The sequence below is a fragment of the Bufo gargarizans genome, chromosome 3 (assembly GCF_014858855.1).
Source record: "Bufo gargarizans isolate SCDJY-AF-19 chromosome 3, ASM1485885v1, whole genome shotgun sequence".
Lineage (NCBI taxonomy): Eukaryota > Metazoa > Chordata > Amphibia > Anura > Bufonidae > Bufo > Bufo gargarizans.
Window position 1 is genome coordinate 497,241,288 of NC_058082.1, and position 127,032 is coordinate 497,368,319.

The 127,032-nt window shown below is 45.5% G+C and overlaps 1 protein-coding gene across 1 annotated transcript; it reads right to left on the reverse strand.

Moving 5' to 3' along the window:
- Nucleotides 1-17,805: 17,805 nt before the first annotated feature.
- Nucleotides 17,806-105,580, reverse strand: SLC43A2 (solute carrier family 43 member 2). Its single transcript, XM_044283871.1, has 14 exons — nucleotides 105,392-105,580; nucleotides 87,580-87,763; nucleotides 57,952-58,174; nucleotides 57,812-57,867; nucleotides 55,680-55,756; nucleotides 44,616-44,708; nucleotides 38,949-39,082; nucleotides 38,664-38,866; nucleotides 35,765-35,911; nucleotides 29,578-29,713; nucleotides 25,470-25,602; nucleotides 25,255-25,328; nucleotides 24,004-24,127; nucleotides 17,806-20,368 (listed from the first exon to the last, which is right to left on the reverse strand). The coding sequence occupies exons 2-14, from the start codon at nucleotides 87,737-87,739 to the stop codon at nucleotides 20,207-20,209; spliced, it is 1,722 nt and encodes a 573-aa protein (XP_044139806.1). The 5' UTR covers nucleotides 87,740-87,763; nucleotides 105,392-105,580; the 3' UTR covers nucleotides 17,806-20,206.
- Nucleotides 105,581-127,032: the final 21,452 nt, after the last annotated feature.

Below are 127,032 nucleotides of genomic sequence, written 5' to 3' on the forward strand. Positions count from 1 at the left end.
CAGTAATACTGCCCCCACATACAGTAATACTGCCCCCACATACAGTAATACTGTCCCCCAGTGCCCCCACATACAGTAATATTGCCCCCACATTGCCCCCAATACTGAACTGCCCCCACAGACAGTGCACAGAGTCAGACTCCATTATGTAATTTGAAATTGCCGCCAAAAAAAAAAAACACCCCCACCCCCGTACATACTTGTGTCGCTCGATGTATGCCGGCGGCGGCAAAGGAACAGCCGAACAGGAGGAGGAGTCAAGAAGCCGGGCGGCGCAGGTCATTATTGCAGAGCAGGCGCAGCAGTCAGATGATGTCAGACATGGATCACAGGTAGGGGGCGTGGCGCGGGCGGCGGCTAGTAGGAAATTAGATGGATCTCACAAGTAGGGGGCGTGGCATGGCGGCGGCTAATAGAACTCGGGATTCGGACTCCAGAGCGCCGGCGCCCCCAGGCAGAGTGCGCTCTACGCGGTGGCCTACTCTGCTTATGGGTGGCGCCGGCCCTGAACAGGTGTGGAACTAACCCCATCACATACTCTCACCATGTGAACAGGTATGGAACTCACCCCATCACATCCTCTCAGGAAATCCAACTGAGAGGTAGGAATATATACCCTTATGCAGTCTCCTGCTAATTAAAAACACCTGGGCCGAATGGGGAGGAGTGCTGCTACCAGTGGGGAAAAGAGCAAAGACACTACAAAATATATGTACAAATATAAGAAACAGAACTGGATCGCACATCCTCAATACTATTCTTTTGTCTAAGTGCTTCTCAGCATAATAGACATCGCTTCTCAGCGTAACTTATCGTATACCTACCCCCCATGCTGCACGCTAAACAAAAGGCATTAGTATACAATTGGAGTTCCTGAGAGTATGTAATAGGGTTCCATACCTGTTCACATGGTGAGAGTATGTGATGGGGTTGGTCCCACACCTGTTCACATGGTGCGGTACTGTGCGGCGGCCATTGTTGCTCTTGTGCTGTCCGGGTGGGTTGATGGGACCCAGTGCCATGGTGGCTTTGTCGGACAGCGGGGGCGCTGTTTGACTGCTGGGTCCCGCTGCCTGCTGGGGTGGTGCTGTTGTGTCGGTTGTCGCAGTGCAGTGCTGCCCCAAATTTAGAATAGGGTCCCATTCGAAGAGGCAACCTTGTCGCGGTGAGTGGGCCTATGCTTTTTGATCAAATTGTATACTAATGCCTCATGTATAGCATGCAACATAGGTGTAGGTATACGATAAATCACGCTGAGAAGCGATATTAATTATGCTGAGAAGCAGTTAGATAAAAGCATAGTATTGAGGATGTGCGATCCTGTTCTTTTTCTTACATTTTGTACGTAAAAAAGGAGAAGCCTTCAACCCAAAGAACACTATCCCCACTGTCAAACATGGTGGTGGGAACCTTATGCTTTGGGGGTGTTTTTCAGCCAATGGACCAGGGAACCTAATCACAGTAAACGGCACCATGAAAAAAGAGCAATACATGAGGATTCTCAACGACATCAGGCAGTCTGCAGAGAAACTTGGCCTTGGGCACCAGTGGACATTTCAGCATGACAATGACCCAAAACACACAGCAAAAGTGGTGAAGAAATGGCTAGCAGACAACAACATTAACGTTTTGGAGTGCCCCAGCCAGAGTACAGACTTGAATCCAATTGAGAATCTGTGGAGGGAGCTAAAGAGCAGTGTGATGGCAAGAAGACCCTCCAACCTGAAAGATTTGGAGCTCATTGCTAAAGACGAAGGGGCAAAAATACCTGTGGAGACACGCAAAAAGCTGGTCTGCAATTATAGGATGCGTTTGTTCTCTGTAATAGCCAATAAAGGCTTTTCTATTGATTATTGAGAAGGGTATGAATAATTTTGGACAGGACACTTTTTGCTCAAATGTAAATAAAAGCTGAGAAATGTCCCCCCCCCTCCCCCCAATAATGCCTCTTGTACATCGTCTTGTTATCTTTTGGGAGACACCTATGTCATTTCCCGTCAAAAAATTACTTGCTGGTTGAATAAAAGTAACTTTAAGTCAAAATTTGCCAGGGGTATGAATTAAATGTTTGTTTCATAAAGATATCAACACTATCCACTATAACAGTGACATCTACAGCCCCCCACCCCTTAACACTGACCCACATACCACCCCTTTGACAGTGACTTCCACAGGAGCCCGCCCCCTTAACAGTGGCCTTTACTGGATCAGGGGCGTGTCCTTTTGAACAGCTCACTCTAAGACAGCAGCACTGTACTGTCTGAGTGTGATCTGCAGGGAGAAAATCACCATCCCTCCCACCCCTGCAGCTGACAGAAGTTGATTTTTACCTGAATTTTCTCAATCCGCGTCAGCTCAGGAGTGGTATGGGGCGTGGCCTAACCAGATCGGGGCGTGGCTTAGGGGGACCTAGAAGTTGATTTTTAACTTCATTTTGGCTGAGGAGTGGGAGGGGGCGTGTCCTAACTGAATCAGGGGCGTGTCCTTTTTAACAGCTCAACAGTGTGAGCTGCAGGGAGAAAGTCACTCTCGCTCCCACCCCTGCAGCTGACAGAAGTTTTATTTTTACCTTCATTTTTTTCAATCCCTATGGGCTCAGGAGTGGGCGTGGCCTAACCAGATGAGGGGAGTGGCGTCTGGGCACCTTACTGGCTCATTTGCATTTCAAGTAAACTGGATTTTCAGAGGATAAAAACATCTATTGCTGGAACAAAGGCACATCTTGAAATAAGGTACTAAGTGCTATTAGGCCATGGCTTTACTTCAATAGCAATTATCCTGGTGACAGATTTCCTTTAAAGCTCATCTATAGCAGTGAAGATAAATGGCTTGGTTGTTATGGAAACCTGAAGTAAAACTGTATGTGGAGGCTGAAGGAGCTGAGAGCTTCTATTGGCTGATAAGGGTCATGTGACCAAGCTTCTATTGGCTAATGCATTTCCCCCCCCCCGGAATATCTCATGAACGGTACGTCCTAGAGAGCTGAGACCTGTTCTAAAACCTTCCCGGACACCTGATGTACCTGTGTGACAAATTTTGTGATTGTAAATGCAACGGTGCAGATTCCTTTAGCGGACATACGCACACACACATACACTCCGCTTTATATATTAGATATACCATTGTGTGTTTGTAAAGATTATCAATATCGAGGCATTTAGTCAAAGAACCTCTTCTGTTTGCTAGCAGTGCAACTTGTGGGTTACTAGTATTTCTACCAGGCATGTACTAGATCCCAAGTACTGAAACACAGCAGAGATGATCTAAGAGTAGAGGATGATAAATAACCCTCTAAGCAAGACGGCATAGGACGTAAGGACATAAATTTAGAGCATGGAACAGCAGTGGGTCCTCCTCTAGTGGGCCCTAGGATTCGCAACAGGGTTGGAACTGCATATGGTAGTGGGTACTCCATTTTTGTGCTACAAAGCTCTCAATGTCATGGTCAATAAAAATTATGACTTTCTGCAGCCACCACTAGAGGGAGATTAAGAGCCTACTGCATACTGTTTATGCATCAAACCTAAAACTTAAACGGTATGTAGTAAGTCCCTAAGCCACCTTTTGTCACGGACATTCCCACGATAGATGGCAGGAGATCGGTGAGACTGGCAACACGTGATTTGATCTGACATGTTTTCCGTTTGGATCAAATGATGTCTCTGTTGTTTCTGGTGCTTGCAACACCTTCTTTCCCCAGGTGTGGCTATTAGGGTATGGTTACCTTCTCTATTTATAGTTGCTTCTCCCACAATGCTGTGCGGTTTATAGCTTCTGTTTGGACCTTTGGATATATTGTGGTTGGATCTCGGCTGAGTTCCTGGTGCTTCTATTGCTCCTTTAAAGTTAAGTCTTTCCTTTCCCTTTTGTATTTTGTTTGGGTTCTGTGTGTTGCATTTCCCTATTGTTTGTATTTGGCCTTGAAGGAGACTCCTGTTCGTCCTTTCTTTTGGAGGAACAGGCAGTCTAGTCCCTGACATTAATACCAGGGTCCTATAGGGCTTGATAGGACTCTAGGTATTCCTGCGTATGAACTCACCTACCTTTGGGGTCTGCTCATACTGGTAGTCAGTCAGGATTTTGGTTAGGGTTTTCACTAGTTGTCCATTTTCCTTCCCTAGTTCTCAGGCCTGATTCCCTGTTCCCCCCTCCCCTCCTATGCTCGGTGTGGTGTTTCCCTCCCACACCGAAGCGTGAGACCTTTGGTGGCAGTTTCAGAAAGCCAGTCTGTCATCATGTAGAGGCAACCTATGAGGTTGAACATGCAATGCAGTCTGCCGGCAACAGGTTAGAAAAAAAGAGGAGCTGAGCAGATTAATATATAGTTTTGTTGAAAAAGACTCAGTATAACAGGGCTCCAGATGGCGACCAAAACGGTCGCCAATGCGCCTTAAAATTTGCAGATGGCGACAAGACTTTTTAGTCTTGTCGCCATTTGCGACCGTACCGCCGCGATCCTGCGCAGCCCAAGTTCTCTTCACTAGCACAGTCAGTGGAGAAGGAAGGAGTCCCTCCCTCTCCACTGTGACGCGGCCGCCACTACCACCAATGGGCAGATAGCAGGGAGGAGGAGGGGAGGCGCTGTCGCCACTGCGCCACCAATAAATGTAAAACATAAGTATAGGCAGCAGTATCACAGACCCGGCACCCGGCCTCAATAACAGGGCATGCGATCTGCGGTAATTAACCCCTCAGGTGCCACAGATCGCATGCCCTGTTATTGAGGCCGGGTGCCGGGTCTGTGATACTGCTGCCGACAGGAGTTAAAGAGGACCTTTCATGGGTACAAAGAATATTAACTTATTAGTAGCAGGCTGCATAGAGCGGCACCCAGGGATCTAAGTGCACTTACTATTAGTCCTGGGTGCCGCTCAGTTCACCTGCTGTGGCCCCCGGTAATTTCAACATTCAGAGCAAGGAGGAGGAGACGCCAGTGTCTGTCCTTCCCCCTGACAGCAGCGCTGACCAATCACAGCGCAGAGAGAGGGAGTTGTTTTTTTCTCACTGGTTCCATCTGTCCACAGAATATTTTGCCAGTACTGCTGTGGAACATCCCGGTGCTCTTGTGCAAACTGTAAACGTGCAGCAATGTTTTTTTGGGACAGCAGTAGCTTCCTCTGTGGTATCCTCCCATGAAATCCATTCTTGTTTAGTGTATTCCGTATCGTAGATTCGCTAACAGCGATGTTAGCATATGCCAGATACTTTTGTAAGTCTTTAGCTGACACTCTAGGATTCTTCTTCACCTCATTGAGCAGTCTGCGCTGTGCTCTTGCTCTTTACAGGACAGACACTCCTAGGGAGAGTAGCAGCAGTGCTGACCTTTCTCCATTTATAGACAATTTGTCTTACCATGGACTGATGAACAGCAAGGCTTTTGGATATACTTTTATAACCCTTTCCAGCTTTATGCAAGTCAACAATTCTTAATCGTAGTTCTTCTGAGAGCTCTTTTGTGCGAGGCATCAGTAACATCAGGCAATGCTTCTTGTGAAAAGCAAACCCAGAACTGGTGTTTTTTTTATAGGGCAGAGCAGCTGTAACCAACACCTCCAATCTCATCTCATTGATTAGACTCCAGTTGGCTGACACCTCACTCCAATTAGCTCTCGGAGATGTCATTAGTTTAGGGGTTCACATACTTTTTCCACCTGCACTGTGAACGTTTACATGGTGTGTTCAATAAAAACATGGTAACATTTAATTATTTGTGTGTTATTAGTTTAAGCAGACTGTGATTGTCTATTGTTGTGACTTAGGTAAAGATCAGATCACATTTTATGACCAATTTGTGCAGAAATCCATATTCCAAAGGGTTCACATACTTATTCTTGCAACTGTATATGTAGAAACTAATCAGCACAAAACGCTGGACCTAAAAACAACTTGGTGTCAACCAGTGGCTATAGATAATGATTTTCCCTGAACTCAGCAAACAGTCTTTGTCTCTTTCCTATTTCAACATACATGGTAAAAAATTGAGAATCAAGGATTATGGGCGGAAGGTTCTAGTATTCTTTAGTCATTTTATAACGATTACATCATCTTCAGTTATTGTAGCAGATTTGTATCAACCACGCTCCATAACCTAGGCTACAGTGATAAGTGATATAGAGAGATGATATCAGAAGTGACATAGCAGACAGAGCGTTAAACTCATTGCTAGAAACACGTTCATTCTTATCCACATTATAATCCACTTTTATTTCTGGGTCTCACCCTCCCCAAGTTATAGCTGAAGCAGAAGCTTGCTGGAGAAACGGTTATATGGACTATTAGTAATCAGTTCCTATGGTATATGCATAAAAAATATTTCAAAGCCATTAAAAGCAGCTTCATTTAGCGTTTATGAAATACTGTAATTTAAAGGGAATCTGTCACCAACGACCTCCCTGTCCAGCTGTTTGCATAGACACATAGCTGTAGTTTACCTGATTAAAACACTGTTTTACTTTTGTTGGTCCCAGGCTCTGTTCCCAAGTTATACATTTTCTTAATATGCAAATTAGGACTTTTGTGCAATGAGAGCTTCACCATTGCTCTTGTTGTACCCAAGTTCCATTCCTTTCTGTGGCCAACCCTCCCCTGGCTGCTTTGATTGATAGAGCCAGGGAGGGGCCGACCACAGAAAGAAGTGGAGCTTGGGTGCAAAAATAGTAATGGTGACGTCCTCATTGCACCTCATATCACCTGCAGTTACTTACATTTATAATTGGTTTTAATGCATATTGAAATAAAGTATTTTTTATGGGGATATTAAAAGGCAGTTTTTTTCTAGTTTGGATATTGCAATATAGAGCCATCCTAAGCGATGGATTGTTGTTGTTTTTTAGCCTGTAGAATTAGTCTTGGCTTTAGATGTTTGTTTTAAGAAATAATGAGAATTATGAGCTAAGCCGCAGGCTACTTCTCAGCATGTGATCGCAAACAGCAAACACCAAGCAAATCAATACCATATGAGGCGGCCAAGAGTACAGACATTTCTACTCCTGTGCAAGGGCTGTTACTCTGTTTTTGTCCCATAGTCAGCTGCACCTCTAGACTGCGGGGACAAATTCACGTTCATTTATAACTATCCTGTAGGATCATATGCCTGAGAATTTCACAAGAAAAGCCGTATTTTGCCTAATGTGATCTGTCAGTGAAGATGGTACATTTACATGTGATATGGACCAACATAATGACAGCAAAGTTCAACACAAGGGCAGGTTGTGTTTTTAGAAAGTCATGTAAGATTAACCATACAAAAAATTACTTCATATGCTTTATAAAGTGGGTGCAGAATCAGACAGTGCACCCCAAACTGATTACTGCTGGCCATAAGGAAAAGAAGCTAAATTGATACCATGTGCCTGACTCTATAACGTTGTTAAAGAGTAGTAAACTGTAAATGTCATAGCGGTCACATTCAATCTAGATGCTAGAACCACTATCTGACCTGTCCTCAGACTCCCTTGAAGACTCTTTTATACATATAATAAACTCAATTTTTGGGTAGAGCCTTCACAACAGGACATTCAGATCACCCACCGATCTTCTGTCCACTAAGATCCAAGAGTGATCCTTTCCAGATGGCAAGAAGAGAGAGAGAAAGAAAGTGTGAGGGTCAGACCGATCTGTTGGAAAGGGGTTCCACTAGATCTGAAAGACTTGAGGCGCCTCGGGTTTATAGGAGTGGAAATGGAGAGAAGGTTGGGTGTTGAAAACTAAAGGCTGCTCCGGGTATAGTCAGGTCGACAAGATGTCTGCCTGTAGAGAATACAGTAGTGAGCCAAGGAAGGGGACTGGTGGGTAGAGATACCCCTCAGATCTCGCCTATTTGGAATATACCCTTTTGAGCGCCAATAGTGGTTGATTGTTACTGGTTGGTATTTGGGCTTTGTGTTGGTGTGAGGAGCAAGTTTTTTGGATGTAGGGGTGTGTATATATGTCTCGAGCTGTGAGATAAAAGCACATATATGTTTACGCATATATAAACGCGTATAAAAACCTGCAAAAAAAGGTCAAAAGATTGTATCTATATAAAAAGTCTAAAACATTTTTACACGGGTAGGATTACTGCAAACTGTCTCAGGTGCTTAAGAGACTGTGTTCTGCAGCATCGTGCGCTGTATGGTATGGTACAGTAAGTAAATCAATGGGTTAAAAATCTGTGTCCAAGTATGCCATTATACATATATTTAAAATATATATAATAAACAATATTTAAAATGTAGTAACGTGGGTTCAGTTACTCACTTCACGAGGGGGGCGGTTTACCAGGATAAGCATAAAACACCTGTAAACCAAGTACCCCCCCAGCCTGGATCGCTTCTAGAGTATTAACCGATGAAGGCAGCAAATCACACGGGTGCTTCTCTTCAAAGGTCTTTATTTGCATATGTAGGTAAATCCGGCTCAACGCGTTTCGGGACAGGCACGTCCCTTCATCAGGAGCAATAGGAGATATTGCTCCTGATGAAGGGACGTGCCTGTCCCGAAACGCGTTGAGCCGGATTTACCTACATATGCAAATAAAGACCTTTGAAGAGAAGCACCCGTGTGATTTGCTGCCTTCATCGGTTAATACTCTAGAAGCGATCCAGGCTGGGGGGGTACTTGGTTTACAGGTGTTTTATGCTTATCCTGGTAAACCGCCCCCCTCGTGAAGTGAGTAACTGAACCCACGTTACTACATTTTAAATATTGTTTATTATATATATTTTAAATATATGTATAATGGCATACTTGGACACAGATTTTTAACCCATTGATTTACTTACTGTACCATACCATACAGCGCACGATGCTGCAGAACACAGTCTCTTAAGCACCTGAGACAGTTTGCAGTAATCCTACCCGTGTAAAAATGTTTTAGACTTTTTATATAGATACAATCTTTTGACCTTTTTTTTGCAGGTTTTTATACGCGTTTATATATGCGTAAACATATATGTGCTTTTATCTCACAGCTCGAGACATATATACACACCCCTACATCCAAAAAACTTGCTCCTCACACCAACACAAAGCCCAAATACCAACCAGTAACAATCAACCACTATTGGCGCTCAAAAGGGTATATTCCAAATAGGCGAGATCTGAGGGGTATCTCTACCCACCAGTCCCCTTCCTTGGCTCACTACAGATGGCAAGAAGTCAGAGAAGAGGTACAAATACTCTTCCTTGTGGTATAGGACATTTTATGGTGCAGACAAGATGATAAGAAACTGCTATATGCAAATCCTTTTAGGATATTTTTGCCTACATAATGAAATATAGCCACCATCACACAACCCAAATATTGTTTTTTATCCTCTTCTTCTAGGTTTTATGCTTAGATCGAGAAAGAACTCCTGAGATTTGATGGGGACAGCAAGTGATTTTGAAATCTTCTGGAGTATCAAAATATTGGCTTAAACAGGGTACTGACTCTCCTTAAAGATACCATCCCTGTATGGAGATTTATTGGCAATGGTACATGGGGAAATATTACGCAAAGAGATATCTCCCAAAGAAAGAGAACCATCCCCGTACTAATGAGGGGAAAGCACCCCGAAACAGCTGTCTATGGATGGATACCAGGCTTGTCATCTTCACTATTCATATTCCAAGGCTTGTTGAAAAGTCAGATTTTGACTTATAGCGAGCCACTTCCACAAGGTGGCAGTAGGTAAGATAGGTATTTCTTTGCATATTTGAAATCTGGAGAATGGAAGAACATCCCACAGTAAAGTAGGATACTCAGGCTGGTTTTCACTGGTGGTAGTGCTGGCCTGGATTAGTGATAGGAATAGATGTAAAGACGGAATACTCATTGCTTTGCTAATACTGCAGGTCTCATTCTTTTTTTTTTTTTACAATTTCTTCCTTCCCATTTTTTAATTTTCATCTCCTACCTTTTTATTAGATTTTTCTTGGATTATCTTTTGTTCGCTCTCATTTATTTGTGTGGGTTTCCTACATGCCCTTAGTCATCACCTAATGATTCATACTTGATGTCTGCACTTACAAGAGGAAGTGATAGGATGTATACACTGATGACGTCTGACTTTTCTAGTTTAATCAAAAGACATTTAACATAAAATATAGAATTGCTTTAAAATATAAACAAAATACATAAAATTTCTTTATTAAAAAGAATTATCCTCGTGTGGCCTTTTTTGAAAAGGAGATTTTTGTATAACTTACCAGTTAAATCTCTTTCTCGCTCTTCCTTGGGGGACACAGACCTTGGGTATAGCTCAGCTCCCTAGGAGGCGTGACACTAAGTAAAACTGTTAAGCCCCTCCTCCATCAGCTATACCCTCAGCCTGGAGATAGAGGCTACCAGTTGCGTGTCCAAGTAGTGAAAGGATAACAACCAATAACGGAAACAACCAGCCAGCAACCCAACGGGGCGCCAGACCATAACCCTGTAACCAAACACAGAAGGGTGGGTGCTGTGTCCCCCAAGGAAGAGCGAGAAAGAGATTTAACTGGTAAGTTATACAAAAATCTCCTTTTCTCGCCCATTTTCCTTGGGGGACACAGACCTTGGGACGTTCAAGAGCAGTCCAAGAAGGGAGGGACCACAAACCCAAGGCGGAACACCACCAGAGCATCAGGAAACCGCTGCCTGCAAAACCAGGCGGCCCAAAGCAGCATCCGCTGATGCATGCGTATGCACCCTATAGAACTTTGTGAAAGTGTGCAGAGAGGACCAAGTGGCTGCTTTGCACAACTGTTCAGCCGAGGCCCGATGCCTCTGCGCCCAGGAAGCTCCGACTGCTCTGGTGGAATGAGCAGTGACGCCGAAAGGCGGAGGTCTGCCCTTGGCTCGATAAGCCTCAGACACCGCCAGTTTAATGAAACGGGCAATAGCCACCTTGGAGACCGCCAACCCTCTGCGCGAACCCTCCGGAACCACAAACAGGGAGTCCGTGCGCCGAAAGGACCCGGTGACCTCCAAGTAAATCCTCAACGCCCTGACCACATCCAGACGGTGCAGTTCCCGTTCTCTGGGGTGGGAAGGAGAGGGACAGAGCGACGGAAGGACGATGTCCTCATTGATGTGAAAGGCGGAGACCACCTTTGGCAGGAAAGTCGGGACAGGCCGAAGCACAACCTTATCCTGGTGGAAGATCAGGAAAGGTTCGGAGCAAGAAAGAGCCGCTAACTCCGACACCCGTCGGAGAGACGTGACGGCCACAAGAAAGATGACCTTGCAGGACAGAAGGCGAAGGGAGACCTCCCGTAAAGGCTCGAAGGGGGCTGATTGGAGCGCCGAGAGCACCACATTCAGGTCCCAGGAAGGAACTGGAGGGCGGTACGGCGGAACAGAGTGAGCCACCCCTTGTAAGAAGGTCTTAATTGGCCCTAGAGGGGCCAGGGGACGCTGGAGAAGAATAGACAGCGCCGAAATCTGACCCTTCAGAGAACTGAGGCACAGCCCCAGGTCCAGACCCGACTGGAGGAAGGACAGGATTGTGGGAAGAGAAAACCGGAGAGGTGGGATGCTCCGGGACTCACAGAACCCCAGATAGGACCTCCAAACCCGATAGTAGATCCTAGAGGATACGGGCTTACGAGCCCGGATCATGGTGCGGACTACGTCCGCGGAGAAACCCCGTCGCTTTTAAGACGGCGGTCTCAATAGCCACGCCGTCAAACGTAGCGAGCCTAAATGCTCGTAGAAGATCGGTCCCTGAGAGAGAAGGTCTTCCCTGGAGGGCAGTGGCCACGGTGCGTCTGCCAACAGCAACATTAGGTCGGCGTACCAAGACCGGCGGGGCCAATCCGGGGCGATTAGAATCGCGGGGACGCCCTCTGCCGCGATCCTCCGAAGAACCCGTGGCAGGAGGGGAAAAGGAGGAAAGACGTACAGATGGGAGAATTCGCGCCACGGAAGGACGAGCGCGTCGGCGCCGTATGCCTTCGGGTCCCGTGCCCTGGCCAGGTATAGGGGGACCTTGTGGTTGAATTTGGAGGCCATGAGGTCCACGTCGGGGCGACCCCAGCGAAGACAAAGGGCTTCGAACACCTCTGGGTGCAGGGACCATTCTCCCGGGTCGATGGTGGACCGGCTGAGGAAATCCGCCGCCCAGTTGTCCACCCCCGGGATGTAAATCGCAGATAAGGCCGGCACGTGCGTCTCCGCCCAGAGGAGAATGAGGGTCACCTCTTGCATCGCTGCGAGTGCCTCCCTGATTGTTTATGTATGCCACAGCCGTGGCATTGTCCGATTGGATCCGAACAGGGTGGCCCCTCAGCAGATGGGTCCAGTGTCTGAGGGACAGAAGAATCGCCCTCAGTTCCAGAATATTGATTGGAAGTCTGGACTCCGATAGAGACCAAACGCCCTGGACGGACCGGGGAGGGAAAAACCCCCCCCACCCCCGTAAGCTGGCATCTGTGGTAATCACCAGCCAGTTCAGTGGAAGGAAGGACTTCCCCCTTAGAGGGATATGCAACCACCAGCCGAGGGAAGCCCGAGCCAGGGGAGGCAGAAGAAAGGTCCTGTCCAGACTCCTCGGTGATTTGTCCCAGGCCGACAGAATTGCCCTCTGAAAGGTGCGGGATCGGAATTGTGCGAACGGCACCGCTTCGAAACAGGCAACCATCTTTCCCAACAACCGCATGCTGGATCTGAGGGAAGGGCGGTGATGACGGAGGAGACTGCGAACCGACCCGCGAAGGGCCAGACGCTTGTCCGACGGAAGGCGGACCTCCGCCAACTCTGTATCCAGGAGCATCCCCAGGAAGATCAGCCGTCTGGAGGGGGTAAGGGAAGATTTGGGGTGGTTGATAATCCAACCGAACCGCGTCAGGGTCTCCAGAGTGAGTTCCACACTGCGGGATGTCTGAGAGAAGGAGGGTGCCTTGACCAGGATGTCGTCCAAGTATGGGAGAAGAAAAACACTTCTTGAACGTAGAAGGGCCAAGACAGGGGCCAGGACCTTGGTGAACACTCGAGGAGCCGTCGCCAGACCAAAGGGAAGGGCGACGAATTGGAAGTGATCGTCCCCCACCGCGAAGCGCAGGAAGCGGTGATGACATGGAGCAACCGGAACGTGGAGGTATGCATCCTGAATGTCGATTGAGGCCATGAAATCCCCTCTTTCCAGGGAGGCCACTGCGGACCTGAGAGACTCCATCCGGAATCTCTGCAGTCGGAGAAAACGGTTCAGGCGTTTTAGGTCCAAGATCGGACGCACTGAGCCTTCCTTCTTGGGAACCACAAAGAGGTTCGAGTAGAACCCCCTGAACCTTTCCGTCGGAGGCACAGGGGCGACGACACCCTTGTCCATTAGAGAGTGAATGGCCGCGAAGAAGGCGGCCACTCGTACGGGATCTCGCGGAGGACGGGATCGGAAGAAACGGTCTGGCGGAATGGACGCAAATTCGATTTTGTATCCGCAAGATACAATCTCGAGCGCCCATGCGTCTGAGATGTGGGCCCGCCATACGTTCCTGAATAGGAGAAGGCGGCCCCCCACCCGGGTGGGTGGGGGCGCACCTTCAGGCAGAGGGCTGCTGGCCTGTGGGAGCCCGTGCAGGCTGGGACTTGCGCCAGGTAGGTTGCGTCCGAAAAAACGGCTTCTTGCGTCTATCCTGGGCTGGGCCAGAGGAAGAAGAACTGGCCGCGGGTCTAGACCCGGTGGGCTTGCGAAAGGACCGAAAACGGGACGAACCAGCGCGACCACGGGGGGCGCCCATTGGCCTGGACTGGGGGAGGTGAGTACTCTTCCCACCCGTGGCCTCTGATATAAGTTCGTCCAGACGGGTTCCGAACAGGCGGGAACCCGTGAATGGTAGGCCGGCCAAAGAGCGTTTGGAAGCGGCGTCCGCCGCCCAAACCTTCAGCCAGAGTTCCCTCCTGACAGAAACTGCCAGGGCAGAGGAACGGGCAATGAGGGCACCCGCATCAAGGGAGGCCTCACAGACGAATTTTCCGGCCTGAACAATTAGTTGGGCTAAGGAACGGAGGTCCTGAACAGGGACGTCCGACCCTAACTCCCGTTCCAGTTGCAAACCCCATTCAGAGACCGCTTTGCCAACCCAGGCGGAGGCAAAGACCGGTCTAAGGGCCGAACCAGAGGCAGTAAATATGGCCTTGGAGAGGGATTCCGTACGACGGTCCTCAACAGACTGGAGGGAAGATCCGTCCTGTACAGGAATAGTAGTGCTTTTGGACAGGCGAGCCACGGGAGGATCAACCTTAGGCGGGGATGTCCACGTGGTCACAGAATCCGCTGGAAAGGGATAACAAATGTCCAGCTTTTTGGGTGTAATAAAGCGGACGTTAGGCCGAGTCCAAGCCTTGGATACCACAGAAGAAAAATCAGCGTGTATGGGAAAAACCTTGGAGGCCTGTTTGGGGCGGAGAAAGGACACGCCGGCCTGTTCAGAGCTGGGGGGGTCATCGTGTAGCTGAAAGGTATCACGGATGCTAGTGACAAGATGCCCCACCGCGGACGCCAATTTGGACGGAAGATCTGAGTCCATGTCCACGTCCGAATCCGCCAGTTCTCCCTCAGAAAGCGTATCCCTTTGAGAGGATAGACTTGACTGAGCTCGCACGCATGGCGGAGAGAGCGAAGCATCTGGAGAAGATGTGCGCTCAACCCTTGAACGTTTCTGAGTATGCCGGGCCCTGGAAGATTCGCTGGGAGGCAGGGAAACAGTGGGGGCGGCAGAAACGGTAGTCCCAGCGGGTGCGACAGGGATTATGGCAGCCTGCGGGAGAGGCGGTCTATCCACGAGACGGCCCACTACGTGTGTAAGGCTTTCCACCGCCTGAGACAGAGACCTAGCCCAGTCAGGGGGTTCAGAGGCACCGGGGGGCGCAGCGGGAAGCGGGCCCTGCACCGGGGCCTGACATGCAAGACAATGCGGCTCAGATTGCCCACGCGGAAAAAGTTCCTTACAGGCGGTACAGGCATGGTACCAGGGTTTGGGGGCACCTGTGGGATCTGACATGCTGAAGTGTGGTTGTACTCTAATATAGAGACCACAAAGGGTTATAGCAGCTATGACCAGGAGGGTTAGGAGAGGGTTAACTGTCCTACCAGTGCCTCAGAAGAACGTCAGGAGATGGCCCAGATCAGCAGCAGCAGAGAAGCAGTGAACAGCAGAGAGCGCCCACAGAAGCCGAGCGATGTACACAGGAGGTTAGAGTCCCCCACCGTGTCCCAGCTTCCTGTCAGGAGTGAGGAAGCGCGGGGAACAAGCCCCGCCCCCAAAATGACGCGCGCGTAAGCCCCGCCCCCTGCCGGGACCGCTAAGCCCCGCCCCCCGTTCTCGGCGGGAAGGGGGAGAGAGAGAAGAGAAAAATGGAGTCAGCCCCGAATGAGGGGGAGGGGGGGAGAAAGATAGCAGCGTGGGGGGGAACGGCGTGGGGGTGCTGAGGATGCTGCTGTGCTGCATTGTCCTGCAGATGAGCGCTCAGAATGAGCGACCACGGGTGCCCCCCTTACCCAGAGGGGTAGATGCTGCAGATAGGGACGGGGTATGGGCTGGAATAGCCATCTCACCGTCCGACGTCTTCACCCTCAGTCCTTTCCAACAGGGTCGCCCCTTCAGCCACTGGCACCGCAGTGGCAGGAAGCTGGAAGAGGGGCTTGGCGTGCGGGCGACCCCCTAGCTGGCGGGATGTAGGGGAGCCATTGCTGCCCAGATCCTCCTATTGCTTCTGTGGGGGAGGCAGCAGTGCAGATAAGTTGGCACTGGCGCAGCTCAACCCCGGGAGAGCAGAGAGGTCTAATGCGTCTCTGGTATCCCTAGGAAAAAATAAAATAACAAAATTAGAAGAAAAAGTAAAAATAACAAGGAGAAAACAGCCCTGCAGTAGCAGGGAGTGTCTTGCCTCCTTGGACACTAAGCTAAAACTGGTAGCCTCTATCTCCAGGCTGAGGGTATAGCTGATGGAGGAGGGGCTTAACAGTTTTACTTAGTGTCACGCCTCCTAGGGAGCTGAGCTATACCCAAGGTCTGTGTCCCCCAAGGAAAATGGGCGAGAAAAGAATACGGTCTAAAAGTATTGATATTTATTAAGAGTTTTTTTAAAGAGTTATTTCCGACTTTCGTAAAAGGGTGGATTCACACTAGCGTTAGGGATTCCGTTATGGCTTTTCATTAGAACATGGTTATAACGGAATGCCCAAACAGAATGCAAAACAGAAGCCTTTAAAAGACATTCCGTTTGCTTAATAGAAGTCTATGGGAAAGCATAACGGATCCGTCTGGGTCCTGTTATGCAAGACTGAAAGCAAAGTCCTGTCGACGGGACTTTGTTTTCCGTCTTGCATTATGGCAACCAGATGGATCCGTTTTGATTCCCATAGACTTCTATTAGGACGGAAATAACCATGTTATAATGGAAAGCCATAGTGGAATCCCTAACGCTAGTGTGAACCCACCCTAAGGCTGAGGTTATAGACAAATTATAGACATAGAACACATTGAAATATGAAAAATGGAATTTACTCACCAGCAAACAACTGTATGTTGCTTAATCCAGTTGTTCCTCTCCATGTGGAGTACTAATATTGCTACCTGTAATTGGGTCTTTACATTGTTTTTACTGACATAGATTTTAGCCTCCATAGCAGACCTTCTGGTCATATGTATTTACTACACTTCAGTGTTCATGTGTCTGCTGTATAGCGATATTACATCATGTTACCATGTGGTCAGGTGGTGTTCGAGGGGTTTTCATATCAGAATTATCCTGAGAATAGACCATCAGTATCAGATCTGTGGAGGTCCAACTCTCGACACCCTTAACAAACAGCTGTTTTAACCCCTTTCTGACACAGCAAATTTTCGTATTTTTTATTCCCTGCCTTTCAGGAGCCATAACTTTGATATTCTTTCAGTCACATAGTCCTACAACTACAAGTTTTTTTTGCGGCACAATTTGTACTTTTTAATGGCGCCATTTGATATTGCATACGATGCATTGGGAAGCTGTCCAAAAAATATTTTTAGTCCCCTTAGGGGACTTTACCATGTGATTGTCTGATCGCTTATCCTATAGACTGCAATGATTTTGGAAGAATCAGTGCGTTCCTTTCAAGCGGGGCTTGGTAGGAACTTTGCTATGGAAGGTGTCTAAGCCCTCAGAAGATGAAGGCCAAAATAGCAACTGAACAGCACTACGATCTCATTGCAGACTCCATCTTCAAAGACCCAACATCCACCATATATGTATGACAGATGTCGGGAAGGGGTTTAGGAGGCCATGGCGCAAATGTGAGTCCTGCAGACTCATCATTGTTTACATGGGTCTGTCTAATTAGCATTGGTAGTGGGTATTGCAGTTTCGTTGCGTTCACCTGATGTTACTTTAAACAGTTGATCAGTCGAGCTATGTTAAAAGGCGTGTGGCTTAAGGCCCTCATTTACTAATGACAATACGCCTAGGTTTGGTACAAATTGCTCCAGAAAATGGCACAATGGAGTAAATTGACACATCTTGGTTTAGAGAAAGTTTCTGCTCCTAGTCTGAAAAAGAGATGTGACTTACCAGAAAGGGGCATGCCGTTACAAAGGGCTGTGGGCTACGATGCAATGTTTTGCGCCAAAATTACATTTCTGGCATAAAATTGTCAACCAATGATTGGTATAGAGTTAGACAAAAGTGTCCAGCCATGCACCACATTTCTCATCCAGACTGAGCCACTGTGATAAATCTGGTGCAGTTCTAGACAGCCGCTCTAAGTTTAGACCACATACCGGCTTCATAAACCTGCCTCAATGTTTTTGGCGCCTATGCAATCCCTCTATACAGGTCATCACATGCCACTCACATAACACACATAAAGAATATAACTCATGAAGTGATTGGTTATAAAAAGGGTTTATTTTTTTTGTATTTTTTCATAGTAACAACAAACACTGTATGTAGAATGTACAGGCACATTAAATACCCACTCGTGAGAGCTTACAATCTTTTTGCCCCTGAGGCACTGAGAGATACAGTGATTTGCTCAGGGTTGCACAGCTCCAGCCATACTGCTTCCAAACAGAGATGGAATATCAAGGTGTCTTCTCCTGGAGACCAGCTCAGTAATAAACATGGGGAGGAAATGATATATTGCTTTTGTACTCTATATTCCCCATCCTATCGTATAACCACTCTGTTTGCAGTTTAGGTAAAATACTGGCGCTTCCCTGTGGTACTACTTCCTCTTGTTACTTTGTATTTGATGCCACGCAATGAAAGAACAGAAGATACTAAAATGCACCTGTACTTACAGAGGAGGCAGACATCCACTAGAGGCATGAGGCTCAGGATAGCTTCTCCCTCAGTGACATTGGTTCCTAGTCTTGTCATGGTCTATGACACTACAGATAGGTGACAGGTGCACGTAAATGTCCTTACTCTGTCTGCTCATTATAATCTGGAGTGTCAAAATACTGGTTCTAAGGGAATTACCTTAGAATAAGCTCTATCCACTGTGTCGAATGATTAGCAATGAAGTCTCTTGGGACTTTTAGGCTATCCTCCTTTACAACACAGTGTTTGCAGATGTATAGATTCTGAAGGTTTTTACTCATCTGGAAGATAATACGAACACAATGAATAAAGGAAATACTAACATAATCAATATACTTTGAGTGCAACAAGTCACTGATAGACCTGACAGTATTTATGTCTTATACACCCTGTAACCGGTTTATCGGGATGACCGGAGAGTTACATTAAAGTCTTACAGAGGGGTGCACTGGAGTGAGGTAAAGGTTAATCCCCAAATATATTGGAGGACACCTATGGAACTGTACACCCGGCATCTGAATATTAGTATGGTAGAAGATGTGGGGAGCAACCAAGCAGATATTGTCGCTCTGTGCACAGCGATTCTCATAAATGTCCCCCAAAATATGAGAAATAGTAATAAAATACCACACAAATAGAATTTGAAACTATTGAGAACAAGGGGACATACATAAAATTTGGAACAAAATGATCAAGGAAACACTTTAAGGAGTAAGAAAAATGTGGCACACATCAATTATATCAGCCGGAGTGATTATAAGAACGAAAATCAACATGGGGAAGATAGACAATGGCTTTCTGCATCATCGCACTCATTTGGTTGTCATGATAAAGGTTTGTGACACAGCTCCATTCAACAGAAAGCACGTCGCACAAACAAGTATATGTCCAATTATAAAAATACTTAATTGTATCATGCAAGGAACATAAAACATCGTATTCATATTAGCAATTGCTAAAAAAAAATAAAAAATTAAACAGACAGGTATTGCTTAGAACACAGACTAGACATCGGTGGCTCCACCCTGGACGATGCACCTCAGCTTCATAAATAGTTAACTGGAAGAAGGGGTGCAGCAACCACTTGGGGCCACAGGTCGCCAATTCCTGGCTTGTGGGCAATCGCCAGGTTTAAGGATATTATGGCACAACAATTAAATATGCATTACAACAGAGTTTAATCTCATCACCTATATTGACATAGAGGATGGATGCTTTATCCCTTTAAAAGTGATATGCCTGCCTTTGTCTACTATAACATTATGTGGAAAGCAGCAAAGTCCATTAGAGAAAGAGAGAGAGAAAGTCCAATGAACAGGTGCATATTCTCCACTGTAATGCACCAAAAACCGCAGGCATCGTGCTGCAGGATAGAGAGAGACGACACTTTGATGGTGCTGAAATTCTCTGTTGCGTTTCCTGCTAGCAGGGCGTCATAATGCCCATTCAAGAATGCCCCAAGGGTGCAGTTTATCTGGTATTGCCATTTACACAAGCATCATTAGAGCCAGAGATCATGCTAACTAGATCATCGTAGAAGTAATCGCATATCCTGCTGCCACTCTGCTGAGCACCTGGAAACAGAAATCCAGACGGCAGTGGATATTCTCCAGACTTATGGCAAAGTAAATACAGGGATCTCATGCCACCACGTTACTGCAAGAAGTATGCATCCCTTTCTTAAAGGAGGAGGAATCTCCAGACCAATGACTCAAATTAATTCACATTGCCTTATTCCTCACAGTATAGGATAAACTTTGGATTTTCTTGTGCAGTAGGACTTATTAGGTTTCTATGATGAAAAGATTCAGCCTCCTATTCTGAAAAGAAGGTTGGTTCACAGGTGGGATGCTGGAATTGGAAATCTGTTCTAGGATGGTAACTTTTTATGCTGGAGTGAGACCTTTCCAGAGTGTTGGAAAGGAACATTGAGAGGATACAGTCAAAGCATCTACCTGACTTCACTTAGACAAAGGCTTCATGATCAGGAGTGCCGTTTATTTTCAGATACAGTTTGGAGTCTTCAATCTTCTGTTTCCTCTGGCGTTCCAGGCTCCGTTTGAAGAAAATGAGGTAGAGTGGGAGGCAGAACCCTAACATGCTCACCGCCAGCAGTCCAACATTCACCTGTCATCAAAGCAAAAGGCCAGAACATCAGTTAGTGAGGTAAAAGGTCATTTACAGCAAGCCAATCAGATATCATATATGACATTAGATCAGGGATCAGCAAGCTCCAGCTGTTCTGAAACTACAACTCCCATAAACAGGGGCGCATGAAGCGCTCTGACAGGGCTCGGCATGAAGTACAGTGACAATGTCGGGCCCCGTCAGAGCGCACTTCAAACATGTATATTATGTGCCCCGGCGCACAGGCAAGTGGGGGGTGCATACTGATCGTCTCCAGAGTGAAGCAGGGAGCTCTCTCCGCTCCCTGCTTCACTCTTCTTCTGAGCTCCAGCGCTCCCCTTGCAGGCCGCACATGGTGCTGCTGGCTGTGGGAGGAGCGCTGAAAGCCTGGGAATCGGCCTCCAGCACAGTCAGCAGCGCGATGTGAGTGTGGGAGCGCGTCATCAGGGAAGAAGGTAAGTATGTTTTTTTTTTGTTTGTTTTTTAAAGTTGCAGACTGGAGGCAAAAGTGAGCATCTAATCTGCCATAACTACTTTGAGGGGGCACCTAATCTGGCTTAACTACTGTAAGGGGGCACATATGTGGGCCTAACTACTATGAGGGGGCACATACCTGGGCATAACTACTGTGAGGGGGCACATATCTGGGCATAACTACTATGAGGGGGCACATAACTGGGCATAACTACTATGAGGGGGCACATAACTGGGCATAATTACTGTAAGGGGGCACATAACTGGGCATAATTACTGTAAGGGAGCACATAACTAGGCATAACTTCTGTGAGGGGGCACATATCTGGCCATAACAACTGTGAGGGGGCACATATCTGGCCATACCCACTGTGAGGGGGCACATATCTGGCCATAACCACTGTGAGGGGGCACATATCTGGCCATAACCACTGTGAGGGGGCACATATCTGGCCATAACCACTGTGAGGGGGCACATATCTGGCCATAACCACTGTGAGGGGGCACATATCTGGGCATTACTACTGTGAGGGGGCACATATCTGGGCACTACTACTTTGAGGGGGCACATATCTGGGCATTACTACTTTGAGTGGGCACATATCTGGGCATTACTACTTTGAGGGGGCACATATCTGGGCATTACTACTGTGAGGGGGCACATATCTGGGCATTACTACTGTGAGGGGGAACATATCTGGGCATTACTACTGTGATGGGGCACATATCTGGGCATTACTACTTTGATGGGGCACATATCTGGGCATTACTACTGTGAGGGGACACATATCTGGGCATAACTACAGTGAGGCGGCACAAAACTGGGCATAACTACTGTGACAGGAACAAAGGTGGTCATAACTGCTGTGAGGGGCCACAAGGAGAACATACTTATTGTGAAGAGGCCACAAGGTGGGCTTCATTACTGTGAGGGGCCACAATGTGGGCATTAGTACTGTGTGGTAGCACTAAGGAGAAATGTCCTAGATTACCCTGGCATGGCTCAGTCTTACAGGACCAGCACAGCGCCCCCTGCTGGTGATTTCACAGGGGCAGTCACCATCCCTTCCTTATGTGATTGTTCTTTTTTTCACTATCACCACAGGGACCTTGTTCTGGATCCAGTGGACATCACGCCAACACCAGTGACACCCAGGATGAGGTAGGACCAGATTTTATTAGAACTGGTGAGTGTTGCCTCGCATTGGGCTTAGCGTAAAAAAAATATTGCCGCCTCTTTGTATAAATGAGGGGGGGGGGGGGGGGGGGGGGCAATCCAAAGTTTGCACCGGGACCCATAACACTCTAGTTACGCCACTGTCCATAATGCTCCATTCACTTCTATGTGAGTTAAAAAGCAAATGTACATGCTGGAAGTTGTAGTTTTTCAGTTGGAGTCCCAAAGGTTACTGACGCCTGCATTAGATCATTCTCGTGTGTGACACAGAACTAAAACCAGTTCTGACTGTGAGATAGTTTGTAGAATCCAATGGCGGATTAGAATAGGCGCGTTCGGGTCGGCAGCCCTGGGCCCAGCACCGCTGGGGGGCCCAACGCCGACCCTAACGCCCACATACTGCGGTGGGGCACAGGAGCGTACAGTTCCCTGCCCCGCTGCCGATGACCACCATTGGCTTCATATGCGGTAGTGAAATCCCGGGGCGCATTACTATGTGGGGCAGTGTGGTGGAAATTAATATGTGGGGGCAGTGTGGGGGAAATTACTATGTGAGGGCAGTGTGGGGGAAATTACTATATGGGGCAGTGTGGGGGAAATTACTATATGGGCTAGTGTGGGGGAAATTACAATATGGGGCAGTGTGGGGGAAATTGCTATGTGGGGGCATTGTGGGGGAAATTACTGTTGGGGCAGTGTGGGGGAAATTGCTATGTGGGGGCAGTGTGGGGGAAATTGCTATGTGGGGGCAGCGTGGGGGAAATTGCTATGTGGGGGCAGCATGGGGGAAATTACTGTGTGGAGGGCAAATTACTATGAGGGATTACTATGAGGGGGCAAGTGTGGAGGAAGTTACTATATGGGGGCGTTGCTATTGGGGAGGCATTGTAGGGGAAATTCTATTATTTTTGGGGACACTATACAGGTATTATTAACTGGAGCAGAATATAGGGTTTTATTATTATTACTGGGGGCACTCTAGGGGACATTATAGCTGCTGTAGACACTATAGGGAACTTTGGAGTAATTTACCAAAGTAGAACTGGCTTAGTTGCTCATAGCAACCAGTCAGATTCTACCTTTCATTTTTTTTTTTTGCATGTAATTTTTTATTGCGAGTACAGCATTGGAATCATACACATATCAGTATACATAACATCTACATGTTTGTTTACATAATACAATATATTGCAATTTTGTTTTCCAGCTACACACCTTTTATTTGTCATGTTTGGAGATCATACTTTACACTGGATCTAATATTAATACACCAACAACCCTAAACTCCCCCCCCCCCTATAATTAAACGGTGAGACAACTATCCCAGTGAATTGAGTCAGTGCGTTCTTGCTATATGCAGAACCCATCCAATATCTCCACTGTTGCTTCAAGGCCCTCTTTTGCAGACTCATAAAACACCCCCTTTCACCCTTACTTCTTCTAGCACTAGGTCACCAGACAAAGGTTACTGCAGCCCCCCAATCCCAGAGATTTGGTCCCTAAGACAGTCTTCCGCAAGCGCCCGTGATACCAAGCTTGGGTCAGTTAACCAGCCCGTCCAAATAGACCCAAACTTATGTGGACATTTCCTTTTCATGTATATTCCTCTTTCATACCGCAGTATATTATTCTCTACCTTTCATTTACCCTCCAAGTTATTTTTATTATAATTATATGCATTTTACATTTGGCGACCACATTTTTCAGTTTAGGAGACAATTTGGGGTAATTTGGGGTATTTTTTTTAGTATGAAGAAGTCATATGGCCTAGAAAGAGACTGTGGCGCTCACAAAGCACCGCAGCCTTTCATACAAAAAAAACCCTAAAAAATAAACTAAAATGGAGGGAGGGGCCCAAGTTGGATAGACATCCCCGGGCCTACTATGCACTTAATCCGCCCCTGGTAGAATCTTAGACATTTCAAGCATACATACATGTTTTTATTACTTGCTCTAAACAAACTGTGATTAAATGAATCCATACCCAAAGCGGATCACCCTCCAACGGTCCCATCATAGCCAAAAAGAGTGGTTGCTGAAGAAGTGCAAAGAGAGCACTAATAAGAGACTGAAGTCCTGTCAAACTGCCAAAATGTGATGACGGATATCTTAAAATAGACATGAGAAAAACAGATACAATTCAATTTCTCCATCTCCAGTGAAAAACAGATACTACTGTAAATGAAGCATGGTTTGGTTCACATTGGAATCGGTTAGGTATAGAACTCGTTCCCTGACCTAGTGATGTCACTGGTAATTTGGGGTCGGCGCCTTACGCTGGGTTCACACCTGAGCGTTTTACAGCGCGTTCCTACGCGCTGTAAAACGCTCAACTAGGAGAAACCAATGATTCCCTATGGGAATGGTTCTCACCTGGGTGTTTTACAGCGCGTACGATCGCGCTGTAAAACGCCCGACGCCCCAAGAAGTACATGAGCTTCTTTGGGGCGTCTTGTCGCGCGTTCCCGTACATAGACTTGTCTCTGTATGCGCGATTGCAAACGCCGGTACAATCGCGCATACAGAGCGCTCCTTTCAGAACGCTCAGGTCTGAACCCAGCGTTAGAGTGCAATTGATGAAACTAAGTACTGCAAGTGATACAAGAATGTGAATGTGCGCATAGCTTGTCTTGTCGCCTGTGTCATATAACTTGCAGCCATTTTGCCTTGGTAATCTCAATAGTCAACAGTTATGGTGAAAGTACAAATACAAACTATATGTGATGTTACTGTTTTTAAAGCAGCATATTAAAGGGGTTTTCGGAGACTTTTATACTGATGACTTATACTCTGGATAGGTAATCAGTATCTAATTGGTGGGGGACCAACACCCAGGACCTCGGCCGATCATCGGTTTGAGAAGGCACTGGTGCTCGCAGTTGCACCACAGCTTTCTCACTGCTTAGTCTAGGCCAGTGATGTCACGTTCATCGGTCTAGGTGCAGATTAGCCCCATTGAAGTGATTTCGGCTGAGCTGCGATACCAAACAAAGCTGCTATCAAATGTACCAAGCACAGCCACTATACAATGTATGGCGCTATACTTAGTAAGCTGTGAGGAGGCCTTAGCGCTCACCGGAGTGTAGCAGCCTCTTTAAACAGCTGACTGGCGGGTGCTGGGTGTCAAATCCCCACCGATCAGATACTGGTGACCTATCATTAGCGAACTACTGGAAAATCCATTTAAGTAAATTAAAACTGAAAAAAAGTACTGCAGGATATTAAAGATACTTACACAGCAGCATAGAGGCCTCCCACAGCAGAGTGGATGAATCCTCTCACTATTGTGTGCAGAATAAAAGACAGAATCTGTAGAAGCAAGCATAATACGGATGTCATTATAATGCCCTGTTGTCAAGAGTGGAACATGAGACAATAAGCATTGATTATAAAATGATATAAAAGGAGATATACAATGGAAACTCAGGAGGGACTTTGTGTCTAACATACCTGTAACGGCAGGTTAGGGATCAGACAGGTGATACCAAATCCCACCATTAAAAAGTTGGTAAAAGCAAAGGCCCTTGTGGCATTTGTAATCTTCTGAATCTGTCGATCTCGTCTTTTCGTTTTCTTTCCATCTCTGCAGAAATAAAGAATTAAAACTGTAACTAAATATTGTAAGACAGTAAATATACTAAAGGGATAGGCTCATCAAAGACCTGCTTCTGGCAAACAGGCGATTCTGTCAGTGGAAGCCACAGCCATCCAGGCATTTATTCTGCAATGGCAGCTGCAGGGGAAATGTAATATAGGGACAGCTTGGCGGGTGGCGCAGTTTGGATGGTGAGCCTGCTGGGGGTGGGGGATGGGGAATAAGGGGGCGACAGGGAGCAAGCTTCTGACAACTTTAGGGGATGGGGGAGGATGGTGAGCCTCCAGATGAGCCTACTGGGTAGGTTGAGATCTGGATGTGTTTGGTGCATGGGGGGTAAGCACTGATTATTACTGTCGGGAGGGGGGGGGGGGGGGCAGTGTATGAGGCACTAGTAAATGGGGGACCCCCTACTAACCACTCACTTACTGACAGTGGTGGGGGAGGGCAGTTACAATGACATTTAAGTATATGGTTGGTAAAGGGGTTTCCCATATATTGGTCCCTTCAGAGGAGGAGTGTCATGTATCATTTTCCATCCATATATTTCAGGGATGGCCAACCTGCAGCTCTCCAGCTGTTTCAATACTACAAGTCCCAGACAGCCTACAGCAGGGCACGGTGGGAATTGTAGTTTTACAACAGCTGGAAAGCCGCAGGTTGGGGCCATCCCTGATATATATTTTTTTAAGTTGGAAACCTCTGAAGAAGATTGCATTTGCAAAGCTGTCTTCAGCTCAAAGTCACCTTTTTTGAACACAGCAAAGAAAGTAGGGGACAAGTCACACTGAAGTGCTTTATGTCACATACAGTTCATGTTATATGACTTTCTTGTATTGTACTCCACACTGAGCGCTTCAGCTGTGATTTTATTTTTTTCTAATTGACACTTCATACAAAAAAGGCTGCTGACCCCAAATATGAATCATGATTTGTAAGCAGACTGGCGAACCAGCGTGCATCATCACCTCTCATATACTGCCCTCAAGAATAAGGCCTCATGCACTCGACAGTATTTTTGCACGGTCCGCAAAACGGGGTTCCGTTGTTCCGTGATCAGTGTCTGTTTTTTCTTCCGTGTGTCTTCCTTGATTTTTGGAGGATCACCAGACCAGAAAAGTGGAAAAAAAATCTAAGTCAAGTTTGCCTTGAAAATTATAGGAAAAAAACGGACACGGATCACGGATGACAATCTTGTGTGCCTCCGTGTTTTTTCACGGACCCATTGACTTAAATGGGTCCGCGAACCGTTGTCCGTCCAAAAAATAGGTCCTATTTTTTTGACGGACAGGAACACGGGTCACGTACGCGGATGACAAACGGTGCATTTTCCGAGTTTTCAACGGACCCATTGAAAGTCAATGGGTCCGCAGAAAATCACCGAAAACGGAACAACGGACACGGATGCACACAACGGTCGCGTGCATGAGGCCTAAGACTAAGATTCATAAGTGACCTGTGATAACTTGTCAGACCTCATCTGGACTTGTGCCTCACTAACCAGCAGTCTGGGGTCTATGCGGGAGTGGGGTTTTGGTGGTGCTGTGTTGGAGCTGTGGTCATCACTATGACAATTGTGAATTGTTCAAGGGTACTTTCACACTAGCGTTAAAGTTTTCTGGTATTGAGTTCCATCATAGGGGCTCAATACCGGAAAAAAACGCTTGCGTTTTGTCCTAATGCATTCTGAATGGAAAGCATTCCGTTCAGTATGCATCAGAATGTCTTCAGTTCAGTTACTTTTACAGTTTTTGGCCAGAGAAAATACCGCATTTTCTCCAGCCAAAATTCCAGAACACTTGCCGGAATGCCGGATCCAGTACCAAGTGTTTCGGAAAAACGGATCCGGTTTTCCGGTCTGCGCATGTACAGACCTTTAAAAATGTGAAAAAAAATAAATACCTGATCTGTTTTTTCCGGATGACACCGGAGAGACGGATCCGGTATTTCAATGCATTTGTCAAACGGATCCACATCTGGATCCGGAAACAAATGGTATCCGTTTGCACACGGATTTCCAGATTCGGCAGGCAGTTCCGGCAACGGAACTGCCTGCCGGATTCCTCTAACGCTAGTGTGAAATTACCCTTAGAGAACAATGGCAAATTAGTTTGTGTTCCCCAGGTTCTTTGGGAGTTGCACACAAAGTATGGGCTCATGCACACAACCGTTCCATTGTAGAAATGCCTATTCTTGTTTGCAAAACGGACAAGAATAGGACATATCATATTTTTTTTGGAGGGGGCCACGGAACGGAGCAACGGATTCGGACAGCACACCGAGCGCTGTCCGCATTTTTTGCGGCCCCATTGAAGTGAATGGGTCCGCACCCGAGCCGCAAAAACTGCGACTCAGCTGCAGACCAGAACAACGGTCGCGTGTATGAGGCCTATATAGAATAAAGAATTAAAAAACTTTAGATTATTACAAAATCACACTCCTTTTACAGACACATTTTAGGATCTGTATTAACCCCTTAATTATCAGAGAGACCTTTTTTTTTACGATTTTTGACGGGTAGTAGTTACACAGCACAAACTTTTTTAAATGTACATTTTTTTTCTTCTTTTTTTTTTATATATTGTGTAGCAGATCACTCATCAGGTCAGGCAATAAAAGGCTTTGGGGGATATTCACTCTTTATAATTTATTTTTGCAGTTTGCCCCTGTATCTGGAGCATCCATAGGAGCCCGGTTACGAAAGAAAACAGCCCCTTTAGTGACATTAATCACTGGCAGAGGTGATCTGGGTCTACTAAGACGCAGCAGCTCTGCAATGCCCGGGGGCACCCAGCGATTATCTGGCTGCCTCAGTTCACTACACAGTGCTTAATAAGCACTACGTAGGCTGGAAAAGAGAAGACAAAATTTGTTAGGAAATGGTTATGTTTTATACTCAGGACCCTGATGAGCTCCTGCTGGATTGAAGGAGCAGGAACTTTAAACCTGTGACATACATTTACAATAGCGCAGGATTAAAGCCCATATAGAGGCGGCGCAGATGTTTGGGGCTAGGTTGTTATTGCATTAGGGCTTGTTCACACGACCGTGTGAAGCCTGTGTCAATGCTGTGGACCGCAAATTGTGGTCCACAATGCACGGGTACTATCCGTTGGGAAGCCGCATCACTTGAATGGGTCCTTGATCTGTCCAATCCACAAAAATATAGAGCAAGTTCTATCTTTTTGCGGTTCGGAGGCACGGAACGGAACCCCAGAAAGCACTCTATAATGCTTCCGTAGTGTTCCGTACCGTGCTTCTGTTCCGCATCTCCGGATTTGCGGACCAATTGAAGTGAATGGGTCCGCATCCGTGATGCAGAATGCACACGGAACCGTGCCCGTGTATTGCGGATCCGCAAATGCGGTCTGCAATACGGCAACGGGCAGCACACGTTCATGTGAATGAGCCCTAACACTGCAAAACATAGTCCTCATGTGGTTCTACAGCAACAAACTGAGATCACCACAGGGTATGGTGCAGTAGACCTGCAAGATGTCTGGCTATTGTGGATGTAATATGGACATTAAATGTGGCAGAAGGTTCATAATATGACCCGTTGAATCATAACTCAAATTTAAGATATGATTATAGATCATCATAGGTGTATTTGAAATTAGTTTTAAGATTGGAGTTGATATGCTAATTTGCATCAAATTTATGTACATGGCACATGGCTTTTAGAAATCTGATGCAAGTGTAATCTTGTTGCGCCTATTTCAGTGAAAGTACGCCTGGGGGTTACCTGGCGCGGAGATCCAACTGGCTGCAACTTTTTAAAAATTCATATGAGTTAAAAGTGATCTACTGGCAAAACCTGACCAACTTCTTACTCCACTACTGAAAGTTGTGTGAGAAGGTGAAAAATGTTCAACCTTTGCCACATAACGTTGTGTCATCAACAGCAGATCTGATAAATGTGTGTGAATCTGGACATAAGAACTTAAGGAAAAGAAGACATACTGAGCAGCATCCTTATCGTCCCCATCATTGCCATCATCACAGTCCTTAAGCTTCCAGTCCATAATGTAGCCGATCACAGGGGCTGTCATCAGGCACAGCAGTTGTAACACGCCAAAGATGGATGTATAAAGGCTGACTGTAAAAACACAATACACGGCTATTAATTTACACTTCCATTATAATAAATGTGATAAGAATATCACAAGTAGTCTAGGTACAAAGTACAGGGAACAGAAAGCTGCTTTGGATGGTATAAACATAATCACATCACTCCCATCATGCAATAAAAAGGTAGCAAATTTCCTTCACAGAATTCGGCCTCATGCACACGAACGTTGTTTGTTTCCGTTCCGTCTTTTTTGCTGATAGGATGCGGACCCATTTATTTTAATGGGTCCGCAAAAAATGCGGACAGCACACCGTGTGCTGTCCGCATCAGTATGTCAGTTCCGTTGCCCCGCAAAAAAAATAGTTCATGTCCTATTTTTTTCTAGTTTGCGGACAAGGATACATTGGATCCGCCCCCCAAAAAAAGGATGCCATACGGAACGTCATCCGTTTTTTTTTTTTTGAGGATCCGCAATTTGCGGACCGCAAAACACATACGGTCGTGTGCATGTAGCCTTCCCCTGACGACCTGCTGCTGACACTCAGTATGTGCCAATGCAACTAATGTGGAGAAGGATTTAAAGGGGTATTCAGACCAGAAACATTTGTTAGCTATCATACATGATGAATGCTAGATCGGTGGGGTCCTGGGCCCCCTTTGATCCAGTGCCGCTGCTCAACAGTGATGTCCTCTGTACCACTGCAGCCTATCATCCGCACCAGAACAGCGAGGCCAACGATCAGCTGTAGCAGTATACAGGACATCGCTGCCAGAGCCCCACAGTGCTGGATCAGAGAGGGCTTCAGAAGGCGAGTTTATTATTTTAACCATGGCCCTGTGGATGACCCATAAAATATAATTTGTCCTATAATTCACCAGTTTAGATTGAATTATTGTAAAATCATAACTAAGGTTATGTTCATGTCATGTTGGTCACAGATTTAAGCTATGTTCTCCTTGCGTTTAGTTTGGTTTAGGGCTTGTTCACACGTTCCGTTCTGTGCATTGGGGACCGCAATTTGTGGCCCCCAATGCACGGGCAACATCCATGCAGCGGCCGGGACGGATTGAAACCCATTCAACTTAAATGGGTTTGTGATCCGCCCGCACCGCAAAAAAATAGAGCAAGTTCTATTTTTTTGTGGTGCGGAGGCACGGGCAGAAACACCACGGAAGCACTCTGGTGTGCTTCCGTGGGGTTCCGATCCGTGCTCTTGTTCCACATCTCCGTGACTGCGGACCCATTCAAGTGAATAGGTCCACATCAGTGATGCGGGGTGCACACAGGCCGGTGCCCGTGTATTGCGGACCTGCCGTATGCGGACCGCAATATGGCCACAGAACCACAACGGCCTTGTGAAACTAAACGTTTCCTTAGGGCTCCACCCACCTGATGGAGGCCAAAAGAGGCCATTACACATTGTTTTTATGTTTTTGCAATAATGGCACAGAGGACGTGCAGTGAGAAATCTTTATCAATGCTTTATGTGCAGGGAGACAAAATGAAACGATATCTTTTCCTTGGGTTTGATTGCTATACTTCTCTCATCTTACCCGTGTGCATCACTGTGTGAGGAAAGCAAGGCAGCATGTGACGGCAAAGGAAGCGACACAAGAAGAGATGAGTTAGCACAGACTCCAGTAAGTGGTTTTAGCAACACACACATAGAAAAAGGACATCACATCGGTACAAAGGATGACTAATATGCTGACATAAAACTGGATTAAACCTCATAGACCAAATGGAAGTCACCACATGTCTAAGGCTTGATGAGTGTGCCTATGCCGAATCAGCGACTAGCACACAGAAGAGGAAGTGAAAAATGGGAACTGCAGAATTAAAAACGTGTTACTGCAAAAAATCCCAAACTGAACTGATGTCCTTGTATGTGCATCTCTCTGTAGTGAACCCGGGTTGTAATATCAGCATTTATTTCTTGATGCTTATAGAGCACCAACACATTCTACAGCATTTACAGACATTGTCACATCATTCCCTGTCCCCAACGTGGTTCGCAATCTTTCATTTCGTGGACACTTCTGGACAATTTCATAGAAAGTCCGATAACCAATATGTTTTTGGCATAGAGTGTAAGAGGAAACTGGAGAAACGCAAGCATATATCCACACAAGCAGGCACAACCATGTTGGCTGACGGTCTGTACTGGTAATCGGACAGTGTGAATGCAGGAGAATAACTAGAAAACTTCTGTCATTGATCTTGTCCACACATTCAGGATTTGATGATGATTTTGGCAGGGATTTCAAACTGAGAACCTCGTCAAATCTGCTAACTTTTCACAAATGAATGGGGTATGAAACACAGTGGGGGGAAAAATCCACAAGGTAGTTAAAAAAAAAAAAAACATCCATGAGAAGAATGAGCATGTTCATTCTTCTTGCAGATTCTGTGAGGAAAAGCCTTGCATTAGTTCCATCTCAAGTGGCTAAACCTTGTGGAGATCCACTGGCCCAGCCTGTAGTCCATAAAGACAAAGGAAATGCATGGCACTCATACCGTAAACATCCTCTTTATTTCAAAATCCCAAATAAAGAGGATTTTTACCACTTGGTGATTGCCATGCACTTTGTTTATCTTTACAGACTACTGGCTATGGATTTTTACATTGAGCACTACTCAATCAGGTTAAAGTTGATCCGGTTCCACGAGACTTGATTATTTGTATGAAGCTACATTAGTACCAGCCTCCATCTCTTCTCCCCTAACACAGCCGCTGCACATCCGTAATTGTCGCACAGTGTTGCGTCTTAAGCCACACCTCATTTCCTACTAAGCTCCGCCTGCTTTGCCATGCCCCTTTGTGGTATGCGGTAGAAACTATGTCTAGAACCCCTAATGCAGTAAGGGCTCGTTCACACGACCGTTGATGTCCCGTTGCCGTATTGTGGACCTGCAATAAACGGGCACCGTTCCGTTGTCATTCCGCATCACGGATGCTAACCCATTGAAATGGGTCCGCAAATCCGGAGTTGCGGAACGGAACACTACGGAGTCCTTTCTGGGGTTCCGTTCCGTGCCTCCGCACCGCAAAAAGAGAGAACATGCTCTTATCTTTTTGCGGAACAGAGGGATCGCGGACCCATTCAAGTTAACGGGTCTGCGATCCCCATGCGCCTGCCGAACGGAAGTTGCCCGTGCATTGCAGACCGCAATTTGCGGTTCACAGCACGGGCACAGGACACCAACGGTCGTGTGAAGGAGCCCTAAATGTGGTGTTAGGGCATGGGCATCAGAACTCTGGCCCATAGTAAATCTGCCCCTACAGGCCCCTTCTGACACCGATGGGGGTGGCTTGTTACATTGTGGACCTCCACGTGATGTAATGTACAGACACTGGCCTGCTATACGTTTGGCATGTGCTGCTATCTCATTACCATTTACACTGGCAGTTTATTAGGCTTTTTAATATAGTTATATACTAAATGTGGGAGCCACCGCGTCTTCCTGCTACGTTAGATTCTTCTTAGGAGCCGAGAGTTTCCGTTGTAGGAAAAGCAAATATTCTGTAACTGAATAACCCCATCGCCGACATCCAGCCATAAGCATTTATATCCCTGCATTCATGTTATGCTCTTCAATTTCTTTCCTGGACACAGTCCCGTGGGATGTCTTCTCCTCACATGACCTTCCATATTACGTCTCTTCTGGCTCCAACACTCCAGGGCGAATTTAGGAAACCTGAGCGCTCTCGCTGCTGTGGATCACAGCATGTCCTGAACGGGAGCGTCACAACAGCTCGGCAAATAAAGGCTAACACCGCCTGGAAATGTATATATGCAAAACATAACCTGTATCTCTGTGGATCTCCTATCTTTCATGGGGACATCAGAATCCCTGCTTATCTGCTATATAATCGTAGCTAAGCTCCTATGTATGTAAACACGGAGTCACCCGACTGTGTACGGTACGTGGCTTTCTTCTCTCCGCTCATGTGCTCAGGTCTGATCTGTGGATCCATTTTTTGCATGCCTGTCTCATAGCATGACTTTCAACTCGTGGCTTTACATTTCCTGATAGATCAGGTTCAGACTGGCTTCTCCTCCTTGAACTTCTGCCACAAAACATTTTGTAATCTGGGACGAGTAACAGATAAACAGCGCGCGAATTCATCGCTGCTAAAAATAGTTTCTACATCGGAGGGCGCTGTAGAACCACACACAGCCCTGCTTTACCATGTGGCAGACAACTGACGGAAAAAATGCGGTCTGTAATGGTATGGCCACGTGTACTGGAAAATTTGCAGCGTGCCCTCTACACGCAGCACCCTTAAAGGGGTTGTCTCACTTCAGTAAGTGGCATTTATCATGTAGAGAAAGTTAATACAAGCCACTCACTAATGTAGTGGGATTGTCCATATTGCTTACTTTGCTGGCTAGATTCATTTTTCTATCACATTATACACTGCTCGTTTCCATGGTTACAGACCACCCTGCAATCCGTCAGTGATGGTCATGCTTGCACACTATAGGAAAAAGCACCGGCCTATGTGCGCTCCCGTGGTCCCAGCCACCAGAGAGGCTGATGCTTTTTCCTATAGTTTGCAAGCACGGCCACCACTGATGGATTGCAGGGTGGTCTGTAACCATGGATACGAGCAGTGTATAATGTGATAGAAAAATGAATCCAGCCAGCAAAGGAAACAATATGGATAATAACAATACATTAGTGAGTAACTTTCTCTACATGATAAATGCAACTTACTGAAGTGAGACAACCCCTTTAAGGTCATATATATCTCTTAGAGGAAGGTCATAGATATCTCCTAGAGGAAGGTCATAGATATCTCTTAGAGGGCCCTTTCTTCTTGATGATAGCTTTCACATGACAGTAGCCACTTTCAGACAGCAGCAATATGGTCACTTGTTAGGATCTGTACTATAACCACATAGTGTCTTGCAGCTATAATATAGATCCTAAAACACAACCATATTACTGCTGTCTGAAACCCGCCCTAGGGCAGTTTGGTTGTAGTTTTTAATAGCCAAAGTGGGAACTGCATAAAAAAGGAAGCATTTTATCAAAATCTGCAACAAACTGTGCGGTTCACTTTCAGCTTCTGAGGTTCTGCCCTCTGGGACCCCTACAATCCTAAGAATGATAGGAACGCAGCAGCGCTGGTTCAACTCCACAGTCATTCAACTTCAGAGGCTTTCCTGCACAGACCTCTCACTGTGCAGGGAAAACCAAAGCTACGTCCCCTTCATTCCTAGGAGCTGGGACCCTCACTGATGACACACCCTACCAATCCGCCATGCTTTCCAAGAGGTTTCCAGGAGTTTTTTTATTCCTCTAACCCTCTGTAAATCATAGTAAGGATGGGTATAGAACGAGTGTAAATTTTAAGTGCAGGGTTACCTGTAGGTTGATGATAGAGTTAAAGCAAATCTTGTGATTAATTCAGACACAAAACAAATGCTTTCGCAATGAAACATCAAACACACGATAACAAGCGGAAAACATCAGTCACCACAAGCCTGTGAATCAAGGTGACCGTGACACCTGACACATTCGAGCGTGTTTTCTAATGCTCGTGCCTTCTGTCACAGAACATTTTAAAAGGGTCATACGACATGTGGGCAAAAGCACTGTATGCTAAAAAGTGCTGCTCTCAGGTGGTCAATGAATTCTCATTTTCCATTGAATGTAGTGCATAAGGCATTGATACATTAAAGGGGTTTCCCGTTAATTAGATATTGATGGCATATCCTCAGGGTAGGTCATCCATATCAGATGGAAGGGGGTCTGATACCGGGCACCCCCACGATACATGGATGGAAGGCTCTGTCAACTGTCTTGTTTCTGGCACCGGTATTCACTTGAATTTGAGCTGAGCTGCAATACCCCGACATGGCTGCTACACAGTGGATGCAATCTTGTGCCTCCATCTCCGTCAACTGTACAGTCTCCAACGGCTGCCCAAAACAGCTAAAAGATGGGGCTGCTGGGTGTCAGACCCCCACTGATCCACCTATCCTGACGATAAGCCGTTAATATCTAAGTTTTGGAAATCCCAATGTGTAAACGATTCTGCAAAATCAGTAGCAGCAACCACTTACCAGTCTCCAAATTTCCATCCACCAAGAATTCTAGGATATTGTTCATGGCTCCCATGTAGAAGATGAGACGTAACTGGGTAACACACATTGTAATAAGACTAAGAAGTAATATGGGGCTGAAAACACTCTTCATGAAAGGAGGAGTTGCTGCAAAGAAGAAGCACAAAACACATCAGAATGAGGAGAATATGTGTCTATATATTATGTGATCACAAAACAAGATACACAAAACAATTAAAGGGATATTCGCATCAAATACAATGGGGGCTTATAGCTAGGATATGCCCACATTGTCCGATAGGTGCGGGTCCCATAAGGAGAAGGGAGCAGGGAGAGCTGTGGCTGGAGGACCCCGGGTTTCCTGGGGTCCGTTCACCACCAAGTGCTGCTCCCATTCAAGTGAATGGGAGCGTACTGCGCAAGCGCAGCCCCTGCTCCCATTCATTTTTGGGGGCAGACGGAAATAGCCGAGCCAGCTCGGCTATTTTCGATGGCCCTATTGAAATGAATGGAGGGCGGCTGCGCATTTCCCTGCTCCGTTCTTGTTGTAGGTGTGGGTCCCAGAAGTGGGACCCGCATCTATCAGACAATGGAGGCATATCCTAGCGATATGCCCCCATTGTATGGGATGGCAAAACCCCTTTAAAGGGGTTATCTGATCCTGTAAATACCCCTGAAATGCCCGGGTCCCTCATACAGAGGCTGTGCACATGAGCGGTGATTTTCATGCATCACTTATGCGTTGCGTGAAAATCGCAGCATGCTCTATATTCTGCGTTTTTCACGTAACGCAGGCCCCATAGAAATGAATGGGGTTGCGTGAAAATCGCAAGCATCCGCAAACAAGTGCAGATGCGGTGCGATTTTCGCGCAAGGTTGCTAGGAGACGATCGGGATGGAGACCCGATCATTATTATTTTCCCTTACAACATGGTTATAAGGGAAAATAATAGCATTCTGAATACAGAATGCATAGTAAAATAGCGCTGGAGGGGTAAAAAAAAAAAAAAAAAAAACTCACCTTAGTCCACTTGTTCGCGTAGCCGGCATCTCCTTCTGTCTTCATCTTAGCTTTATGTAGCAACAAGGACCTTTGGTGACGTCACAGTCATCACATGATCTTTTACCATGGTGATAGATCATGTGATGACTGTGATGTCACCAAAGGTCCTTGTTGCTACACAAAGAAAAGATCAAGACAGAAGGAGATGCCGGCTACGCGAACAAGTGGACTAAGGTGAGTTAATTATTTATTTTTTTAACCCCTCCAGTTCTATTTTACTATGCATTCTGTATTCAGAATGCTATTACTTTTCCTTATAACCATGTTATAAGGGAAAATAATGCAATCTACAGAATAATGATCCCAAGCCTGAACTTCTGTGAAGAAGTTCAGGTTTGGGTATCAAACATGCGCGATTTTTCTCACACGAGTGCAAAACGCATGACAATGTTTTGCACTTGCACGGAAAAATCGCGGGTGTTCCCGCAACGCACCCGCACATGTTTCCGCAACGCCCGTGTGAAAGGGGCCTATGGTAATAAAACCTGGATGGCTTTACACGGTACTGCAGAATTTTGGGGGTTGTAACTTCTTAATGAGACAAAAACATATTCCACAAAGCAAATGTCATATTGACATAGCTGATGAGATAAGAATTCTGTGCTTGTAGGAAGACCATAATCCATTTAAATCTTCATTCTCTGAACATAAAACTCCAGGACAGGAAATTATTGATCTAATTTCACAGGAAGCTGAGATCTTTCCAAGCAGAAAAGCAAATGTCGAACAACAGGTAATAAATGTAGAAGAGACGTCTGGGGAAGAAATATCGCCTTATAGGTTCCACCATCTGTACAGATTATTATTATTATTTTACCCTGAAAAAAGGGTTAGGGCTTATTATTGGGGTAGGGCTTATTTTGGCTCCATGAACATATTTTATATAGACACATGCCAATTACAGAACAGTCCCTAGACAGTGTTTATATTAAATATGACTATAACCCCCCCTCTTCCATAGGAATGCACCCATATACTGCAGTACATGGGTGCATTCCTATGGATGAGGGGGGTTATAGTCATATTTGACACACATTTTTCATTCTGGTACCGGGCATGATGGGAGTTGTAGTTTTGCAACAGCTGGAGAGCCTCAGGTTGGCCATGCCTGCACTAGACAGACTCATTTCTTATAATCTCTTCTTCTGTGATGCTTAATTTCTAATAGTGACGGAACAGGTGCGAACCCATTCATTTTCAATGGGGCCGGAATGTGCTGTCCACACCCGCAATTGCAGATCCGCACTTCCGTCCTTCAAAAAAAAAGAACATGTCCTACTCTTGTCCGCAAATGCAGACAAGAAAAGGCATTTTCTATTAGAGTGCCGGCGATGTGTGGTACGCAAAATGCGGAACATACGGACGCGTGAATGGACCCTAAAAGCGACTTTGCGGTAGATTGTAATTAAACATTTGCTGTAGGTCTGTTTCTGCAGCTCCTATGCAGACTATGCATCTCCATGGTAACAGGTAATCCTGTAGTGTAATCCTGCAGGCTCATATTTTCATCCATTTGTCTCCTAATTCGGGCAAATGTACAATTTGGTATGTTAACCAGACGTAGGAGACAGCAATATGACTGCAGGATCAGACTACACAGAGTTTGTTTGTTGTCTGCAACCATGGAGATACAGTGCGCATAGGAGCTGTAGACACAAAACGGTAAGAAATATTTAATTAAAACCTTCTGCAGTTGCTTCATTTTATATGTATTGAGAGAATAAATAAAAAAATTGTGAACGCGACCGCAGTCGCACAGCTGAACAGAATCTTTGAGTTCCAATAAGCCACCATATAGATGTTTAGATGGTCCTTGACACATATCAGACTATATACCTGCATTGTCAGCTTGGCATTTGACCTCCAGATCTACTGTAGACAGGCACAGCTTATTCCCTTCCTGTAATGCTGACAGCTCTTTGGGATTTTTCATGGAGCCTCCTACACTCAGTCGTCGGCCCACAGTAGTCACTTGCTTGTAGAACTGCTTTCCCGTGATCTTGTGGTCAAATCCCAACCAGCTGAACTTGATTTTCACACTGTGAACATGATAAATAATATTAGCCTGGCCAGAGTAGTACCATGGCGGCAGTAATCTGGTAGTAATTGTGATGCCCTTACGTGTAGTCCATGTCCTCTGGTCCAGGGAATGGCTCTAGAGGCCAATTGAAGAAGCAGTTGAAGAAGACAAGTCCAGCACAAGCGGCCCAGACGATCAGGATAGTGATAAAACTGACACCAAGGTCATAAATGACCTGCAGAAGAAAGAAGATACCTGATTAGTTATGAACAAACAAGTTACAAGGTTGGAAGTACAAAGCCTTCCTTCTGTTTGACCTCAAATATGAAAGCCAAGTCCTGACCATTATTCTATTTTACTGTGAGGTAGCCAGCTGTTCAGTTCACAATTGGTGGCACTGTGGTCACAGAAAGGTGGGATTCTAGGTAATGCTCATTTGTGGGTTTTAAAGGATTTTTTAGAAGCCAAAATCAGGAGTGGATCACTTCTTGACTTCCAAAACGGCATCACCTGAATGTGTGGCTGCACCCTTTGGGAGTCACTTACAGCTCCTTTGTACCTGATGAAGGGGAGTGATTCACCGAAACGCGTTGTATCGCTGCAATAAAAGATTCCTTTCCTGATCCTGGTGACTGGTTGACGGTTTTTCGCGCCGTGGGACGTATTCGTTTTCCTTGTGCCTATTATCTTATTGGGGGCTCCAGGCTTCTCCACTTGAAGATTCATTGTGATCTCGTGGCTGCAGACCGCCATATCCAGACGTCCAGGCTTGCCACATAAACCCTCAACATTTGCACAACCACGTAAGGTGAGCCTTGCAAGTGTTCTTTGCTTATAATTTTACACTCACAGAATTACCCTATGGTGCGCACATCAGTTTTTTTACAGTTTAAACCAGCCTGCTATATCGTATTCTGAAATACGACTGAGTTAGGTAGTTGCACTAACGGTTAGTTGCGCCGCTATCTGCGACTTCATCTCGCTCAAGTCAGGTCTAGAACTGTGGATGTGGCGTGTACAGGGAAGGGGGCGGCAGGCCAGTCTCATTCATCACTTTCTACACCCGTTTTAGGCGTAGAAGATGGTCTAAATCTTAGACAGCTCGGAAGCTGTCTTACGTTTAGGACTGGGGCTGGATGCACCGAAGTTATGACATCCACCGCCAGCGCAGGGCCTTTACTAAGACCAGCGTCTAAAACCTCGGTCTTTATAAATGTGCCCCTTAATGTTTTAACTATATCAATTTATAGTTGCATATTTTGTGTGTATCCTGCACCTGCCTGCATAGCCAGCTGTTGCTGAAGCCTGAAGAACATTATTTTAACCCCTTTAGTGACCACACACATTTTTTTAAAATTGCATTCCAAGAGCTATAACGTCTTTGTTTTTTCATCAATGTACTTGTATGAGGTCTTATTTTCTGCAGGACAAGTTATAGTTTTCAATGCACCATTTTGGGTACATGTAATGATTGATAAAAGCCAGCTGTTTAGCTAAAACCCCTTTTGTCAGTAAAAAGGCGTATTAGTGGTCACTAAGGGGATACAACAAACAGAGGCGGCTCTTCCATTAGGCCACTTAGGCTGCTGCCTAAGGCCTCGCTCTGGCTCCCGCAAGTACAATCAGGGGCGTTGTTAGGTCAAAACATTTGATGCTTGAGCCCCGGATGTTTTGTGCCCCGAATGCTATTCCCCACCCCCCTTGTACTTGTTCTGCTGATCTGCTAGGCTGCTGCGCGGGCATGAGTTCAGTCACTTCAGAGCGCAACCCCGGCAGTGTGGGGGCAAATTACATAATGTAGGGCAGTGTGGGGGGCAAATTACATAATGTGAGGCAGTGTGGGGGGCAAATTACATAATGTGGGACAGTGTGGGGGGCAAATTACATAATGTGAGGCAGTGTGGGGGAAAATTACATAATGTGAGGCAGTGTGGGGGCAAATTACATAATGTGAGGCAGTGTGGGGGCAAATTACATAATGTGGGGCAGTGTGGGGGTAAATTACATAATGTGAGGCAGTGTGGTGGACAAATTACATAATGTGGGGCAGTGTGGGGGTAAATTACTTAATGGGGGCAGTGTGGGGGCAAATTACACAATGTGAGGCAATGTGGGGGCAAATTGCATAATGTGAGGCAGTGTGGTGGACAAATTACATAATGTGGGGCAGTGTGGGGGTAAATTACTTAATGGGGGCAGTGTGGGGGCAAATTACACAATGTGAGGCAGTGTGGGGGCAAATTACATAATGTGGGGCAGTGTGGGGGGCAAATTACTTAATGGAGGCAGTGTGGGGGAAAATTACATAATGGGGCAGTCTGAGGGGCAAATGACATAATGTGGGGCAGTGTGGGGGCAAATTACTTAATGGGGCAGTGTGGGGGGCAAATAACAGAATGTAGGGCAAATTACTTAATAGGACAGTGTGGGGGCAAATTAAATAATGTGGGGCAGTGTGGGGGCAAATTACATAATGTGGGGCAGTGTGGGGGCAAATTAAATAATGTGGGGCAGTGTGGGGGCAAATTACATAATGTGCGGCAGTGTGGGGGCAAATTACATAATGTGGGGCAGTGTGGGGGTAAATTACATAATGTGAGGCAGTGTGGGGGTAAATTACATAATGTGAGGCAGTGTGGTGGACAAATTACATAATGTGGGGCAGTGTGGGGGCAAATTACACAATGTGAGGCAATGTGGGGGCAAATTGCATAATGTGAGGCAGTGTGGTGGACAAATTACATAATGTGGGGCAGTGTGGGGGTAAATTACATAATGTGAGGCAGTGTGGTGGACAAATTACATAATGTGGGGCAGTGTGGGGGTAAATTACTTAATGGGGGCAGTGTGGGGGCAAATTACACAATGTGAGGCAATGTGGGGGCAAATTGCATAATGTGAGGCAGTGTGGTGGACAAATTACATAATGTGGGGCAGTGTGGGGGTAAATTACTTAATGGGGCAGTGTGGGGGCAAATTACACAATGTGAGGCAGTGTGGGGGCAAATTACATAATGTGGGGCAGTGTGGGGGGCAAATTACTTAATGTGAGGCAGTGTGGGGGGAAAATTACATAATGGGGCAGTCTGAGGGGCAAATGACATAATGTGGGGCAGTGTGGGGGCAAATTACTTAATGGGGCAGTGTGGGGGGCAAATAACAGAATGTAGGGCAAATTACTTAATAGGACAGTGTGGGGGCAAATTAAATAATGTGGGGCAGTGTGGGGGCAAATTACATAATGTGGGGCAGTGTGGGGGCAAATTACTTAATGCGGCAGTGTGGGGGGCAGTATTACTAATGAGGGCATTCTAGAAGGGAATTACTATTAGTGGGACTATGAGGAGCACTATTACTATTGGGGCACTATTATGTATAGCAAGTACAGCAAAATGTAGTGTGCGGGTCGATTTAGAGAACTGGGCCATATTCATTGGGGCTTGGGCCTCGGATCTTCTGAGAGCCTAGCAATGCCCAAGATTACAATTATTGGGTTCCGCGGCCGCCCACAGACAGACAGTGGCGCCCGACCAGTGAATATAAGTCCAAGGTACAAGATCACCCTGTACTATGTGCTGCAAGCATGCAGCTGCTTAACCCTGACTGTGACATCACTGTGTATACCCTGTACTGTGTGTCACTCACTGTGCATGTTAACCCTGTACTGTTAGTCACAGTACAGGGTTAATATGCACAGTGATGTCACATACAGTACAGCCAGGGACCAGGGTTAATGCAATGTGACATCACAGTACAGGGTTAATATGCACTGTGACATCTCAGTATAGCCAGGGTTAATGCAAAGTGTTAATATGCACTGTGAATATAAGCCCTGTACTTTGTTGTCACTGTGCATTTTAACCCTTTACTGTGATGTCACTGCATATTAAAGGGGTACTCCGGGATAGGAAAATAAATCCCCTATCCAAAAGGATAGGAGATAAGTATCTGATCGGGGGGGGGGGGGGGGGGGTCCGCCTCTGCTGACAAATACTGACTAGTTTGAGTCTCAATAACTGCCTCCAGGTAAAGTCACAAGAGAAATAAATCTTCAAAGCAAACATGGTTTGGCTTCAATTCTCCAACAAAGAATGCAAAGTAGACAATAGTTGTATGACAGGTCATTGCAAAACCCCTTAGACCTTAGTAACGTGGCTACCTAACCACTAGACACAGAAATAACACTAGCAACAGTAGGATACAAGCTTCTGTGTATGGCCAGGGGTAGCTTTTTGGTTCAGTACATAAATAGTACATAAGGGTACAATGCTCAGCTACCTTCCTCAGCCCCATAGATTTCGAATGGATTGGCAGCACGGGTGTACAACTGACAACCCCTACGGTCCTAACCTGTGTGCCATAAAATAAAAAACTATGCTCATCTGTCCACGGTCCCACCATGCCTGCTCTGCTGCCCTATTTCCAGCTGCTTTTGGTCCCCACAGGACCAGGAAATGGCCTGCTTGAAGGATACGTCACTGGTGTCATATATAGTTCAACCAGATGTGATCGCTAAGGATTGTGATTGGCAGCAGTGGTCATGGTACCAGGCCACCTCCTGCAACTGAGGGGACTGGAAATGGCCAGGAACAGGACAGTGGTGCAGGTACGGAGGGACCATGGACAGATGAATGTTTTTTTTTGTTTTATGGACCATAGGGGTTGTTGGCTCCTGGGCCGGACAACCCCTTAAAGGATCTAGAACAGGTCAATGGCCAATTTCAGATGGAATTCATATCAGTTATTATAAACTCTTCACACCAGTGTCCTGCTTGACTTTTTTATCAAATAATTTTTCAACTGATCAGATTGAAGCGTAACATATACCTTACATTTCAATCTGTTTTTCCATTGACTTCAATGATAAAAATAACAGAATGTCAAGTTTCCGAATTTTTTACTAGGCATAATAGCATAAAAAAGTCGTACTGAAATAAAAGTTCTGCTTTATTTTTCTTTAATAACAATGCATCTGATTTGTGGCCATAGATTGTAGAGGATTTTTACATTCCCCCTTCTGAAAATGCACAGCATGAAATATAATTATTCTGCGCCATGGCTCATGCACAGTCATATCACAGATCTCTGTTCAACAGATGACCAACACAGTGACATGGCCTGGTACGGCACCTGCTATAGGCCCATGTGCCTCCAATTTTATACGGAGGCACACAGAGTAAAACATTGTGGTACGCCCATTGCTTTTAAAGAAGAATACACTCCCTTGCAGAAGCAATACACGGGAGGCACACAAAGTACCTATGGATCCATCCTGCCGCCTCTCCTGACATGTCACTTTTAATAACTACTTGCATTCCCTATGTAATAATAATTCTGGAGCATCTATTCTTATGACTCCATGTTGTACCATTCCTTTATTATTCCCTCTAAAAGTTCTGAATGAATTACTTGCAGTTTGCAATGAAGGTTTAGCTGGGTGCTGGGTGCTGTGCAGGGTGGTCCCTGCACAGTCTGCTGCTGGCAGCACCGATTACCTAGTTTCAGACTGTGCAGGGACGCCCATTCATAACTCCTACAAGGAATAATTAAGGAATGGCAGGACATACATAAGAATAGATGCTCCAGAATAGTTATTACATGGGGAATGCCAGTCGTTACGACAGGTCCTCTTTAATCTATTATAATGCCTCAAGGGTCATTTGGGGTCTTTGTTAGTAACTGCCACACATGTTCATTCTATGGGAGATCTCCAAAACACATTTTTTATAGTAGTGTAATAGCACAAACTCCAGGCCACAAGAACTCACCTTGATAAAGGGGAAGGTGACCGCTGAGGAAGCATAAGACCCAATCATCAGTGCAATAAAGGTTGAGCGCAGGTCGCCAAACATATTGGGCAGCTGTAAAACAGAAGAGACACAGTTGCAGGGTCCATCTGTAGGAATAAGCACTTTCATAAAGTCACAAGCAGATCCAGCAGAACACGAGAGCTTTACAATATAGAATTATTACATTTTATCTTCCCAGAAAGCAAGACCAGGGCCAAAACGGAAATGAAAAGATATTATCAGCTTCTGTTTGACAGACGAATGATTATACTGTACAGTCTGTATGACAGAAGTTTATTATGTGGGTATATTGTTCTGGGGTATACTGCACAGCATGGTCCCAAAATGTTAGAATAATAATATTTCCTGCGGCTGCAGCAGGTTTTAGGCAGGATTTTTATCTTGATATATAAAGTAACCGGTCACTGATATACTGAACATCCACATATATTTTGTAGGCTTATGTACAGTAGTTGTGTTTCACCGTTAATGTTAGTCAATGTAGTAACGCACTGCACTCATGTATGTCGGCTTCACTGTCTGCAAAACTCAGTATTAGGCCTCCTGCACTCAAACGTGTGCTTCCCGTTCCGCAAAAAGATATAACATGTCCTATCTTTTTGCGGAACGGCCGGATCGCGGACCTATTAAAGTGAATGGGTCCGCGATCCGCTGCCCCACGGACGGTGTTCGTGCATGGCAGCCCGCAATTTGCACGACCACAGGGTGCACACATTCGTGTGAAGGAGGACTTAGGCTGAGTTCACACGGGCGAGATTTCCGCGCGGGTGCAATGCATTAGGTGAACGCATTGCACCTGCACTGAATCCTGACCCATTCATTTCAATGGGGCTGTGCACATGAGCATTTTTTTTCATGCATCAGTTCTGCAATGCTTTAAAATCGCAGCATGTTCTATATTCTGCGTTTTTCACGCAGCCCTGGCTCCATAGAAGTGAATGGGGCTGCGTTAATAACGCATTGCATCTGCAAGCAAGTGTGGATGCAATGCGTTTTTCACTGATGGTTGCTAGGAGATGTTGTTTGTAAACCTTCAGTTTTTTATCACGCGCGTGAAAAACGCATCAAAACGCATTGCACCCGTGCGGAAAAAACTGAACAACTAAACGCAATTGCAGCCAAAACTGACTGAACTTGCATGCAAAATGGTGCGAGTTTAACTGAACGCACCCTGAACGCATCCGGACCAAATCTGTCACGCTCGTGTGAACTCAGCCTTAGGGCTCATGCCGTGCGGATTCCGCAGACAGATCCAGACCTATTCAACTTGAATAGGTCTGTGATGCGTCTGCAACGCAAAAAAATAGAACATGCTCTATTTTTTTGTGGTGCGGAGGCACGGAGTGTTCTGTGCCTCCGTTCCGAACTGAACTTTCGGTGAATGGGAAGAGGGGATGGGGTGCGGGGTGCACACAGCCGGGGCCCACATATTGCAGACCCACAACACAGGTACGGCCGTGTGCATGAGCCCTTAGGCAACTGAACAGTAATGGCCAGTTCGCAGTGTTCGCTGACGAACACATGCGATCTGCCATCTTTATTCCCAAGCCCGGCGATGCAGAGGTAAGTCCTTACCTGTGCCTGCGCCGCGAGCCGTTCTGAAACACATGCGGTCACCAGGAGCAGGCAGTTCAGAGAACAGCCTTCATCGGGCTGTTCTCAGAACTGCCTGCTCCCGGTGACCGCATGTGTTTCAGAGCGGCTCGCGGCGCAGGCACAGGTAAGGACTTACCTCTGCATCGCCGGGCTTGGGAATAAAGACACACTGCGAACTGGCAATTACTGCAACTGAAATCTCCAGTGTCCACTGTCATCTATCTAGGTAATATATAGCAGGTGACCTCTGTCCAGCACATTCTGGTAATTCTTTAAGGAGGCATGGCAGCCACAAACACCTCATATTTATATGGGCTGCAGTAGAATCAACAGCAGGACCCACACACAGACTGAGAGCCGATGCCGCATGTACGTGGCAATGTCAGGTCCAAAGCAGGTTACATGTATTCTAGATCAGTCTTTTTTGACATCATGTGAATGTGATACCTCACCAGACACAGGTGTTCAGGGCCTTCAGCGGGAACCCTTATTGACAATGAGAATGAATGGGTTCTAGAAACCCATAAATGAGTAGTAGACCCCGGCTGAGAAAGTCTTCAAAGTCTGTTCTTGGATAAACTCATTTAAAGAGTGTGGAACATAAACTGCACCATATGATCCAAAAATGTCACCCTCTGGGACATTCTCAGTGGAGCTCGATGGAATAACCTTATCCGAAGTGACGTCGGACTACATACATTATGGGAGCAATCAATAACGTAACCTTGCTATGGTAGTAATCTGTCAGAAACTCTGCATGCACAGATGTTAATAAGTAACCTGGTTCTTGTATATGTTCCTTACTATACTGAACTAACTTGACTGGAGTCAGAGCAAGCCATAAGCAGTCACTAGGTAACTGGATACACCTGCAAGGTTTACCGAGTCTCACACGACAGACTGGGTGAGGCTCTGAGTAAGCTCAGGGGAGTTTGTAATCTGCTCTTCCCCGACCTAAGCCGCAGATATATTTCAGTCTCACCCAGTTTATTTAAAGCTCTGGAGGAATTCCTCCTCTGTGAGTGTATAATGGCAGATGTGACACTAACACTAACAAACTGCACCTGGCGTTGTCAAACGTGGATTAAGCGCAGAAGCGTGGCGGTAGAATAGTATCTGCAGGAGGGTAATGTAAATGTGCAGCATATGGAGTCAAACTCTGCTCTACAAGGATCATCATGGACTAATAGGGCAAACAGCTGGTTAACAATACCTGACAACACGTAAAATACTGTTTCCTGATTTCCTTTAGGGCTCATGCACATGAATGTACTTTCTTTCCATGTCCATTCCATATTTATTTTTTTGCGTACCGTATACGGAACCATTCATTTCAACAGATCCACAAAAAAATAACGGAAGTTACTCTGTGTGTATTTCGTTTCCATATGACCGTTCCGCAAAAACATAAAACATTTCCTATTATTGTCTGCATTACGGACAAGGATAGGACTGTTCTATAAGGGGCTAGCTTTTCCGTTCCGCAAAATACGGAATGCACATGGACGTCATCAGTGTTTTTTGCGGATCCATTTTTTGCTGACCGCAAAATACATACAGTCGTGTGCATGAGCCCTTAGGCCTCCTGAACACGAACACACATGGATATGCAATACACGGGCACCGTTCTGTGTGCATTCTGCATCACGGATGAGGACCCATTCACTTCAATGGATCCGCAAATCCAGAGATGTGAAATGGTGCGGAACGGAAGCACGGAACGGAACCCTACGGAAGCACTACGGAGTGCTTCCGTCCCGTACTTCCGTTCCGCAAAACGATAGAACATGTCCTATCTTTTTGTAGAACAGCCGGATTGCGGACCCATGAAAATGAATGGGTCCGCGATCCGCTGCGGCTGCCCCACGGACGGTATTCGTGCATTGCGGCCCAGTGAGGCAACCAGTACATACAGTATGATAAGCAGCGTGTGCAGCGCCCACAAAAGAATTCAGAATTTTCAATGGAACTTACATCTAGAATGTAACTTTTGTGCTCTTTTATGTGAAATAGAGATCTACTTTTATCCTGTGTGTTGGACATGTTCTCCTCCGTATCTTAAGATTACACATACTATAGAGTCAGACCTATTGACAGAGAAGCCAAAGCTAAGGCAACTCCCGGACCCAACATAGGGAGGATTTATCAAAACTGGTGCAAAGGAAAACTGGCTTAGTTGCCTATAGCAACCAATTGGATCCCATCTTTCATTTTTCAGAGCTCCTTTGAAAAATAAAAGGCTCAATCTGATTTTCTGCTATGGGCAACTAGGCCAGTTTTCCTTTGCACCAGTTTTGATAAATATCCCCCATAATGTTTGTGCATCCTGCTCTACAGGTGTAGATCTGAGCTGGGTATGAACACTTATGGGCTACCACCAGGACCTCCTGTCTTGGGATTGCGATGGTGTGAACCAGTACTAAGTGTGTATCAATGTTGGGGGGCCCCAGAGCAAACAAATATATATGTAAACTACTACATTATGTAGTACAATTCCTTAGACAGGATAATAAATTACATTCATTCACAGTCAGTTCTCCTGCCTCCTCCTACCAGATCATATGGTGCCAGCTCATCTATTCTGCAAACACAGGTGAATGCTGCTGACGCAGGCGGATTGCGTGCTCTGTACGTCAGGCACTGATATGCCATCCAGGGAAGTTCAGCTCTAAGAAAGTCTATTCCCAGTTTTGGTTGTGCCCGCAGTCAGAGGGAAGGGCTGCCAGTCTCTTGTGCTGTCCTCTCAATCTCCTTTCTAAAAACAGCCTGAAGTCATTGGCCCTGCCCAGTGTTATTCGTCCTCTTCCCTTCTGACAGGGAGACACTTACCAGCTCACCCTGACCTGTCTCTGGCAACAAATCCCCCTCTAGATGGGCACATTCCCTGAGTCATTCCTAAATCTCTCAGCTTTGCCTTTGTAATAATAAACAAGCACATTCTGTCTGACCTCCTAAGGCCTCTTGCACGCGAACGAGTGCTCTCCGTGCCCGTGCTGCGGACTGCAAATTGCGGTCCGCAATGCACGGGCACTGACCGTGGGCCAGCTGTATGTGGATCGCGACCCTGTTCACTTGAATGCGGTCTGCGATCCGTCCGTTCTGCAAAAAGATAGAGCAAGTTCTAACTGTCTGCGGAACGGAACCCCAGAAAGCACTCCGTAGTGCTTCCGTTCCGTGGTTCTGTTCCACACCGCATCTCCAGATTTGCAGCTGGTGTCCCGTGTACTACGGACTTGCCGTATGCGGGCCGCAATACAGCCAAGGGGGACACATGGTTGTGTGCAAGAGGCCTAAGGGCTCATGCCCACAAACATAAGGGCTCTGTGCACGGGCACTGACCGTGGACCAGCCTCATGCGGATCGCGGACCCGTGCTTCCGCACCACATCTCCGGATTTACGGACCCATTCAAGTGACCCGTGTATTGCGGAACCGCCGTATGCGGTCCGCAGAATGGGCACGGAGCCCTCACGTTCGTGTGCATGAGCCCTAAAACTGAGAACATCAAGTACATCCCCCTCCCCTGCCACCAAGAGGCAGTACCAGCGCCCCACACACAATGATCTATACGGCATTCAGCTTATGGCATTGATCGCAGCCTTCACAATGCAGCCCGTTACAAAGGTGTCACTTTAGTAGAAGAAAGTAGGATGATACCTTCATGGATGTGAAATGCAGCCGAAAAATTCAGCTTTGAATTTCTGCGCTGTACAGCTATAGAACTGAAGAGGTGAAACCGCATACAGTAGTTTTTTAGTGACACTGACGTGGATTTGCTACAGGTTTGCAGTGATATCCACGGTAGTCAGTTCACGTGTGTCAGATTTGACACAGATTCTCTGGCAAAGTTAGCATAACATTTTATCCCAAGCATGTCCACGGGGTATCCACAACCCCGTTCACAAGGACAGAAAATTGCTGTGCCCCCTTAAAGCCACCTTCACAGTAGTTACGCCCCTTTAGTGCCCTCCTTACAATAGTGAACCCCCTTAGATTAGTGAAGCCCCTGTGGAACGATCATTCCTTAATGTTGGGGGCACAGATGCAATAGGTTTCATTCTCCTTTCAATTCTGGACTGCCCCTGAGTTGAGCGGCACCAGAGTTGTCCGTCAGATGTATACGGTATGTACTCCAGGAGGTGACCTCCTTTGTGTGATACAATGGAGATATGCTGAGCTGTCAGAAGACATAATTATGGATTTAGATTAGTGCTGCAAGTCATTGCGGCTGTCCTTCGTTCACCCCTGCCGGCATTTCTTTAGTGCACTGTCCGTGGCCTCAGCTACACTAACTGAGACCGGAGTGTGGCCTCCATCGTCCTCCTGTCCCGGCTGCAGAAGTCGTAGCGCGGTACAGCAGACACCACTGCTGTAACAGCAGCAGAGGACATATGTGCAGTTATCACAACCCCCTCAGCGGCTCTGGTGGTAACCTGGGGTATAGACATGGGCATCTGTGTATACACCCTGAGGTGTCCATGCAGCCAGTATATGCCCGGGGGTTCGTTCAGGTATATACGCCAGGCTCTGTGTGTACTGACATGCCGTGTAGCAGCTGCTATGGTGCTACTTCCGCCTCTGGCTCCAAAGTGTAGTGGCCATGCTGTGTTACCGCAACTCGGCTCCCACTGAGGTAAATGACCAGTCAGTGATCAGATATTAATGACCATTCCTGAGGATAAGTCCATATCAGGAGCCTGGAAAACCCCTTTAAGGGCTCATGCACACGTTGCTCGGCTGTTCCGTGCACTGGGGACAGCAATTTGCGATCCCCAATGCACGGGCAACATCCATGCGGATTCCACAGACGGATCCAGACCCAGATAGTGATCCATCCGCAACGCAAAAAAATAGAACGTTCTATTTTTTGGCGGTGCGGAGGCACGGAGAGAAACCGCACGGAAGCGCGTCCGTGTCTCCTCTCTGAATGGGTCTGCATCCGTGATGCGGTGAGCACATGGCCGGTGCCCGCATATTGCCCTGGAACGGCCCTAACTAGCAGTTTGGAAATCCTGCTCACTGACACGAGCCTTAGACCGTGGATGTTCTGATATAAACACTGTACATTCTCGAGTTACAGATTAGGATTCACAAGCTCAGGTCATGACTACTGGCGCACTAGCTTGTCAGATTTACTATGGTTTGCTTCAATATTCACTGTTTTTCTAATTACTATGCGTACAGTGGAATACGAGCAGGCATTCACTGTCCCATTAAAGTGCCTGGTTTAGTCAGCACATAACCGGCTGGCTAATTAAATTCTATGACTAACATCTGACTTGCGGTAGGTCTCCTGTGCTCTTGTGAAGTATGACTGCAATGTTAATAGAGGACACGCATGTGTGCTTTAGGCCTCTTGCCTCTTTTCAATCTGTTTTTTTTTGCGGACCATATAAGGAACCATTCATTTCAATGGGTCCACAAAAAAAACGGAAGGTACCCCGTGTGCATTCAGTTTCCAAATTTCCGTTCCGCAAAAAATATAACATGTCCTATTATTGTCCACATTACGGACAAGGACAGTACTGTTCTATAAAGGGCCAGCTGTGCCGTTCTGCAAAATACGAAATGCACATGGATGTCATCCGTATTTTTTGCGGACCCGTTTTTTTGAGGACTGCAAATACATACAGTCGTGTGCAAGAGGCCTAAGGGTTCATTCACACAAACGTGTGCTGCCCGTTGCCGTATTGCGGACCGTAATTGCTGATCAGCAATACACGGCCACCGTTCCGTGTGCATTCTGCATCACGGATGTGGACCTATTCACTTCAATGAGTCCGCAAATCCGGAGATGTGGAACGGAAGCACGGAACGGAACACTATGGAAGCACTACGGAGTGGTTCCTGGGGTTCCGTTCCGTGCGTCCACACCGCAAAAAGATAGAACATGCTCTATCTTTTTGCGGAACGGAGAGATCGCGGACCCATTCAAGTGAATGGGTCCACGATCCCCATGCGGCTGGGCCACAGTCGGTGCCCGTGCATTGCGGACCGCAATTTGCGGCCCACAGCACGGGCACGGGCTTCACATGGTCGTGTGAACGAGCCCTTATTGTGTGAAAGCGTGAGTCAAAGACAAGGCTTTACAGAGCAACCTAACTATAGATCACAGACCTAGAAGGACTCCACTTATCGACAGATGACAGTACCTTGGGAGGGACACTCAATCGCTTATCATATGCTCCTTTTTGGTAACAAAAACAGTGAATGTAACCGTCATTCGCAAGGTTTGAAGCTGAGATATGGTGGAGAACTTTTCTACGTGATAGATAGTACTTTTCTACGTCCAGATAGTAATGTGTAAGGAGTGGTGCAGATCCTCACTATTATCACACAATGCGCATTGCACCCGTGCAAAAAAAACTGAATAACTGAATGCAATTGCAGACAAAACTGACTTAACTTGCTTGCGAAATGTTGCGAGTTTTTCTGAATGCATCCGGACCTAATCCGTATCGTTCGTGTGCAAGAGACCATACTCCAAGCAGCTGCATGGATGTCCACCGGCTGTAGGGCCTCTTGCACACAACGTATTTTATTTCCATGATGGACCATGTGATGAGCGCAGTGACGTCATCAATGGTCCTTTAGCCAGGTCCTGAAGAAAGTAGAAAGAAGAGGAGATCCGCTACGCGACCAAGTGGATGGGGTGAGTTCAATTTGTTTATTATTTTTAACCCCTCAATGGACATTTTACTAAGCATACTGTATTAAGAATGCTATTATTTTCCATTATAACCATGTTATAAGGGAAAATAATAAAATCTACACAACACCGATCCCAAACCCGAACTTCTGTGAAGAAGTCCGGGTTTGGGTCTGGGTACCAATTTGCACTTGCGCTGAAAAATTTTGCATTTTCCCGCAACGCACCCGCACACGCGACGCCTGTGTGAAAGAGGCCTAAAGGCTATCCATGTGGCCTCCCTGAAAAAAATGCAAGTGAAAGTAAGGGCTCAAGCACACAGCTGTAGTTTTGGTCCGCATCAGATCCGCGTTTCTTGAAGATCAGATGCATTCATCATAATGAGGCTGCAAAAGATGCGGACAGCCCACCCTTGTGCTGTCTGCATCTGTAAGTCCGTTCCACGGTCCCGCAAAAAGATAGAACATGTCCTATTCTTGTCCGTTTTTCGGAGAAGGATAGGAAATTTCTGCAGGAGTAGAAAAAAATTGTGGCATGCACTAACTATCCGATATCTGTTTTTTGTGGATCCACGATTTGCAGACCGCAGAACCCTTACGGCCGTGTCCATGAGCCCTAAATTAAGTAACATATAATTTTCCTAGAGCCGCTATCGCCTTCTTCAAGTGATCGACAGTGGTTACAATGATCAGGTCCCCACCATTCGGACAATGGTGGCGAAACCCTGCGATTTTCATAGCAATATTGCTAATAATATACATTACTCTGTTCATATACTGTATATGTTGGCAGCCCTATAACATGCCTATGGATTTCATTCGCTACACGTATGCCAAAAGAGTGTTCTTTCAATGAATATTATTAGCACACGGAGATGAACACGGCTATGTTCTTCGTTTAGCCAGTTAGTTGAATGGTATGTTTTGAGCTTAACTGATATCACTTATGGCAATGAACTGATACAACACAGGAATAAAGTCATAAGCCATAAAGTAACAAAACTATTTGGACTTGTTGCCCTAAAGGCGTCAGTGTAAGTGTTACATAAACAGGCACTTATGTAAAGAAGAGAAAGCAAACACGGATCACACACATGAGTAAACCCATGTGCTCATTAGGGCAATGACACAGAAGGCACATTATAGCAGTGAGACAGACTCATCGCCTGTCTGGTTGTGCAGCCCAATTCATTGTCTTCCGTCCCCATAGGAATATTAGACTGATATCACCTTGGGTTTCCATATTCCAATATTTGATGCAGTTTTTGAAGCCAAAGCCAGGTGTGAATTCAGAAGAAGACCAAGTCATTACTTTACACATGTTCTATCTATGATCCATTCCAGGCTTTTCTGCAAAGTGAATTAGTCCGCATCCGTGATGCGGAATGCCCACGGAACGGCACCTGTGTATTGCGGATCCGCAAATGCGGTCCGCAATACGGCAACGGGAAGCACAGGTTCGTGTGCAGGGGGCCTTAGACCTTTTTCACACATCAATCTCCGTTTTGTAGACGCACAAAAACTCAGGCTGTTCTGCACCCACAATGGGCCGAGGTCAGGAAGTGTGTCTTCTCACTGATGTTATTCTACAAAACACAGCAACCTGTTGTTTTAACAATCATTGGCCCCAGATTTACGAATCCTGTAGATGGCGTACACCTATACAGGCAGATGATAAATGTGGTACACTTTTCCCCAGCTCTATACCAACAATAAGTTGGTTTACTTTGAGACAGAAGACAACATTTTAAGCCAGAATTGTGGTGCATTTTTGCATTTTAGGCCCTGCCTCCTTCCAGCAAAGCTCTATCCACTTTTCGAGCAAGTCGGAAATGTAGAAATCCAAACTGTGCCACTTTTTAGACAGATACTAGACGCAAACACATTAGTAAATCTGGGCCTTTGCATCAATGGTCTACATAATAAATCAATCAAATCAAAGTAGCACATGCTCTTGTGCTTTACGTGCAGACCAACAGTCTGCATTAAAACATGGCCGTCACAATACACAGATAGGATTGAATGGAAATGTGAATCACTGATGTGAATAAGCCCTAAGGGTCCATTCAAACGTCCGTAGTGCATTGCGGATCCGCAATGCACCCCCATAGAAATGCCTATTCTTGTCCGCAATTGCGGACAAGAATAGGACATGCTCTATTTTTTTGGGGAGCCGCGGACCGGAAGATCGGTGGCTCGCTCCGGAAATGCGGATGCGGAGAGCACATAGTGTGCTCTCCGTATCCATTCCGTCCCCATAGAGAATGAATGGGTCCGCACCCGTTCCACACAATTGCGGAACGGATGCGGACCCATTTGCGGATGTGTGAATGGAGCCTTATAGTCATCATGTGTGAACATGTATAGATAAACACAGCTGTAGTAAGACAATATAAATTCCCCCCAAAAAACTAATCTGACTGTTTAGCAGCTTGGACTCACAGACCTTCAGAGTGGGAATTGCTGCCTATATGGTTTTACTCTCCCCTGAAATGAAGAGGACGTGAAAACCTGCAAGGGTTTATATGTATAGGTTTCTCATTCATTTCCATCAAGAATGACTATAAGTGCATGGCCTCCTCCTAACAGGGGTCATGATCAGACCATTCATGGTATCTGTGTAGGTGATCCACCTGCTGGACCCCACCACCGTATGGCATTTTATGACCTGACCGCGACTGTCTAAAATTGCCTTCCAGGAGAATATTATTCAAGTAATTGCAGATGGCACTGTACGCTGTACATTCAATGACACATTTATAGGTAATTTTGGACTTACTGTAAGAGAAGTGAAGGTCATGCACATTCCACCAAAACCATTCAGACATAAGGCTACGAAAATCAGCACAGACAAAGCTGCCATGAAAACCAAGAGAACAGAAGATTACAATGTGAGTTTTCGGTTGACAGGTTACCTGTTCGCTATCATGAAGAAGGACTACGACTAGCTAATAAAACACTTCTCAAAATAACTTTCCCATTAGTAAATACTAGGTATGGCAGGACATGACTTTTGAGAGTCCCTGTCACGTCGAGAGAACTATCTCTTTTAGTAAATATGTGTATTCCTTACGAATAACAATTTTGGAGGGTCTTTTCGTAGAACTCTGCATTCTGTCATTCCTCTGTTACGGTATGACGCCCACCTCCGGCAGCCGATGGCTGTACAATTTTACTGCAGGTGGGTGAGGCTTGGCTGCATCTGGCCATCCACAAAATGGGGTCCAGGGTTGCCAACCAGTGATGGCCAGTGCGCATTGTTCGCCAACGAACACATGCAGGCTGCCATCTTGACTCACCCGTCCAGCGATGCACAGGTAAGCCCTTACGTTCCTGTGCCGCGAGCTGGTCTGAAATCAAATGCGGTCACCGGGAGCAGGCAGTTCCGAGAACAGCCGCTGGGGGCCTTCATCGGGCTATTCTTGGAACTGCCTGCTTGCGGTGACCTGCATTTGATTTCAGACCGGCTCACGGCACAGAAACAGGTAAGGGCTTACCTGTGCATCGCCGGACTTGTGAGAAAAGATGGCAGCCCGCATATGTTCGCTGGCGAACAATGCGAACTGGCCATCACTGTTGCCAACCAGAATTGTTCTTTTTTCTGAACAACTTATCCCAAAATCATGGACAGCCAACACTTCTTACAGAGAAACTGGAAACCATAATAATTAATAAAAGGTGATACTAATACATGTCTATAGCTCAATCTGCTGATAAGAACTCATTACCAACATTTACTGTGAGCTGTAAAATGATGATAATTACCACCAAAATGATCTAGTCAAGTACCACCAGCCTCCAAACAATCATGGATTCATCAAATTTTTTTCACGGACACAGGAAAAAATTTACCTATTTTTATGGCCTGTCCAGAAATTTCTGGACAGTTGGCAAGCCTGATGGGGTCATGCCCTTATACCTCCTTGAAATGTATGAATAAACTGACAACTGGGTGTTACCTTGTTAATAGGGCGTATGCCTACACTGTCTGACACTGTCTGATCAAGGCTGACGTGACCCTTTGACAAGAAGAATGCTAGCACACAGTTGTCAATTATCTGTACATTTCCAGGAGGTGTAACAGTAATGATGCAATGCAGAGAGAAAAGAAAACATGCTTCAAGCGTTCTTCCCTTGAGAATACAAGTCTTTACTAAGGCCTCATGCACACAAACGTATATTCTTTGCGTGTCCGTTCAGTTTTTTTTTTTTCCGTGTGCATTACATTTCCGTATGTCCTATTATTGTCCGCATTACGGACAAGGATAGCTGTTGCATTCCGCAAAATACGGAATGCGCATGGACGTCATCTGTATTTTTTGTGGAAATGTTTTTTGCGGAACGCAAAATACATACAGTCGTGTGCATGAGGCCTAAAGCAGACATGTCAGGAGAGGAGACAGGCCCATTTCAACCATTTCCATGTCTTTGGCACACAACTGCTAGCTACACTGTACATTACAGGGGTTTTCCAGGCATTCAGGCAAGTCTTCAGTTTTTTTGGCCGGAGATAAAACTGTAGCATGCTGCGGTTTTATCTTTTGCCTGATCAGTCAAAAAGACTGAACTGAAGACATCCTGATCAGAATCCTCTCCATTCAGAATGCATGGGGATAAAACTGATCAGTTCTTTTCCGGTATTCAGCCCCTGTGACGGAACTCTATGCCGGAAAAGAATAACGCTAGTGTGAAAGTACCCTTACCTCCACTAGTAATCAGGCATTTATCAGGATGGAACGGTTCCTTCCCGATAATTGCCTGCTCTGATCGGTACAGCAGACCTGCCGATAGGTCTCTTCCAGGGTGTCATAATTTGTCAGCTTAGGTCTCCAATAAAGAGTGTACAATGTAAAAAACACATAAAAAGGTACAATGAGCTGTGTAATGTACTGGCAGATGGATCTGACTTACAGTTTGGATTACTTGCTCCATAGGCAATTAATAGACAAGAAACACCAAAGCTGGCGCTGCAAAAGAGAAAACAAGAAATTGCATTTTATTTCATCCCATATGAAGTCCCCACAGACCCAATTCAATAACCCAATACACACCTTCCACTTAACCTCAACTTGCGTGGCCCATACTTGTCCATGATGATTCCCAAAGGCAGTGAGATGGCACTGAGAAGGAAAGACCCCACCGTGAAGGCCAAGTTCAACATCTCATCCTGATCTTTACACACCAGCCAACCATTCAGCTCAATGATTTGTTCGCTGTCTGTTTTATTCCCAAAATGAGAGCTGCTGTTGGTGGAGTTGTGCCATGTCACGTTCTCTAAAGGGGCAAAAAAAAAACATGTGAGTTAGGTATGAATTGAGTAGGTGACAAACAAAAGTCTATTTGAGCGGCTCCTGGAGCACCTGCTACACAATGGATTTATTCAAGTAGAAATTATGAACTACACGGATAAGATTGAAGAATGTGTCCCATCCAGTTAAATAAAACCTTACAGGAAAGGTGTTGACCAGAATTGGAAAAAGGATCTGTCCTTTAGCGGAAACAGCGCCACTGCTGCTTATGGGCTGTGCCTGGTACTGCAGTTCATAATACAATAATAGCGCTTTTTTTTGTTTTGCAAATTTTTACATGCTTCTAAAAATTCAAGAGTCAAATGAACAATGTAGTGAAAAAAATGAACTTGATGCAAGTATAAACTAGTATTGAGCACAGAGTGACAAACGAGCTCTCTAATCTACAAACTCATGGTCAAGGCCACCTAGAAGGATAGGCAATCAAATGCAATTTTAGTAAACTGCAAAGCAATAAAATATAGTTCCCAGAAAACAAGGTTTGCAATGCACATTAGACAGTTTTTGGTCACACCCCTCCTGACCCCCATACACATGCCCGCGTGACTTAATCGATCATTGAGTTGAGGTGATCTACTATTAGATATCTCTGGCTTTTCTCCTTTGAGAACAAAGCGTCAAGCGTGCTGAAATTCAATGTACCTGATCCTTCTTTACTAAGACATCTGCTGTCGGGGAAGAGTCACCACCTTGTTTATCAGAAGGTTGGACAGTCTTGAAGGGAACCTGTCATCAACTTTATGCTGACCTCACTGAGGGCAGCATAAAACAGTGACAGAAATGCTGATGTCAGCGGTGTGTCACTCATGAGCTAACAGTAAGTGCTTGCTCAGAACCAACATCATAATCATTGCAACCCAGGCCTTGAAAAGAGTCAAATCTACCTGAGAAGAGTCCTGGTTATTAGTAATCTCCTGCTCTCCCGCCATCTGCTGATGACTGGCAGTTCTCTCCTAGAGAAAAAGGGAGAAAACTAGGTAGAAGCCGGTCAGTCATCAGCAGGTGGGCAGGAGAGCAGGACTTCATGAATAACCAGGACTCTTCTCAGACGGCCGGGACTCTTTTCCGGGCCCAGTCTGCAAGGATTGTGATGTTGATTCTCGGCAACCACTTACTTTTAACTTATAAATGACAGACCGCTGAAATCAACTCACCTGTCCCTACTATATGCTGCTGTTAGTATGGGCAGCATAAAGTTGATGGCAGATTCCTCTTTAAGTGGCCATAGACAACGGATTTGTTTGGCAGCCACTTATATCCTTTCCCGGGGGTAGTCACAGGCTGCAGTCTTCTATTGTCACACAAAGACAATTTTTTTAACTTTCAAATAGAAACCAACCCAGCAATCGGCTAATCGGATTCGGTCTGGCTTCTCTAGTCCCTGGCTGACCAGGTAATACATGGACGAGCTGGGTCTTCCGGTGGGGATCCACTCACAGAAGGGTATCCCAAACACAGGAGCCGATTCTATGATATCCATATGCCACAATAAGGTATATGTACAGGGGATATCATTGAAAGTTAACAAATAACCGGATTCTTCTTTAGGCAATTTTCCAATCTGCCTCCTATGTAAGACCTTGAATATACATAACACCACGTGGATAACGTCGGCTGCATTCTTCTGCACACCAACGTTAAAGGGTCAATAATTAACAGATATCCAATCCTTCTTTAAGAGAAGAGAGCAAACAAAATGTGTTTTAAACAAAACCTCAGTGTTTTTACTTTTTTTTTTCTTTTCTGTGGACTGGCACTAAAAGGGTGGTGTGCTGACAGCCATATTTACTCAGTGCTTTTGAAGACATCTCAGACCTCAGAGCAGATGTTCAGCCTCAAAAATATGTTTACAGCCGAGGAAGTGACTACATTTCTCAAGTTTGGCTAGAGGCATTTAAAAAGACTCTCTTTTGTTTGGTCATTATTGTGAATTTGGGTCATTTTTGCTAATAGAAAACAATGTGAGAAATAAATTATTAAAATAATTGGCAAATGGTCAAATGGGCCGTAATAATAAACTTGGGGGTCATTTATCAAGCCCCTACGCTAGTTATCTGGCATAATAAAAATTGCAAATCTCAAATTGTTTAGCACAAATGGAGTTTTTACACCACCCTTGGCACTTTCCAAAAAGGGGCCTTGTTGTGGGTAAGGGTAGGGGTCATTAGACCAGGCAGTTTTATCATAATTTACGCCAGTTTTCTGCCATAAATGATAACACAAATCTATGCCATCGGTGAGAGTGCGTAGACCTCATTCTAGGCGCACAGATTGTAGAAGGATGCACCTAATATATGATGTAGGATGAGCGGCACGAGGACATATCTAGACTGATGTAGAAAACATTGGTCTTGATAAATGACCCCAAATATCTATAGACGGGACAATACAGTAGGCAATTGTTGGAAAATAAGTGTTCCTTCTCGGCAATGGTCTACTCGTCAGTGGAGGAGACCGCTGCTATTACATGCAGCGATCTCCTCCACAGTTTGCGGAGGAGTGATCACTAATGCTATCGCTTGTCCCCATACAGACTCGTTGTTTGCTGGCAGTCTGCTGCCGACGAACAATGATTTTTGTGTCCACAAATGACCTAGTACCTGATGGACAAGCGTTTCGGCAGCACCTTTAAAAAGCTATGAAAGCTCGTTAACAATTATCTGGAGGATTCTCAGCCCGTGTAAAAGGCCCTTTAGGCCTCATGCACACAGCTGTTCCGTGCATTGGGGACCGCAATTGCTTCCGTGCAGCGGTCTGGACCCATGTGATATTTTTTTTTGCAGTGCGGAACAACGGAAAGAAACACCACGGAAGCACTCCGTAGTGCTTCCGGTGTTCTGTTCTGTGACTACATTCCGCATCTCCGGAATTGCGGACCCATTCAAGTGAACGGGTTCGCATCCGTGATGCAGGGTGCACATGGCCGGCGGCCGTGGATTGCCGACCTGCCGTTTGCAGGCCGCAATACAACCACGGCTGCATCTCCTCTGTAACAAAAGTATCGGGTATGTTGAATTCCAACAGATTGATCCTTCTCTCCCCAAACATCGGTAGGTTCTCATACAGATAAGATGGCTAAAATCGCCACGTTCGGCCTAAAGTGTCTGACCAGATTTAGTCTTTGTGTCTTTAGCGTTACACCATACCCCCAGATCGGTTGCCATGTTTTTCTTTTTTATTACAGAGGTAGCGCTCCGAAATATTCCTAAAACAGCTTGTATGGAAATTGTGATCGCGTGTTTAAACATGATCATATTTTTTACACATCCTTTTTAACACCGTGGAAAAAGTAGAAAGAAAACTAAAATCAACCCCTTTTTCAGAGGCGCCAGCAAAGTAATATATCAAATGTTTCTTCAAAAGTTAGCATGCAAAAAAGAAACCACAATAACATAGTAAAAGAACAAAAAATACTATTTAGTTCTGCACACAAAGAGGGACATACTGCAGGAGGAACGTTAATCATTTCTGAAGAAGCACACAAGTACAACCTTCCTTTCCCCCATGCCCCTCGTCTATGTGTCTTCCGCAGAACAGGGAAAAGATAACAGGAAACCGATGTGGGTGAAAGGTCAGATAAGCAGCTAAGGGCGTCTGGCCATATAGAAAATAGAAGACAATGCAACATGATAGCACTACATGGTGGCGCTACCTGCAGGCTGCAGTTGGTGCTTGGCTTTGGTGTTAACAGGGGCGTATTGGCCATAGAACTTACAGGGAAATTTCCCAGTGGGCCGCCTGAGCCTCTTAATGGCCGACCAGTGGAAGTTTTTGGGGATGCATTTTGTGCTGCTGGGTATTTGGCTCTCTTGGGGTGGTGTAATGTGCCACAATATGGTATTGTTGGCCCTTCCTTTTATCAACTTGGACCCGACTACAAAACTGGGCCACTTTTAGTATTTTTTCCAGGGGCACTTTAAGTTCCCAGTCCACCCCTGGGTGTTAATGAGATCTGTAGGTAGTCCTGAGAAGGTGTGGGTATAAATCGATGGTAAACAAGTCTGGAATTGAACAAACTGCAGAAGGTCTTGGGCCCTGCCCTCCACATGTTCAGACTGAGGGATTCTAGCTCAGTGCCTAAAGCAGAAGAGGGTTTGTTTGTATCATTAGGCCTGATAATTGCTATCTAAATATACCAATCAGTACTACAGCACAGAATGTTAACTCATCCAGGTCAAGTCTACAAGGCTGGAGCCTTAAAGAGGACCTGTCACCTCTTCTGACATGTCTGTTTAATAGCTACTTGCATTCTCCATGTCATAACAATTCTGGAGCCAGTCTGGTAGCCAGTTGGGCTGGGGGTGTACCTGCACAGTCTGACAATGGCAGCACTGACTGGATGGAGTCAAACTGTGCAAGTACACCCCCCCAACTGGTTACCACTAGATGAGCGAATCGACAAGGTACCACTTGGAAGTTGGAACTGAACCCTAGTTCGGTAAAAGGTTTTTTTAAAAACATTTTTGAAGTTATTATTATTTTCCATTATAACATGGTTACGGCCTATGCTCGCTCCCATGGTCATGGCCAAAATAGAGGCCGGCGCCTTTACCTATAGTGTGAAAGCACGACCACTGCTGGATCGCAGGGTGGTCGTAACCATGGAAATTAGCAGTGTATAATGTGATGGAAAAATTAAACAAGTAAGTGCCTTGTATTAACTTACTCTACATGATAAATACTATTTGCTGAAGTGAGACAACCCCATTAAATGCAATGAGGAGACGTATTACAGGGCTTGTACAAAGATGAAACTTTATCCCCATCCACAGCATCTGATCAATGGGGTACAAGCGTTGGGACCCGATTCCACATATAAATGAAGCAGGGGTGGATTATGCATACTGCTGCTCATTCACTTTCTACGGAACTGCTTGAGATAGGCAAGCGCTATACTCTGCTATTTCCGAAATCCCTGAGAATGGTTGGTGCAGCACTCCATTCAGGGGAATCGGGACCACTGTTCTCAGGATTTATGAGGGTCCCAGCGACCACACCCCACAATGGATACATTTGGAACAAACCCTTTAAAGTGGACCTGTCTCCATGAAATAGGGAACGGTCTTAGGGCAGTATGTTATGGAGCATACTGTGGGAAAAGATTCAGCAAAACTTGTCATTTATTCATTTAAACCTCCATACAGAGAGAACCTTCTGTAGCTCCCTGTCATGTACAAATAACCATACCGAACACTGTGCCGGAATATCTGCGCCATACGTTGGCCAAATGACACTGTACTACAAGTGTCTGAATAGCACCACCATCACATGCAAACATACAGTGACCGAATACTGGCTCCATACATATGTAGTATACAATTCAATACATTATGATTTGTAGCGGCCATAAGGCTGGTCCTGCCGGCAGAGTATTGCGGCTTTCTGCCAGTGTGAACGCAGGACGCTACCAGATGACAGTGACATTTTACCACATGCAGACTAGCTTTCGAGCATTTCTGAGAAAATGACGGAATAGTTTTATTACAGGTATCAGCTTCTAGGAACACTGATAAGACTATGCAGAAGGAAGCGAAAAGATTTAATGAGATTAAAGTGCACCTCTGCTGTGCCGGGAACTCTTCTTGTGCAATCACTTCCTTTATCAGGCAGGGATATGATAGTTACAGGTCTGTACTGCTAGTAGCCAAAATGGCACACAAAACTGCCCCCCCCCCTCCTCCACCAATCTGGTGTGCGCTCTCCTCTTGCACATACCCGACTATGCATCCGGTGTAATTTGTCGCCGCTCCTAGCAGCCAAACAGCACAACATTTTTCATGCCATTTTAGCTGCTAGGAGTGTGGACCTGTAGCTGTAATACTGCTGTCCTTACGCGGGGCAGCAATTTAAAGTTTGTGATAGAGAAATATGAAAAGATTTGATTGTTGGGGGTCTGTGCGCAGAGAATGAGGAGCTCGCCTACCACGCTGTCTCTCCTCGCTGCAGGAGACGGGTTCAATCAAAGTCTATGGGCATGTCTTGATTCCATCTCCTGCAGTGATCCATGGGGGTCTCAGCACTCGGACCCCCACCAATCAAAACTTTGGATATGTCTCGATAACATAACAAAAGTTTTAGAAAATCTCAGTGACCCTTCAAGCTGACAGATGCACTTTAAGTGATATGCAAACGACGCACCTATTTTATTGGCACAATTAATACTTAATACCCAGAGTATATATACCTAAAAAATGGGTATAGCAAGGTGCTCATTCACACTTGGTAATGTGACCCTCGCAGGCTGAGAATACTGCACAATCAGCTCATCATGCAATTTCAAGGCCTGGCATCACGGTGCCCATGTAATGCAATCAGAGGTGTGTCCTCCGCCGTTCGTCATGTGCCAGTAATTGTTTATTGTGAGCCGTGATATATTCACTTGTTTTCAGCGTTTGGGTACATACTCAATAGTGAGATCAAACAGGGCCAGTTCTAAAACACGATGTACTCCAAACATTCAGTAAACAGTCTGCGTCCCGAAAAACAGATCCCGTTTTTATACCATATACTTACCTCTCGCTAGACCTGTAACTAAATACCTGGCTGAAGCAGAGTGGCTGACACCCAGCACATCAGCCTCCGTTTTCTTAATAATATTATATACACATATATATATACACACATATATACAAGTAATGAATAGCGGATCAACTTTTAAAGGGCATCTGTCAGCAGATTTGCACCTATGACACTGGCTGACCTGTTACATGTGCACTTGGCAGCTGAAGGCATCTGTGTTGGTCCCATGTTCATATGTGCCTGCATTGCTGAGAAAAATGAGCCGCTAGGAGCAATGGGGGCGTTGCTGTTACACTTAGAGGGTCTGCTCCCTCTGCACCTGCCGTGCACTCTGCACTTTGACAGTGAAAACATCATCACACCTGGCGCAACTGCAGACCAGACTGCACGGGCACTGACCATATGCCCACCGGATGCCGGAGCGGACCTATTTACTTGAATGGGGTCTGCGATCCGCATCCGACAGTCCGCACTACTTTTTTATGATGCAGAGGGACGCACAGAAAACCCGTGGTAGCACTACGTAGTGCTTCTGTTCCACACCGCGCCTTCCGGATTGCAGACCCGTTCAAGGGAATGGGTCCGGATCCGTGATGCAATGCATAAATGGCTGGTGCATATATATTTGCGGACCTGCTGTCTGTGAGACAACAATGGCGGTGTGCATGAGCCTCAAGGTGTAGAGGCTCATTTGCATATATTAAAACATCATTTTTCTCAGCAATGCGGGCACATATGAACATGGGACCAACACAGACGCCTTCAGCTGCCAAGTGCACATGTAACAGGCCAGCCGGTGTCCTAGGTAAGTCATAAGATGCCTCTTAAGAAGTGATACGGCATAATTATCATAATCACTGGTAAAAGTGACTCTGAGAAAGCTGTGTGACTGCTATAGTAGAAGCTTTGGCGCACCATGGCATACATCCACATGCATCTGAATGGCTGCCGATAATTTCAACAGTTTCACAAGAATCCACAACAGGGGGCAAATCTGCAACAAATCCTTTGGCTTTTGGTGCAGAATTGTTTGTGGATTTCCCAGTCAGAAAACAAATGATTAACCTCCCCATGAGTATGTATGTCCCCTAGCGCTCCCATGGCAATGCTCCTCTGGTCCCCAATCAGCCTCTATGCTCCCGCCCTAGAAAAATCTGCGCTTACAAAACATTTACAGAAACCAAGGACAAAAAAATCCAGCTCCACCGGAAAAGTTAAATCTCGTTTTGTTTAATTGACTAATAAAATAGTCAACAATCACGGCAGTGAGTACATAAAATAGTGACGCGTTTCGATCACAAGTGATCTTCATCATAACATGTACTCACTGCCGTGATTGTTGACTATTTTATTAGTCAATAAGAAGAAGGAGATTGCACTTTTCCGGTGGAGCTGGATTTTTGCTCTTGGTTTCCACGTGCACCGCGCTGGCTGGAGCGGAAACCATGGCTGGTTGATCTTCTACACTACGCCAATGTTATGTTCAGGCCTGTGTTGGAGGCTCCTTTGCAGACCCTATCGTATTTGATGGACATTTTGGAGGCATTAGACTAGATCCCTCTTATGACAGGGACAACTATGGATTACGGTTTCCCTTATAAATGGAAACTATGATGTAAATGTGAACAGAGGCTTGAAAAACTTTGACAGAAAGGTAAACGTACAAGTTATTGATCTTTCCATACTGTGTCTTGGAAAGGTCCTGGTGCAGCCATTAAACAGACTGATAAAACAGTTGCCACCGTATGGCATCAGTCCCCCATAAGCGCATATGTTAAAATAACAACGAATACCACGCAGTATGCGTTTTTTTTACAGGACACCTCTCCATGGAATAGAGCCGTCTGCAGCGTTATTCCAAGCGGCGCTGAATCTATGGATCCTCTTAACAGATGTATCGAGACCCTTCCTGGTGCGTATGGTAAACAGACTAACAAGACGCAAACTGCATGCACTACTTTTTTGCAGTGTTGACTGCCGGATGCGGATTGTGGACCCCATTCAAATGAATGGGTCCGCGTCTGCAGATGGTGGGCACACAGTCGGTGCCTGTGCATTGCGTACTGCAATTTGCGTCTGCAGCACGGGCACAGCGGTACACGGTCGTGTGCATGCACATGATCGTAGCAGGTCCATGCCCGTATTGCATTAACTTGAATGTGTCTGCAATGCAGAAGATACAGTGTGGAACGGAAACACGGATTGGAAGCCCACAGAGGCAACATGGAGTGCTTCTGTGGGCTTTCTGTCCATGCACTTCTATTTTTTCAGTGTGAACCATCGGATACGGATCGCGGACCCTATGCAAGTGAATGGATCTGCATCTGCAGATTTGCGGTCCACAGCAGGGGCACGTTCGGCACATGGTTGTGTGCATGACGCCTAACACAGGCTTTTTACGCTGGTCTTAGATTCAGCCCTACGCTGCCATAGGAATTGGCTAATTTATGATGAGACGTGCGCCTCATCATAAATTAGGCACATCTACGGCAGTCCTCGCTCATCACATGGTCCATTACCATGGTGATGGACCATGTGATGAGCGCAGTGACGTCACCAAAGGTCCTTTTCCTCCCAGGTCCTCAAAGAAGAAGAATGAAGACGAGCCAGGCTTCGCAAACAGGTGGATGAGGTGAGTTAAAAAAAAATTTTTAACCCCTCCATCCCTAATTTCATTCTGTATTAAGAATGCTATTACACAAATGTACACAACACCTAACCAAAACCCGAACTTCGGGTCTGGGTACCAAACATGCTGATTTTTCTCACGCACATGCAAAACGCATTAAAACGCTTTGCACTCGCGGGGGAAAAAAAAAAACATTTTTTTTTCACAACGCACCCGCATCTTTTCCCGCACGTCACCCGCAACGTCCGTGTAAAAGAGGCCTTACTCTTGTTTCCAGGCATAAACGTTAGCAAATTTACCCCTGTCCTGCCCAAATGTTGAAAAGCCGTAAAATCAGCCATGTGACTAAATACTGTTACACAGCTGGTATAAAGAGGGACTTGCGACTTTTTTTTTTACAACTAAGTCCCTTGATAAATGACCCCCAGAAAATATAGAAATTGTGAGAATCAAAATGCAAATTTTATAAACTTTACTCATTCAGCCAGCCTTGTTGACACAATATAATGAACGGCTTTCTATGGTGACTCACATTTGGGATTACCTGCTGATTAATCTGTAACCACAGTTAGCTTTATGGCTGTGCATAGAAATATTTTAGAATGTGACCTTTATAGTTACAGAAAACTACTAAATGTGAATCGGGGGCTATGAGCAGATAAGACGTTCAGGGTCACTGCAAAGGGTAAATGGCGGCAATATTCTGAAGAATATTCATTTTTTATCGCCAACAAGTTTGAAAGTTGAGGCAGGAATAATGTTGTGCCTCGCTCCAAGCTTTTATTTTGAAGAAAACATGCAAGTGGGTATATGCTGTGAAGATACGAGATGTGCAGCACCTGAAACTACGGATACTGGAAGCCTGTGCTAGCATTTCTCCTGCGGTGTTGCTATCAGTGTGTGAAGAGTGGGAGAAGGGGGTTCCATTGACAATCCAACACAAAGGGCAGCACATTGAACACCTTTTATAAGTGGTCAGAAACTTGTAAATAACTCATGAAAGAATAAAATTTACGTTAAAACCAAGCACATCATTGTTTTTCTTGTGAAATTACCAATAAGTTTGATGTGGCACATGACCCTCTTCCTATTGAAAAAACAAAAGTTGGATTCAAAATGGCCGACTTCAAAATGGCCGCCATGGTCACCACCCATCTTGAAAATTTCCCCCCCTCACATATACTAATATGCCACAAACAGGAAGTTAATATCACCAACCATTCCCATTTTATTAAGGTGTATCCATATAAATGGCCCACCCTGTACTTCTCACCCAGTGTCAAAATCCCACTACTGACCGTCCACAGGCTCTGCCCTCATGTGTATCTAATCCTATCCTGTGTGATACAGCCAGCTGAGCGGAGTATCTAATCCAATCACTGACCGTCCATGGATTTGAGCTCCTCATTTTGAGGACCAGGATAGGACATGTTCTGTCTTTACTGGAACTGACATACGGATGTAAAAAACACACTGATGACGTCCATGTGCTTCCCACATCCGTATGTCATTTCTGCGAAAGATAGAACATGTTCTATTCTGGTCCTCATAATGCAGATCTAAAACCCATAGAACTCAATGGAACTGCAAAAAAAAAAATCTGAATCACACACGGACAGTAACCTTATTTTGTGGATCCGCGACTTGCAGACCGCAAAACAGATACGGTTCTGTGCACAAGCCCTATCACTTATAGTTAGCACCCATAACAGTGACATCCACAGTGCCCCCATAACAGTGACATCCACAGTGCCCCCATAACAGTGACATCCACAGTGCCCCCATAACAATGACATCCACAGTGCCCCATAACAGTAACGTCCACAGTGCGTCCATAACAGTGACATCCACTTTGCCCCTAGTGCCATCCAATGCCCCCTATTTGTCAGCCAGTGCCACCTTGTGCCATCCAGTACCCCCACGATGCCATTAAGTGCCCCCTTGTGCCCTCCATTGCCCCCATGTGTCATCCACTGTGCCCCAGTGAAATCCAGTGCCCCCATGTGCCATCCTAATTGCCCCAGAGTGCCATCCACAATTCCACAGTGCCGCCCCCCCCCCCCTCCATTGTGCCAGTCAGTGCCCCCAGTGAAATCTACAGCACTTATATCGTGCTGTGCAGGAGTCAGTACAGGCTTCACATAGAAGCCTGTACGATACAGAGAGCGGCCGGCGGTCCTGCACATGCGCACTAGCATTCAGCCTAGTGCGCTGTGAAGACTGCCGGATGCAGATTTCCCCAGCAGGAGGCGGTGACGTCACTAGTGATGATCCGTCTCCTGCTGGAGAAAGGAAGCGAAGCCCTTACCTGTGCCGCGAGCCGGTCTGAGACAAATGCGGTCAGCGGGAGCAGGCAGTTCCGAGAATATCCGCCGGGGGCCATCATCGGGCTGTTCTCGGAACTGCCTGCTCCCGGTGACCGCATTTGTTTCAGACCGGCTCGCGGCACAGGCAAGGGCTTACCTGTGCAATGCCGGACTTGTGACTTAAGATGGCAGCCCGCATGTGTTCACGGGCAAACACGGTGAACTGGCCATCACTGCTCCTGACATGCCTGTTTTATTAGCTTCATGCATTCCCCATGTACTAACAATTCTGGAGCATCTATTCTTATGTCTGTATGTTGCACCATTCCTTTATTATTTCTATTAGAAGTTATGAATGAATTGCTATTAGCCTTCAGTAAGGGTACAGAGGGGAGGTAACCAATTGGGGGGGGGGGGGTGTACCTGCAGTCTGACTATCCAATCAGTGCTGCTATTTTCAGACTGTGCAGGGACACCCCCCCAACTGGTTACCTCCCCTCTGTACCCTTACTGAAGGCTAATAGACATTCATTCATAACTTCTAGTAGAAATAATAAAGGAATGGCACAACATAGAGACGTAAGAATAGATGCTCCAGGATTGTTAGTACATGGGGAATGCATGAAGCTATTAAACAGGCGGGTCAGGAGAGGTGACATGTCCTCTTTAAATATAGGCAAGCACATGGTGTGCTAAGCTGCTACAGACAGACACATTAGCGCTCAGCCATGTTCTATATTGTGGGTCGTTTTCCAGGAAACAAGGAAGTGCCATATCGCACTGGTGCAGAGTTTTTCTTCGAAAGCCCTTCCTGCTATTTCCTGTTTGTCTTCCTAATGGACTCGCACGTTGTATGTCTTAGCCAGGAATATATGCTGACACGCAGTACCTCCACGTTAATGGGCATGTGCAAAACCAATGGCAGACAACTAGAGGACGCAACAGAGCGCTCACGTTGTACATTTTGGCTTGGGTGAGAGAAGATATGGAGCAGGAAGTGGTCTGGTGTGCCTGATACTAATATCATCACACGTCATAAAGAGGTCCATTGTCCAGCAGCTCCTGCAGGCCTTGGCACTTGAGCCTCCCAGTCAGGAATCACCAGCCTACGTTTCAGGGATACATTTTGTTGGCAGATCACTGAAGAGGAAACAGACGTTGCTGCTGCATCCGTCTAAATTTAGATTAAGCATAATTTGAGGCTGATCAAATCTGACGACTTTCATGTGGGATACTGGACTGCATGAAGCGCTGGAGCTGCGCACCACAACCACAATCACTGGGGCACATTTACTAATGCTGTTTTACACAGTCTTATTTTCTTAGTCGTATTTACTACTGAAAATGTGCCTGTTTTGAAGGCATTTGCGCCTTGTTCGTCTCTTTAGATTTTTTTAGACTAATTCAGACGTTTTCAAACTTCTGCGCCTTTTTTCCAACCTATTTATGTAGGGGCGACTTTTATTGCACCTGATTCAGTCAGTGATTTCTACTCCACTCCACTCCAGGGCTGCCGTACTTTGCTTCATCAGTTTTGTTCTATATTCTGCATTTTTCACGAAGCCCTGGCCCCTATAGAAGTGAATAGGGCTTCAGTGCAAAACGCATTGCATCCGGAAGCATTTTTTTTTTTACTGATGGTTGCTAAGAGATGTTGTTTCTAAATCTTCAGTTTTTTTATCACGCGTGTGAAAAACACATCAAAACGCATTGCGCCTGCGTGGAGAAAACTGAACAACCGAACGCAATCGCAGACAAAACTGACTGAACTTGCAAAATGGTGCGAGTTTCACTGAATGCACCCTGAACCCATCCGGACCTAATTCGTCACACTCATGTGAAAGAGGCCTTAGGCCTCATGCACGTGGCCATTGCCCAGCCATGCCCGTTACGGGCTTCGGCCGTGTGCACCCCGCATCACAGATGCTGACCCATTTATTTGAATGGGTCCACAATCCGGAAGGTCGGTGCAGAATGGAGGCCGAATGCTTCCGAGGGATTTCTGTCCGTGCCTCCGCTCCGCAAAATAGTAGTGCATGCACTACTTTTTTGCGGGGCGGACGGACGACGGAACCATTCAAGTAGACCCATTCTGGCCGTCTGCCCAATCCGCACAGATGTTGCCCATGCATTGGAGACCGCAATGCACGGAATGGTCGATCAATTACCGTGTGCATGAGGCGTAATAGCTATAACCCTAGTCTAATTCATAAAGTGTAGTGAGACTTATAAATACTCAGAAAAGATTGACAGACAAAGCAAATACGCCTGTCTAATTTTACACCTAAAACAGGCGAGCTTGATAAATGGGCCCCATTATCTCTACCTACAGATTTCCATTGACTTCAGTCACTGGCAGAGCTGCATCTGATACCGATGGATTTACCTCTGCAGTAACAGCTTCTAGGTTCTCACAGTGTCTGTTGCAGATTTCGGCCTCATGCACACGACAGTTTTTTTTCACGGCCCGCAAAAACGGGGTCCGTGGGTCCGTGATCCGTGACCGTTTTTCCGTCCGTGGGTCTTCCTTGATTTTTGGAGGATCCACGGACATGAAAAAAAAGTCATTTTGGTGTCCGCCTGGCCGTGCGGAGCCAAACGGATCCGTCCTGAATTACAATGCAAGTCAATGGGGACGGATCCGTTTGATGTTGACACAATATGGTGCCATTTCAAACGGATCCGTCCCCATTGACTTTCAATGTAAAGTCTGGAGTTCTGTTATACCATCGGATTGGAGTTTTCTCCAATCCGATGGTATATTTTAACTTGTAGCGTCCCCATCACCATGGGAACGCCTCTATGTTAGAATATACTGTCGGATATGAGCTACATCGTGAAACTCATTTCCGACAGTATATTCTAACACAGAGGCGTTCCCATAGTGATGGAGACGCTTCAGGTTAGAATATACAAAAAAACTGTGTACATGACTGCCCCCTGCTGCCTGGCAGGTGCTGCCAGGCAGCAGGGGGCAGACCCCCCCCCCCCTGTTTTTAACTCATTGGTGGCCAGTGGGCCCCCCCTCCCCTGTTGTTAACTCGTTGGTGGCCAGTGTGCGCACCCCCCTCCCTCCCTCCCTCTATTGTTTTAATACATTGGGGCCAGTGTGCGCACCCCCCCAACCCCCCCTCCCTCCCCCCATTGTAATCATCATCGGTGGCAGCGGAGTAGAAGATTTTCATACTTACCTGGCTGCTGGCTGCTGCGATGTCTGCGTCCGGCCGGGAGCTCCTCCTACTGGTAAGTGACAGCAATGCGCCGCACAGACCTGTCACTTACCAGTAGGAGGAGCTCCCGGCCGGACGCAGACATCGCAGCAGCAAGAAGCAGGTAAGTATGAAAATCTTCTACTCCGCTGCCACCGATGATGATTACAATAGAGGGAGGGAGGGGGGGGGGGGGGTTGGGGGGGTGCGCACACTGGCCCCAATGTATTAAAACAATAGAGGGAGGGGGGGTTGGGGGGGCGCGCGCACACTGGCCCCAATGTATTAAAACAATAGAGGGAGGGAGGGGGGGTTGGGGGGGGGGGGGCGCGCACACTGGCCCCAATGTATTAAAACAATAGAGGGAGGGAGGGGGGGTTGGGGGGGGGCGCGCACACTGGCCCCAATGTATTAAAACAATAGAGGGAGGGAGGGAGGGGGGTGCGCACACTGGCCACCAACGAGTTAACAACAGGGGAGGGGGGGGGGGGCCGCACAATGATATTCAAACTGGGGAGGGGGGGGGGGTCTGCCCCCTGCTGCCTGGCAGCCCTGATCTCTTACAGGGGGATATGATGGGGTTAATTGTACTATCATATCCCCCTGTAAGAGATCGGGTGCTGCCAGGCAGCAGGGGGCAGTCTTGTACAAAGTTTGCAGTGTATTCTAACTAGAAGCGTCCCCATCACCATGGGAACGCTTCTGTGTTAGAATATACTGTCGGAAATGAGTTTTCACGAAGTGAAAACTTAGATCAGAAAAAGCTTTTATGCAGACGGATCTTCGGATCCGTCTGTATGAAACTAAAACCTACGGCCACGGATCACGGACACGGATGCCAATCTTGTGTGCATCCGTGTTCTTTCACGGACCCATTGACTTGAATGGGCCCGTGAACCGTTGGCCGTGAAAAAAATAGGACAGGTCATATTTTTTTCACGGCCAGGAAACACGGCTCACGGATGCGGCTGCCAAACGGTGCATTTTCCGATTTTTCCACGGACCCATTGAAAGTCAATGGGTCCGTGAAAAAAAACGGAAAACGGCACAACGGCCACGGATGCACACAACGGTCGTGTGCATGAGGCCTTCTTCTGCAGAAACAACAGTAGAATTCATGAAAATAAGGTTTTACAAAAACTCATGACAACACAATTGTGCCTCCTCAGCATACACCCTCTGAGATGGATTTTTTCCCCAGATTTGCCAGGGATTTGATAAATTGCAATTAATTGTTATCACTATTTGCACCCAGAATTGCAGGAAATGTTAAGCCTCTCACTCAGACCCACCCAGGTCTAAAAAAAGATTCTCAATGGGGGGATCTGTCATTCCCTTTGCTCACATTTTTAGGCCTCATGCACACGACCGTTGTTGTTTTCCGTTCCGCAAATTGGGGATCTGTTGCAGTTTTTTTTTTTCTGTTGTGTTTCCGCGTGTCTTCCATTTTTTTGTGGTGGACCGCCCAAAAAAAAAAAAGGAAGGTAAAAAAACTGTCATTTTAATATCTCCACCCAGGATACTGATTCTACAAAAATGGACACGGACGACAGACGATTGTGCATCTGCATTTTTGGCGGTCCCATTGATTAGGACAGGTTATATTTTTTTGACAGACTGGAACCACAGACGCTGTTAACAAACGGTGGACTATCCGCATTTTCAACGGCTCCATAGAAATGAATGGGTCCGAATCAGAAACGCTAAAATCGGCGGAACGGACGTGGACAACAAACAACGGTCGTGTGTATAAGTCCTTATTGTGACAATTGTGTATAAAAACTGAAGTAACATTTCTAGACGAAGTGTTAAGCTTAAAGATGCGCCATATTTATCAAATGATGGTGTGCCGTTTGTTAAATGTGGTGCAAATTATGGCAACACAGACTCAAAGCAAGTGACATCAAGAATTCCCCTCATGTCTGTATGACATGTACAGTACATTGGGCTTCGTTCATACCTGCACTGGATGCTTGGTTGCAGTTTCCATAAAAATTGCTGGGCAAAATGCCACAGATGGGGCCCATTAGGCCACCTGCACGCTTTGCGGAATACGCAAGTTTTTTTCCTGACGGATTCCTGTGCATTTTTTGCTAATCCGATGCAGACCATTTAATTTCAATGGGGCCACAAAAGATACGGACAGCACGCCGTGTGCTGTCTGCATATGTATGTCTGTTATGCGGCCCTGCAAAAAAAGAGAACACGCCCTATTCTTTTGCAACAAGAATAGGTTTTCGTAACATTTAGCGGGAAAATGTGGGATGCACACTGTCGATATCCGGTATTGCGAGTCTGTGATTTGTGGACCGCAAAAAAAGGATACGGCCGTGTGCAGAAGGCCTTATGCTGTGTTTTTTCCACATAAAAGTAATCACGGAAAAAACACACATAATCTACATTGTGTATAGGTACCCTTAGGCCCCCTTCACACGGGCGCCACGGGTGAGGGCCGGATGGGATGCAGGTGCGTTTAGGGAAAATCGTGCGAGTAGGCACGCAATTTCAGACAGTTTTGTCTGCGATTGCGTTCCGTTGTTTAGTTTTTTCCACGCGAGTGCAATGCGTTTTGCATGCGCGTCAGAAAAAACTCAATGTGGTACCCAGACCCGAACCTGGACTCCTTCACTGAAGTTCGGGTTTAGGTTTGGTGTTTTGTAGATTTTATTATTTTCCATAATAACATGGTTATAATGAAAAATAATAGCATTCTTTAATACAGAATGCTAAGTATAATTTCAATTGAGGGTTAAAAAATAATAAAAACATAACTCACCTCATCCACTTGATCGCGCAGCCGGCATCGTCTTCTTTCTTCTTCTTAAAGGACCTGCAAAAGGACCTTCGCTGACGTCATCATGCTCACCATGTGGTGAGCACGGTGACGTCAGCCCAGGTCCTGCTGAATGAAGATAAAAGGATCTTACAACATGTTGCGGTTTGCTCTCCGGTCTGGGAACGCAACTAAACGGAACAGAATGCATTTTGGAGCATTACGTTCTGTTCAGTTCAGTTTTATCCCCATTGACAATGAATTGGGACAAAACTGGTATCCCTATGATGGATCTCAATACCGGAAAACTAAAACACTAGTGTGCAAGTAGCCTAACGCTGGGTTCACACCTGAGCGTTTTACAGCGCGTTCAAATGCACTGTAAAACGCTCAACACATGAAAACCAATGCTTCCCTATGGCCCTGGTTAACACTTGAGCGTTTTACAGCACGTTCAAAAACGCCCTACGCTCAAAGAAGTTCTTTTGGGCGTTTTGTCGCGCGTTCCCGTACATAGACTTTCGGGAACGCGCGACAATGGGCGTTCGCTTGTCTCTGTATGCGCGATTGTAAACGCCGGTACAATCGCGCATACAGAGCGCTCCTTTCAGAACGCTCAGGTGTGAACCCAGCGTAAGGGTAGGTTCACATAGTTGTATTAACATGCTAAGAATTTAGGCGTAAAACCTACAGTAAAAATCCAAGCTTTTTTTAATATGCATTTTTTTCATTTGAAACGTCTTTATGTGAATTGTGTTTTTCGGCCTCCACTGATTTCATGCAGAATCTGCACCCCGAATCAACATTTTGCTTTTATCTGGACACAGATTTTCAATCCACGCTTGGAAAAAAGGGTCCTTATGAACAACATTGCAGATTTCCTATTGAAAACAAGAGTGGATTTTAACAGGTTTTGGTGCATAAAATGCACGTGGAAAATCCACTGTGTGAACATGGCCTAAAGACCCCAACTGGGACAGACCGATGTCAGTGGATGTGTTCCCCATAGGGATATATGATCTCTATTCCAAATAACCTCAGTGCTTGTCACACTGTCAAGAACATTTTATTTAATGAGCTCACACGGTTTACTTGTTAGGTGCTCCCCCCAAGGCCCAGCAAACAAATTACTGCTTTTACTGTAAAGTAGTAATGGGCTCGTCAGTCTCTAATTATAGATAATGAGGACAAGTGATCATGGTAACATTAGCTGCTTCTCTGGGGTTCCTAGTATCTAAACTACAGAACAATTGGCTGACAACAGGTAGAAACATTGGGGGGGCATTTACCAAATGTGTTACACCAGAAAACATAAAAATGTCACAACTGATGGAGCACGGTCACTGAAACACATTTGGCTGCCTCTGCCACTTTCAGAAGGGGAGAGAAATTTTTATCCAGTATAATTTTTTTGTCTAATTTATTATTTGCGACTTGTTAAAAAGTCACAAACAAGTTGCAACTCCACACTAGGCAATCCCCAGGCTTACTTTTACTGAAATAGGCACAACCACATTGCACTTGCACAAAATTTATTATTAGGCTTCTTGCGCACGTTTTTTTTTCCTGTTTAGTTTCCTTTTTTGCGTTCCGTATACAGAGCCATTCATTTCAATGGATCTGCAAAAAAAAACGGAAGGTACTCCGTATGCCTTCTGTTTCCGTATTTCCGTTCAAAGATAGAACATGTCCTATTATTGTCCGCATAACGGACAAGGATAGTACTGTTCTATTAGACGTCATCCGTATTTTTTGCTGATCCGTTTTTTGAGGACCGCAAAGTACTGAAAAAGCCATACAGTCGTGTGCAAGAGGCCTTACCGTGCATAATTTTCTGAAATTTGGTGCAGGTGAACATAGCAACTCCAATCTAAAAACAACCCCCCCCCCCCAAACACCTACAATGATAAACTACCCCCATAGCATCTGAAGAGACTTAGCTTCTTAGTACTGTATTGAATTACAATGTCGCCCTTACTTTTTAGATTCTAATGGATTTACTATTTCCACTAGTTTCCATTCGAAAAGAGATACTAAATGTGGAAGGTTTCAGTTACTGAAGTGCCCAATACAACATATAAAAGGGTCCAGGTCCATTCTTTGCTATGAATGCACCAGTAAAAGCAATGAATGCTCTCCTGAGAGTGCGCTTCCTCCTACTCTGCATATGAACTGTCCTGAAATAGCAGTGAAGGGTGTGGATGCTGCTGAGATCTTATATCCTGGAGGTAACTACCTAATTATACTGCAGTGCATAGCTAGAAATATCAACCCACAGTAGTACAACTACATGAGATTCTTCAGTGCTGAGGAACATAGAAGAAAAATCATGGATTCATGGAATCATGTTTCTGACAATCTGGCCATGTAAATGTGCCGCCATTCATCTGATTTCACTCATTCATTCATTCGTGCAGGCACCACCGATTAGGTTTCTGGGCAGCAGATCACGCTGTCTAAACAGTGATCTACTGCTCAGAAACCATGATTCTGTGTGAGGACGAGGAATCGCAATAGCGATTTCCCCCCCCCCTTCACTGAACGAGCAGCCGACTGTCGGGAAGGAGCGCTTCCTTCCCGACAATCGGCCGCTCAGTCGGCCTGTGTAAATCCAACTTAAGGGTAGGGCAACATATCTCACACCATATTATTCCTCAGTCAACATTTAGCACCTATCAACAGGATAGCAGATAAGCGTCTGGTTGCTGAGGGCCCCATAGGTGATAAATGTCTGATCACTGAGGCTCCACCTCTGGGACCCACCGGTCACTGGAGGAGAGGAGTCTGAATGCATGCACACTGCCATTCAAAGTCTATGGGACTGACAGAGATACCTGTCCGTAGACATAGAATGGAGTAACAGGAAGCATATTTGGACATGGTCCATTCATAGTAATGGAGGGTGCAGGGCCCTCATTCTAGTGATTAGTAGGTGTCCCAGTGGTGGTCACTGAACACTAGACCCTATAAGGAGAGACACTTTTGTTAAGAGGGTCTCAAGAACACATTCCTGATAACAAGGAGGACAGAAGAATGCTAGAAGTATAATGCTCTCATTGTCTGCAGAATGAAAGGCCGCTGAAACTTGCTCCAATGTGACTCGACAGTTTTCATCTGCCATAAATGCTGACAAAATGTACATTTTTTTGTTAAGATTAGCTTTTCGATGACTTGGGGAATTGGAGTTCACAAAGACAACCCACTGGAGTGTTTGAGGAGGACCAAGGAAGGGCAACCCAAATGAGAAAAATCAGTAATGTATGTACGAGAAGTTAGTCATTACCTTGTAGTAAAGCTAAATTCTGCAACAGGCAGGTGCAAATCTAGTGTGATGGCGGTGCATAGGCAAAAAAAAAACCTATAAAGTAAAAGAGGTATCTTTTGGTGGGGGGAACAAAGAATGGTGCTTGCTTAAATCCATCATGTCCCATACTTCAGCTGTCTCCAAAAGATACACAGCCACATAAATTAGTCCCCCCACACACAATACATAATTACCCTCCCCCATACACATTATATAAGCCCCCTTAGGCTTCTTGGAACCTGCTCAGGTTCTCCAGAACATAGCAGCAGCAATCACTTTTAAAGTACAGATGGAGTAGGAGTTCATCAGGAGTGGAAAAATATTTAAATGTTCCTAATAATAATAATATGGTTATGAATCAATACTTATTGACCGATCTAACTTGGAATTGGAGGGATTAGATAGATACTGGAAACTCTCATCAAGGGGTCTCCTTGACCAGGCACCTCTCTTTCTTGGAGAAGGAAGGTACAGCAGGTGGGCTACAGGGAGTCATCTCTGCATCTCATGGCCAGTAGAGTGAAACAGTGTCCTAAGATCATGGAGAGGTCTATTTGCTAAAAGCAGATTTTTTTGTGAACCACTGTGTATTAAGCCTCATGCACATGGCCGTTGTTGGCCTGTGCTGCGGACCGCAAATTGTGATCCGTAATGCACAGGCACCGACCATGTAGCCGCCGTATGCGGACGCGGGCCCATTCACTTGAATGGGGTCTGCAATCTGCATCCAACGGTCCGCACTGCACCTTCTGGATTGCGGCCCCATTCAAGTGAATGGGTCCACATCCGTGATGTGGTGCACAAACGGCCTGTGCCCGTATATTGCAGATGCACTATTTGGTGGCCGCAATACAGGCACCAACAAACAATGGCCGTGTGCATGAGGCCTTAGTCTACATCACTTTTGAGTTGGAGGTGGCAGGTGGTGGAAAGGGCAGAATCCAAGGTCACTCCAAGGCAGCGGACTTGGTTGACCGGGCAGAGTGTGCAGCCATTCACTGTGATAGATAGGTCTGTTGGGGGGGTTGAGCAAGATGGGGGAAGGATAATGAATTCTGTTTTATCCATGTTAAGTTTTAGAAATCGAAAGGCGAAGAAGGTGGATATAGAAGATAGACATTGTGGGATTCTTGATAGTAAGGTGGTGATGTCTGAACCAGAGAGGTAGATTTGTGTGTTGTCAGCATAAGAGTGATACTGAAAGCCATGGGACTCTATGACCTGTCACAGGCCAAAAGTGTAGATAGAGAAGAGCAGGGGTCCTAGGACAGAGCCTTGCAGGACACCAACAGAGAGGGAATGAGACGAGGAGGTAGTGCAAGAGTAGGAGACGCTAAACGTCCGGTCTGTGAGGTATGATGTGATCCAGGAGAGGGCCAGGTCAGTGATGCCAAGAGATGAGAGAGTTTGCAATAGAAGGGAGTGGTCAACAGTGTCGAAGGCCAAGGACAAGTCAAGGAGAAGGAGGATAGAGTATTGTTTCTTGGTTTTGGCTGTTAGTAGGTCATTGGTGACTTTGGTAAGGGCAGTCTCAGTCGAGTGATGGGGTTGGAAGCAAGATTGTAGACGGTCAAAGAGGGAGCAGGAGGAGAGGTGAGAGGACAGTTCCGAATGGACATGTTGTTCAAGTAGCTTTGAGGCATACGGAAGAAGTGATATGGGGCGATAACTGGACAAAGAAGATGGATCAAGTGAAGGCTTTTGGAGGATGGGTGGAATGGTAGCATGTTTAAAAGCAGAGGGGAAGACACCAGAGGTTAGTGATAGCTTGAAAACACAGATGACGTCTGTGTGAGTTCCGGAATTTGCGGACAATAATAGGACAAGTTATATTTTTTTTGCGGACCACGGAACGGAGCAATGGATGCGGACAGCACATGGAGTTCTGTCCACATCTTTTGCGGCCCCATTGAAGTGAATGCGTCCGCATCCAAGCCGCAAAAACTCTGGCTCTGATGCGGACTAAAACAACGGATGTGTGAATGGACCCTAACTCGGGTGCCGTAAGTCAGCATCAGAACTACTGAGCTCTGTCTGTTGTGTAGTGGACGGAGTTTGTTACTCGGCTGTATGGGTCTGGCCCTGAATGAATGAGTTGATCAGCGGGGTTCTGTATCCCCGCTGATCAGAAATTGTTGGCCTGTCCTGTGGATAAGCCATAAGTATTCATAATGCTTCATATCACCGTTATCTGCACTTTCAAGGGCTTCTCAAGGAATGATCAAAAATGACTGAAAGCAACCTGCCTAGGAGGGTGAGGGGCCAGGACCCCACTACACATTACACTCTGGCACTTGCATATATTATGCCTTTTTGAGTGTTCCTGTCAGGCTGCTCAGCCATGATGGCATATCACAGCAGGATCACACATCATCACCATGTATTGTAGAGCAGTGTAGGATATAGTGAGGCCCATCACTCCTCTAGGCAGCTCTGCAAGCGGAAGAAACAAGTCCTGTCGACATTCTAAGTCATTCCCGGAGAACCTCTTTAAGAAGAAAAATGTGCCATGTGGTGAACAGTGGATAATAATAGTGGCATCAGGAAACCAAGCAACTATGACTAGCTGATTCATGGTTCACAAGTGAAAGACTCCTACTACTCCTTTCTAGCCAAAGTTCAGTGGAATACTCAGCAGATCCAGGAGCTGCAGGGACCGAAGGCTAGGCTTTACTACACCGTCCAAAGGGCAGCTCCTGGAGTGCTGAGATGCTGTTTCTGGACTGATTAAAGATAGCTACACTACATGCAGATGTGTCAGAGTCCTCCTTTCACAACATATTTTTATGCTACATTTACTCATTTTCTTGCCTGTGGCAGCAACTTTTGGAGCACATTATGGCTGAGGCGTTGGCTAAATTACTTGCTGGATTGCTAAACTAAGAGAAAAATGTTTGCCCTCTGCCCGTGTGGTAAAGTCAAATGCTAATGAAATGATTTGACGTGGGGACAGAGAGTAAAGGTTTCAAGCCCGAGAAGGTCACACAACTACTGGCGGCTTTAAATGCCATGTAAATTATTACTAGTGCAAAAGCAGTTTCAATGACATCAAAAAAAGATTAATCATTAAATTATACGTGGAGCAATCAATCCATATTCAGACATTTCAGCTGTTAAAGTGGATCTGTAGTAGACATGGCAGCCACCCAAATGAATGTCCATCTATACAATGCAAGAACGGGCCAGCTCGCCATTGTGGCTCACAACGTCTATATGCCCCAACAGGTTTATGTCTGCGGATTGTGGAGCAGATACTGCACCAAAAAACGACTCCTGATGTTTTCCATGGAAGGACGTGCTGCCTTTCATGTGACCACAGTATATTTCTACCACTGCGCCAAGAAACAGCATGGACACCATTGGAAACTGGCGGGCATCTGCTCGCTGTTTAGCCCTATTCAATGACAATGGCAAAATCGTCTGTTTGAACTAGCCCTTAGAGTATGTTCACACTGAGGTGAAAAGAAACTGATGCAAAATCCACTTCAGGATTCTGTGTGGCTTCAAAAAAGAGGAGAAGTTGTATCTGTCCTTTATACTTTCTCTCCTTTTATGATCCACTCCTGATTTTGGCTTCCAAAACTGCATCAGGAAACAGAGCTGTGTAAATTAAAGGGGGTTGTATCATCTCAGACAATGGGGGCATATCGCTAGGACTCCCATTGTCTGATAGGTGCAGGTACCACCTCTGGGACCTGCACCTATCTCATATACTTTGCTGGCAAAGTCCCAGACGGCGCACAGCAAATTCATTTCTATGGAGCCGCCGAAAATAGCTGAGCGCGGTGTGCTCCCATTAATTTCTACAGGGATTCCGAAAATAGCCAAGCATGCCACTTGTCTATTTTCGTCAGGCCAATAGGAAGGCTCTGTGGTGGCCAGAGCAGACCTGGCACCGCCAGCCACCACTTTGCCAGTATTCGTTTTAGAGATGGGTGCGGGTCCCACCTCTGGGACCCGATATGCCCCCATTGTCTGAGATGGGAATACCCCTTTAACAAGCAGTATTCCCATTCAAATCAGTATTCCATTGGAAGTGTTTTTCGACGCATTTTTGGGGTCCAGAATCTGCACCAAAATCCACGTCCTCTTACTGTGACAAGTATATGGTGCCACAAAGAAATAGTACAGCTTTTTTTAAGTGACCTTTCAGTCTGAATATTGTTAGAAGTTGTTAGAAGATAAAATACTTGGACATAAAGTACCTGCATCTCCAAGATCATGGCTTTCATATTAACTCATCTACTAAGTACCTGAGTCACAAGGCCGTTACTGAATGTGGGCAGAGGGTATAATTACCCCGGTCTGCCATGTACTGACATACAGGAGAAGCTTCTAGCTCCAATTACATCTCCTGACAATAGTATAAAGAGGATATCATAACTACTGTTACTATAATAAGAATATACCAAGACAGCGGGAAGGTTAATTAGGGAGAAGACATGCTTTCCTACAGTATATTATGTGCAGTTGGTGCTAAACTTCAAACTGTATCTGTACAATGCCCGAGCAAATACAAATGACCAAACCAATGACCTCGATTCTGCACTTGTAGCACGCTTGGCGTATACACTGGCAGAATCTCACAATGTATGCGCTAAATATATAGCGCCAACACCTGCAACGCTATGCCATAAACTTACATACATTGCTCATTGTCTCCCATCATTAAAAAAAAAACTTATTTACAGAGGTGAAAAAAAGGATACTGACAGACGCCACCCTGAAGGCTCATGTACAACGCACATGTACAACAAAGGCATACATTGGGATATCCTTCCGACAAAAGAATCAGATGCAGTTTGCACTGAGCCTAGTTTATGTAAAATAGACCTTTTCTAGGCCAGAGAGACATTAGTCATTTACCCGACACAGCATGAACAGAGATAAAAATGTATTTATCAAAAGGCTAGAACCTCTTTGAAAGTCCCTGTGCCATGCAATCTGCTGCTTGGTGCCAGAAAAGGAACAGGGGCAGATCCGTGATTCTACGTACGTCACACATAGAAGCAGTAGGCCTGCAGAATGAATGTAATGGGGCATGCTTAGTGATGACCAGACCGCTGCAGACCACGGCCAGGTGTTTAATGTCTTGTACTTTAGTCTATTAATCATCCTATCATTTTGTGTTTGCTTTACGTATTGATCCCAGAAACAGAGCTCAAAAACTCACACAAACAAGACACAGCCATCATCACCGAGGACACACAGATATTTATGATTTGATTTAAAAAAAATCTGACAATTGTCACTGTGACGTGTGTAAGCAGCAATGATAGTGCCGTCCCTTGTGGCATGCTATATCCACCTGCCGCAAGCCGGTCTAAAATCAAATGCGGTCACCGGGAGCAGGCAGTTTAGTAAACAGCCCGATGAAGGCCCCGGGCGGCTGTTCTCGGAACTAATTTCAGACCAGCTCGCAACACAGGCACAGGTAAGGGCTTACCTGTGCATCGCCGGACGGGTGAGTCTACCTTAATAAAGATGGCAGCCCGCATGTGTTCGCTGACCATCACTGGTTACCACACACCCAAGCGGCGGGTGAATTCATTGAACCAGTGAACACCCGATTCACGTGCAGTTTGCACCAACTTGGGGATTTTGGCTGCCCCTTGACTGTGGCTCAGCCGTGCAGTGACCACTTCATGGGACCCCATGACAAAAGTAATCAAATAGTGTCAGCTAGTATACTGTATATTCTCAAGTTGGCCGCCAACAGTAGATCGGCCAAATATGTCTATGAAATCTAGCAAACTACAGATTGTCAACAGGGGGAAAAAGGATACAATGAGTTTGGTTTTTCTTCTGTTGTTTCCAGATAAAAAGCACTGAAGGCAAAACTGATTGATTACAGTGTGCCTAGGGCAGGGCATGGGGGGGGGGGGGGGGATGTCGGGGTCCTATAGATAGTGTCCTATGAGGGTACGGGAATGTTGGTGTCTCTGCTATTGGCCACTCAAGCTTTAGTGGACCTAGTCTATGTATGTAATAAAACATTTCCTTTCCATTACTAGAATACACTCTAAGGGCTGTTTCACACGAGCGGATGCCGTGCCTGGCATCCGCTTCGTGAAAGAGTGCCAAGACCCGATGCAGACTGCAGAGGCACGGAGCAGTAACATGACTGATAATGCTCCGTGCCTCTCTGTGATCTCTTTACTACGAAATCACAGTTGTCATTGTGATTTCGTAGTAAAGAGATCACAGAGAGGCACGGAGCATTATCAGTCATGTTACTGCTCCGTGCTTCTGCTGTCCGCCTCGGGTCTTAGCTGTCATTCACCGAGCGGATGTCACGCACGGCATCCGCTCGTGTGAAACAGCCCTAAGGCCTCATGCACACGAACGTATTTTCTTTCCATGTCCGTTTCCGTTTTATTTGAGGACTGTATACGGAACCATTCATTTCAATGGGTCCGGAAAAAAACAAAACAGTTTCCGTATGTCCATATTTCCGTTCCGCAAAAAAATAGAACGTGTCCTATTAGTGTCCGGATTACGGACAAGGATAGGACTGTTCTATTAGGGGCCAGCTGTTCCGTTCTGCAAAATACGGAATGCACGCGGACGTCATCCGTATTTTTTGCGGACCGCAAAATACATACAGTCGTGTGCATGAGGCCTAAGGGAGACATTTATCAAATCTGCTACGCTGGCGACATATGTGTATGTTTTTGTGACATTGGGTGAAATTTTCTGACTTTTGGTGAGCTTCACCACTTTAAGAAGTCTCGTTTATGACGTGCGGCTTTTTAAAAAGACACAAAAAAGTCGCATCTCCAGACCAGGCAACCCCCTGATGTACTTTTAATGATAAACCACATTGCACTTGCGCCAAATTTATTATTACTGTGCACCATTTCATAAATTAGTCACGCTCGCACAGACCAAAGACAGATTTAAGTATGACACAAAAAACCCCGTAAATGATAAAATCCCCTCTACGTTCATAATATATATCAAGCCTCATGTACCACGTAAAAATCTTGTGCAAAAGCTTCGTACAGACATGTACATATCCTGTCTATGGAGCAGGCGGTATGATGAAATATCTGAAGGACAAGAACTTTCTAATCCAAACCCTACCATACAATAAAGGTGAAGCATGTCAAATCATCCTCTATATAACATCCTGCTGGGTTTTTTAACCCGTTGCTGTTCTAGTACGTACAGTATGGCCAGGGGCGTAGCTAAAGGCTCATGGGCCCTGGTGCAAGATTTCAGCTTGGACCCCCCTTCCCTCAGTGCTTTGTGACCAGGGAGGCAAACATTGAAAAATTGAAACGGCACCCCCCAACCCCCCCTGCCAAATTCTTGACCTAACCCCCTTTTCCCCAACCCCCCTCATGCCAAATCCTTGACCTAACCCCTTCCCTGCAGCCAGAGGTGTAACTTGACCAGCATGTACTTTCAATAATACCAGTGTCTTCTTATGTGGCACAAGGGACTTTGGGACCCCTCAGGCTCCTGGGCCCGGTAGCAACTGCTACCTCTGCACCCCCTATAGCTACGCCCCTGAGTATGGCCTCATATACACTGTGGAGCTATGTCTAGTGCCCTGTTACCCCAGCTACTAATATGCATAGTGTATAATATAGTGTATTGTATCTCACATCCCAATAGGTCTATTAAAGGCTTCTAACTGTGAAGGAACACAATCAGGTTTTTTCAGCTATGCACCAGTGATGCAGAACGTCTGCTTATTCATCTCAGTGATGTCATAAATCATTCAGTAAATCAATAATGCCTTAGAAACTGCCTTGAGTAACTGTAAAGTAATAGATATTTGTCATAGGGCTCACTCAGACAACCGTATACTGTCCGCAAAAATGCAGATCCGTTTTTTTTGCGGATTAGATGCTGACCCATTCACTTCTATAGGGCCCTTTTCTTCCATTACACAGCTCCGCAAAACAAATGAAACGTCCTATATTTGTCAGTGAAAATCAGAACATGGCCCCATTGAAGTCTATGGGTCAGCAAAAATATTGAATGCTATCCGTTTTTTTGCGGACTTGCTGAACTGTCCGCAAAAAAAAACGGATCCGCATTTTTGCGGACATCATTTGAATGAGCCCATACTCAGTGGGTGAGCTCTACTACATACATTACCATCCAGGCAGCAAACCATGATGCTTCCTCAGGATAGGTCCACAGTATTAGATCGGCAGTGTCCGACTCCCGGTACCCCTGCCGATCAGCTGTTTGAAGAGAAAACAGCGCTCGTACGAGCGCCGCCTTCTCTTCATTGTTTACCTGCTCGCCGTCACAACTTAAGAGGTGGCAGTGTAATTACATCTCAGCCGTCCCCATTCACTTCTATGGGACAACTCCTTCCTGTACAAGTGAATACTACAGAGCCGTCCCATAGAAATGAATAGGGACAGAGCAGTTCAACCCTTGTTGGCGATGATTTGAGGTTTGAGAAGTATAAAGGGGTCTTTAGAAAAGGACATTTATATGCAATAGGTGCAAATAGGGGAGATCTGACCCCCGTGATTAGAGTCAGGACATAAGACATATTCATATGCATAGGCTGGTGCAAACATGAAGGTTGTCACAGTAAACCCTTTAAAATACATTTTTCAAAACTAATATTATAATAAAACCATGTAAGACATATGTTATACCTGGATAGTGGCACATGTAAGAGTAGAACCCTTCAGATTTCAGCATGATAAGCAAGGATCCCCAGCCTAGAAGCACTGCAGAAAAGAAAAGATTTTCCACCACTGCAGTGACTGCCATCCACCACCGACGCCGGTGCGCTGTAGCCAGTGTAGGAGCCATTTTTTTCTTCTAGTGATCGTCAGCCTGTAAAAGAAAGAATGAAACATTATCATTATATTGCTAGGGGAACCACTATATAAATGCTCATCTTCCCTTCAGCACTGATCATGAAATGCCACTAGGTTCTATGGATGTCTGTGGTCCGCTAGAGCCCCGTTCTCCTAGCTCAACAGGTCCAAACAGAGCACATGACAATGGTTCCACGTCTGCTTATAGATTAAAGGGGTTGTCCAACCCTCAAGGTAAAATCAACTGAGGTCCAGAATGCATTTAGCTTAATAAAGAAAGCCACTCACCTGTTCCCCGGTGCTCCGTTTCTGCACTGAGGTTCCCATCCCGCTGCTTCTGATCCTCAGTGGACCATAAGTGTGACGTCCCATTTGTCGTCACGTGCACCGCTGCAGCCATTCCGTGCCTACGTGTTCCTTAGTGGCACAAAACCGCCAAGTAAATGGCTGAAGCTGTGCATGCGACAATGGACGGAGACATCACACTTCTGGTCCTGTTCATGGGAGACCAGGAACAGCGAGGACGGGAACCTGAAAGCTAGAACACAGGTGAGTGGCTATTGTTTCCTTAGCTGATTTTACCTTGGGGGTAGGATAAATCTTTACATTAAAATAAGATCATGACGATTGAGCTTATAATTGGAGAGTTTAGGGGATTGCCAGCCGACAGGTCTGATGGTTAGAAGTACTCAGTGTTCATATGTTTTTTCAGCAATCCTTGTCTTTTTCAAACCTCTGTTAACAGGATCAACCCAATTAAGCCAGGTATTCTGCCTGGTAGGGTTCACCCTGCTGACAAAAACAATACCTGCCTTGTGAAAAATAGGCTACCGTTTTATGCAAATGAGGGCCTCACTGCACCGAGGGGTGTGGCCAGCACTGGAAAGCTGCTGAGGTGCACTGACGGGTCCCAACAGCGTCCTCTGCACCCCTATATCTATGCCCCTGATTATTGTCCTAAGTCCTACAATACAAGAATTTGTTATCTCCCATTCTGTCTGAACAGCCAAAAATAATAATATTACATAATTAAAACGTGGCACAAGAGAAGTAAAGCAAACAATTTACAAAGTTACCCAAAGTTTTCATAATACACCGGAGCCATTGAAGTAAAGCAGAGGTTTTTTTCAAGAATCCTATTATTTCATACCTGTTAGCCCTCATGCACACGACAGTTGTTTTTCTCGGCCTGCTTTCCGTTTTTTTTGCGGATAGGATGGGGACCCATACATTTCAATGGGTCAGCAAAAAAATGCTGATAGTTCATCCGTTTGTGTTCCGTGTCCGTTGTCCGTGTTTCCCTTCACCAAAAAAATAGTGCATATTCTACTTTTTTCACATTTGCAGACAGGGAAAGGCATTTATTACAAGGGATCTGTGGAAAAAAACAGGATCTTCCCCAAAAAAAAAAAAAAAAAAAAAAAACAGATGCTGCATCCGTTTTTTTTTAGCGGACGCACAATTTGCAGACGCGAAAAACAACTGTCGTGTGCATGAGGCCTTACAGTAAGTCTTTATTTACAAGCGCCAAATATCATTATATACACGGCTCACATTTCCAAATGAGAGGCTCCCACCCGTGCCTATTGCCATTCTCTCTCCTGTGCAGGTAGCTATCCAAAGCTAACAAGCTCCACCGTTTATACGGCAGAATTATGTACACAGCTCTGGAGGGACACAAAGCACACAGCAGGGAAGCCATCAAGAAGCAATGAAACAAGTCACTGGGTTCAATCTTATCACCTTCAAGATATTAAGAGGGGCAAAGATCTAATTCCTTGCCAAAGTTTCAAGATTGCAGTGGAAACTGAAAAACAGATAACAGAACTGCTTCCTTCAGACTCTTCACCAACAAACATGGATAGATAAGATAGGAATCCTTCACCAAGTCCAACTGCTTCCCATTCCGAGATCTCTTTATTGCTCTGCAAATAGCATATAAACTGTGACAAACATCCTTTGCCCCGTCCATTAGCACCTAAAACACTTATACGATCAGCTCTTCAGCCAAACACGTTAGATAAATGTCAGCCAAAGCCACTGAGTTTGGTAAGACCAGCCGACCATCTAAAGTGTATGGCGAGACTTAGATTAAAGTCGATCGAAAACAAAATACGGTAGTTCATGGGTTTTCCATCTGAGACAATGGTGGAATATCCACAGGGCACGCTGTAAATGTCTGATAGGTGGGGGTCTGACCTATGGGACCTCCATCTATGAGAACTGTGGTCTCCTGAATCCTGTTTCTCCAGATAAAGGGGTCACCGCATCAAGGAGCAGAGGGAATGGCGAGATAGACACATAGGCGCCTTATAGTCTGAGGCCTGATATATATATACGCCTGATATATATATATACACATTAGGAAAATACTATTAGGGGCTCATGCACACAACTCTTGTTGTTTTGTGGTCCACAAATTGCAGATCCGCAAAACACGTATACCGTCCGTCTGCATTCTGCATTTTGCAGAACAGACCAGCCTGCCCATAATGGAACAGTCCTGTTGTGCGCACCCGGCAAACAAACTTCCAGGGCCCGGTCCTGGGCCGCGGCCCTGCCGTTGGGGACCACTGCTGTAGATGACAGATGCAGGTCCCAGTTTCCATAGCTCCATAAAAGAGAATGAGGAGAGCTGCACACTCCCATAGAAGTAAATGGAGCAGCCACCTCACCTTTCATTCCCTGCCTGGATGCTGCGTCCCATGGCTGCACCAGATGAGTTGGGGGACCCCCGTTCTCTAAATAGGTTAAAGTCCCACATCTTTCAGACATTTATGACATGTCCTATCCTGAATCTATCTTACAGTATCCACATTTCCTGTAAGAAGCCATTTCAGACTGAGGAGATTGTAATGTTCTTCATTGTGACTGCTGCCAGGAAGTGTAGGAAAATGTTTCAGTAGTGTTTCTGGTTCCATTCAGTTTTTCCGTATGGCATATACAGTATACAGTAATTACATAGAAAGAATTGGGCTGGGCATTACATTTTCAATAGATGGTTCCACAAAAACGGAAGGGATACGGAGGACATACGGAGTACATTCCGTATGTGTTCCGTTTTTTTGGGCGGACCCAATGACTTAAATGGAGCAATAATAGTACATGTTCTATCTTTGAACGGAACGGAAAAACGGAAATACCAAAACGGAATGGATACAGAGTACATTCCATTTTTTTGCGGAACCATGGAAATAAATGGTTCCGTATACAGAACGCAAAAAAACGTTTGTGTGAACAAGCCCTGTCTGTGATCAATACTTTCTCACACGTATCTTCACTTTTGATATTTCTCCATGAATTTGCACATGAACAAACTTACTTTTTAATTACATTAAAGGGGTTATCCAACCCCTAAAATGCCTCCCCTACTGTCCAGGCCCCTCACACTGATTGTACTTAGCTTGCTTCCCGGCACTCGTGTCGCTTCTGACGCGCAGACAGACGCTGCTGCATATCCCCGTCGCGTGGATAAAAACATCTGGCATTGGTGGGGCGGCAGACAGTAGCAGGATGCGAGGAGGACGAGCCTCCCTAGCATCGCAGGTGACGCTAGGGAGGTTCGTCCCTGTTTCGGCCTGCTATTGGCTGCTCCCCCCGTCACCAGATGTTTTCACCCACGCGACAGGGAGATGCAGTGGCGGGTGTGCGGGTGTCAGAAGCGACACGAGTGTCGGGAAGCAAGCTAAGTACAATTAGTGTGAGGGGCCCGGGGAGTAGGTGAGGCATTTTAGGGGTTGGATAACCCATTTAACAGATATTTTATAAGAAGTTTAATTTTCAGTTTAGTTCTTTAACTCCTTAATGACCAGGCCTGAAAGGCCCTTAAAAGGGTTGTCTTACTTCAGCAAAAAGCATTTATCATGTAGATAAAGTTAATACAATCTACTTACTAATGTATTGTGATTGTCCATATTGCTTTCTTTGCTGGCTGGATTCATTTTTCCATCACATTTGTGACACGGTGAGAGGTTTGGTCTGGGAAAACAGGTATTTTTCTCCCAGCATGTGCTGCTGGGCTGATTTACAGCCAGGTGAGGTCAAATACCGGACCGCAGTCCAATTTTGGCAGCACCTGGCTGTCCTTAAATAGGCAGCTGGGCTCAGAAGCCAGTTCTCTGTGTTGGGATCTGGGAGCCTTGTGTCTGGATGAAGATTTGCTACCTGTTTGGCGTAAAAACAGGTTGGTGCTGCTATCAGCAAGGACTCTTTAAGACAGGATTGCCGCATGGTGTGAATTACCACCAACAGGTGACTTTTTGTTTGAATATGACTGCTTGTTTTGTCACTTGCCTAAAGTGGGAATAAAACACTTAACTGTTTGATCCAAAGAACTTGTTGTTGCCTCTATACTGCGTCCGCTAATCCTGTCTACCAGAGCGAGTCCCCACATATTATACAATGCTTTTTTCCTTGCAATCCAGCAGCAGTGGTCGTGCTTGCACACTATATTAAAAAGTGCCGACCTCTATGAGAAGGTGGAAAATATATTACACCTCCAAAATCCTTACTGCCTAATTCAGCAACGAAGAAAGACTGCAAACATCTGAACATGGACCTAAAATAGTCCTCCGAGACTTCTGGTTCCGGCACGCGCATGTAAGGCAGCAGGAGGAATGAGCTCCGCTACTCAGAGCCGAAGACCAAGCCTCCAAGCCTTACAGAGGGGAGGAATCCCCGCTTGATCTGCCTACACCTCTCCAGGAGTGGATGGAGAGGTTCTTAATCAGAGGTGGCAAGTCTACAGGAGGCCCGTTACCCCGTAGAAAGAGACGGCACCATAGTGCCAAGATGGCGTCCGCGGCTGACAGCGCCATGCGCTCCACCAGATCTTCCTCACAGCCTCCCCACCCCAGACCAACTGACATGGATCCAGAGGAGGACATGGAGGACAAGGAGCCAGAGGTACAACAGGGGCTTGCTATAACATGTAAGACACTGGCACTGGAGGTAGCAAAGTTGCTTGCCCCAGATATTAAATCAACGTTAGAGGTCACAGTGGAGGCGACGTTAGCACAGTTGCAGGATAACATTTATCAACACTCCTCTCAAATAACAGAGCTAGAGCAGCATATGAGCCTACTAGAGGATGAGCTAGAGAAGAAGTCGCAGACCCAGATGCAGACTATACTGAAACCTAATAAAGCTCTGCAAGAGAAAGTAGAAGATCTTGAGAACAGGTCAAGAAGAAATAACTTGCGTATCATAGGCCTGCCAGAATCAATCCCACCGGGACAGCATTCCCAGAACTCTTGGCCTTCATACCCCTTGTACAGTGGAAAGAGCACATCGCATTGGCCCACCAAGAGACTCGCCAAGAGGCACACAGAATAATAATGTGATTTTGAGGCCTTGTCCGACCATAGTCAAATACTTAAATTACTCGGACAAAGCCAACATCTTGGGCAAGTTAAAAAAAGAGGGGAGGCATATAGAAGTAAGAGGCCATAAGCTGCTCCTGTTCGGGGATTACTCAGCTGAAGTTTCGAGAAAAAGGAGAGCTTTCACAGTGGTTTGCTTAGCTCTGGTAAAGAGGAAACAGAAATTTGCTTTATAATTCCTAGCAGTTTTGAAAGTATTTAAAGACGAGGGTCAGGCGGATATATACAAGACTCCTGAAGAAGCTATGTTGGCAATGGGCATCGCTAAACAGACATAACTTTCTTCCAGTGGGTTCTTATCTTCATCACCAGCTAGAAGACATCCATCTCAGCATGATCCAATCCCATCCAAGTCGTACAGATCACCCAGAAGACGGAGGGAAGGAGATCAGGAAGACTCCAATAGAGACTGAGACTTAGTGTTCTTATTTTGCTTTAGGCTCTCTTACTTCTATTGTATTTTACTTGCTGAATTGACCCTATATAACATTATCTGTGAATGTATATTCTGGGTTAGTTCAGATGCTCAGCTAATTATATAGGGTACAGATAATAACTGCAGTAGGTTAACATGAGGGGGGTTGTAAAAGGAAGGGAGAGGTTTAGTGGTCATTGAGGATGTATGCAGGATTGTTTTAGGGCCGACTATTACCGCACACTAGGCTCGAAGGCGGAGCAGATATGGGGAAATTGTTAACAGAACAGAAAGGAAAAGATAGGAGTAGAGATAGCGAAGTCTCTTTGAATGCGAGAAAAAATATTTTTTTGGTGGTTAAGTTCTGTTTTGGGGGGGAAGGAATGGGGGGGGGTGCCTTGTTTACAGCACAGGGGGGGACCCAAGGGAGGAGATTGAACAAGATGGTATCACATTATTTTAATGGATGGTACATATAGTCACATAGAATGTAAAGATCTGAGATCATCTCATAAGAGATTAACGGTACTCTAAAAAGGCTTAAATGTGACATAGCACTATTACAAGAGACCCACTTAGAAGAAAGTGATTTCTGGAGGATGAAGAGATTATGGGTAGGTGAAGTTTTGGGTTCCTCGTCTGAAGGAAGGAAGGCAGGCAGGGGTGCTCCTCTTGCTACATAAAAAGTTACAATATAAGATACTTACTACAGAAGATGATGGAAAAGGGTGACTAGCCAGAGTGACATTGGAAACGCCAGTGGGACTAATGGTAATATATAATGTATATGCACCAAATGCACAAGCTAATTCTTTCTTTCATGAACTAGAAGGATGTATTATGCAGGAGACGCAAGGCCTTGTGTGGGTGGGAGGAGACTTGAACACGGTAAATGTGGTCTCGGAGGACAGAAAGAGTACAAGAACTGATGTCTGGATGGGAGTTATGACATCTTCCCTTCTCCCCACCCTCCTGGAGGCCACTGGGCTTACTGATATCAGGAGGTACTTTAACCCCCTGGAAAGGGAATTTACACAATTCTCACACTCTCAACAAGCTTGGTCACAGATTGATTATTTCTTAGGAACTAGTCACCTGATCCTAAGAGTACAGGAAGTGGAGATGGCAATCTCGGATCATGCTCCGGTAGTCCTGCAATTACAAGAAGCCAGCCGTAAAGGCCAAGACTTTATATGGCGTCTGTCTGGATATCTAGCCACTAAAGAGGATTGTAAAAACAGACTTCTGGGGTCAGTGTCGGACTGGGGTACCTAGGGCCCACCAGTAAAATTTATTTTGGAGGTCACCGTACGTTCTCATATAATAAATAATCTAACACGTTTTTTATACGAACATCGGCTGGTGGAGGTGCTGTACAGAATATATGTATGTAGTGCAGTAAGTACTGTGCAATGTGCCACTTGTGCAGGAGGTGGGAGACTAGGAGCCCACATTTCTCAGGGGCCCACCGGGGGATTCCCCTGTACCCCTGAGGGCCAGTCGAGCCTGTCTGGGGTGGTGGTGAGAATATATGGAGACTAATAAGCAACATAGGGACACCCTGGCTTTGTTTTGGGATGCTGCGAAGGAGGTGTTGAGAGGTAGAATAATCTCATATACCTCGGCCCAGAAAAAAGAGGCGAGAACTAAATTTCTAGAAGCCACTAGCTCCCTTAGGAGATTTTACATCGCATTTTCGCAGAATCCCACAAAGCAAGGTTAAATGGGTGACAGCTAAGCACAACTTTGACCATTATTCAAAAAGCTAGAAAGGATATATGCTGATCATACCTCAGCGTACTTCTTCAGGTACGGTAACAAGGCAGGCAAACTATTAGCCAGACTGGCAAAGGGGAGGAGACCTCAACAACCAATGCCAAGACTTAAGTCAGGTGGCGGCAGAGAGACAAATGACCCGAGAGACACTTTACTAATATCCAGAGACTACTATGAAAAATTATATACTCAGGGCCCCTATGACATTCAAGGTGGAAAAGCTTTTTTAGATAACATATCCTTACCGAGGGGAGGAGGATCTAGCAATTCTGAATGCCCAAATCACTGAGCAAGAAATTCTGTCTGTCATTAAATCCTTGCATAACGGGAAAACCCCGGGCCCAGATGAATTCCCGGCTGAGTTTTATAAAGCACTTAGCACAGAATTAGTTGTCATTGTTATCATTATTTAATTCGATTCTGCAGGGTCAAAGTGTTATGCCATCAGGGGAAGTGGCGCACATCAAACTTATATCCAAACCGGATAAGGATCTAACACATCCGGGGTTTTATAGACCAATCTCCTTGATAAACCAAGATCTGAAGATCTTTGCTAAAATATTGGCCAATAGACTGGCGGACATCCTACCTAAATGATTTGGTCACCATCAAGTGGGATTTGTAAAAGGTCATTCAGCCACTATAAACATATGTACAGTATTGGCAGTACATGATTGGGTAACAAAACAAAAACACCCTGAAGAAGAAGGACGTCAGTCTCTTTTGGCGATAGATGTCGAAAAGGCTTTTGATAATGTAAATTTGGAGTGGCTGGGGTTGGTTCTGGACCGGATGGGAATTAGGGGAGGCTTTCGTACCTTTGTTCAAGCAATATACACTTCACCCCAGGCTAGAATCTGCCTCCCTGTGGGTTATGCTCTGATCCAACTTCAGAAAGGGACAAGACTCCGCTCTCACCACTCCTATTTGATATAGCATTGGAACCATTAGCCCTACATTTATTGAGGTCTAATATTTATGAAGGAATAAAAATAGGGAAAAAAAGAGGTAAAACTGAGGCTACTTTCACACTTGCGTTTGATCGGATCCGTTCTGAACGGATCCGATCATATTAATGCAGACGGAGGCTCCGTTCAGTACGGATCCGTCTGCATTAATAACTTAGAAAAATTTCTAAGTGCGAAAGTAGCCTGAGCGGATCCGTTCAGACTTTCAATGTAAAGTCAATGGGGGACGGATCCGCTTGAAGATTGAGCCATATGGTGTCATCTTCAAGCGGATCCGTTCCCATTGACTTACATTGTAAGTCTGGACGGATCCGCACGCCTCCGCACGGCCAGGCGGACAGCTGAACGCTGCAAGCAGTGTTCAGCTGTCCGCCTGGCCGTGCGGAGGCGAGCGGAGTGGAGGCTGAACGCCGCCAGACTGATGCAGTCTGAGCGGATCCGCATCCATTCAGATTGCATCAGGGCTGGACGGAAGCGTTCTGCTCCGCTCGTGAGCTCCTTCAAACGGAGCTCACGAGCGGACAGCAGAACGCTAGTGTGAAAGTAGCCTAACCTGCTTTGAGGACGATATGTTAATATTTATGAATGATCTGACCAAAGATTTGGTAAAGGTGCTCGAGACCCTGAATGGGGTGAATAATTTCATGGGGTACAAAATAAATGTTACCAAATGCCAATTGATGCAGATTGGGGGAGGAACATCACTGTTACAGGAAATATATTCGATCTCAGTAGCGAGAGAATGTATAAAGTATCTGGGGATAAAAATTGGGAGAAACCCTGCTATGATGTATAAACTAAATTATACCCCTTTGATAAACAAAATAGTACAGGAATTGCAGAGATGGAAAGACCTCCCATTGACCCTTCTGGGCAGGGCACAATTAGTGAAAATAACCAGCTTTGCTAGGTTATTATACCCAATGCAAACTATTCCTTTACTGCTGAAACATATTGATGCCTGTAAGCTACAAACAGCCTTTGTGAATTCTTGTGGCAGAAAAAACGGCCTCGGACAGCATATAAAAAGTTGCGTCTTCTAAAGTGGGAGGGAGGTCTACAACCACCTAATATCAGAGAATACAATTTGGCAGCAATATTTAAACACATAAGGGATTGGGTCTGGGGAACATCTAACTACTCAAATAGGGATCTGGAACAGGAACTAGTGGCACCTTATGATTTGCAGGTCCTTTTGCATACCAAAAGGGTATTGCTCCCGGAAGCGGCAATTTTTTTTTCATTAATTAGGGATACGTTGGCAACATGGAGTGATATCAGAAAGTTGTATAAACTTCCCATGTATATCTCGGCTTACAAGCCCCTAGGGCAGAACTCAATGCCAGAAAATAATAACACTAGTGTAAAAGTACCCTAAGACTCTCAGGGACATACTGGATCACTCAGGGGCAAACCTGATTTCTTGGGAGGAATTACAGAATAGGTTCCAGCTTTCGTCAAAGCATTATTTGCAGTTTCTACAAATGATGGCATTTTGTGCGGCCCAATCCAGTTCCCTGGGGACGGAAAACAATCTCATTCATTTTGAAGGGTTAATGGGCACTGAAACTAGAACTTTATTCCATTTACAGAAGACTCTGTGATGCCTAACTTGGAGGGGTGGCGCAAAATGTCTTTGAAGGGTGGGAAGCCACATTAGAAGATAATACTATAACCTTTAAAATGGATAAGATTTGTTCATCTATTAACAATGAACAGTGGAGGGAAATCCAATTCAGAATAATTCATAAAGCAACATATGCCTTTGACCTGTCATATAGCAATGCTCCAGCTCACTATTTGAGAAATTGCCCTAAATGTGTGTTACGGAAAGCAGACTTATTACATGGGTTGTGGGGATCTGACCTTTTGAGATCCTTTTGGGGGCAAATATGTGATTATGTTAAGACAACTTGGGAAGTTGAAGTTCGTGATGTGCCTCAACAATGTATCTTCCAGTTCATTCCCAGAGATCAGAATACAGACTCAACAAACATAGTAAGCATTAAGGCACTTTCACACGGGCGAGAATTCCGCACGGGTGCAATGTGTGAGGTGAACGCATTGCACCCGCACTGAATCCGGACCCATTCACTTCAATGGGGCTGTTCAGATGAGCGGTGATTTTCATGCATCACTTGTGCGCTGCGTGAAAATCTCAGCATGTTGTATAATCTGCGTTTTTCACGCAACGCAGGCCCCATAGAAATGAATAGGGATGCGTGAAAATCGCAAGCATCCGTAAGCAAGTGCGGATGCAAAGCGATTTTCACGCATGGTTGCTAAGGAGACGAGGGATGAGTTACCCGGGACCCCATTTACTTTATTATTTTCTATTATAACTTGGTTATAATGGAAAATAATATCATTCTTTAATTCAGAATTCTAAGTAAAAGGTCCATTGTGGGGTTAAAAATAAAATAAATCACATTCACTTTATCGCGCAGACGGGCTCGTCTTCTTTCTTCTTCTTGCAGGACCTGGCTGGAAAAGGACCTTCAGTGATGTGTGGTGTGGTGAGCGCGATGACGTCACCAAAGGTCCTTTTCCAGCCAGGTCCTGCAAGAAGAAGAAGAAAGAAGACGAGCCCGGCTGCGCGATCAAGTGAATGTGGATTTTTTTTATTTTTAACCCAACAATGGATCTTTTGCTTAGCATTCTGAATTAAAGAATGCTATTACTTTCCATTATAACCATGTTATAATGGAAAATAATAAAATATACAGAATACCTAATTCAGTGAAGAAGTGCGGGTTCGGGTCTGGGTACCACAGTCAGTTTTTATCACGCGCATGCAAAATGCATTGCACCCACACGATAAAAACTTAACATCGGAATGCAATCGCAGTCAAAACTGACTGCAATTGCATACCTACTCGCACGATTTTCCCTGATCGCAGACGCAACGCATCTGGACCTAATCCGGACAGGCTCATCTGTAAGGGGTCTAAGGGACCACATATTTTGTTATTAGCAGCCAAAATGTGTATTTTGAGAAAGTGGTTGCAACCCCAATTACCCTCTCTAGATGAAGTGATTGGAACAATGAAAAAGCTTATGTATATGGATAGACTAGATACTGAAAGAAACAAAGAAAAAGCCACAAAGAATTTCTTTAAAAAATGGAGAAAGTTTATTGAAAAGACACTTACAGTACATGAAATCAGAGAGGTGATGAAACTATTTGTTGGAACTACTTGATTTATGAAGGAACAATAGCCAATAGTTTAGGTAAACTGGCAGTTTAGTCTCTGGGTCCGGTCTCCTCACAGTGCTGTGGGGTTATGTTTTTGGGGGAGGGGGGAAGGGTTTTACATATAAAAAATGGATCAGGATGTGATTTATTTTAGTTTATTTTATTTCAGCCAAGACAATCTAGCTGGAATACACGCCATTTTGAAAGTGTCTTGATAAGATGTTTTAAAATGTTTGTTATCTGCTCTGTATATGGAAATCAGATCGTTCTTTTCTCATGTCATCAGATGTGAACCGGTTTCTGATCCAAATAAAAGTTTATTACAAAAAAAAATAGTCCTCCACCTTCACATAAAGCCTTCCACCAGAAATAATATCTAGCTGCCGCCACGATATTAAACTTACAGCTTACATGCCTCCACGTGGAGTTCTTAGACTGCTTATTAAATCTTTCTTCTCCGCTCCTAAGAATCTACCTTCACTCTGTTACTCGGATGTGTATTGCCATGAAATACAGAAAAAACTGTAGAGGTCTGAATTATTTACCACAACAAGCAAAGGTACAGACTCCTATGAGGGAAAATCAAACAAGAGACATGACAGGAATGTCTCACAGGCTCAACATCTGTTCTACGTACTAAGCCTGTCTACCAGTCACTACTGTAAGGCTTTCCTAATAAGTCCAGGGTAAAACGAGCAAGGAAAATATGACAACCTAAGTATAGTAACAGCATAAAGGTAAACAGTAAAAAGAAAAAACTAAGTTTTACATAAATTAACTTGTGAGACTGAGGATATACAGTATACGTAAGCCAACGGCAAAAGCCTTTAGGGTGCTGTCACACATAGTTTTTGGATAGAATTTTTTTATAGCTTTTTTAGGCGTTTTGCCTATATAGTGTGTTTTAGCACCTGCCGTTTTTTAAAGGGGTTTTCAGAGGACATACTCATATTTTCACACAGGCAACCCTCCCCCCTGCTGCTAGCATTGGAGCATCTCGTGCTCCGATACGCTCCCACTCCCTGCGCTAAATCGCGCAGTGCACTGGCTCTTTTGTTTACAACAACACACTGCCGCCCGGCAGTGTGTTAGGTGACGTCACCGGCCCCTATGGGCGTGCTTTAGCGCTGCCCTAGCCGTTTTACTGGCTAGGGCAGAGCTAAAGCCCGCCCATCAGTGCCGGTGACGTCACCGGGCACACTGCTGGGCGGAAGAAGAGGCTTCGCTGGGCAGAAAGGGACCCGGTACGTCACTGACTGTAAGAAAACAGGCACTTCCAGCTGGGATTTTCTCAATGGCAAAAGTGGCATATGAATTGTCTGGTAAAGGTAGGAGAGGCACAAGTGTAAAATTTAGGACACTGTTGTCCACACACACACCAATCTTCCCAATCCCGGACAACCCCTTTGAATACTGATGACCTATCCACTGGATAGGTCATCTGTATCTGATTGGTGGGGGTCTGACACCCGGGACCCCTACCGATCAGCTGCTTGAGAAGGCAGTGGCACTCATAGTAACGCCACAACCTTCTCTCAGCTTTACCCAGGCCAAATGATGACACGTTCATCGGTCACGTGGCCTAGGAGCAGCTCAGTCCCATAGAAGTGAATGGGGCTGAGCTGCAATACCAAGTACAGCCACTATACAATGTACGGCACTGTTCTTGGTGAGTACAGAGAAGGCCACTGGAGCACCAATGCCTTCTCAAACAGCAAATTGGCGGGGTCCCCTGCTGATCAGGTACTCGGAAAACACTCTGTAAACCTTTTTAATGTCAATTTTGGTATGGACTGTATATATTTGTTGATAGGAGAGTATATGTGCCCTCTGTAAACAGAGCAGTATAAGGCTACTTTCACAAGTGCGTTTTTGCTGGATCCGTCATGGATCAGACAAAAAAAGGTTCCGTCATGATAATACAACCGTCTGCATCTGTTATGAATGGATCCAGTCGTATTATCTCTAAAATAGCCATGATGTGTCCGGCACTAAAACCATTCTAATTAAATGGGCGCCGGATCAGTTTTCTTTTGTGTCCGAGAAAACTGATCCGTCACCATTCACTTACATTGTGTTTCTGTCTCACTCCGTTCAGTCCGGTTTGGTCCCCATTGACAATGAATGGGGAAAAAAACTGAAGCGTTTTCCTCGGGCATTCAGTTCTTATGATGGATCTCAATACCAGAAAGGAAAAATGCTGATGTGAAAGTAGCATAAGGGAAAATTAAAAAATACAACACACACAGGCAATTGTTTTTTTCAAGCAAGCCAAAAAACAAAACAAAGGATGTCTGGGTCAAAAAAGTTAGATCCAGAGGATGCTGTGATTTAAAAAGAAAAAAGGCACTGACTCATAATTCTGTAAACTCACTCTCTAAGGGCTCATGCACACCCTCATATTGTTCTTCAGTATAGTATCTGCCATTTTTGCAGATACCACACTGACCCATGAATTTCTTTGGGGCCATGTGCACATCCATATAATATTAATAATAAAAGGCCTTTCGATTTATGGGAGCGAGAAAAACTTTAGCGGATGCATTTTTTTTTTCCTAAAACCTCTCAGAATTCCTTCCAGGTGCAATGTCTGCAGAGAGAGCCTATTCTGGTGGTTCACACTTGGTACGTTGATTTTAAGAAAACTAAGGGCACGGCCACTCGCAGGAGGAAGTATAAAGGAAAGATGGGACTTTTTATTTTCATCCCTGGTTTTGGCTTCCAAAACTGCATCAGGAAACCTGACCGTGTGGCCTGTGCTCTAACTGTCCCAGTTCATTGTAGAAGCTCAGCCGATCAGCCAAGGATGTGTCTCATTACAAGGCAGTCGTCTGTTTCCAAAGGCAGCAGAACTGTGATGGTAACCCCGGACTATAAGGCTATATCATACACGGCAGAGATTTCAGTGACTGACACCATTCACTTACTGGAGCTTTAAGAAATCCATGTGCTTGCAGCCAAAACCACCCCATTCTGATGAAGGTAAATGATTTTCACCCCATAGCAATAGTAAGTCCCTCCTATAAGAGTTGTCTCACTTCAGACATTGGTGGCATATTGCTAGGATATGCCACCAATGTCAGATGTGGGTCCCGCACCTATCTCTAGAATGGATGCCCCAAAGAGAACAAGAGAGCACCATTCATGCTCTGAGTGCTCTACATTTGTCGAAATGTCCATAGAAATGAATGAAGGGCGGCCGTGCATGTGCAGTGCACTCACGTTCGCTTTGGGGGCTCCGTTCTAGAGATAGTTGCGGGACCTGCATCTGGCATTGTTGGCATAGCCTAGCAATATACCACCAATGTCTGAGATGAGACAACCCCTTTAGAGCTCATTCATACAACTGTATGGCTGCTGTGCTCGCAAATAGTGGCCTGCAATACACGGATACTGGCGGTTTGAACTCTGTGTCGCGGTGTGGACCCATTGACTTGAATGGGTCCACGATCAGTGTTTCCATGGGCTTCCAATCCGCCCCACAAAAGAGAGGACATGTCGTATCTTTTGACATATCTTGCATATCGCAGACCTATTCAAGTCAATGGTTCCACACCACAGCACGGCTGGTGCCCATGTATTGCACACCACATGGGCACGGCGGCCATATGGTCATTTGAATGACCCCCTAAGGGAGCACTAAGAGAATAACTACTGTGTGGGGAACTAGGGGGACAAAAACATGTGGGGATACTAAGTGGAGGGCACTAATGGAAAAAAATAAAATGTAACATTTTTGCAGACTTTGCTTACGCCCCAAGTCTCAGTGATGTCCTCTCTGCAAAATTTCAAGAAGATTGGGTATTTGGAGGTTGCACACTTTGATCAGTTTTGCAAAAGTAGGCAAAAAATAGGAATTTTCAATGTTAATTACTTTTACTGGGAAAACTAGAAATCACAAACTTAAAATAATATTAAAACAAGAGACTAAGATTAATAGGTAGTATGATCGGCAAAACGTGTGTTATAATTAATCCACTTTGAATGATGCAATCCCTTCTTTTGTCAGCTTGGCGACGACTTTTCTGTGATGCTCGACGACCCTCAACAAGAACTGTTTTTGTTGCTCGTCCCTGACGGATTCGTTACACTTTTTTATCAGAGCAATTCCTCTTTCTGCGGTATCACTGACCACCTGAAGAGCGTTCACATGGCTTCTTCTGCAGTTTTCTGTCACGTTGTGGATCCCAAACAATTCAAAGAACATCTTTGTTTTATTACTAACAAATCGTCTCAGGTCTTTTCCTTAAAAAACTAGGTTTTTACCCTCTAATCGTTTCATTTCCTTTTTCTTTGCACGTTTGGTTTCTAAATTTTTAGTCATATTTTGCTCAACAGCTTGAGTAATACGTTCGTCCCAAAAAGCCAATCCTACGCTTGTTTTAGCAACTATGAGAGCACTTCTTTTGACGTCTGCATGTGGGTAGGTTCTCAGAAGCTGTAGACATATCCAAATCATTATTCTGAGCCCATTGACTTACAATTGCCTCGTGCAAAAAACGAACATATAGGAAGGAAGCTGACAAAATGTGCAACCCGTATCATTCCTTTAAATTCTCGTTGAGGAATATTCAACTGTTTAGTGAAGAGGACAATTTTAAGTGCAAGTATTGCCTTTGCCATCCACCTTGCTTGATGCAGAGCCCCTGGGAAACTGACCAACCTCCTAGGTACAGGAGTGAGAGGAGTAATAAAAAGTGATCCGTGTGCAACCCCTAAATATTATCTAATCTTCTTGAAATTTGACATATATATGTTTTACATCACTAAGACTCGAGGAGTCTTTCATAAGCAAAGTCATATGAAAATCACATCTTTGGAAAAATTAAACACCCTAGAGGGCACTCAAAAGGCCCACCAATGAGGTAAAACGACCCTGGTGACGCCTCTCAGTACTGGGGCAGTGGAGCACAATATCTACTTTCTTTACTGACTAGAAACCATTAGACAGTCCTGCGCTGAGGTAATACTTCGCCACAGCTTTGAAAACGTGTTTCTTTCCAGCATGCGAGATTGTGGCCACACATGAGGAGAAGCCGGGCGGCTCTGGTCGCAGAAGGACAGCCCTCCTGTCAACCACAGTCACCGCCGGCTTCCTGGACTAGCGCCCGGCTCTGCAGAAAGGAGCAAATAAGCGCGCTCTGGAGGCATCGACTCCGCCCCGCGAGCAGGGATTGGTCGTCTAAAACCAACAGGCTTCCTCTGATTGGTCGGTGAGTTGAAGCCGGGCAAGGAGTGGGGGGGGGACAGGTGTCAGAGAAGCCGGTTTGAACCGGCAGGCGCGAGGCTGCGGCTCTGCGGAAGAAGTGCTCGCGAGGGGGAGACGGGAGAGCGCGGGCGGGCACGGCGGAGGAGGGGGGTTGTATGAGCCGCTGCTGGGCGCTGACGGGAAAAAGAGAGGAACATGGGGGGCTGTGTCACCGACGGGCAGCTCGGGGAACAGCTGTCACACACGGTGACACACGTTACGGGCCACAGCTTCGGAGGTGTCACTAATGACGGAGACAGAACCCTAATGTACAGCATATGTGTGGAAATAATAGGGCGCAAGTGCGCGACATGTCAGGAGAGGGGGTCGTCCCGGACGGAAGACGAGGGGGACAGGACAGGGGTATATAGAACGCATAGTCGTTACCTGTACAGCCGGCAATGAACGTCCAGCCGGTGTAACGGAGAATACACTTGTACTGGAATCACCCGGTGTCATCTGAACTCCAGTGTGTGAGAAATAGTGCGCGACATTTAGTAGAGAAGTGTCGGCACAAATGTCGCACTGCTGTTCCTGGTGAGGAGGACAAGAACGCTCCGTATACACGACCCCCTATTACCCAGCGGAGCCCCCCATCATCCGTAATCAGCCCGAGCCCCGCTCCGTGTACGGGACAGCAGCTGTTGTCACCTCACTTACCGGGGTAGTAGACTCCAGTGACAGGGGATGCTGCTGTCGAGTCGTTCGGTGCGGGTCCCGGGGCTGCCTCCTATTCCTTACTTGCCTTTGGACCGGATCGGTTCCGGTACCGCAGCCCCTTCTCGTCCTTTTCGGGCCCGACCGACTTGTTTTCTCATTGCGCTTTATCCAAGTCCTTTTTATTGCGGAGCTTCTGAGAAAAACAGTGCTCGACGCTGATTGGCTGACAGGGGCTAGAGACAGAATCCAGCCAATCAGAGGGCGGCTGGATAGAGAGAAGTGATCAGATACATATAGTAAGCAGAGAGGGAGAGGAGCGAGGAGGAGAAGGAGGCATCCGCCCAGGGGGGCACATACCTGCCTGCACCCAGGGCAGGGGCCAGCAGAGGTGGGGGTGGCACTGCTCTGAGATGTTGTCTCCAGAAGGACATATGGACACTTCTAGACAGCCATTGTTATTTTGTCAACTCAAAAGGAAACCTGATCCATGGACCGCAGCCAATGGCAAAACACAGCCGGGACAAAGGACAGACAGCAGCTGGAGACCCTCACCCACCCAGCAGCCGGGACACAGCTCTTCTGTCCATGCCTTTATGCAATCATCCTGAACTTGTGAGCTATGCCGGCCATAAACGTGTCAGTCCACCTGCAGTGTGACCAGTGGTCCGGTACTTACACCCCGGAAGATATCCATCTATAGGGGCGCATATGTTGTCAATGTGTATTTTCTGGATATAGCATTCAGGCCAAATGTCATATTGAAGAAGCCCCTGGATGACTTTTCCTGACAAGTATGATTTACGCTGCTTTTGCACCGTCAGTGTTTGATCAGTGATTTTCATTAGGGATGAGCGAACCCAAACTTTTCGGGTTCGGGTGGTGTAGGAATTCCGCTATGGATTCAGTTATAACGGACTTCGTAGACAGAATTCAAAATGGAAGCCTTTTAGGGGCGTCCCGTTTTGATCCGTCATAATAGAAGTCTATGGGCAAGCATAAAAGATCCGTCTGGTTTCCGTTATGCAGGACACTTTGTTTTTAGTCCTGCATAACGGAAACCAGATGGATCCGTCGTGCTTAGCCATAGACTTCTATAATGACGGCTTCCGTTTTGCATTCCGCCTACAAAGTTTGTTATAACAGAATCCATAACGGAACTCCTACACCCACCAAACCGGTAATGTTCGGGTTTGCTCATCCCTAATTGTGCGCCAAAATCAGCAGTAGAGGTTACCCGGAGATATGGTATAAGGGTGCATTCACCCGACTGTATGTATTTTGTGATCTGCAAAACAAGGATCCGCAAAAAATACAAATAACGTCCGTGTTGCATCCCTTTTTTTTTTGAGGGCCCATTGTAACAATGCCTATCCTTGTCTACAAAATGGACAAGAATAGAACATGCTCTTTCTTTTTTTTTTGCGGAGATGTGGACCAGACAGACGGATGCAGACAGCAAGCACGCATTTTTTGCGGATTCGTTAAAATGAATGGGTCCGCATCCGATCCGCATTTTTTACGGATAAGATGCGGACTAAAAATACGGTCATGTGAATGAGGCCTAAGGGAAAGATTTGCACCTTCCTGTGTTTTGGACCTGCGCTTAGTTTTGGCTCCTAAGTAATGTTGGAAATCACTGATCAACTGTGTGAAAGCCGATCCGCAAAATACAGATAGGGTCTGTGTACGTCCCGCAATTTTCACGGAACCCACTGTAAAAAAGCATATTCTTGTCCGCAAAACGGACAAGAATAGGACAGGTTCTATAATTTGCTGCCCAGTCACACGGATGCAGACAGCATGCCAATGACATTCCTGTGCTGTCAGTTTTCTTTTTTTTTTTGCAGATCCATAGAAATGAATGGGTCCATGTGCGATCTGCAAAAAATGCAGATCGGACCAAAGAAACAATCGTGTACATAAGGCCTAAGGCTGTGTGCGGCACATGTCCGGCATGCCTGATCCGGCACAAATGCTGGTTTTTGGTCGGGTAGAAACCATTGCATGCAACAGTTTTTGCCTGGCCGAAACCCAGCATCTATGCCGGAAAGCAGCCAGATCCAGCAGGCTTCTCTCTGCCGAAACAGCCCGCAGGTTCCTCTGCCGTGGGTGTGAACGTACCCTCAGTCGAAGAGACTCAATAGGGCAGGGCTGGCCAACCTGCGGCTCTCCAGCTGTTGTTAAACTACAATTCCCACCATGCCCTGCTGTAGGATGATAGCTCTAAGCAGTCTAGGCATGCTGGGAGTTGTAGTTTTGCAACAGCTGGAGAGCCGCAGGTTGGCCAGCCCTGCAATAGGGCTTTGGAGTGGTGCCGAACGTGACTGATTTATCAAAGATTTCTGACAGTTCCAGGCAACAAAGTATCAGAAGATGATGGGTGATCTGGTGTTCCAAGGCCGCGGCCGTTATTCTGGAATCTCTGCAGATTCCGCATAACAAATGTGAATCAAAGTTTAATACGTGTGAATGGCGTTTTGAACAGATCTGAGGGCATGATGTTTTCTGTGGGTTTGAGGGAACGCTGCAGATTTACGGAGGGTCTCGACCTTCTACACTGCAAGCGGTGAACTCCATTCAGGGAAAAATACACAAGCGGCTTTTACAACAGATTCATGGAAATATTCGCTGTAGATTTTACTTCTGCATTTGAACTCAGTCCAAAGCAACTTTACCTTGGCAGTATGTAGGTCAGCATTTGTAAGCCATGACACAGAGCAGGTACAAATCTTTGTTTGTGTCGCTGCCACTCCTAGTTTTGTCTTACAGTTAATGCCATGTGAAAGTGGCCAAACTAGGTCAGATTCATCCACGGGGAGGGCGGCCTGTTGGTAAGGCCTCTTTCACACTACAGTTTTTTGCGTTCCGTATACGGTCCGTTTTTTGCGTTCCGTATACGGTCCGTATACGGAACCATTCATTTCAATGGTTCCGCAAAAAAACGGAATGTGTTCCGTATGCATTCCGTTTCCGTATTTCCGTTTTTCCGTTCCGTTGAAAAGATAGAACATGTCCTATATTTGGCCGAGAATCACAGTCCGTGGCTCCATTCAAGTCAATGGGGCCGCAAAAAAAAACGGAACACATACGGAAATGCATCCGTATGTCTTCCGTATCCGTTCCGTTTTTTGCGGAACCATCAATTGAAAATGTTATGCCCAGCCCAATTTTTATTATGAAATTACTGTATACTGTATTTGCCATACGGAAAAACGGAACGGAACAACGGAACGGAAACGGAACCACAACGGAAGCAAAAAACGGAACAACGGATCAGTGAAAAACGGAACGAAATCTGTCAGATGCTGCGCTAAACTCAGGCATAGCGTTCGTATGGTGCGCTAATATTGATGAATCTTCCCTAACAGTAGGCAGGGGGGATATGGAACGCCTACATTCACATGGCTGTGGATTTGGACCGTTAATAAAACGTCCTAGGAAAGCACCAATTAAAGGGGTTGTCAAAGAATTGGGGGGAGGGGGGTTGACAAACTCGGCCGGAACTGTAAAAGAGATTTTACTTGCCTGGTGCCAGCTCTCTGCACCTTCTCCAGCAGGCCTGCATTGCCCCGCTGGGCTCCCTCGATGTCAACATCCAATTTGACCTGGCCGCGGCAGAGATCATATCCCCTTACATGATGTGACCATTTGTCATGGCGTAAGGGTTGGTTACCACCCCCACATTCTTGCACTACCCCTCTAAGACCTCGTTCACACGTAAGTGATTATGAATGTGTGCTGTCCGTGTTCTCCACGGACAGCACACGGATCCATTGGTTTTAATGTGTTTATTTACACATCAGTGCTTTTCCAATGACTGGGTTTATGGAAAAACCACAAAGACATGAACTACTTTGGTCGGTGATGCAGACCAACCACCTCACCTGTAGGTTTGCAAAAACCACGAACACAACACTGATGCCATCCGTGTTTGATCCGTGGTTTTCACAGACCATTGGCAGCAGACGCTCTTGAAATTAATTTTCAGCCTAGCAGTGTGCATGGAATACGGATGACATGGAGGGCCAAGAATGGACACACGGACATCTTCAGGGATGAACCACTGACCACGAGGCCTCAAGCAGAGACCAATAATGAATTTGATGAAACAGTTTTTGATGTTGAAACAGGTCCACCGCCCCCTGCATAGATTCCAGCAATGCTTGCAGATAGGGACGCACCTGCTTGGAATAAATAGTCTTGACCAATAGTTCCCTGCACCCAAACTGCAGCTATTTCCTGTCTGCCCTTTAGAAATATTTGCCTTGGATGACCCAGCACGCCCACAGCTTGCCAGCTTTACAACATCACAATATGTGCAGGTTCTTGCAGATGGTTCTGATTAATAAATAACGATGAGACTTGGCGTAAACATTATAAATGTAATGATATCTGGCAGTCTCTTCCTCAGCACATTTACTGGTGATCACATGCTTAAAGGGAGGTCTTAAATAGCCGGTCTGACACCCCGCACCTCCACCGATTAACCATTACCTTCAGCCTCCAGTGCTGGAAGCCCAGCTCGAATTTAAAGTACAGTGGCTTTGTCATGTTACTGGAGCTTGGCCACCTCTGAAGTGAATGGAAGCTGAGCTTCAGTACCCTGCATGGACACTACACTTCGAATGGAGCTGTGTTTCCTGCTGCGTTCAAAGTGCTAATTTCTGCATAGGTGGCTGCAGGAAACATCTGATTGTTGGGGTGCACGTCTCCCCACCTATCAGATATTAATAACCTATCCTGGTCATCAAATCTCCTTTTTCCATACTTTGTAGATTGTAAGCCTTCACGGGCAGGGCCCTCTCTCCTTCTGTACCAGTTTGTAACTCATCTTGTGCATAGTGCAATTGTCTGTATTATGTATGTGCACCCCTTATCGTATGTACAGCGCCAATGGAATGATTGGCGCTTTAAAAATAAATAATATCAGGAGACTGGAAAACCCCTTTAAACACTGTGTCCATCTTTGCTACTAATTTATAAAAAAAAAAGTATTTTTTTTTCTACAGCTACCATACAGACCTATGTGTCTCCATGGTAACACACAACCACAAACCTTGTATAGTCTGATTCTGCAGTCATACTCCCATCTATTTGTCCTTTACTGCTTGCTAACCTAGCAGATTTATGTTCAAAATAATAGCAGTCAGACATCACTAACCTGATCCATCACTGTTTTTGGTAGAAATGATATTTCTACATGGCAAATAATTTACTAGCAGGTGTAGTAGAGTAATAGAAATCCAACAGTCATGACATGCATGCTGCTGATTCTCTGTAATTCAATCACGTATTGAAAGGGGCATGTTCAAAATAATAGCAGTGTGGAGTTCAATGAGTGAGGTCATTCATTCTTTGAAAAACAGGTGGCAATTATTGCCCTTATTTAAAGGGAACCTGTCACCGGGATTTTGTGTATAGAGCTGAGGACATGGGTTGCTAGATCGCTGCTAGCACATCCACAATACCCCATAGCTCTGGGTGCTTTTGATGTGTAAAAAAACCCGATTTGATACATATGCAAATTAACCTGAGATCAGTCCTGTCCCAAACTCATCTTAGGGACAGGACTCATCTCAGGGTAATTTGCATATGTATCAAATCGTTTTGTTTCTTTTTACACAATAAAAGCACACAGAGCTATGGTATTGCAGATGTGCTAGCAGCGATCTAGCAACCCATGTCCTCAACTATATACACAAAATCCCGGTGACAGGTTCCCTTTAAGGAAGGAAGGCAGCAAATGTACAGTCGTGGCCAAAAGTTTTGAGAATTACATAAATATTGGAAATTGGAAAAGTTGGTGCTTAAGTTTTTATAATAGCAATTTGCATATACTCTAGAATGTTATGAAGAGTGATCAGATGAATTGCATAGTCCTTCTTTGCCATGAAAATTGACTTAATCCCCCCAAAAAACTTTCCACTGCATTTCATTGCTGTCATTAAAGGACCTGCTGAGATCATTTCAGTAATTGTCTTAACTCAGGTGAGAATGTTGACGAGCACAAGGCTGGAGATCATTATGTCAGGCTGATTGGGTTAAAATGGCGGACTTGACATGTTAAAAGGAGGATGATGCTGGAAATCATTGTTCTTCCATTGTTAACCATGGTGACCTGCAAAGAAACGCGTGCAGCCATCATTGCGTTGCATAAAAATGGCTTCACAGGCAAGGATATTGTGGCTACTAAGATTGCACCTCAACAACAATTTATATCAGGCATCCTCAAACTGCGGCCCTCCAGCTGTTGCAAAACTACAACTCCCAGAATGCCCGAACAGCCTACAGGTATCCGCATACAGCAGGGCATTGTGGGAGTTGTAGTTTTACAACAGCTGGAGGGCCGCAGTTTGAGGATGCCTGATTTATAGGATCATCAAGAACTTCAAGTAAAGAGGTTCAATTTTTGTTAAGAAGGCTTCAGGGCGTCCAAGAAAGTCCAGCAAGCGCCAGGATCATCTCCTAAAGGGGATTCAGCTGCGGGATCGGAGTGCCACCAGTGCAGAGCTTGCTCAGGAATGGCAGCAGGCAGGTGTGAGCGCATCTGCACACACAGTGAGGCAAAGACTTTTGGAAGATGGCCTGGTGTCAAGAATGGCAGCAAAGAAGCCACTTCTCTCCCAAAAAAAACATCAGGGACAGATTGATCTTCTGCAGAAAATATGGTGAATGGACTGCTGAGGACTGGGGCAAAGTCATATTCTCCGATGAAGCCTCTTTCCGATTGTTTGGGGCATCAGGAAAAAGGCTTGTCTGGAGAAGAAAAGGTGAGCGCTACCATCAGTCCTGTGTCATGCCAACAGTAAAGCATCCTGAGACCATTCATGTGTGGGGTTGCTTCTCATCCAAGGAAGTGGGCTCACTCACAATTTTGCCCCAAAACACAACCATGAATAAAGAATGGTACCAAAACACCCTCCAACAGCAAATTCTTCCAACAATCCAACAACAGTTTGGTGAAGAACAATACATTTTCCAACACGATGGCACACCGTGCCATAAGGCAAAAGTGATAACTAAGTGGCTCAGGGACCAAAACGTTGACATTTTGGGTCCATGGCCTGGAAACTCCCCAGATCTTAATCCCATTGAGAACTTGTGGTCAATCCTCAAGAGGCGGGTGGACAAACAAAAACCCACTAATTCTGACAAACTCCAAGAAGTGATTATGAAAGAAGTTGATTGAGAGCATGCCCAGTCGAATTGCAGAGGTCCTGAAAAAGAAGGGCCAACACTGCAAATACTGACTCTTTGCATAAATGTCATGTAATTGTCAATAAAAGCCTTTGAAACGTATGAAGTGCGTGTAATTATATTTCACTACATCACAGAAACAACTGAAACATAGATCTAAAAGCAGTTTAGCAGCAAACTTTGTGAAAACTAATATTTGTGTCATTCTCAAAACTTTTTGTCACGAGGGTATCGAGAACCACGCCTGACTCCGTTATACCCGGGGTCAGGAAGTCGCAGCGGTTGGCTGCACGCTCTATTTAAGATAGGACTGTTTTCCTTATGGTAGCTTTCTGGGTTTGCTTTGCAAACCCTTTTGGCTCACTCAGGGATCCGTAGCTCCTCCTCAGCTGTTCCTTGTCCAGCACTCCCAAACCTCCTTATATTCCTCTCTCACACTTCTCTGGTTGCCAGAGATAGAGCTTCCTGCCTGGACATCTATCCTGACCCACTGGAGCTGTGTTGCTGCGTTCTCGGATGGTTGTTTCAGAACGCTACCCTCCGGATCCCTGTTGGACCTTTGTGGACTGCTGTGGTCTCCCACCTGGGTGTTTGTGTTTGTTTGTATTTGTCTGTCCTCTCCCTGGTGTTTCCCTCTTAGTGCAGTGGTGCGGACTAGCGATCCCACCGGCCCGTTCACTATCTAGGGCTCATTTCAGGGAAAGCCAGGGTTTAGGCACGTGATCGCCGCACGGGTGAGGAACCCGTCTAGGAACGTCAGGGCAGTCAGGTGCCAGCCGCAAGGTGAGTTAGGGGTCACCACCTTTCCCTCTCCCTTGGGCAGGGCTTTCCCTGTTTTCCTCCCTGTGTGTGACGCCGGTCATTACACTTTTGTCCACGACTGTACATGCTGGTTACAGTGCATTTCTCTCTCAAATTCTGAGGAAAATGGGTAGTTCCAGACATTGTTCAGAAGAACAGCATACCTTGATTAAAAGGTTGATTGGAGAGGTGAAAACATATAAAGAAGTGCAGAAAATGATAGGCTACTCAGCTAAAATGATTTCAAATGCTTTAAAATGGCAACCAAAACCTGGAAGACATGGAAGAAAGCGAAAAAACTACCATTCAAATGGATAGAAGAATAGCAAAAATGGCAAGGACTCAGCCAACAATCAGCTCCAGGAAGGTCAAAGAAGGTCTAAAGTTACCTGTGAGTACTGTTACAATTAGAAGACGCCTATGTGAAGCCAAGCTATCTAAAAGAAGCCCCTGCAAAGTCCCACTGTTTAAAAAAAAGACGTGCTGAAGGTTACAATTTGCCAAAAAGAACATTGACTGGCCTAAAGAGACATTTTGTGGACTGATGAAAGTAAGGCCGAATGCACACGGCCGTTGTTCATGGCTTAGAGCGGTACGTGGAACCGCGGCCTGGATTCCTGCTGAGTGCAGGAGCGCACGGCATCATTGGTTGCTATGACGCCGTGCGCTCCCTGCTGCCGCCACAGTACAGTAATACACTGGTATAGATCATACCAGTGTATTACTGTACTGTGGCGGCAGCAGGGAGCGCACAGCGTCATAGCAACCAATGACGCCGTGCGCTCCTGCTCTCAGCAGGAATCCAGGCCGCGGTTCCACGGACCACTCTAAGCCGTGAACAACGGCCGTGTGCATTCGGCCTAAGATTGTTCTTTTTGGGTCTAGTGGCCGGAGACAGTTTGTCAGATGACCCCCAAACACTGAATTCAGGCCACAGTACACTGTGAAGACAGTGAAGCATGGTGGAGCGTCATGATATGGGGATGTTTCTCATACTACGATGTTGGGCATATTTATCGCATACCAGGGATCATGGATCAGTTTGAATACATCAGAATACTTGAAGAGGTCATGCTGCCTTACGCTGAAGAGGAAATGCCCTTGAAATGGGTGTTCCAACAAGACAACAACGCCAAACGCACCAGTAAACATCTTAGTTCCATACCAACAAGATGGACGTTATGAAGTGGCCAGCCCAATCCCTGGATCTTAATCCAATAAAAAACTTGTGGGGTGACATCAAAAATGCAGTTTCTGAGGGAAAACTAAGAAATAGTGAAGAACTGTTGAATGACGTCCAATCATCCTGGGCTGGAAGTTGGTTGACTCATGCAACACAGATGTACAGCAGTTCTCAGAAACAGCGGTTATACAACTAAATATTAGTTAAGTGATTCAAAGGTAAGCAAAATCTTCAAACATTGTAAAGAAGAATACAAACACTGCTATTTTTTTGAATAGTCTAATATTCACTTTTCTTCAATTTTCTTTAGAGGAACAGCACAATTTTTATATATTTTTCTTCATGTTTTGATTTGGAATAGAATGTGTAGTGTTTCCAATGCGTGTGTGTATGGAAATAAAAGCTATTAGAAGGATTTTGAGCTTTATTCACTTTTTTTTAAACACACTGCTATTATATTGAACACAACTGTACATTAGTATAAAGTAATGGACAAATGGAAAGAGAAATGGCTGCAAGATTAGACTTCACAGGGTCCCTTTGTTGTCTGTTACCATGGAGATGCATTGTATACATATGAGCTGTGGAAACAAAAGATAAGACATTTTTAAGGTCTGTTACAAAGTTGCTTTATATTTCATTTATTTGTCTTGCCTTCATTGCACTCACATATTCCGCAGCATTTTACAAACATTGTCATCACTTGCTCTCCCCAGTGGAGCTTACAATCTAAATTCCCTATCAGTATGTCTTTGGCGTGTGGGAGTAAATCGGAGTACCCGAAGGAAACCCACACAAACACAGGGAGAACATACAAACTCCATGCAGATGTCCTTGGCTGGATTTGAACCTAAGTCCACAGAGCCACCGTACTGCCCAATAGCAGAGGCAAAAACAATGTTCACAAAAGGGTGTAAATAGCATTTAAATACTTTTTAGAAGAACCCATAATCAAACATGAGGAGGAAATGCCCTGCCCTTTGACTTCCACTGGTTAACATTCCAGTAGACTCCACCAACCAGTTGGGTTAGAAGCCAAATGTAAAATGTCTGTGATTGTGCTACTGTCTACTTCTGGAGAGCATACAAACGTATTTTCTTTCCATGTCCATTCCCTTTTTTTGGGGGGCGGACCTTATGCAGAACCATTCACTTCAATGGGTCCGCAAAAAAAAAAAAAGTTACTCCATGTGCATTCCGTATGTCCATATTTCTGTTCCTCAAAAGAATAGAACATGTCATATTATTGTCTGCATTATGGACAAGGATAGTACAGTTCTATGAAGGGCCAGCCATACCGCAAAATACGGAATGCACACAGATGTCATCAGTTTTTTGGGCGGACTGCAAAATACATACGGTTTTGTGCATGATCCCTAAGACAGGAACAGCGCCCCAAAAACTCCAGAAGATGAAATATCAATGGGGAGCCCAAAAAGTTTTTTTGATAAATTTATACGCTATCCTAGAAAGTGTTGCTGCAGAAGAATCTTCATTACACCACAGCCATAACCAACTGTTGATTTGTAAGGGCAGAAATCAGGAGACTATGATATCATAAAGGTCCTTCAGTTCCTGCAGAACATTGGTAGAAGACCTAAGACTATAGGGGGTAGTGGGTGACACTGTGGCTGCCGTGGAGGTGGAGGAACCCTTTCTAGTAGGCAGATATAGAAGGCTTACATTATAAGGGGTACCTGGGTCTAGACTGTGAGTCTGGTACTATAAGGCCTCTTTCACACTTCAGTGTTTGGTCAGTGATTTCCATCAGTGATTTGTGAGCCAAAACCAGAAGTGGAGCCTCCACAGACATGAGGTAGAAGGGAAAGATCTGCTCCTGTTCTGTGTTTAGAGTTCCACCTGGTTTTGGCTCACAAATCACTGATGGAAATCACTGACCAAACACTGAAGTGTGAAAGAGGCCAAAGGGTCATTATTGGGAGGCATGTACTCTCAAGAACATTAAGGTTAAAAAAGCAAAATTAAAAATTAGAGAGACCAATTACCAGAGGGCAAGGGGCAGGGATATGTAAGGTTTGGCTGCATATTATAAAAAAAAAAAGGGTCACCAAGCTATGGCTTAGTCTGCAGTTCCTGGGATGGCATAGATGGCAACTGACCATTGGTGTAAAGTGCAATGCATCACCCATTGTGTGGAGTTGACTTGTGCCTTTTATTACCTGTGGCAAAAGGATCCACATAAACCTGCCACGAAATGTGGTCATCTTGGGGACCAAGAAAAGGGGGTTAGTCAGCACCTCCCAATGCGCAGGTGAACACTGCCAGCCATGGCTGAAAACATAGAGACAAAAAGACAATGCAGCAGCACCCTGCAAACCAGATAAAGCACAATAATGCCATAGTCACAAAAAATATTATAGTGCTAATGCTACACTTATTTATAAAGTGAGATGCTTAGTAAATACATTTTGTACAAATTTGAGCCCATCTGCCGAACGTCAAGGCGATCTCTGTAAGAAGGGTCCTAACTGTCTGGCACAAGAAAAGGTATTGAGTGGGCTCGCCATGCATGTTGGTACCTGCATCCCTTGTAAGTAATGGAGGCCATTTTGGCACCAAAAATGGTAAAAGGCAAAGTGGACCCAGCATGCATGTGGATCCAACACTTCCTGAACATTATAGCGCATAACAGGTATTATTTAATGTTAGGACCCGTCTTACAGAGATCGCCTTGACCCTCGGTAGATGGGCTCAAATGGTTTTGTACAAAATGTAATCATCTCACTTTATAAATAAGCGTAGCATTAGCACTATAAAAACATTTCTGACTATGGCATTATTGTACTTTAACTGGTTTGCAGTGTGCTGCTGCATTGCCTTTTTTCTCCATCTTAGGGACCAAACATAAATTATGGGTTTCTCTACATTGAAGTTAAAGGGGTTGTCCCACAAAAGCATTCTGCAGGTTTGACACCAGCACCTGAAACTGAATATGTTTGTAACTGCATGTAATAAAAAAATTGTTTTTCTTATTCCTCTGTCCACCTCAGTGTGGTGGACGCACATGCTCCAAATTCCATCCTTCAACCACCTCCAGAGCTGTGATAGGGAGAGAGCTGCAGCAGAAAGGACATGCCCCCTTGAGCTGCAGCAGAAAGGACATGCCCCATTGAGCTGCAGCAGAAAGGACAAGCCCCCTTGAGCTGCAGCAGAAAGGACATAAATGTAGCGGAACAATAGGAACATTGAATCCATGTGAAGTACAGGGCTGGTTATAGCTAAGTTAGAAAGAGATTGTCATGTACTATATGATACAAGGGATAACTCTTTTAAATGGGTAAAAGCTCCCACAAATATGCCAGAGCAAAAAATTAAATAAAATTGCTGCAGGCCCGTGTATTATCAGTCTACATATTCCCAATTGACACACAAAATATCCACAATGACAACTCTGTGACACCAGAAATTCTTTAAAATGACAGCAACCGTTTCCTGCCCTGGGTGCGGCATAGCTGGAGCATGACTGTGCGCCTGACAACTGACACCTACGTTGGTAAATAACGCAGCTTTAGTCAGGGAACCCCTAAAGTAAATCTTGTGGAGTCCAAGGTTTTTTTAGGACAAAGACAGAAAACTGCTGAAGGATGTGTAAATACACTTCAAATTACAAAGTGATGTCGTTTTGCAAGTCACCAATATGATTTGAACTTGGCGAAATCCCAGAAGGTTGTGTTTTTCTTTTCTCAGCAGTGACATTCGTTAAGATTGCAAAAGAGCACAAGGACATGCACAGGCATACCACATTCTAGAAATGGTTAAAGGGGTTGTCTCACTTCAGCAAATTACATTTATCATGTAGAGAAAGTTAACACAAGGCACTTACTAATGTATTGTGATGGACCATATTGCCTCCTCTGCTGGCTTTTCCATCGTGCACACGAACGTGTGCCGGCTGGAGCTCATGCTGCGGTCCCCAATGCATGGGCACTGGGCGTGTGCCCACCGACTTGAATGGGGTCTGCGATCCGCATCCAGCAAAAAAGGAGTTAGTGCACAAAACCCACGGAAGCACTCCGTAGTGCTTCCATGGGCTTCCGCTCTGTACCTCTGTTTCGCACCGTATCACTGGGATTACGGACCCATTCAAGTGAATGGGTCCACATCCGTGATGCAGTGCGCACATGGCCGGTGCCTGTATATTGCTGACCTGTTGTTTGCGGGCTGCAATACAGGCAACGGCCGTGTGCATGAGCCCTTACCCTGAAGACTTGGCACAACCACATATTTCAGGATTATCCAGCAGTGAAATGTGGACACACCAGTACATTGCCCCAGTAAGCCAGACTCCCGGGGGTGCCGCAGTACGAATTATGGTTGACCTGAAAGCCTTGTCTTTGCGTACACGGCAGATAATGGATTTGTTTTTCTGCAGATGTTCTACTTTTCCAAAATAACAGATTATTTCTTCTTCTGGGTCGAGGGAATAGAAAGTCTGTGAATTACTGGACTTGAGAACCTTTTAAGTCCCTGATTGTTTAAAAAAAAAAAAAAAAGCCAGCTGTAGTTTATTCTTTACAAATCTCTTGGAAAGATCTGAGATTACCATGACTCAAAGCTGTAGATCAGAGCCTAAAACATGATTTGCAAACCGGTTGGTCTGGAATAAATAAATAAATCAATGAATAAATAAAAAGTGGCCGTATAGCGCCATCTGGTGGATTTCTTTAAAGTGTAACTGTCATTTTTTTTTTTTTTGTGTAATGTATAGGGGCAGTGATACTGACCATTTTTGTAATGTACTTTAATTACTGAAATCGTACATTTCTATTAGAAAAATAGCCCTAAAGTGGCCCATTTTGAGCCATAGCAACGCTCCTTTGTCCTCTGTTTACATAACTGTGGAGACTTGCTCAACACTGGCTGTGTTATATAAACAGAAGACAAAGGAGCGCTGCTAAGGCTCAAAATGGGCCACTTTACAGCTATTTTTCTTACAAATGTACGATTTCAATAATTAAAGTATATTACAAAAAATGGTCAGTCTCACTGCCCCTACACGTTATAAAAAAAAAAAAAATAGACAGTTACACTTTAAACCATAAGAAAATTTGGCCTTGGATTTGAATAAGCATAAAATGTTAAAGAAAAGAACAATGACATTAAAGGGGTTGTCCAAGTTATTTTGATTGATGACAGGTCATCAATATCAGATCGGTGGGGGTCTCTTCATTGTTTAAGTGCTCAGCTCGCCTCCTATTCAAGTGTATATGAATAAGCCGTCCCACTGAAATGAATGGGATGGCTTACTTGTAATTACACCTGCTCAACGCTGCCATGACGAGCAGGTAAACAATGAAGAGAAAGCAGCGCTGGCACACTGCGCACCTTCTCTTAAAACAGCTGATTGATAGGGGTGCAAGGTGTCGACCCCCTGCCAATCCGATATTGATGACCTATTCTGAGGACAGGTCATCAATAAAAACAAATTGGACAACCCCTTTAAATAGGATTGTGACCAGTGTCGGACTGGGGTGCAACTATTATCTGCTCACTGGCAGGCAGCAGCAAGACTTTAAAGATGATTGAGTATAGGGGTCCAGGGGCATAGATAGCTACAGTATAGGGGACTCAGCGGTCTCCCTCTTGCCAGTGGCACACCACCAATTATCGCCATTCCCAGGAGGTAATACAGTTAGGTGCTGTGGCAGGGCAAGGGAGTTATTCCTCCCTGCCCCATGTTTCCCTCTGATAGAATTCAGGCCTAGTGCCTGTAGCCTATGAGAGCCCGACACGGGCGGCACAATGGCATAATTATTGCACCACCTGAGTCGGGCAGCATACAGCTCAGGAAACAGGCCGCACACCGCATCGCTGACAGCCACATGGAGGTAAGTATTTGAGTTTATAGTTTTTTTATTTGGCACCATGCTGTTGATGGGAGCACTATGGGGGCATCTACAGGGGGCACTAAATAGGAACATTTTGTACTGGCACACATTATGTGGGGGAGGGGGCACTATGGGGACATTGGCTCTGGGGGCACTAATTGAGGTTTCTTTTTGTAGTCACACAGAATGGGGTATTTTTGTGCTTGTGCACATTATAAGGGGGTATTTTTGTACTGTGCACATTATAAGGAGGTATTTTTTGTACTGGCACACATTATAAGTAGAAATATTACTACTGGGGGACTATGGCGAACATTATTACTAGTATGGGCACTATGGGCATTATTACATCTGGGGCACAATGGGGGCCATTATTACTATTGGGGGCACTGTTAACACTAAGTGCACTCTGGCAGATAATTATTTCTATTGGTGGGACTTTGAGGAGCACTATGACTGTGGTGTGCACCCTGGCACCATATCAGCTTAGCACAATACATTTTAGGGGACATTATGTTTACACTATTGGTGTTAGGGGCTCTATTTTCTGGGTGCAGTTATTTTTTAGCTCACTGTGTGCCAATAACTATTGAAGGCACTAGTATTTTCAGGAGGACTGTTTCTGCAGTATATTATGTGGGGAGCACAATGGGAAGTTCAGAAGTTGGGGAGGATGATGACAAAGTAGAAAACTAAGTGTCTGTTTGTCAAACTGTGCAGCGAGAAGAGATGGCTGAAGGAAATCATCATGGCGGTCTGCTCCAAATGGAGAAGATGAGGATAGAAAACTTCTGCATCAGTGTCAGTGACGTCTATCTCACTGGATGTAAGAGGTATGTGACGCTGTATTACCCTGAATGTTTTGTAATGTTTTCCAAGTATGTCCAAGAAAAGAAGATGGAGGCAGCATGTCCGGTATAAAAAATCCCTTTAATGGGAACCGCCAAGTGAACAAACGTGCAACAGGTTGTGACGTTTCGGCTGATCAAACACGTGTTTGATAAAGGCTGTGGATCAGCCAAAACGTCACAACCTGTTGCACGTTTGTTCACTTGGCGGTTCCCATTAAAGGGATTTTTTATACCGGACATGCTGCCTCCATCTTCTTTTCTTGGACTTATCATGTAGGAGCCCTGATGAATCTTGGACTCCAGGTAGGCTGTTGCATACCGGATGACCTCAAGATCTGGTGAGTGCGATTCCATTACTATTTTTTATGTTTTCCAAGTATGTCTTTAACATTAGGGCTGGAGGGAAGAGGTTAGGTTGAAAATTTTGCATGGGGGGTGATCGCCATTTCAATTTTTGCCTCAGCCAGCAGAAAGGCTAGGTGCTCGCCTGCCCTTGCCACAAAGCACTGAGGGAAGGGGACCAGAACTGAATTCCCATGAGCCTCAAGCCACGCCCCTGTAGGGGTCCCTGCAGAGAGTTTGAGAAGGCGTGTCCCTGATGAAAGAGGATACTTGCTGGCCTGCTTATAGTCATCCAATGCATCTATAATAATAAACTGGGTAGTTTGTCAAATAATGTACAAAGTTTTTTTTATATAAACATAGGCTGGCTGACGTGTTATGTGCTGCATATCTATATGTAGTGCAGTCAGTTTACTGTGTTATGTGTCACTTGTGCAGAGGGTGAAGGACTAGGAGCCCACCTCACTCATGGACCCACCATTGGATTCACCTGTTTCCCTGTGAGCCATTCTGAGCCTGATTGTGACTTTCATTATCCTAATTAAAAACCCTGTAAGGGTGCTGGCGCACAGTGCTGTTTTGACATGCATTCAGGATGCAGTTTTTTATTGTAGCTAGCTGAAATTAATTAAATCATTTCCGTTGCAGAACACCAAGGTTTAACGAGGCTGCTAAACTGGCTAGATTGAAAACTGCGTCCTGAATGCAAGTCAGAACTGCGCTATGTGCCAGCACCCTTATAAACATCTCAAAACCTTCTCATTAACGTTCTGATATTTATAAGATTACAATATTCCCTAAGGATAGGTAATCAATCTCAGATCGACGGGCGTCAGGTTCTCAGCACACGTGCTGATCATCTGTTTGAGGAGGCTGTGGCACTCCTTTGAGCATTGCGGCCTCTTCACAGTTTACCAAGCACAGTACCATATATTGTATAGCGGCTGTGCTCGGTATTACAGCTCAGCCCCATTTACTTGGATGGGATTGAGCTGAACCTAGGCCGTGTGACTGATGAATGTGACATCACAGTGTATTACTATAGTGCAGCGGCGGCATGAAGCGCACGGCGTCATAGCAACCAATGACGCCGTGAGCTCCTGCTGTCAACAGAAACACGGCCGTGTGCACGAGGCCTTAGGAAGAGGTTTTGAGCTATAATGAGTATTTAGGAGGTCAGAAATCAGAGATAAGGAACCATCTGCTGAGCTGCCTGATGAGGAAACAGTAAAATTATAGAGTCTGGTACTAGAGAATCTCAGGGCTATACAAAGAAAGGGGCCCAACATTTTATAATAAAGATCAATTAAAAAAATATTTTTTACTTCAAAATGAGTACAATGCAATAATAAAAAAACATTGTCCCCAATTGTGTCCATAGCATTTAAGATTAGGGCTACAGGTTGACCCCGGTCACACAACATATCATTGGCAGCAAAGTAAGTTGCCTGTGACCTGTGTGTGGTTTGGTCATTTTTCACAACCAAATCATAACATAAAAATACTTTTATAAGGCTACTTTCACACTAGCGTTCATAGGTCCGTTCGTGAGCTCCGTTTGAAGGAGCTCACGAGCGGACCCGAACGCCTCCGTCCAGCCCTGATGCAGTCTGAATGGAGCGGATCCGCTCAGACTGCATCAGTCTGGCGGCGTTCAGCCTCCGCTCCGCTCGCCTCCGCACGGACAGGCGGACAGCTGAACGCTGCTTGCAGCGTTCAGCTGTCCGCCTGGCCGTGCGGAGGCGAGCGGATCCGTTCAGACTTACAATGTAAGTCAATGGGAACGGATCCGCTTGAAGATGTCACCATATGGCTCAATCTTCAAGCGGATCCGTCCCCCATTGACTTTACATTGAAAGTCTGAACGGATCCGCTCAGGCTACTTTCACACTTAGAATTTTTTCTAAGTTATTAATGCAGACGGATCCATACAGAACGGAGCCTCCGTCTGCATTAATATGATCGGATCCGTTCAGAACGGATCCGATCGAACGCTAGTGTGAAAGTAGCCTTAAACAGATCCTGCATGCTGTTCCAGTAGAGAACAGTCTGCCGGAGTTTTCTGGATCCAGCCTAGCCCATTATATTCAAATGGGTCCGGAAGTGTTTGGCTCCAGTGATCTCTGGCAGGCTATCCTCTGTCAGAGCAGCCTGTCGGATCAGTTAAACAGAGGTCTGAACCTACCCTCACCTGTGGTTTTAAAAACCTGGGATTGGAAAATAGAATTGACATGTTTATTCTTGGTGCGGATTTGCCAATACGTCCAAAGTTTATTATTAAAATGGGTAGTATAAAACAATAAGGTCAAAAACTGTGTGGATTTTGGATGTGGATTCTGCAACATTTTTTTTTTTTGCACAGAAAAACTCTGTGCAAACACCCTACAGACTCAAGCACCTGACCGTATTTCACATCCACATCTAATCCATGTTTTTTTGCAGACAGCACACAGACCCATTTATTTCTACGGGTCCACAAAAAAACGGACACCACATAGATGTCAGTTTACATCTAAATGTCTGTTCCACAAATTATAGAACATGTCCTATTCTTGCCCATATTGCCGATGAGAATAGTCATTTCTAGTGATGGGAGTGAGAAAAATGGGAGTAGACAAGGAGGAATCGTTATTTGGTGGATCTGTGGTTTGTGGACTGAAATACAGACACGGCTGTGGGCACGAGGCCTAAGTTGCTATGTAGTCCTAGCCATAGACTGTAAATATTACCTTTCAGAAGATGTGAAATGATAAGGCACATGCACACAAGTATAATACAGCTCCATACAGCCTTGGACTTGTACAGAGCCATATTGCAGCACTTTGTTGAATTCCTTGAAATATGACAGAAAGAAAAATTGTCCCATGCTCCAATGGATGCTGCATTCTAGGGAAGGCTATCTCCGTTATATGGCACAGTACCCAGGAAAATGAATCATATAGCGGGACAAGGGGCTCCTAACATAATGTATATTCAATGACCCCTAAGCTGCAGTGATGATCCAGCCTGAGAAAGGATAGGATTCCAGTACCGAGAAATGTCTCACTAATTACAGCAATCCATGAGACATCTCAGCGTTTGTGTACAGTTTAGGAGACATGCATGGCATACTATACCATACAGGGAAATGTTGGAGGAACGGTCTGTCATTCTGCTCTGCCACCTTGTGTTCGTCTTCAGAACTACATGTTGTTTTTCTTCATCATTCTGTTCATTGTGTTTGACCTGCAGAGCACACAGTTCGGTATTGTCTTAAATCTGCACCTTTGTTATGGAAGACATGTTTTCAGATAAGAATTTATGTATAAAGAGGTTCACATTTTACTTATTTATTTTAAAGACCTGACTTTACCTTCCTTGTGAAGGTGAAGATTTAGAGCTTAGAAGATCTTCCTTGTCAACAGGATTGTCCAGCTTTTATTTAGTGATGTGCTGTACTCAGAGTAGGCCACCACTAGATGACCTCTGGGATCCCTGCAGGTCAACTGTTTGGCTGCAGCTCCATCTCCGGAAGTCAGCACAGAATCATCAACCGTGTAGTGGAGAGAGCTTGTAGTCAATGAGAACAGCTCTGTCGTGATGAGCTCTGTCTACTACACAGTGAATGGCACTGACTGATGGAGCTGTATTCAAAGAGTGCGGTACAAAGTGTTGAACCCCGACAATCAGCTAGTGATGGCCTAACCTGGCCTATCGGTAAAAGCCAAACAACCCCTTTAAAACTGGCTTCAGATCAGTGTTTGTGGTCTGAGAAACAGCCACATTTTCAATACCAACCATAGCTTGGCTGACCTGAACTCACTACATCATAGTGATCTGTAATGCTGTGAGCTCCAGCCTGACCATGAGTCTGCTGTCCCATACTCAACACATCATGTAAGTACAGGACAGTAGATCTGTGGTCAGGCTGTAATGCACAGCAACATAGATTACTATAATACAATGGGTGTGGGTCAACCAAGCTGTGGTCGATTCAGGAACTGTCTCGGCTGAGGATGGGGAAAACCCTCAGCCGTGCGATGCCAGAAGATGTTACGCGCTGCTTGACCAGGACGACAGTATTAGGGAGCAGGTCACCTCCTATTGCGTCCCTAAACTGACCCTGACTCCTATCCATATGAGTCAACCCTGAAGGTGGGAGGACTCATACACCGGATGCCTTGGGGTCCCTACTAGCCCTCAGGATTGCCCTGGAACAAGGAGCAGGGTAAGACGGCCTGTTCCTTCTGGACACGGAGGAACAGGGGTCTCACTGGCCAAGCTGCAGGTAAAGGAACATAAACAGCCTATGGATATGGCAGGAGGCTGAAAAGCACTTCCTCACCTACCTGCCACAGACACTCAGACTGGATCCCGTGCAAGACAGCAAGTTTCCACACCCAAACACAAATGGACACAGCACACACACAAACACACAGGAACCCAGATTCCATAGGTGCATAACATAACAAAGGAAAACATCAAATGGACATCAACATAAACTAAAGAGTCACAGATTGTTTGTTTATGACCACAAGGGTGGCCCCCACTGGCAGATGGAATGCACAGGAGGCTGCTCCAGCTAAGCATGGCTGAAGCAACCCACTGAGACATGCCAAACACAGAGGCTTTATAGGCCTAAGTGGCCACACCCACACAGACACACCCAGTGTCTCACACACACACAGAGAGGGAGTTAACCCTTCCACCACCAGGGAAGGGAAAACACCACTAAAAGGGGAAGTGCACACAATACCTAATACCAAGTGCACACATACACACATATCACACGCAACCGCATGCACAACATAGCAAGCTGCCATGACACAGCTCAGACTGCTATGCTGCCACATACACACTGTTGCCAGCGGCAACCACAGGTGAGGCAAATACCACAGCCCTCACCTGTGATTGACAACCAAACCAAAACCGCTGACAACCGCATGCGGTTCAGGAGTCACGACCATGACCATGGCCGTGACAGGAACTGCATTTGTCACATAGACTGTATATATTTCAGGGTCCACACCTTTGTCTGAAACTGGCCTTAGGGTAATACATGACTGTAGGATCAGAAAAGAAGCAGAGCTTGTTTGTGATCTGTAGAGCAGCAGCTGTAGCAGACTGGTAAGTCTTAAAGGTGTTGTCTCACTTCAGCAAGTGGCATCTGTGATGTAGAGGAAGTTAATACAAGCCACTTACTAATGTATTGTGATTATCCATATTGCCTCCTTTGCTGGCTGGACTAACTTTTCCATCACATTGTACACTGCTTGTTTCCAAGGTTACGACCACCCTAGAATCCAGCAGCGGTGGCCATGCTTGTAGACTACAGGAAAAATCACTGGTCTCTCCGGTCGCCGGGGCCATGGGAGCACGCATAGGCTGGTGCTTTTTTCCTATAATGTGCACGCGCATCTATTGCTACTGGAATGCAGT

Coding starts and splice junctions, on each gene's coding strand:
- SLC43A2 (XM_044283871.1), bottom strand. CDS start 87,739: ATGGCTCCTACACTGGCTACAGCGCACCGGCGTCGGTGGTGGATGGCA. Junction 58,175..87,579: donor TTACATGTGCCACTATCCAG/GTATAACATATG, acceptor TTGCCCCTTTAG/AGAACGTGACATGGCACAAC. Junction 35,912..38,663: donor ATGCCAAGCTGACAATGCAG/GTATATAGTCTG, acceptor TCTTCTTTGCAG/CAACTCCTCCTTTCATGAAG.